This window comes from Gymnoscopelus microlampas, assembly GCF_963454915.1.
Source record: "Gymnoscopelus microlampas genome assembly, chromosome: 22".
In the NCBI taxonomy this organism is placed as follows: Eukaryota; Metazoa; Chordata; class Actinopteri; order Myctophiformes; family Myctophidae; genus Gymnoscopelus; species Gymnoscopelus microlampas.
This window is the reverse complement of record NC_139959.1, coordinates 2,899,329-3,043,507: the sequence shown is the minus strand read 5'-3', so window position 1 is coordinate 3,043,507 and position 144,179 is coordinate 2,899,329. Positions and strand designations below refer to the sequence as shown.

General features: G+C 41.3%; 4 protein-coding genes across 7 annotated transcripts; 2 read left to right on the top strand and 2 right to left on the bottom strand.

The window, feature by feature from the left end:
• Window positions 1-24,965: 24,965 nt before the first annotated feature.
• LOC311039156 (WD repeat-containing protein 37-like) lies at window positions 24,966-76,689 on the bottom strand. 2 transcript variants are annotated; one of them, XR_014600131.1, is made up of 15 exons: window positions 76,422-76,689; window positions 71,709-71,912; window positions 66,554-66,650; window positions 65,925-66,020; window positions 65,466-65,530; window positions 61,891-62,029; window positions 60,605-60,676; window positions 53,792-53,836; window positions 53,382-53,458; window positions 51,770-52,004; window positions 49,815-49,956; window positions 39,400-39,534; window positions 37,937-38,051; window positions 29,722-31,430; window positions 24,966-27,627 (listed from the first exon to the last, which is right to left on the bottom strand). XR_014600131.1 is itself a non-coding variant. In XM_084048807.1 (14 exons), exons 2-14 carry the CDS (start codon window positions 71,847-71,849, stop codon window positions 31,299-31,301), a joined length of 1,491 nt encoding a protein of 496 aa, XP_083904933.1. In that variant the 5' UTR covers window positions 71,850-71,912; window positions 76,422-76,689; the 3' UTR covers window positions 24,966-31,298. The 2 variants fall into 2 exon arrangements, 1 of the variants encoding a protein (XP_083904933.1); XM_084048807.1 differs by having other exon boundaries at window positions 24,966-31,430.
• A 768-nt stretch (window positions 76,690-77,457) lies between these two features.
• Window positions 77,458-85,733, top strand: idi1 (isopentenyl-diphosphate delta isomerase 1). 3 transcript variants are annotated; one of them, XM_084048301.1, is made up of 7 exons: window positions 77,458-77,492; window positions 78,711-78,892; window positions 80,753-80,925; window positions 81,649-81,741; window positions 82,369-82,499; window positions 83,485-83,589; window positions 83,722-85,733. In XM_084048301.1, exons 2-7 carry the CDS (start codon window positions 78,714-78,716, stop codon window positions 83,932-83,934), a joined length of 894 nt encoding a protein of 297 aa, XP_083904427.1. In that variant the 5' UTR covers window positions 77,458-77,492; window positions 78,711-78,713; the 3' UTR covers window positions 83,935-85,733. The 3 variants fall into 3 exon arrangements, with proteins under 3 accessions (XP_083904427.1, XP_083904428.1, XP_083904429.1); XM_084048302.1 differs by having other exon boundaries at window positions 77,466-77,492; window positions 78,813-78,892; XM_084048303.1 differs by lacking the exon at window positions 77,458-77,492 and having other exon boundaries at window positions 78,762-78,892; window positions 80,717-80,925.
• Window positions 85,734-89,728: 3,995 nt separating this feature from the next.
• LOC311039079 (sorting nexin-16-like) lies at window positions 89,729-110,042 on the top strand (the record flags this gene model as incomplete). Its single annotated transcript, XM_084048721.1, has 11 exons — window positions 89,729-89,769; window positions 90,741-90,795; window positions 90,963-91,115; window positions 91,432-91,719; window positions 95,007-95,093; window positions 100,580-100,728; window positions 101,423-101,492; window positions 101,774-101,910; window positions 102,356-102,478; window positions 104,474-104,517; window positions 105,978-110,042. The coding sequence occupies 10 exons, from the start codon at window positions 89,729-89,731 to the stop codon at window positions 104,490-104,492; spliced, it is 1,122 nt and encodes a 373-aa protein (XP_083904847.1). The 3' UTR covers window positions 104,493-104,517; window positions 105,978-110,042.
• Window positions 110,043-137,617: 27,575 nt separating this feature from the next.
• Window positions 137,618-138,496, bottom strand: LOC311038893 (eukaryotic translation initiation factor 3 subunit G-like; the record flags this gene model as incomplete). Its single annotated transcript, XM_084048519.1, has 1 exon — window positions 137,618-138,496. The coding sequence occupies one exon, from the start codon at window positions 138,494-138,496 to the stop codon at window positions 137,618-137,620; it is 879 nt and encodes a 292-aa protein (XP_083904645.1).
• Window positions 138,497-144,179: the final 5,683 nt, after the last annotated feature.

Sequence of the window (144,179 nt, the reverse complement as noted above, 5' to 3'; positions counted from 1 at the left end):
TATTCTATGATCCTATAGTTTACTGAGACACTACACTGTCTCTCTGTATTCTATGATCCTGTAGTTTACTGGGACACTACACTGTCTCTCTACATTCTATGATCCTATCACTGTCTTTCTGTATTCTATGATCCTATAGTTTACTGAGACACTACACTGTCTCTCTACATTCTATGATCCTATAGTTTACTGAGACACACTGTCTCTCTACATTCTATGATCCTATAGTTTACTGAGACACTACACTGTCTCTCTGTATTCTATGATCCTATAGATAGTTCATCTGTGTAATTTTTTGACTTGAGTTAAAAAGCATTTTAAACTTTGGCTATCCTACTATAATTCTAGTAACCTCTGTCCGTCTGTTTGTAGTGGTGAGTGAGTGAGTAGGTGAAGCTACCCGGTTCTCCTCAGTGGCTGGACCAATTGCTCTGATTTTGCACACAGCCATCGACCATTACCATCTGAACTTAACTGTGAAGCCCGTTTTTCAATTTCATCAAATCTCAGCTTCTTATTAGCGCTTTTGTGTCAAAGAATGTCGCCATGGTTACGGGGCTGCCCAGCTATGGGACGAACTGCCTCCCGGGTTGCCAGATCATGTGCGCATATCCCCCCACGGATGCGTCGACCGGGTATGGTCTAGTTCAAAAGTAACAGATCTACAAGCTCATAGCACGGCACAGAGTCTATGAGCTTGTAGATCTGCTATTTATGAAACATCGTGAACATGTGTCCCTTAAAGGTAGGGTAAGTGATTTTCTTTAGTTAAAATAAGTGTTAAATGGCTCTGTTCTGATAGTTATCATTGCTTTAGAGTGTTTGTTCAGTAACAGGAATCTCCATGTCACCACCCCAATTTTTATCCAATCAGGATAAAGAACTCAGACAGGTATAGATTAAACAAGTGAAATTGGAAGTGGTGACACAAAGAAATGAGCAGACAGAATTGGAACTGGAACGCTATGAAAATTAAGCTGATAAATGGGTACTCTCTCCTGATTGGCTGAATTTGTCACCTACCTGACATTGTATTTTCTGTTTAATAAAGAGCTGGAGAGACATGGAGAATCATGTTACTGAACAAACACTCTATAGTAATGATCACTATCACAATATAGTGCTTTAACCTTTTAACAAAAAACGTATTGTTTTAACCCAAAATAAATCACCTACCCTACCTTAAGTTAAAGCTCAGATATTCAGATTTTCTGATCTTATCATTGTTATGGTCATTTATACCCATATGAGTCATAGGGCTACTGGAAACTTTAGAGGTGTCATAACATGTTGTTCCCACCAGAGGGCGCCTTCTCTATATATTCCCTTTTCTCCACAATTTAGTTATTATTCCAATTGATTCCTCCCCCCGCACACATGTCTGTGTGTTGTCACTAGTGGTGTAACTAACTAAGTACATTTACTTAAAGGTAGGGTAAGTGATATTTTTTGGTTAAAACAAAAAGTATTTTGTTAGAAGGTTAAAATACTATATTCTGATAGTAATCATTGCTATAGAGTGTTTTTTCAGTAACAGGAGTCTCCCTGTCTCTCCAGCTCTTTAATAAACAGAAAATACATTTTTCGGTAGGTGTCAAAATCTCAGCCAATCAGGAGAAAGTACCCATTTTTAAGCTTAATCTGTATAGTGTTCCAGTTCCAATTTTGTCTGCTCATTTCTTAGTGTCATCACTTCCAATTTCACTTGTTTAACCCTGTAGAACCTGAACTATGAAGGAAAGGTCAGAAAATTCCAACATTTTGAAAAGGGACACTTTATTGGGTCTTAAAATATTTTTGATTTTTGATTTTTTTTTTTTTACAGTCCTTTGTATGATTTATTTGTTGTATCATATTTGATACAAGGGGTATTACTGCCTTGGGGTATTACTGGTTTTACTGCCTCCCCCTGGCCAGCCGAGGCGCCTGATGGAGGGGAAAGGAACTGGTTGGAATAACGTGTTCCTTCCACGCACTACGTCCAACCAGGGAAACTCTCCCCTGTCAGGTGACAAGAAGGTCAGTTGGCTCTCATGCATTGAAGGAGGCATGAGCTCGGCCCTGGCCTCCCTAGATTGGTAGAGGGAGTGTAGTGCCCAGGATTACATAGAGATTGGCACTGGGTGTAAAACATAGGGTTACAAAATCGTGGGATAAAAGAAAATGAAAAATAAAAAAATCAAGTCGGTTTTAACATTACATTAAAATGTAGACCTGTAGTATCAAATATGATACAAATCGTAAAGGACTATAGACCTGTAGTATCAAATATGATACAAACACTTTTGACATCATAAAAAACAAACTCCAATGCTACATTTTGAGAGCTCATAAGTGCATTCAAGTTATCCAACACTTATTTCAAAATATTAGTAAAGATATACTAGGAAAACTTGCCCGAACTGCTTAAAAAAAATTTGTTTGTTAGTAGTGCATCAACCTCTCCTGTTTATTTGATGGCAGCCATTTTGGGTCAGACCACCTGAGGCTCTGTAACTACCTGCAATGCAAATGGTATGGTCCAGGGGGAAGTGGGGATGTGTCAGATATGATACAACAGGTTCTTGGTCCAAGTATTGATTACACTGATTTATTAAAAATCAGTGTAATGTGTGTATCATACTGTATATGATACGTCTGTCCTGGTTGGATAAAATTGGAAATTAAACTGAAACTGAAACGAAAATGCATTTTCTGTTTAATAAAGAGGTGGAGAGACAAGGAGACTCCTAATACTGAACAAACACTCTATAGCAATGAGTACTATCAGAATATAGAGCTATTTAACACTTATTTTAACCAAAGCAAATCACTTACCCTACCTTTAAGTAGTGTACTTAAGTACTGTTATATCTCATGTCTTACTAAATAAAGTACATCAATCAATCAAGTACAGTTTCGAAGTATTTTTTACTTTGCTGGAGTATTTCCATTTTTCTATACTTTTACTTCTACTCCACTACATCTCAGATATTGTACTTTTACTCCACTATAATTATTTGAAATTTTAAAATGAGTGGGAGAAAGGGTTACATGGCGGCTTTCCGACATGTCGCCTTTCCGACGTTAACGAACCCTATACCTAACCCTCACCCTAACCCTAACCGCACGCGGAAGCCACTAGTCGGAGTGGCGAGATGTTGGCATGGAAGACGGTTACCGGGAGAAAGGTGGGTCATGGGCCCCAGTCCGAGAAGCAGTCGAATCAGTTTGTTTTGGGAGGTTTTAAGCTTAGTCTTCAGTGACATTGAGATGTTGGAGTAGGCCTACCAATGTCACACTGCCACATAAATGTGTGAAATAATGTATTTCCTGTCCAGGTATGATGAGTATTGAAAGAAAAAGATACACAAGAAACATAACATACTTGGTGATAACAGGGGTCATCACCAATAATCACTTTTTTTGTTAGGTGATTATGGCCATTATGATTCATTTTATGTTGACATGGTTCGGGCATGGGGGGAGCTTGTGGGGAAAAAGCAGCAAAAGTTCCACAGGAAGTGAGGTATCAGGAACAGCTATAAAGGTACAGGAAGTGAGGCAGCCGGGGGTTCCATTTTATGTTTTGAAAAAGATGTTTGGTGGTGTTTGAGAAGGAGACTCTTGTAAGCCTGTACTAAACCAAAATCAGGAATTGATAAACCACTGAGTAGCCGGAGAACTTATGGATCTGGAAGGAGAGAAGTTTGGTCGAGGAACATTTCTGAGGGTTTAGCTCTGAAGCCAGTCAGAGCGTTTGGACAAAGGAACCCATGTGGCCTGAGTCCTGACTTGAAGGTTGGGTGAGGATTATATTTTTTCCTTTTTATGCAATGCATTGCCTTTGTATTTACTGACTTTGCTGGATTATTGGATTCTCGGAAAATAGAAGATCTACAATACTTTTGGATTACTTTTGGGCAGTGGTGGAAAGTAACTAAGTACATTTACTTAAGTACTGTACTTAAGTACAATTTTGAGGTATTTGTACTTTACTGTAGCATTTCCAATTTCTAATACTTTTACTTCTACTCCACTACATCTCAGAGGCAAATATTGTACTGTTACTCCACTACAATTATTTGAAAACTTTAGTTACTATTTACTTTGCAGATATAAATTATAATATTATGAAACATACCTTAACCATTTTAGCCCTATTTTATACCGTGGCTATTTTAAACCTGTGGAATATTATTTTTTGTCTTTTGAGAAGTAAAACTTCATGTACATTTTTACAACCGTCTGGAGTGAATTATTTTAAGAAGACATAACAGTTTTTGGTTAAATATGAAAGTGAGTGAACGAGTAAGCCACATGCTTCCTTCCAGTGGACAATTTAAACCTCTACAGTCAGCTTGTTTTTATAGTGACACCATCCGTGTCCATTCCTGATACAGGAGCCAGTTGCACCACCTCACACTAAGTCCAAACGTAGCTTAGTTATAGCTTAAATGGCTTTTAAAAAGCCATTCAGTAGTGCGGCACTGCTATTTAAAAAGAAATATGAACATTTGTGCAAATCTTTGAATATTTATATTTTTAAAAAATATACATATTCAAAGATTTTTCAAAAAAATAGCAGATCTACAAGCTCATTGCGCGGCACCGAGTTAACCAAGGTTTCAATACATTTGTGAATAACCTGTTTTGAAGGAACAGTGGGTTGTGAATAGTGACTCTCTGTGAACTGACGCTAAACTGTGTGGTATGGTATTGGACAAACTGTGGACTGGATTGGGGATTATTTTACAATACAAAGTCAAACTGAGTTTTTTTTGTGTCTGTGTATTTCATTCATTCTGTTGTTTATTGAGTTGAAGGTATTCTTTTGTGGGTAATCAATCACTGGTTTCAGGTTTTAAGGTTCATTTGGTTCTACTAATTGTGCATTTAAATCCTCTGTAAGGTTGGCTTTTAAAAACATGTTTTTTGTCCAAACTGGACTAAATTGGTGTTAGGCTTTGGCCTAACTGGCACCCCAAACAGTAAAATCAAAGCTAAACCGTTACATAAAAAGTGGCACCCCAGATGTTTAAAAGGACCTCAATCTCAAGCAGAGAGGTGCAAAACCGGATGCAAAACCGGAGCATTTTCAACAAACAAAGGAACAAACAAGCAAAACTGTGCAAACGAGTTCAGTGGGAAATAACAATTTTGTTTATTCAAACGCAATCGAAAAGGGAACATTTGCAATTTCAAAATGGCAAATTATGATGGAAACTTGTGGGACTTTGATGAAATGGAAACTCAACACCCGTGTTGGTGTCAAACCCACCACCCTCAAACAAATCAGCCTCAAACAATGTCAACTCAAGCTAACCAGCCTCAAATACATGAACCGGATGGAAATTCACCTGCAATAAGTGAAATAAATCAGATCAATGAACCGGATGGACATTCTGCTGCAATGAGTGAAATAATTCAAATCAATGAACCGGAGCAAATCCACGAGCCAGATGGACAATCAATCAATTACAGTCTAATTGATACGGACATTTGCGGCAATGTCGCGGCCGACCTCTTCTATAGCACCTGGACCCACATTGGTGGAACTGGCTGATGCTATGGAAGGAATGCGTATTGCCCATCACCACCTGGAAACAATGGTCAAAATCAATTTCCAACAAATAAAGAGAGAGCAAGAACGTAATACAGAGTCACTGAGAGATGTCAAAGACAGCCTCACTCACACATTACAATCACTGAGTGCTCAAAATCACACCAAAATGCAGGATGAAATGAGAGCATTTAAGACACCATGGTACACACAATAACCACAACAGTGGAACGAGGTCACACCAGACTGCATAAAGAAATGACTGATGTAGAGTTCATCCGTTTCTCAAGTAATTGTGTTAACAGAAACTGTGAAATTTGTTAACAGAAACTGGGCCTCACATTGTAGACCATGTTTTATATCATGTTTTGTACTTCAACAGAATCTGATGTTGATCTGTAACTTTTTTCAATAATCAATTTATAAATCCAATGTCAAAAATGTCAATCAAATGCTTTAAGGCTGTCTATTTTTAATATGGATATGTTTATTTTTACTTTATAGTGCATCCGTATAGGCGACCACCTTTACTATCGCACCATGGAAGTTGCAGTCCAGCCAGGACAACAGTGTGTTACTCAACGCTTGTTGAGTATTGATGTCAATTTATGAAATATGATAGTGATGTATTGGGTACACACAACAATGAAATCAGTTATAAGCTGATTGTTTTGTTTCAGACTCTGAAAATCCAGCCCTGGATGGCCTGGTGGATGTCGTGGTGGACACCATGTCCGTCGAGTTGGATCATGCTGAGGGGTCTCGGCACAGGGAAATGTCTACACACAGTGGGTATGCATCACATTTAAGCAGTCACCTTTTGTTTACAAATCAATATTTGGTATCTAAGAAAATTCTTTGTCTTTTCCAGGCTCCCGACATGCAAGTGTAGCACCTCGGAGCAGAGAAATGTCCACAACACTTTCTCCATTGCACCAACAAATTGAAAGTACATTCAGGTGTTACATGTTGTGTATACTAAAAAAAAGCATTACCATACCTAATTCACAAGCAGAGAGTAAGTAGTTACAAGCTCAATCACGTGTTTCAGGCTTGCCTCGCCCGGTGGAGCGTGCTGAGGGATCACAGTGCATGGAAATGTCTACACACAGTGAGTCTGCATCACATTTAAACATTTACCTTTTTGTTTACAAATTGATATTATCTAAGCACATTCTTTGTCTTTTCCTGGCTCTCGACATGCAAGCTTAGCACCTAGGAGCAGAGAAACGTCCACATTGAGTATAGATATCATTTAAACAGTCACCTTTTTCTTTACAAATCAATATTTGGAATCTAAGCACATTCTTAGCACATTCTTTGTCTTTTCCAGACTCTGGACATGCAAGCCTAGCACCTCGGAGCAGAGAAACGTCCTCCACACGCAGTGAGTATTTGTCACATTTTAAAAGGTCACCTTTTTGCTTACTAATGGAGCCATGTTAAATCTAAGAACATGTGTGTTCTTCAAGAGCTCAACAAGCAAACCAAAAAGCAGCTAGAGGTCCTCCAAGGCATGGCTATCGCTCCAGGTAAGTTTAGGGCACAGCATCAGTAGCGACTGACTTCTACTGGTTGGTCTCCAGCCCTTATCGCTGCCCTAGTGATTTCCTACAGCTTGGTCTAGGCCACCTGTCAGCAGAGGATATGTGTGATTGTCAACATCTAAGACCAACCAGTAGGGGTGAGTCTCTTTCAGTGTAACATGGTATTGTAGTGGTATTATGTCCAAAAATGAAATGGCCACAAATGTTCTAGGTCCAGTCCAGTGATAGATCCAGCATCAGGTCCAGGCACGGGGATGGCTCCAGACACAGTGTCAGATACCGGCACAGCATCAGGTCCAGGACCAGCCACGGCTCCAGGTACAGCAACAGCAGTGGCTCGAGGCACTCTGTCAGGTCCAGACATGATGACCGGTCCAAAGGCCCCAAGTAATGAAAACCTTTATAAATTCAAGTAGTATCGTGCACCCCTAATTGTTACAATATGACAGGTTTATTATTTCTCCTGGGTACGATTTATAGTCATCTGTCTTGGAAAGTTTTAATGCAAAAATATCACTTTGTCATTTCTAAAACATACTTTTTGTTCTTATTACAGGTGCTATGCGATGACTGAGAGGCCAACATGGGCATTGCCAACACAAGGTAAGTTCTGAGCTATTTCTATGAAGACAGGACACTGGCCAAGAAAACTGGGGGACACTTTTAATTTGCAACCCTTCTCTCTTCTGCCCTTTCTCAACTTTCTTCCTTTACTGTTCTCTCTGTCCTTGTCTCCTCTCCTATTGGGACACAAAAACTGCTCTTCAATTATAGACATGTCGTGTCAATGACATAATGTTTGAACATTAAGTTAAAATTAGTAGTATAAAGGGTTTATGGTTATGCCATGTTTTACAATAAATCCTTGTCCTACTACATTATTAACATAAATTATTAACATTTTCTTCAGGCTCTTCAGTAGTTGAACACAGTTGAACATGAAGGGGAAGGGGGAAAAAAGAGAAGACTGCTTTGAAGAAGACTAAGACTTTTTAAAGCAATACAAGGTAAGCCCATATTTCATGTTGACCATGACTGACAAGTGGCACCTGCCAATCTCTAAATTTAATTGGGTAAAACATGTCCTTCCCTGTTGACATAAAAAAATACAATGCCAACTGTCTACCATTGGCTATCATAACATTTTAAATAACTGTGGTGGTTAGGTGTAGAAGGGAGATAGATGGCTTTGTTTGTTGATGCCATTTTTGCATGTCAATATGGAGACTCACACTCGTTTTATTGCCACTTCCACAATACACACTAGGCATACAGGGGAGCAAAATACCGTTCTCCACAACTCATGGTGCATATTAAAAAGTAAAGAGCAGACAACATTGGTAAAAAGTGCTGATGCATTCAAAGTGCAATCCATCTTTCAAGATGTTGAAAGATGGCGGGCATGGGTTCAGGGTTCTGATGGTTTGGGGCAGCTGTTGGATGACCTGCTGGTGCTTCCCCTTGAGCTCTTGAACCTCCTACCAGATGGCAGGAGTTCAAAGCTGGTGGGAAGGGTGGGACGAGTCAGTCGTTATGCTCATGGCCTTCCTGACACATCGATCTGTGTATTACAGGTATGTCAGATAGGGACTAGGACAGCATGTTGCCGTTGCACATGTTTTATTGTCTTTTTCTACTATGTAGATGCAGTCATGAAATTCAACCCAGAAGCCACAGAGGACCTCATAAGGCAGCATGTCGCAGACCACCTCAAGCATGCTCCAGCGAGAAGGGGAGGCGGAGGACACACAGCAGGCACCACCATCGGAGGCCGGTCTCTTTGATGTGGGACCTGAGACGAGGGCGTGGCTGCACGTCATTGAGCTGGACATCTGATGATGACACACGAAAGAAGGAAGACGCCTGAGTATCACTTCAGTTTTTAATATATTGTAATATATGTATTATCTGTTTGTTTATGTTTTTAATATATGTTTCATTTTGTCTCATTTTCAGTGACCTCTCGAGTTACATCATGGCAAGGTAACGACACAATCCAAAGCCCTACCCCCCCCCACACACACACACACACACACACACACACACACACACACACACACACACACACACACACACACACACACACACACACACACACACACACACACACACACACAAACAAACACATACAGATTTACACACTATATGTGTGTAAATCAAATCATGATGTGTACGTAAATCATAAGTTCTGTTAAATCTGTCTACGGATATTTTGTAACTAATCAACTGCACCACAAATGATCTGTTTATATTAGTGTGGACTAAAGTAGACTATAGTAATCTTTTGACTTTATTCTTCTTCTTTCTTTCAAGATAAACTTTATTTTGCCGCGCTTCTACTCCCACAGTTTGGGCCTGACAGACTGCAGAGTATGCTTATGCAGACTGCCTATCACATAATCACCTCTGTCCTGTACAGACCACCATCGGAGGCCGGTCTCTTTGATGTGGGACCTGAGACGAGGGTGTGGCTGCACGTCATTGAGCTGGACATCTGATGATGACACACGAAAGAAGGAAGACGCCTGAGTATCACTTCAGTTTTTAATATATTGTATATTGTAATATATGTATTATCTGTTTGTGTATGTTTTTAATATATGTTTCACTTTGTCTCTATGTTGATTTTCAGTGACCTTTCGAGTTACATCATGGCAAGGTAACGACACAATCCAAACCCCTATCAACGTGTGTATGTGTGCACACACACACACACACACACACACACACACACACACACACACACACACACACACACACACACACACACACACACACACACACACACACACATACAGATTTACACACTATATGTGTGTAAATCAAATCATTATGTGTACGTAAATCATCAGTTCTGTTAAATCTGTCTACAGATATTTTGTAACTAATCAACTGCACTACACAGTATCTGTTTTTATTAGTGTGGACTACAGTAGACTATAGTAATCTTCCGACTTTCTTTTTCTTTCTTTCAAGATAAAGTTTATTTTGCTGCGCTACTACTCCCACAGTTTGGGCCTGGGAGACTGCACAGTATGCTTATGCAGACTGCCGATCACATAATCACCTCTGTGTCCTGTACAGACCACCATCGGAGGCCGGTCTCTTTGATGTGGGACCTGAGACGAGGAGGGCGTGGCTGCACGTCATTGGAGCTGGACATCTGATGATGACACATGAAAGAAGAAGACGCCTGAGTATCACTTCTGTTTGTAATGTATTGTAATATTGTAATATCTGTTTGTTTATGTTTGTAATATGTTTCATTTTGTCTCGCTGTTGATTTGCAGAGACCTTCAGATTAATTAAACTGTGTGATGAAGCAAGGGAAAGTCATTCATCATTGGTGGTTTTGCCATTACCTGAGGAGGAAATTGCAAGGCAAAATGCATGGTTTCAACCAAAAATGTATATTCTGGAAGGTTTTGTACAGGATGTACACCTGTGGCTATCAGAGGTGAAACAGCAAATGCACGTCATTGTTCAGAAGGAACCACCAATACATGTCACTGTTGAAAAGGAGCCACAAACACCGGTCACTGCTGAAAGTGAAATGTTGAGTGCTTTACATTCTAATGATATTGGACCCCATGACAGTATATCAAATGTATCAAAATCCACACACAAATCCACTCCATCAAAAGCATCTTCAACTTCATCTGCTCATCATAGCTCAGGCTGAAAAGGCTGCTCTCATGGAACAGGTGGCTGCCTTACACAAAAAACATGAAATTGAAGCACAACAGGAACAACTCAGAATGCAAAAGGAGCAACTGGAAATGGAGACTCAGCTGGCAGCAGCAAATGCAAAGGCCCATGTACTGGAAACCATGGGCCAAGGAACTCATCAAGAGTGTCAAGTGGGACAAACTCAAAGAAAGGAGCTGCTGCTCCAAAGGAAACAACCCCATTCAACCCAAATGCAAATACATGCCTACCTGATCAAACTCCACAAAAAGGAAATGTGACAATGGAAACCACAAAGCCTCCCTCCCAGCCACAGGTTGTGAGACCAAAACAACCACTTCATGAAAAATCTGCCAAAGCTCATTACATGACTCCTCTAATGCAATACTCTCTCCCCAGGCAAAATGTTCAAACCGAAAATATAATAAATCAAAATGTGCAAACTGAAAATGTACAGCTTCATGGGAAAAAGAATGTTCAAGGTCATGTCACTCACACTACACCCCCTGCAGGTGATATTTGTAATGTCCTACAAAGACAGAATTACAGTACATTACAGTTTATGATGGTGACCCATTGCAATATGAAATGTTTATCAGGGCATTTGAGAGAGGAGTGGAGAAAAAGACTGACGATTACAGTGACTGCTTACATTACTTTGAACAATATACAAAAGGCCATCCATACAAGCTCAGATAAACCTGGAGGAACAAGGCATGCGAGCTACAGGAGAGGCATGGACATCGTGCTAAGCTTTCTGACCTTGTACAATTCATAGAGACAGGTAAAAATACTGTCTGACCCACTGTTTGGAAACATCCAAGATGCTAAGCAAACTACAACTGTCAAAACCTCAACCATCATCAAACCAAGAGACACAAGAGACATTCCAAGAAGCAGTTTTGCCACAACAGTAACACCCATAGAAACAGCAGTGCAGTCACATGGAGTGGAAAGAAGTGTATTCATCAGCTATCATAATTATTGTCTTTTCTGCAATAAAAGTGGTCACACATTGGAGCGGTGTCCACAGATGAAAGAGAGAAGACACAGAGAGAAGATGGACTACTTAAAGGAAAAGGGAGTCTGTTTTGGCTGTTTGAAAAGAGGACACTTAAGCAGAGACTGCACAAGTCGTTTAACCTGTGATACGTGTGAACAAAACCATCCTGATATACTCCACATTGAAGAAACAGAAAAGAAATCAATAGGAAACAATGCTGTCATCAAAGCTCACACATGTGGTCATATTGGGGCCGGTGATGAAACCTCCATCTTCTCCATAGTACCCGTTCAAGTGAAGAGCCACAGGGAGACAGTGTTGCAAACATATGCATTTTTGGACCATGGAAGCACATCCACATTCTGCACTGAAAACTTAATGAGAAGGCTAAACATTACCGGACAAAAAACTAATATTCTTCTCCGCACAATGAACCAAGTGAAGCCTGAGACCAGTCACCATATCTCAGGTTTGGAAATAGTTGGACAAAAATGATTTCATACAACTCCCTAATGTGTTCACTCATAAAACCATGCCTTTTTCACAACACAATATTCCAAAAACAACAGGGCTTGTCACCATGGCCTTATTTGAAACACATCAAACTGCAAGAAATAGACTCTGGTGTTGACCTACTGATATATTAAAGGTTACATTTTCTTTTTCTTTCAGCTAGTTCCCATCACGGCTGCACCTTCCTCGATCATCACCTGCTTGTCTCTCTCAGCACACCCTAAATCTGCTATTTGTCTTGCGTTTCAGCATCCTTCTCCCTCCGCCGCAGATAAACCATCTCTACCTCACCTCTCGCTTTATCCACCTCTCTTGCTTTATCGTCTAACCTTCTAACCTGGGCTTATACTCAAATGTAGTCATTTCTGTTCTCATCCCTCCATGTTGCTTCTAATGAGAATCGTAGCGTTTTCAATCCGGCCGCCTCTGGTTCTTTGCCCTCTACTAACATGACCACTTGCCCGGTGATTTATTGACTATGGTTAACATCATTTATTTTCTGATATTGCACTAACATGTTTGTGTTGTCTTTTTCAGGTCATGTATGCCAGGGATGTGTGATTGGAGGATGGAAAGGAGACGGAGGGTACAATTCCTAATAATTGGATCGACAGGGGTAAGGGAACCATTAGATGGCCAAATGCCAAACAAACACAACTTACAAGATGAGAAAGGACCCCCAGGAGGACTGGCTGACGTTCCAGTTAGTCAAGATGAAGATGACTTCAGGCAGGTTTTGTTTTTGGATCATTTACTCAATAATTCAAGTACAAATAGTTGAATCAATGTTTACAGTTGAATTGTATAACTTCTAGTTAAAGCTTGTGAATGTGACCACTACAACCTGACCAGCCAAGCAGAGGAGGAAGAGGATGATGTAGATGTGGTGATAAGAGGGAAAAGGAAACCTGTTAAAAGACAAGATGATGACTGATGTAGAGTTCATATGTTTCTCAAGTAACTTAATAAATATGAACTAAATATGAAAGGTGTTAACAGAAACTGGGCCTCACATTGTAGACTATTCATGTTTTATATGACGTTTTGTACTTTAACAGAATCTGATGATGATCCGGGGGAGGCGAGCATGATGGGTAACTTTCTTCTATAATCAATTTATAAGTCCAATGTCAAAAATGACAATCAAATGCTTTAATAAGGCTGTCTATTTTAGATATGGATATGTTTATTTTTACTTTATATTGCAGCCGTATAGGTGCCCTCCTTTCCTATCGCACCAAGGAAGTTGCAGTCCAGCCAGGACAACAATGTGTTACTCAATGCTTGTTGAGTATTGATGTCAATTTATGAAATATGATAATGATGTATTGGGTACACACAACATGAAATCAGTTACAAGCTGATTGTTATGTTTCAGACTCTGAAAATCAAGCCCTGGATGGCCTGGTGGATGTCGTGGTGGACACCATGTCTGTCGACTTGGAGCATGCTGAGGGGTCTTGGCACAGGGAAATGTCTACACAGAGTGAGTATGCATCACATTTAAGCAGTCACCTTTTGTTTACAAATCAATATTTGGTATCTTAAGAACATTATTTGTCTTTTCCAGGCTCCCGACATGCAAGTGTAGCACCTCGGAGCAGAGAAATGTCCACACCCCGTGAGTATTCACTTTCTCCATTGCACCAACAAATTTTAAGTACAGTCAGTACAAGGTGTTACATGTTGTGCATACTAAAGAAATCATTACCATACCTAATTCACAAGCAATGAGTAAGTAGTTACAGGCTCAATGTGTTGAACTATGTGTATCAGAGGAGATGTGTGATTGTCAACATCTAAGACCAACCAGTAGGGGTAGTATTTTTCAGTGTGACATGGTATTGTAGTAGTATTATGTCCAAGTATTAAGTCTTTAGTGATGGCTCCAGCCATCAGGCACAGTGATGGCTCCAGACACAGTGTCAGATACCGGCACAGCATCAGGTCCAGGACCAGCCACGACTCCAGGTACAGCAACAGCTCGGAGGCACTCTGTCAGGTCCAGACATGATGACAGGTCCCACCGCAGTGATGGGTCGAGGGACGCGGTCAGGTCCAGACATGACAGATCCAGGGACACGGTCAGGCATGGTGAGTTGTCCAAAGGCCCCAAGTAATCAAAACCTTTACAATTCAGCAAGTAGTATTGTGCACCCCTAATTGTTACAATATGACATATTTATTATTTCTCATCTAATGTATAGTCATCTGTCTTGGAAAGTTTTAATGCAAAAATATCACTTTGACATTTCTAAAATGTACTTTTTTTCTTATTACAGGTGCTATGCAGTGACTGGGAGGCCAGCATGGGCATTCCCATTGCCAACACAAGGTAAGTTCTGAGCTATTTCAATGAAGACAGGACACTGGCCAAGAAAACTGGGGGACACTTAATTTGCAACCCTTCTCTCTTCTGCCCTTTCTCTCCTTTCTTCCTTTACTGTTCTCTCTGTCTCCTCTCCTATCGGGACACAAACACTGTTCTTCAATTATAGCAGTGTTTTGTATCATTGTAGGGTGGTGTCTCTAATGTCAGATAACATTTCTTATACTTATACTTATTTTTCAGTATACCAGAAGAAAGTCCTGACCATATTAATATTCATTAAAGAACCTGCCTCTTCAGCGGCCAGTCATGTTGAGAGAATGGAGAACATGGAGGACTTCCAGAGAGAGGAGCAACTCCTCAGTGATGTCCAAGCTTTTAATACCCTGGTAGGCTTTACAAGAGTCTGGAAGCAATGAACAGCATAAGATGCACTCGCACACTTTGTATGTTCCTCTGGGGTATGTCAGTGAAAGTTTTCATGGACTTATTCCAACAGGTGCTGCAACTTTCCCGTAATGGAGGGAAGGACGTTAAGGACTGTGTCCACAAAGTTCTTGACAGGTATGTTTCAACATACACTATGAATTAACCCCTGTTAGTCCATGAGCCAGAGCCCCAAAATTGAGCAATGATTATCGAAAGAGTGGGCAAAACCAAACCTATATTAAATTGTTCATAGGGTCAATACGAGTAAATAAATATATGATAACCTTTCCACAGGAGTAGCTTTTTCATGGTTATCACACATTTTGTTATTTTCCCCATACGTACATGACAGGTGAAACAATTACAACATTTAAAAAAGAGTTATCATAATGAAACTTCCTGAGTTGATTACTTACATGAAGACAATGATTTATCGTATTACAAGTTTTCTGAAATCGTATATTTAAATATGCAAATTATGCATTAGGAAAATATGCCCATATTTGCATACCTTTCCTGAATCAACATTGGAACATTGGACAAAGCCAGAGTCAACATACTTATTTCATTTTGTTAAGATGTTGGAGTCAAAGGTTTTTAACGATGGAATATTCAATATCTGGCTCAATTTTGGGGCTCATGGACTAAATGCCTAATTTGCATATTTAAATATACAATTTCAGAAAACTTGTAATACGATAAATCATTGTCTTCATGTAAGTAATCAACTCAGGAAGTTTCATTATGATAACTCTTTTTTTTTAAATGTTGTCATTTTTTCACCTGTCATGTACGTATGGGGAAAATAACAAAATGTGTGATAACCATGAAAAAGCTACTCCTGTGGAGAGGTTATCATATATTTATCTACTCGTATTGACCCTATGAACAATTTAATATAGGTTTGGTTTTGCCCACTCTTTCGATAATGAAATCTTGTCTGGCTCATGGACTATGTGTGATGTTTGGGTGCGCTGTGGTTTTCAATGTCTGAACACTTATTTGGTTAATTCTTCTAGATGAGGGCCTGACTGCATGTTTCCATTAATTTGCCTTTTTTTTTTAGCTTAACACCTGAACCCTCTGTTATGTCATGTCAATGACATAATGGTTAAACATTAAGTGAAAATTAGTAGTATAAAGGGTTTATACCATGTTTTACAATAAATCCTACTTCATTATTAAATGTAATTTGTTTTTCTTCAGGCTCTTCAGTAACTGTCTGATGGCACAGTTGAACATGAAGGGGAAGGGGGAAAAAAGAGAAGACTGCGACTTTTAGCGCAATACAAGGTAAGCCCATATTTCATGTTGACCAAGGACAAATCTAAATGTAATTGGGTAAAACATGTCCTTCCCTGTTGACATCAAAAAAATACAATGCCAACTGTCTACCGTTACCGTTGCTATCATAACATTTTAAATAACTGTGGTGGTTAGGTGTAGAAGGGAGATGGCTTTGTATTAAACTAGTTGTGGATGTACAAGCAACACATGTTTGCATGTCAATATGGAGACTCACAATCAGTTTTATTGTCACTTCCACAATACACACTAGGCATACAGGGGAGCAAAATACCATTCTCCACAACTCATGATGCACATTAAAAAGAGGCAAACATTAAAAAGTAAAGAGCAGACAACATTGGTAAAACGTGCTGATGCATTCAAAGTGCAATCCATCTTTCAAGATGTTGGTTTTGGGGGCAATATATGGCGAGCATGGGTTCAGGGTTCTGATGGTTTGGGGCAGCTGTTGGAGCTTCCCCCTGAGCTCTTGAACCTCCTACCAGATGGCAGGAGTTCAATCGATCTGTGTATTATGTCAGATAGGGACTAGGACAGCATGTTGCAGTTGCACATTTTTTTATTGTCTTTTTCTACTATGCAGATGCAGTCATGAAATTCGACCCAGAAGCCACAGAGGACCTCATAAGGCAGCATGCCGCAGACCACCTCAATCATGCTCCAGCGAGAAGGGGAGGCGGAGGACACACAGCAGGCACTCAGGACTGATTTAACTTGAACTGTCACTGTCCATTGTGGGGGATCTTAGTGTCACAGTACATTACAGTATCGTGTAATTTGAACTTGTGTTCTGTTCAACGAAGTAGCTCTGGTTGGACCTTACCCTGGTAGCTCACTGGCTATTCAGTACAGCACTTGTTTAATATTTTTCAGTTGTTGTGGAACCGGCCCAAGCAAAAAGGGTGTCCCTGCAAAGTAGGCTGTGCTAATATGTTTTATTATTATTTTATTTTCATTCGACTAGTGACGTGTAAAAAAAAATCACCCCTGTGTGAAGAGAGTGGTGCCTTTGATGAGCCCCGTATTGTCATCACCCGTGTTGTCATCAATGTTTGTTTATTGGACAGACATACATACATACGGACACACGGACAAAGTCAGATATAGGAGTGGTTGGCACCACTCAAAAAAGAGAAGTTAACTGTTCTGTTCTGGATCAAGCTTAATCAGCCCTAGTTACTGGTGTGTGTGTGTGTGTGTGTGTGTGTGTGTGTGTGTGTGTGTGTGTGTGTGTGTGTGTGTGTGTGTGTGTGTGTGTGTGTGTGTGTGTGTGTGTGTGTGTGTGTGTGTGTGTGTGTGTGTGTGTCCTTCTGTATGACCTTCTGTATTCAGTCTTGAGCTGCATGGAACAACATTGTGGGAGTTAAGTGGCTGTCCCGCTTCTGTTCTGTCAAAAATAATTCAAAGCTGGCTTGATCTGCTGTTTGTTTGAATACTTAGTTAGTCAGAAAGGTAAACGTCATGAGGTACGTTAAGGCTAAAAGGATAACACAAGTCCTGGGGACTTGTTTCCATTGTGGTCCTATGAACTAGATTCCCTTTCAGGGGGTCTAGTTCCAGTCCTATACTGTAATTGTGGAACATTTGTTTGCGCAGCTGTGTATTCACAAGAAGAATAAAGAGATAATAAGGAAATAAGTGTGTATTGAATTGTGATTTATTTGTAAACCTCTGTGTACTGTATTTCCAGTTTTCAGAAGCTGGCATAACCATTTGATCCTGTTCATTTTCCTGTAGCTTTGTTTGATTAGCTTAGCAGCATGTTAACTACTAACTATGTTAAAGCTACAGGAAAATGAACAGGAAATGGGGATTACAGTTATGCACAAGCCTAGAAGAAGTGTACAAAAGATGTCTATAATTAGTCTAAATTTGACGTAGAAAAGATGAGCACATTTGGACTAAATAAGCCCTTATGTAGAGGTTTGGACGTTCAGAAGACGTCAGACAAAGACGCAATAAAAACTTTCATTCTGCACCCTCCAGGGACCAAAATGGGACGTTCAAAAATGACCTCTCATTGCACAGTGGGAATAAAATAATATACTGTATATGTGAAAACATCTGTTCCATTCCTGTTGTCCCCTGAAGATGAAACTTGACCCCCAAATGTAATAAACGATCGTTCCTTCCGACCGACCGAGAGGCATACCGGACCGAGGTGGAAGGGCAACACTCCCCTCTACAAGTGTACAAAATGTAAGTTGTAAAAAAAAAGTCAGACTATACTGATAATATTACCAGTTTTACCCAGCTAATGTCTGCCCTCAAAGGATCAGTTGTAAATGTCTTGCTCATACCGCTTTGGCAGTGGACCCCAATGTGAAAAGATGTAGTGTCAGGGCCCCCCATGAAAAAGAATATATCTATTTAATGTGTTGATATTTTCACACGATGTCATGGTTAAGAATCAAACTCATAACCTTTTGTTTCTCAGGCAGGCTCTTTATCCAGTGGACCACTGTGCCATACCAAGATTTGAAGGCCAAATAGGCAATGACAGAAAAGCTTGTTTCCATTGGTGTTCATTAACATTGAAACATCTAGACAAGTAACAGCACAGCAAACCATAGACAAAGTAATATGCTGTAAAGTTCTTTTTTCTTTTTAAAGTACTGTTGTGTGTTGTTCCACAAAGAGAAATGAAGACCGTTCGTAACAAGGCAGCTGATGGCTCAGTGTGTAGACACACTGTCTACATATCCAGAGGCCTTGGGTTCAAGCCCCACTCACTCTTTACCCTGAACCTTTCCTTTACAGAAGAGGTTCAGGGTAAGGAGTGAGTGAGGCTTGAACCCACACACCCAGAACCCCTTAAAATCAACACAGAAAGCATTGAATTTCAGGGCTACTGATGGCACAGTGGACTAAGTCAGGGTCACAAGTGCTAGCGTGGCTAGGACTAGTTGGCGCGGTCCCTTGTAGGGCTAATGGCTAGAGGACCTGTGTTGGTCAGATAGGTTACTCACTCAAGAGAGGGTGCAGGGAGTGGGCGCGGGGGCTTCTCTCCCCCCGTGGTTTCCAGACAATAAAGCGGAGGGGTTATAGATCAAATATAAACGGGCAGCTGAAATATTACAGAAAGACTGAGGGAGGGGCGGAGCTAGAGAGGATGGGGCGGAGCCAGAGAGGAAGGGGTGGAGCTAGAGGGGCGGAGCTAGAGAGAGGAAGGGGCGGAGCTAGAGGGGAAGGGGCGGAGCTAGAGGGGCAGAGCTAGAGAGAGGAAGTATATTAGTTAGTTATATATTAGTAAGTATATTAGTTAGTTATATATTAGTAAGTATATTAGTATTAGTAAGTATATTAGTTAGTTATACATTAGTAAGTAAATTAGTTAGTTATACATTAGTAAGTATATTAGTTAGTTATATATTAGTAAGTATATTAGTTAGTTACATATTAGTAAGTATATTAGTTAGTTGTGTATTAGTAAGTATATTAGTTAGTTATATATTAGTAAGTATATTAATTAGTTATATATTAGTATTAGTAAGTATATAAGTTAGTTATATATTAGTAAGTATATTAGTTAGTTAGTTATATATTAGTAAGTAAATTAGTTAGTTATATATTAGTTAGTTAGTTATATATTAGTAAGTATATTAGTTAGTTATATACTAGTAAGTATATTAGTTAGTTATATATTAGTAATTATATTAGTTAGTTGTGTATTAGTAAGTATATTAGTTAGTTATATATTAGTAAGTATATTAATTAGTTAGTTGTATATTAGTATTAGTAAGTATATTAGTTAGTTATATATTAGTATTAGTAAGTATATAAGTTAGTTATATACTAGTAAGTATATTAGTTAGTTATATATTAGTAATTATATTAGTTAGTTGTGTATTAGTAAGTATATTAGTTAGTTATATACTAGTAAGTATATTAGTTAGTTATATATTAGTAATTATATTAGTTAGTTGTGTATTAGTAAGTATATTAGTTAGTTATATATTAGTAAGTATATTAATTAGTTAGTTGTATATTAGTATTAGTAAGTATATTAGTTAGTTATATATTAGTATTAGTAAGTATATAAGTTAGTTATATATTAGTTAGTTATATATTAGTTAGTTATATATTAGTATTAGTAAGTATATTAGTTAGTTATATATTAGTATTAGTAAGTATATAAGTTAGTTATATATTAGTAAGTAAATTAGTTAGTTATATATTAGTTATATATTAGTAAGTATATTAGTATTAGTAAGTATATTAGTTAGTTATATATTAGTATTAGTAAGTATATAAGTTAGTTATATATTAGTAAGTAAATTAGTTAGTTATATATTAGTTATATATTAGTAAGTATATTAGTTAGTTATATATTAGTAAGTATATTAATTAGTTAGTTATATATTAGTAAGTATATTAGTATTAGTAAGTATATTAGTTAGTTATATATTAGTATTAATAAGTATATAAGTTAGTTGTATATTAGTTAGTTAGTTATATATCAGTAATTCAATTAGTTAGTTAGTTACATATTAGTAAGTATATTAGTTAGTTAGTTACATATTAGTAAGTATATTAGTTAGTTATATATTAGTAAGTATATTAGTTAGTTAGTTACATATTAGTAAGTATATTAGTTAGTTGCGTATTAGTAAGTATATTAGTTAGTTATATATTAGTAAGTAAATTAGTTAGTTATATATTAGTTAGTTAGTTGTATATTAGTTAGTTATATATTAGTATTAGTAAGTATATAAGTTAGTTATATATTAGTAAGTATATTAGTTAGTTAGTTATATATTAGTAAGTAAATTAGTTAGTTATATATTAGTTAGTTAGTTGTATATTAGTTAGTTATATATTAGTAAGTATATTAGTTAGTTATATACTAGTAAGTATATTAGTTAGTTATATATTAGTTAGTTGTGTATTAGTAAGTATATTAGTTAGTTATATATTAGTAAGTATATTAATTAGTTAGTTGTATATTAGTATTAGTAAGTATATTAGTTAGTTATATATTAGTTAGTTATATATTAGTAAGTATATTAGTTAGTTATATACTAGTAAGTATATTAGTTAGTTATATATTAGTAATTATATTAGTTAGTTGTGTATTAGTAAGTATATTAGTTAGTTATATATTAGTAAGTATATTAATTAGTTAGTTGTATATTAGTATTAGTAAGTATATTAGTTAGTTATATATTAGTATTAGTAAGTATATAAGTTAGTTATATATTAGTAGTATATTAGTTAGTTATATATTAGTTAGTTATATATTAGTAAGTATATTAGTATTAGTAAGTATATTAGTTAGCTATATATTAGTATTAGTAAGTATATAAGTTAGTTATATATTAGTAAGTAAATTAGTTAGTTATATATTAGTTATATATTAGTAAGTATATTAGTATTAGTAAGTATATTAGTTAGTTATATATTAGTATTAGTAAGTATATAAGTTAGTTATATATTAGTAAGTAAATTAGTTAGTTATATATTAGTTATATATTAGTAAGTATATTAGTTAGTTATATATTAGTAAGTATATTAATTAGTTAGTTATATATTAGTAAGTATATTAGTATTAGTAAGTATATTAGTTAGTTATATATTAGTATTAGTAAGTATATTAGTTAGTTAGTTATATATTAGTAAGTAAATTAGTTAGTTACATATTAGTAAGTATATTAGTTAGTTAGTTACATATTAGTAAGTATATTAGTTAGTTATATATTAGTAAGTATATTAGTTAGTTAGTTACATATTAGTGAGTATATTAGTTAGTTGTGTATTAGTAAGTATATTAGTTAGTTATATATTAGTAAGTATATTAATTAGTTAGTTATATATTAGTATTAGTAAGTATATTAGTTAGTTATATATTAGTATTAGTAAGTATATAAGTTAGTTATATATTAGTTAGTTAGTTGTATATTAGTAGGTATATTAGTTAGTTATATATTAGTAAGTATATTAGTTAGTTAGTTACATATTAGTAAGTATATTAGTTAGTTATATATTAGTAATAAGTATATTAATTAGTTAGTTATACTCCCACAAGTTATTCTACGGATATCAGTCAATTTATCCGTTTCCCCAACTTACCGGGGACACTTGCCTTGAGTGGGAATCGAACCCACTCAAGTCAAGTCAAGTCATGTTATTGGACAGGCGCTCTACCATTAGAGCCAACTGCTGGCTGAAAGACACACCTTTCTTGGTGGATTTAACTTGATCTACTGGAAGCCAGTCTGCAAAGGAAAGCATCAGTAAGGATATCAGTCAATTTATCCGTTGCCCCAAGTTACCGGGGACACTTGACTCGAGTGGGAATCTAACCCACTCAAGTCAAGTCATGTTATTGGACAGACGCTCTACCAGTTGAGCTAAGCTGTTGGCTGAGAGTTACAGGTTTCCTGGTGGTTTTAACTTGTTTTTCTAGAAGTTAGTCTGCAAAGGAAAGCATCAGTAAGGATATCAGTCAATTTATCCGTTGCCCCAAGTTACCGGGGACACTTGACTCGAGTGGGAATCTAACCCACTCAAGTCAAGTCATGTTATTGGACAGACGCTCTACCAGTTGAGCTAAGCTGTTGGCTGAGAGTTACAGGTTTCCTGGTGGTTTTAACTTGTTTTTCTAGAAGTTAGTCTGCAAAGGAAAGCATCAGTAAGGATATCAGTCAATTTATCCGTTGCCCCAAGTTACCGGGGACACTTGACTCGAGTGGGAATTGAACCCACTCAAGTCAAGTCAAGTCATGTTATTTGACAGACGCTCTACCAGTTGAGCTAAGCTGTTGGCTGAGAGTTACAAGTTTCCTGGTGGTTTTAACTTGTTTTTTCTAGAAGTTAGTCTGCAAAGGAAAGCATCACTAAGGATATCAGTCAATTTATCCGTTGCCCCAAGTTACCAGGGACACTTGACTCGAGTGGGAATCTAACCCACTCAAGTCAAGTCATTGGACAGACGCTCTACCAGTTGAGCTAAGCTGTTGGCTGAGAGTTACAGGTTTCCTGGTGGTTTTAACTTGTTTTTCTAGAAGTTAGTCAGCAAAGGAAAGCATCACAGTAAAGACACCAGTGGGATTTGAACTCATGGCCTCTGGATCATGAATACTGCGTCTCAACCCATTGAGCTAACTGTTGGCCAAGAAATACAGCCTTCCTGGTGCTTTGACTTGAACAACAAACAAGACAAATAATGTTTATTTTTGGACCACAATTCTTATGAGACGATTCTATGATGACCCAATGTTATTCTCCATAGGGAAATTACTTTACGACCCAGGGGATGGACGAGTGACGTCAGGACTTCTGTACTCTGGGTTAACATGTGCATGTACAAACTGGATGTATCCACTAGAGGGCAGCGTTGCCCTTCCACCTCGGTCCGGTATGCCTCTCGGTCGGTCGGAAGGAACGATCGATTATAACAATTGGGGGTCAGGGAAACAAGCTCGACCTTTTCATCTTCAGGGGACAACAGGAATGGAACAGATGTTTTCACATATACAGTATATTATTTTATTCCCACTGTGCAATGAGAGGTCATTTTTGAACGTCCCATTTTGGTCCCTGGAGGGAGCAGAATGAAAGTTTTAATTGCGTCTTTGTCTGACGTCTTCTGAACGTCCAAACCTCTACATAAGGGCTTATTCTAGTCCAAATGTGGTCATATTTTCTACGTCAAATTTAGACTATTATACACATCTTTTGTACACTTCTTCTAGGCTCGGTGCATAACTGTAATCCCCATTTCCTGTTCATTTTCCTGTAGCTTTAACATAGTTAGTAGTTAACATTCTGCTAAGCTAATCAAACAAAGACTCCCAAACACAAGGACAGTTGACAGTTATATCCCAAGGCCATAATACGTTCCACCAAAGGCTGATATTTCATAGATTTTAAGCAAAGGTATGTTTTTACACCATTTGTATGATTTCATTGAGGCATTTCATTTTGTGTTACATCATGTGTATTTCTCTGTCAACATTCCAATGTAATCACAATTTTAGATTGTTTCACATTAAGCACTTCACCACCGTGGTTCATACTTAATCTGTTCTCTTGCGCTCTTCAATGAAAGATTAGGTACAGGTACAAGAGCCAAGTACAAACTTGGAAGAATGTCCTTGCTGGTTTAGAATCAAGAATCTTCTGTTTACAAGGCTTATCTCTTGCACCACAGAGACATGAATGATGTCAGTGACAACTACTTAGTTACTGATAGATGGGATTTAGAACATGTTCCAAAAAGTCGAATTTAACCAGCAACCTTCTGTTTACAAAGCACAGCCTTATACATATACTGGGTTTATTGTCTCCACTAGGGCAGACGGCTGATGGAAGGAGACTATGTTTGCGCACCATCGGCCATGGTGGCGCCATAACAGGCTGCTTCATATTTTGGCCTATAACTCTTTAACCATATAGTTCGCACAATCCAAATATTTTTTCCCCCCTGGATGCCTTGGATCATAACGCTAATCCCCATATAGGCCCTGGCCATTTGAGCTAGATTTTCCACTATTTCTTCAAGACAGACTTTTTGCTAGCAATGTAGACACATCCCTACTGATATTCATCTCATATTTAAAAACACACAATGAAATGATGTGTTAAGAAAGGTGAGAGAGACATGAATGAATGGAAAATGGAAGTCACACATTTTATTGAATTTGTAGACAGAAAAAGACATACCCAATAACTATGCAAAATAGATCAAATCATTTGAGGTTAATACTTTTTGCTACAAAAGGGCCAAGCCTCTTCATCGCCAAATTTGTTTTCCAATCTCGCATGTCATAATTCAAAGTATAGCTATCCAAAATCATATTTCCACCAGGACATAATTCATACGCGGGGGCCTGAATCAGACTTGCCTTTCTAACTGAAGATTAAAAAGATGACATCGATATCAGTAGGTGTGACATCAAGTTCCCTGAATGAAGTCGCAATAGAAATCCTATCTGCACTGTATAGTGGAACAGTTACTTAACATGCAGTTGGGAAAGTGCACTGATGCTCGGGTTGGGTGAAGCCAGCAGGCCTAATGCACACGGTAAGGCATTTAAATAAGATTATTCAACGTATGAACTTCATGCTACTGCGTAAAAATGGAACCTCGGCTGAAACGACAGAAAAAATAACTTGAAGCAATTTACGTACAACTGCAATACGTGTCCACGGTATGTACACTGTGCTATACAGCTACATAAGTCACAAAAAGGCCTGTCCTTCCGAGCTACAGCACTGAAATACGTTATTAAAACATCAGACGATCAAAGACTACAGCATGACTTCCATCTGTGTGAGATATTGCACAACTGTGAAGAATAAAAGTTAACTATAGAGTACAGACAAGCCCAGTTCTAGACAAGGTTACAATCCCCATTCCCTTGTTTCGAGACAACAAATGGCCTCATCCTTTATACCAGAATGAACCCACTGTGTACTTGTGGGGCTGTTGATGTTACTGCTGCTGCACGTGCGTAAAGAGCACTTTTCACCAGAGGAAAGGGAACGATCAAGGTGCGATACATCTTGCAACGTCACAATTCCAAGTGTAAACACTTACAAAACACTTAATTTTGACTCAGCTCTTTTCTTAAGCACATACAAAACTATAACAACACCATATGTATCGCGATTCACTTGAAGCTACTTGAAAGTAAGTGTACAGGCCAAACCTGGGGTTGGCAATGGACTGAATTAAGTCTGTTTGCTTTTCAATCATCACACTGACTAAGCATGGGTTACCTTACCACAATGTAAAAAAACAAAACAGTAACATAAAACAGCAGGTAAGACATCAGCTCTGAACAGAAAGAATAAAATAGACAGACATTTTCAACATGTATGAGTCTGTGAAAAACAACAATGATGTAGAGCTCTCATTATTGCTATAATGTTCTTGACACTGTAAGAGAATGATGTACAGTGAGTTACGCAATTGCAAAGTATGACAGTATGTAAAGTGTAGGCTCTCAGTCTCTTTCCCTCTCTCAGGATCTGTGTGTGTTCCTTTCTTGTGTCCTTGCAGTTGGCTATTATTGTTTCCATAGGAGGTGAGACGCAAGGGAGCGCTTGTTTTCGTCAGCGGCGAGGCGTGAGACTTGAGCCACGAGAGGCACCGCTGAGCGAGCTAAAGCGAGCAAATCACTGTGCCGAACGTTGCGAAGCAGTCTCAGCGCCGTCCGAGTTATGTTCCGATAGGGACAGAATCGTAAATCCTCGTCCCCCCTACTTTTGGTACCTCCGACACGTCTGCACCGCCTTGCGCGCGGTCCACGTGAACACAGCGGAGCGCTACCGAGACGTATAAGAGTCGCGTCATGCTTTGATCTCGCCGCAAAGTGGGCTGCTATGGGCTGTCGTTCCAAACAGTGGAACTTCCTCATAGAACCGCGTTCTATTTTTACAACGGGAGTCAACGCTAGTGTCGTCACTCTCATAGTTATACCACGTGGCGTTCCTTACCCCCCGTTTTAACCAATCACAAGCCGCAGCTCGCGTCTCGTCTCCTACGGAAACAATACTCGCTTACAGTTGGACTCACTCACTGCAAGTTTCTCATGCAGTGTTGATGCCAACCATTCAGCAGTAACCTTAATGACAGTAATGTAGTAGCAGTGATCCTCAACCTTTTTCTGGATCAGGGCCCACTCGAAAATCTCGAAAGCGTTCGCGGCCCACTCATCTGACCACTCAACCCTGCCGGGTTAGGGTGTCAGATGGGTGGTCCGCATGCATTTTCAGAACATATACATCTTAACTCATTCAGTGCCAAACTTATTTATTCATGTTAATGGAATTTTGGTTCTGAGTGCCACAGCCAAAATTCATTGTAAAAAAAAAGTGCTTAGGAAGCGAGATACAGCCTTTTTAAGTTATAGGTTAAACAAGGAGTGGATGGAGCAGCAAATCTTCAAATCATCATATCTTGGGTTCTGAACATGTTTTTCCCAAAAAAAAAAAAAAAAAAAAAAAAAACTTTTATTTTGATTTTTTTTTTTTTTTTTGAATTTTTTTTTTATGACGGATTTGACGGATCGTGGCGCTCTGGGCGTCAGGCCACGTGACGGATTTGACGGATTGTGGCACTCAATGAGTTAATGATCATGTCAATTGATTGTGTTCCGGGCTTGGATCAATGGAACTAACGTAGTATACTTTTAAGTTCCTATTTTTTTTCAGTAACACAACTCTTTAAAAAAAATATCTCAATGTTATATTATTATTAAAATCTTAATGCTTTGACAATTATTTATTTGGGGTACCCACTTGCAATACACTCACGGCCCACCTAGTGGTCCCGGGGCCCACAGGTTGAGAATAACAGCAGTAGCCGCCAGTGATAGATAGTATTTTCTTACATACAGTAAATGATGTCTAACCTTCGGTAAAAAAAACAAAAAACAAAAACAACAGCTATTTCACAAGTCATGCAAAATAGGCAGAATGGGTCAAACACTTGATCAATAAGGCGTCATGCACACCTACACCACACAGAACCCTACAGTATATATATGTATATACTTTATTGTACATCAAATAGGAATAATGTTTATCAGTTCTTTTGCCGAATGTTTGCCCCACCATGACATACCCCTGAATGGGGGTTGCTAGGGTTCATGTGGTTAAAGTTGTCAAAAACCCTCAAACCCATTCAATCCAGGAACGCATCTGCTTCACTTTAGATTTCGTTGGCTATTCAAAAATAGCAGATCTACAAGCTCCTAGCGCGGCACAGAGTGCCGCCTATGAGCTTGCAGGTCTGCTATTTTTTTTATTATCGTGAAAATGTGTGCAAATCCTTACAAATGTCTTCTAAATCCTAACAGTTTTTTGAAAAAACTTATGTTGCTATAATATCAGTGGTTCTCAAACTTTTTCATGTCAAGGACCCCCCAAAATTATGTTTTAGGCCACCAATCTCCATAAAAATATGTTGTTTCAGGGACCCCCCAGAAGCAAAGATTTGAGTAAAAAATGTTGTTTCAAAAAATAAATGTATTCAAAGATTTGCACAAATGTTCAAGATTTTTCAAAAATAGCAGATCTACAAGCTTGTGAGCTTGTAGATCTGCTATTTTGAATGGCCAAAGTATAAAATAATGGTTATAGCTGAAATCTTAAAATGACACATGACTCATTCCTGGATTGAACAAGTCAAAGGGTTAAAAAACAAACGTTTTCTCTTGAACCACCTGCTAGGGTGATACTGGAAAGCCACGGAGAGGCTTTGAGCTGCTAGGGCATAAAGATCTTCACATCTTGCAGCTTTGCAGACTCTGGTTCTAGTGAGTTTTGTTCATTCAGCTATACAGGTGGTCTGTGAAATCACTGCTATGTTTTAGGAAGTCACAACGAGAAGTCCAACACGCTTCAGCCAGTTGTGGGTGGAAGGGGCTCGGTGGGACTCAACAGTGGGACATATTGAATATAAAAAAGACAAATACCTGGGCACTTCAAAAGAGACTACCCAAATACAGTACTGGAGCTCTCTATTAATTTGCAGTGGGGTGACTGTACGCTTCGACAAGTGTCTTCCTCAGAGTCAAACCTCTGAGGAAGTGACCATTCTCTTTTGAAGTGACCAGGTATTTGTCTTTTTATATGTTTTAGGAAGTGTTCGTGTCTGCCTAGCTGGCATTACTGTATTTCGCCATGTCACTAGCAACACTAATGACCCCGTTGATGGCCAATGATTTACACACCTTGTGACTGTGCAGTCCTCAGAAAATGTGCAAGATGTATGAAGCCTTTTTTTTGTTTTTAAATAGCTGAACGTTATTCCTGTTTATTTGTTCACTTGCCATTGTGTGTGTGTGTGTGTGTCTGTGTCTGTGTCTGTGTGTGTGTGTGTGTGTGTGTGTGTGTGTGTGTGTAGGACAAGGACATTATTTCTCCTGCAGCAGGGCCGTTATGTTGATGTTCCAGCCGATGGCCTGCCTTTTTAAGTTATAGGTTAAACAAGGAGTGGATGGAGCAGCAAATCTTCAAATCATCATATCTTGGGTTCTGAACATGTTTTTCCCAAAAAAAAAAAAAAAAAAAAAAAAAACTTTTATTTTGATTTTTTTTTTTTTTTTTGAATTTTTTTTTTATGACGGATTTGACGGATCGTGGCGCTCTGGGCGTCAGGCCACGTGACGGATTTGACGGATTGTGGCACTCAATGAGTTAATGATCATGTCAATTGATTGTGTTCCGGGCTTGGATCAATGGAACTAACGTAGTATACTTTTAAGTTCCTATTTTTTTTCAGTAACACAACTCTTTAAAAAAAATATCTCAATGTTATATTATTATTAAAATCTTAATGCTTTGACAATTATTTATTTGGGGTACCCACTTGCAATACACTCACGGCCCACCTAGTGGTCCCGGGGCCCACAGGTTGAGAATAACAGCAGTAGCCGCCAGTGATAGATAGTATTTTCTTACATACAGTAAATGATGTCTAACCTTCGGTAAAAAAAACAAAAAACAAAAACAACAGCTATTTCACAAGTCATGCAAAATAGGCAGAATGGGTCAAACACTTGATCAATAAGGCGTCATGCACACCTACACCACACAGAACCCTACAGTATATATATGTATATACTTTATTGTACATCAAATAGGAATAATGTTTATCAGTTCTTTTGCCGAATGTTTGCCCCACCATGACATACCCCTGAATGGGGGTTGCTAGGGTTCATGTGGTTAAAGTTGTCAAAAACCCTCAAACCCATTCAATCCAGGAACGCATCTGCTTCACTTTAGATTTCGTTGGCTATTCAAAAATAGCAGATCTACAAGCTCCTAGCGCGGCACAGAGTGCCGCCTATGAGCTTGCAGGTCTGCTATTTTTTTTATTATCGTGAAAATGTGTGCAAATCCTTACAAATGTCTTCTAAATCCTAACAGTTTTTTGAAAAAACTTATGTTGCTATAATATCAGTGGTTCTCAAACTTTTTCATGTCAAGGACCCCCCAAAATTATGTTTTAGGCCACCAATCTCCATAAAAATATGTTGTTTCAGGGACCCCCCAGAAGCAAAGATTTGAGTAAAAAATGTTGTTTCAAAAAATAAATGTATTCAAAGATTTGCACAAATGTTCAAGATTTTTCAAAAATAGCAGATCTACAAGCTTGTGAGCTTGTAGATCTGCTATTTTGAATGGCCAAAGTATAAAATAATGGTTATAGCTGAAATCTTAAAATGACACATGACTCATTCCTGGATTGAACAAGTCAAAGGGTTAAAAAACAAACGTTTTCTCTTGAACCACCTGCTAGGGTGATACTGGAAAGCCACGGAGAGGCTTTGAGCTGCTAGGGCATAAAGATCTTCACATCTTGCAGCTTTGCAGACTCTGGTTCTAGTGAGTTTTGTTCATTCAGCTATACAGGTGGTCTGTGAAATCACTGCTATGTTTTAGGAAGTCACAACGAGAAGTCCAACACGCTTCAGCCAGTTGTGGGTGGAAGGGGCTCGGTGGGACTCAACAGTGGGACATATTGAATATAAAAAAGACAAATACCTGGGCACTTCAAAAGAGACTACCCAAATACAGTACTGGAGCTCTCTATTAATTTGCAGTGGGGTGACTGTACGCTTCGACAAGTGTCTTCCTCAGAGTCAAACCTCTGAGGAAGTGACCATTCTCTTTTGAAGTGACCAGGTATTTGTCTTTTTATATGTTTTAGGAAGTGTTCGTGTCTGCCTAGCTGGCATTACTGTATTTCGCCATGTCACTAGCAACACTAATGACCCCGTTGATGGCCAATGATTTACACACCTTGTGACTGTGCAGTCCTCAGAAAATGTGCAAGATGTATGAAGCCTTTTTTTTGTTTTTAAATAGCTGAACGTTATTCCTGTTTATTTGTTCACTTGCCATTGTGTGTGTGTGTGTGTGTCTGTGTCTGTGTCTGTGTGTGTGTGTGTGTGTGTGTGTGTGTGTGTGTGTAGGACAAGGACATTATTTCTCCTGCAGCAGGGCCGTTATGTTGATGTTCCAGCCGATGGCCTGCCGGTCGAAGCCGCAGGTGAACAGGTTACACGACTGATTCTCCTCATTCCACGCTGAGCAGCAAACCATACGCCGATGGCCCTACATGCGCACACACACACACACACAAACACAAAATGGGGTTTAGGTCTCACCTCTTACACACCTGCCATCTTTAAATGATGAATTTTATATTCATTTACAAACAAGGCACAATAAGGCGTATGCTCAGACAGAGGCAAGCGTGCATGAGCGCACACACACACACACACACACACACACACACACACACACACACACACACACACACACACACACACACACACACACACACACACACACACACTATGGCGCTCGATCCGTGCCACGTCAAACCTTGACGCGTCACATGAACGTGTGATTTTTTTTAATGCGTGCGTGCGTGCGTGTGTGCGTGCGTTCTGCGCATACACTACACGAAAGCAAGCGTGACGTGTTGCATCAGCGTGTGAACGTGTCGTGTAATGTGACTTGGTTTTTTTTAATGCGTGCGTGCGTGCGTGTGTGCGTGCGTTCAGCGCAGAAAGCAGGCGTGATTATTGTGGTGTGCTGCACCGCATCATGTGAACGCCTGAGGCCTGATATATGTGCTGCATCGCGTTGTGTGATCGTGTAGCCTAAAGAATATAAAATTATTATCACATCCATGTATCCAGGTTAGTGGCATTGATACAATTTAGATATTAATATTTGTTTCTAAATACCCCGCATTAAATTAACTAAATAGCCTAATAATAATAAATAATATTGTTTCGCCATTGTAAGCTATATATTTATCTATTTCAGACCAGTTTATTTTTTTGTATTGGTACCAGACACGGTAAAACTAGCCTATAATACTTGTCACATTTCTCATGTAGGTACGATGACGTCACTGCGCATTCGCACATGGTCATTATGATAATAAATAATAATACATAAACACCGGACCGCTCATGGTCATTATAATAAATGGAGAGAGAGAGAGAGAGAGAGAGAGAGAGAGAGAGAGAGAGAGAGAGAGAGAGAGAGAGAGAGAGAGAGAGAGAGAGAGAGAGAGCAACACTTACAGTCTATGAAAGAAGGCACGCTCATTTATGGCAAAAGTATTGGCATCAAAATATACTTAAGTAGAACGTATAGGCTACTCATTATGCCGAATGTTGCGTTGTTCTTGTATTATTATGAAAAAGCTTTGAAACATGCTGTAACTCATTCACTGTGACGAGAACCCTCTTTCTGCGCAGAGTAGCGCACGGTGCACACACGGGTTGAATGCAGGGTCTGTCATCCTTGCAGGATTCTTTTTAAAAGCGGAGGGTGCAACCTCCGTTGGGGCCGTCAGCGTCGAAGTTCATGGGTCGAATGTTAAATGTGTTACTTTAACAATGATGCGCAGCTGCCTCTAATGTATAGCCTAATGATATCCCCGCTGCAACTTTATTTTATATTGGAATGAATGTCCCTTGTAGTGCTGTTGTAGTAGGATTGGACACACTCACTATATCTATCTAGTTGTAATTTAATGTTCTCTCAGTATAGCCTATCAAAGGGCAGGAAAAAAATATGAATTGTCTATCCTGAGCTAAACCGAACCTGTATGGTGTTGAATGGTTCCGTTCGCTCCGTTTCTCTCTCTCTCTCTCGTTCTCGCTCTCTCATTGATATAATTGCCCGGTATACGAAATTTAGCCTATAGGATATTTATTTGGTTATTTTATTGTTTTGAGGTCTACTCTCCTGAGTCTCCTCCATGCAGCTGTCATTGAGTATAGAAAGATAATTGACACCAGCCAGCTGACTGTGCTTAATGGTTGATATTATAAGAGTGCATGATGGTGAGAAAAAAGTAAAAATCATCACGGAACGACAAGCAGGAGAGGGGACAATCCGTTGTCATTTTATTGTAGATTTAAAAGCAGCCTATTAGACTATATTGACTGTATATGTCTTGGATTTTACATGCAATGCTCCTGAGAGGATTATGGCGTGAGTAACAACGGACTTTAACATTAGTCCGTTGTTATAACCGTTGTTATTACCGTTGTTATATGTCATAGCACTCCCTCCCTCGCTCCATTACGCATGGTGCACTGTGCGCGCCCTTTCCCTCCATTGAGTTTTATGCATCCATTACAATCAATATTGCAGCGGTTGCAATAATATAACATTCCAAATAATCAGTAACATGTAGGCTATAGCCATGTCTTTTAAATAATATTTTATTTCAAGGCAATACAAAGCTATAGGCCTATGCCTACAGTAGGCCTATGATACCAATGTCGGGTCCGGTGTATGTTATGATGCCTCCTCTTGCCTCAGTTCCCCGACACCATGTCATTTCTCAAGAGATTGCTCTAATTCAAAATTGTATTTATTCTGTGAACTCTCTAGTTAATTTTCCTGTATTCAGGTGACTCCAGACCAAACAGACTCGTTCGGACTATACCCTACAGTCCGAACGGGACGCCTCCCCATGTAACGCTCCCTTATGCATTGTACAATATTCAGCCCGGTAAGGAGTTTGAACGCACAATAAAGGAACATTGGTATATCCTCAGTAGCGACCCAAAATTGGCCACTACTTTCAAGGACATGCCCAGAGTTGTCTACAAACATCCTCCTAATATAAGACAAACAGTTGTCAAATCAGATCTCATCCCTAAAATGCCAGAATCATCATTTTTGACTCAAATCCCCGAAAGCAGATGCGCCCGATGCGCACAATGTCATTTCACCGAAAAGAACCACACTTTTACGCACCACTAACGGGGAAACGTTTTGATATCAAGGGCACTATAACATGCACAACCAAAAATGCTAAAATGCCCATGCCTTCTATTATACAATAAAAAATCATGGCTGGGGCGCACTGACGTGCCATGGACACATGTCTTTCTAGACTTTTGCGAGAAATAGAGAACATTGTGGTTCTCTCTGGCAGCATTAGATAATTGCAGGCCAAATTAATTATATAATTTACGTTTATCACTCACATACTTCTGAGACCCAACCGGAGTGGCCAATATCAGCTGCAGCTCCGCCAGAGCAATATTACTGAAGTTTGTTCGGTATCGTTTGTTCACATTATTTATGTTATGTTATGGCCTCATTAATTCGAAAATGCGTCTTTTATTTATTCGGACAGCAGTCATATTTTGCGGAAATTCGCTGGTGACTGCTAGACCTTTGACCAATCAAAATGCGTTTATGTATTCATTATGTATTCATCCCATCCAACTCCTGTTGAAGATGAGCGCATTGGTGCTCAAAGTGGGGTCCGGGGACACCTCTGGGGGGCAGTGATGCGCGGGTCAGGTTTTTTTCATAACCTGCCCCGCCACGGAGCACCAAAATGTACTTAAAGTACCAAAAGTAGAAAGTAGGCTAATATTCATTATGCAGAATGTCCCATTTCACAAATACAAATCTTGTATATTATATGGGGTGTGAAGTGGTTAATGTGAGTTTTGTAAACAATAATTATATATATAATAAATAATTATAGTGCAGTAAAAGTATAATATTTGCCTCTGAGAAGTAGTGGAGTAGAAGTAGAAGTATTGAAAATTGGAAGTACTCCTCCTCCTGTAAAGTATAAAGTAGCCTACATTTACTCAATGACCGGCTGCCGCTCCAAGCCGCTCCGGCCGGGGCCGCGAACCGTACGTTGCACGGACTGACATAAAGATATCCATAAGTGCGTATATAGAGCCTCCCCGATCAAGACTTCATTCAAATTTCTCCGTAATCCACACACAAGTATGTTTATAAACACCAAGTTGTGACAGTTAAGTTATATCACTCACCAGCCGATCAAAGAATACAATTTGAAACGCAAGTGACAGATTTTGGCTGAATTAACTCGCTTTGCGACTCGAGCCCCTCTCTCTCGCAGTGGTGTAAAGTAACTAACTAAGTACATTTACTCAAGTACTGTAGGCCTACTTAAGTACAATCTTGAGGTAATTTTACTTTACTAGATTATTTCCAATTTTCAATACTTTTACTCCTACTCCACTACATCTTAGAGGCAAATATTGTACTTTTTAGCCTATTCCACTATAATTATTTGAAAACTTTAGTTAGTAGCCTACTTGTTATATCTTGGTAATTGGTTATTATCACTAAACACACTTCAGCCCTCGCCATGGTTCTCATGACGCAAGCGTCATGGTGCCATGTCCCCCTGGTTTATAGCGGTGTTCGATTGTTGTTACATTGCCAACTCTCACATGAACATAAACGTTCAGATTTGAAACATAAAGTGCTTAACCCCGAGCCATGGATGTTACAAGGCGATCCAGACCGCGATAAGTAGCCGTATCTCCCGTATTGTTCAATAAAAAATGTAATCCGATCGCCAGCCATTTTCTCAATTTTTTCTCCGATACTTTCAACCATGCGACACTAATGGTTGGGAGGTGTATTGCACTCTGATACATTACCAAAAAAAAAGGAAAAGGCTGGCGATGGGATAAAATGCTTTTTATTTAACAATACGGGAGATACGGGTACTTATCGCGGTCCGGATCGCCCTGTAACATCCGTGGCTCAGGGGTAAGCACTTTATATTTGAAATCTGAACGTTTGTGTACATGTGAGAGTTGGCAATGTAAAAAAAAATCGAACACCGCTATAAACTGGGGGGACATGGCACCATGACTGTCATGGTATGACAGTCATGTTTCAGGGCTAACTTCAGCCCTATACACATTTCGGCCATTTGAAAATAGCCGATCTACAAGCTCACAATGCATGGCGATTCGACGCATTGTGGAGTGATTGATGCAACTTCTTGGATTTCTGCGATTAATTGTATAGCCTAAACAAAGCGAGACACGAGACTATACATACATCCCCTGCCAGCCTGCCCCCTGATCAAAAACTGTGGCTTTAGTTTTAGATTGTTGGAAAAGCCACAATATTACTCTGTGATCAATCACCACGGGACGATCATTTCATTGTGGATTATCCTATACTTCAATATGGCTTGGAATTTGCAACAGCAATGGTATTGAACTGAACATGAACTTGGACTGCTTTCGAGATTGATTGATTGAGTCTCTCTCTCTCTCTCTCTCTCTCTCTCTCTCTCTCTCTCTCTCTCTCTCTCTCTCTCTCTCTCTCTCTCTCTCTCTCTCTCTCTCTCTCTCTCTCTCTCTCTCTCTCTCTCTCTCTCTCTCTCTCTCTCTCTCTCTCTCTCTCTCTCTCTCTCTCTCTCTCTCTCTCTCTCTCTCTCTCTCTCTCTCCTCTCTCTCTTCCCCCTCTCTCTCTCTATCTTTCTCTCTCTCTCCCCCCCTCTCTCTCTCTCTCTTCCCCTTTCTCTCGTCTTTTTTTTTTGTTGCGGGCAGGAGCCGCGTTCATGTCCAGTGACCCTCCGCTTGTAGATCTGCTGATTTTTATATTTTATTTGAAAACTTGTGAAATGGGTAGCCTACTTCTAGCCTACTTTTGGTACTTTAAGTACATTTTCATAATTCCCCTAGACTGTGTTTTTATGAACCAAATTAAGTTGCAGTCGCAGACATGTTTGAATTGGATCGGACTTGGTAGGCTAATCACCGGTCAGTTATGCCATATTTTGCACCCAAGTTTATATGAGGGGGGATAATGTGGAGATTGTGGACACCGCTGGTCGCAAGTTCTCCCGCATTTTGATTATCAATAGAGCATCCATGATCCATCCATCTGCATAGCTTTTTATAGGCTATAATTATTTATAATTGTGTCAACCTGAGGTGCTGGAGAGGCCGCCGTGCGCAATGACAGTTATATGCCCACAGCACTTCATGGTCTGCCCATGTGGCCCTTGTCTCTTTGACTGACCAATAAACCCCAAATGATGGACTTCTGATGAAAGTTTCACACGAGTTTTAAAGATGAATACAGTTATTAGCTTCTATATGGGGACAAAAAGCATCATAGAATAAATGCAAGCCTTTAATGGAGCCTGGATCTGCGCACAAACTCATTCATGAGGTAGGCCTATGATGAGAGATGATCTTTATTATTCGTATTAAAGTGTAGCTACTTTATATAGAACGTGTCACACGCACGTACGGTGCTGTGAAACAACAACAATCACGTGTGACGGTCTATTTTGATAACACTGCACACACACACACGCTATAATCACCATGACGGTTTATTTGACAGTCATCTGTCATGCACACACACGCACGCACGGTGCTGTGCATCAACAATATTCACGTGTGATTTTGTGCAGCCCTCATTGCCTGCCTCCTGTAGTCGCGTGACCCAAAAAAAAATGCATGCGTTGATGCGTGCGTTCGCTAAAAACGCATAAACTAAGTGTTAACGTGTAACCCGCGTAGGGCACGGGGGAAGGGTACGCGTGCACGCATGCACGTCCCATCGCGTCGCGTACCCATTGTGAGTCAATGGGAAAATAATAACAAGTTCACACGGTACAGTGCAGAGCAATACAAAAATCACGCGTTCATGTGACGCGTCAAGGTTTGACGTGGCACGGATCGAGCGCCATACACACACACACACACACACACACACACACACACACACACACACACACACACACACACACACAGTCTTTGTATCTTCCTTACCATTCTGTTGCTGCGAGGAAGTCTTGCCAGCCTCACTCCGTTCATGTCAAACAGTCGGACTTGCCGGTTGTCGTGTGGCAGTGCAATGATCCGCTGGTTAGGGGAGACGCTTATCCTACAGGATCACACAAGTTTTGTCATGAGTGTGTTATTGTGGCCCACAGGTTGAGAACCACGGATCTAGCCTATAACAACATGCACAAAATATGGACGCCAGATTAAAAGTGGTTAAATGTTTCTGCCAGGAATGTTTTTTGAATAATGACAAATGGGAAATTGGTTCCACATAGACAACTTTTAGGGTGCATACAGCTCATCATTGTTGTGATTGGAGCAGAGGACCTGGTTCTTGTCCAATCATCTTGTTCTCCTCTGCCCTTCTAGTAGTTAGGATAGCATGCTATTTAAACAGATGCTAGGCGCATTGTTTACCTGGTATATCCTTTAGTTTCAATGTACAGATTATTATTTTGATAGTGTATTTTGTTTAGACAGATTACTGAGGCACTACACCAGGGGTCTTCAATGTTTTCAGGCCAAGGACCCCCTAGCTGAGAGAGAGATGAAGCAGGGACCCCCTGCTTCATCTCCCCTACGGCGTTGAGAGCTTGTAGATCGGCTATTTTCGGCTAGTTCCCCTCAGAAAAGGAATTCTAAGTTTCGTGGTTAATGTAAAAAAACGAAATCCTATCACACAAAGATTTGGCGGACCCCCTATAGTAGCTCTGAGGACCCCCTAGGGGTCCCGGACCCCCTGTTGAAGACCCCTGCACTACACTGTCTCTCTGTGTTGGATGTTATGTACCTTGCTTAGTGTAAGTGGCTCTGCAGAAGAGTCTAAAAGTCTAAATTGTAAATTGCAATTGCTAACAATCTTTGGAATTGACAAAAGGAAAATTGCAGTTCCACATCAGAGAATTGTTAGGGTTAGCATACAGTGACAGCCCGTCATTGTTGTGATTGGAGCAGCAGAGAACCTGGTTCTCGTCCAATCATCTCGCTCTCCTCTACAGGGTCCCCACACATTTTTAGCAATGACTTTCCAAAACTTTTCCAAAACTTTTCCAGAATATTTAGCCCAATTTCCAGGCCTATATAACAATCATTCGGCGCAATAATGTTTCTCTTACTCCTATGTAGAATGCCCAAAGATAGGCAGTGTAGCAAAAATAAAGTTTGAGACATACATTAGGCTGCCGTCACACAGCCCGTTCGGCGAAAAACTACTTATGTTACATATTTCGTGTAATATTATTCATGTTTATGAAAATGTTTTGTTTTAACAAAATCAATAGCCAAAAACAATGTATAGCCAAATATTTTTCCAGGACCCTTGATAAATTCCAGGACCTTTGATGATGTTTGATCAATTTCAAACCTTTTCCAGTACTGGATTTTTTATTTTTTTATTTCAAAATATTTCCAGGAATTTCATGACCGTGGGGACCCTGCCTCTAACCCACCTGTTGACGGCCGAGTCGGTGCGGATGGTCGTTATGGGCGACCGCATGTTCTTCAGGTCCCACACCTTGACGGTGCGGTCGTCGCTCCCGGAAACCACGTTGTCGCCCACCGTGAACACTGCCGACGTCACGGTGCTGGGGAGGACAGACAGTGTTATTATTGCATTATCGGTCCCACGGTTAGGAGAGACGTCGCATACAGTATGTCGTTGCTGTCAGGCGACCACCACCAACATATTGAATGCCTTACCAAAAGCCATTAAAGACCTCGACTCTCAAAACTCAAAACTAAGCTAAAAGAATGGCTGACCAAAAACATACAATAGCGCTTAGAAGAACATCCCTAGGAACTTGGTAGCCTTGGTAGTAGCATCCTCTGTGCCCCGCCCCTCCTTTTTCTGTAAATATACCTTTCCTGCTACGGGAGCTTTTACCGTTATGTATTGTATTGAATGTATTGTACGTGGACCACAATGGAAACAAGGCCCCTGGGACTTTTTCTGCTTTCCTTTTAGAATACCTTTTGACTGTACTACATGTACTGTTAACAAATGTGTCAATCAATCAAAAAGAAAAAAGGCAGAAAACTTGTATCTTCATATTTCTGATTTTTTTTTCCAGTTTTGGTCCGCAAATGAACGCCCTACTTTGTCGTACAAGAGTGTTGTGCAAACGTAGAGAAAATAGCCGATCTATAAGCTCAAGCAGAGCTTGTAGATCAGCTATTTTAGGCATTTTTGAAAAAACTCATATTTAACCAAGGAAAAGTATTAACACGACCTTGTGACTAAATAATAACTACTTTGGATCCATTAGAACAGGTTATTTTTTCCATTTCCTGAAAAGTAAACATTTGTGTGTGTGGACAAATTGATAAATGTTGGGAGGAAGACAGACGTGCACAGACAGACAGACAGACAGACAGACAGACAGACAGACAGACAGACAGACAGACAGACAGACTCACACTCATTCCTAAGAGATGTTGTATCAGCAGAGTGATAACTAGGATGAGGGGGGGGGGGGAGAGAGCGAGGGAGAGAGAGGTATTATTAATAACCTGTGTCCTTGCTCCCAGCTGTGTTCAGGCTGAGGCCCTGGGCTAAAGCCCCGTTAGCAGCCCCTCCCCCCCCCCAACACACACACACACACACACACACACACACAAAATAAATGATGGACTGCAAGGGTATTTGCTAGTGGGCAACACACTAAGATTTTAACCCATTAAGATCGGGAAAAAAATCTGTGTCTTTCTTAGATTTCTTTGGGCTATTCAAAAATAGCAGATCTACCAGCTACCAGCCGAGTGCCGCGCTATGAGCTTGTAGATCTGCTATTTTTGAAAAATCTAGAAAATTTGAGCAAATCTTGAATATACATATATTTTTAAAGCAAACATTTTTAACTCAAATCTTTGCTTCTGAGGGGGATTCTACAAATGTCTTCTAAATCCTATCTTTTTTTTTTTTTTTTAATGTTGCTATAATCAGTGGTTCTTAAACTTTTTCATGTCAAGGACCCCCAAAATTATATGAATTTTGGCCGCGGACCCCCATCTAAAAATATTTTGTTCCAGGGACCCCCCAGGAGTTGTAACAGAGTTAAAAATGTGCGCTACAGAAAAAAAGATATTCAAAGATTTATACACATTTTCACGATAAAAATAAATAAATAGCAGATCTACAAGCTCATAGCACGGCACTCGGTGCCGCGCTATGAGCTTGTGGATCTGCTATTTTTGAATAGCCCAAAGAAATCTTAAAATGACACAGATGCGTTCTCGGTCTGAAAGGGTTAATGACAAAATAACATATCAATGTTATATGGTCATTAAAATCTTAGTGTTTTGCCGACAAAATGATATAAAAAAATAATTATGACATGGTTTTTAGTTTTCTCTTTAAAACCTTGATAAATGTGTTAGTATACCATGTTGGTCCAAGCCGGAAGATGTGTGTTTCTGCAGCTGGTGATCTCAAAACCAGGCGGCAAAGGGAGAGCTCCTGAAATTGAGGCTCTCGCGGAAGAACGCGAATTCCCTGCAGTTCCCATTAGTGGCCCAGCACCTCCTGCTGGCTGCCAGAAGCATTTACACTCCATTCAAGTGAATGAGGTTTTGGCCAGACTTCACACTTTGATTGTATTACCCTAGGAATCATTTTCATAAATACGTAATGTTTAAAGTCTTTTTTCAATTATCATGATATGCATTTAGTAAATTGTGGTCCCATTAATTCATTCGAAAATTAATGATAAAGTAGGGTATGCTTCTACTGGTTCTACTGCAGCCAATAGCAGTCGCTTCCAGTTGCTTGTCGGGGACCCGAAGTTAAAAGATGGTGGATTCCAATTTGCCGAAAAAGTGGCTTCAAACTGGTCTGTAGAAACCAATGGGTCACGTGACGCGGTTCCTTTCGTCCATATTATTTTACAGTCTAAGGATAAGGATAATTCCATTTAACAGGTCGGTCATGAAAGTCCTTGCGGTCTTGTTTCCAAAGTGAGCAATTAGGGGTTAAGAGTCTTGCTCAGGGACAAATTTAATTTCATCAACACATATGCTGACCTGGAATCGAACCTGGGGCAACCAGGGCCTCTGGCTCCCTATGCAAAAAACATTCAAATGTTGTGGAAAACCTCATTGGATGCCTATATACTGTACTGCAATCCTCAAGATGAAAGCAAAAGAAAAGGTTTTAAATATTTAACTTTATGTGCAATGAATCTAGAATATATGAAAGTTTCCTTTTTTTTAAATTATATAAAAAAAAGAGAAACAATGTTTTCCACAATATTCATTTATCTACTAAAGCTATATACATCATGCAGGCTGCACTGTAAAGCACTTTTTCCAGGTACATTTCTTGGCCGCGTACCCCCATTTGAAAAGATTTTGTGCCAAGGACCACCATAGGATTTGTGTTTAAAATGCCAGCAAACTAATTTATCTGGGGACCCCCTGAAACCACCGTAAAGGAAGGAACTCCTGGGGGGGTCTGAGGACCCCACTTTGAGAACGACTGTTGTAAAGGCACTGCGAAATCCAGCTCTGCGAGCCGAGGAGCGCGAGAATTCGAGGTGATTAACGCCTCAGTGTCAGGGTGAGCACTTTAACCAGCTCTGTAGTGACCCTTTAAGAGCAACGTTTAGCTCCATCTAGTTTCATCTTACAGTAGGGGCCTCACACCATGTCATATAAAACAGCATGGTATACCGTTTTTGCTAGATAGTGTTTTAACACACTATGCCATTTCTGTCTTAACCCGTTAAAACCGGGGAAGCATCTGTGTCATTTTAGCTACAGATATTACATTGGTTGGCTATTCAAAAATAGCAGATATACAAGCTCATAGCGCGGCACCGAGTGCCGCGCTATGAGCTTGTAGATCTGCTATTTTTTTTGGAAAAAAACTTGAATATTTGTGCAAATCTTTGAATACACATATTTTTAAGCGAACATTTTTAACTCAAATCTTTGCTTCACGGGGTCCCTGGAACTAAATGTTTTGAGATGAGGGTCAGCGGCCAAATACATATCATCTTTAGGGGGTCCTTGACGTGAAAAAAGTTTGAGCACCACTGACATAGCAACATGTTTTTCACAAAAGATTTCGAAGACTATCGGCCCTATTAGGTCTTAATGGGTTAATGTGCTTGCGTATAGAATTATCATAAATACACCAAATGCCTTATTTAAGGGTGGACCGGGGAGCTGAATGTCACCTGCCTTCCTCTGTGCAGCTGTGGGAGAGAGAGAGGGAGAGAGAGAGAGAGAGGGGTGGAGAGAGAGTGGGAGAGAGAGAGAGAGAGAGAGGGAGGAACTGCTCTCCTCAGCATCTCCACTCTCCTTCAGCAGGCCAGTCGGCCGTGATGCAGGCTCTCCGCCTGGTAGCACTTAGGTCAGACCTAGCCGTTCATTTAATAGCCCCTTAATATTTCCAATCTATTATGTCACTCGCCCCTGTGACTCCCCCCCCCTCTCCCCCCTGCGAAGAACTCACTCAAAAACCTAGATTCCGGATCTTTCTTTTAGAGTGGATTTGGTGGAGGAGATTTCCTTCACTTTGGCTCGTCTTGATTAAGATTAGCAGGGGGACCCTCTCTCTACAAATGTGCTCCTTGTAACCGCGCGTGCACACGTGCACACACGCACACACGCACACACACACACACACACACACACCACATCTTGTCTGAGGTTAGATGTACTCGCCTGGGCTAACCCTCCTTAATTCAAATTGACATGGCATTAAGGTGTAATTATGGGACGTATTAGAGAGGCCAAGGCTAGGGGAGTGTGTGCTGTAATGGGGCTTTGCTGATCAGGCCCGACGGATGGCTGAGCTTGGTCCACAGGGCACAGCGCGGGTCGCGGGTGACGCACCGTGTGACATCTGTGACCTACTCCAGGCAGTGAGGAACGGGTATTGCAAGTAGAGTTCTCAAATTCTGCCCGAACCCTACCCGACCTGACGTTTTTTCGGGATCAGTCAATTAGTCAATTGATTGATCATTAAATCAAAATAAATAAACATGCTCTGAAAATGCACGTGGTCCAGTGGGTTGGCCACGAATGCTTTTGAGATTTTCCAAGTGGGCAATGATCCAGAAAAAGTTTCATGGCCCTGCCGCTTACCTAAAACTGTTAATGATCTGGGATAGTTAGGTCTATTCTATAGCGTTGTATTAGGCGTACTACATCAGGTTTGCTGTGGATATACAAGCATCAGCTTAAAATAATGTCCTCAGAATAGAATGTAAACAACTTGGGCACGGAACGGCAAATAGGTTTTAAAGTGCTGTGGTGACATTCAAACTAGTGCTAAGTGCTAACATAATTCCACCAAGAACTACAATCAAATCTGCATACAAAGACGTACGCGTGCACTATGTAGTACTACGCTGCATACTCTGACACCGACACCGACACCCACACCCACACACACACACACACACACACACACACACACACAGAGAGAGAAAGAACATGGCATTCTGTTTGTAAGGCAAGTTCGCTGCCACTTCTCGTTTGCTCTCTGCTGCCTGTTAGCTCGCTTGCCGTTGTCATTACTCGGCAATTACGGCAAAGGGGGAGGAGGCAGAAATATGTTGCACTTTTGACTGGCGCGCTGCGCTGTCAGGGAGCGTTAGCTGTAATTGCCGGTGAAGTGAAGACAGCGGCTATGGAGAGAGACGGCTCTCTCTCTCTCTCTCTCCCCCTCACTGCTCCTCCTGCCCTCCTCCCTGTCTATTAGAATACTTCATGCTACATCCTTTCCATCTCTATTCCATGGTCTTATACTGTACCGCAGATTATTATGAATATTATCAAAATAGCAACTTGCAGTTGGTTCATGCATCTGCTGCAGTCAGCATCATCCTACTGGTTCATAGGGACAACATGGGGTAGGGGGCAGTGTTTTGGGTGGGTCAGGACCCATTTGTGGGCCGCAGACCCATTGTTATAGGCCACAAGTAAATATATTATAATTTTATGAATAGATGACAAAGAACAATAAGCCATCCAATCACGCATGCACGCACACACACAGACACAAACGCAATTAAACAACAGGGTCAGGAAAGGATACAGAGCTTAAAATAAGTCGGTTTTTTTCTATCAATTACACACCCCATGAAGCATTGAATTGATGGAGATCTATGGGTTTTTGTCACATTCCTAAGCCAATAATTTGATGACCGGCGGTCTCTCCGGTAGGAGACGCAAAGAGTCTCCTTTGAGTCTCCTACCGGATACATTAGCATCTATCCGCCGATAATCAAATTATTGGCTTAGGAGTGTGACAAAAACAAAAACATCTCCATGAATTCAATGCTTCATGGGGTGTGTAATTGATAGAAAATAAGTATTGTTGTTGGTTGAACTACTCCTTTAATCTAGTAGACCAGAAGTCCTGCTGTGTTTGTTACATTGACATTTTAAGGATTTAGCTGAGAGTTTATTGTCCAGAATGACTTAGTATGGAAGTAGAGCGTAAATGTAAACTGATTTTTCTTTTTCTTAAACAGATTTTCTGTTGTATAGACAATAACACAGAAGGAAGGGAGGAAAGAAGGAGACAATGAGGGAAAGCTGTTGTTGGTTGTGGAACAGAGGTGCTTAATCCCATTATGCTTATTGTCTATGGGAGAGAATTCAAAGTTGGATCTGTAGGAATTATACATGTCGAGGTCGCAAAATGAACACCACATAATCCCCCCCCACTCACAATCAAAAGGCTGAGAGAGAGAGAGAGAGCCCCAGCCGGCAGGCGCACGCATCAAGTCGCTCGACAGACAAGCGCATACACCACACGCGCGAGTGCACACTTAGCGTTAAAAAAAAGGAGCACAGCCATTGAAATCCGGAGACAAGCCTGACAGTGACAGCCGTCATTGTGAAATGAGCGTTAACAGCGAGCAAAGTGCCAAATTATACCGAATGGAGGATTAACACTGAAACAGACAGGGAAAAAATGGAGCAAAAGAGAGTGGTGTGAGAGAGTTAGACAAAGAGAGAGGGAGAGAGAGAGAGAGAGGGAGGGTAATGGTCAAGGTTTCTTTCTTTTTTTTGTACCCAAGGCTGTACTGTATGTGTTGTGCAGGCGAGAGATTCAACAATCCAGTTAAAAACAAGACACAACAATACATAAGAACTTCTAAGAGGGTGGTGAACAATGCTTCTACGCGCACGCACGCAAGTGCCGTGCATGGGTGAAGTGCATCATCTCTCGTGCTAGCTTTGTTTGACAGTACGACAGCTGCAGGTACAAAAGCATTTCTGTATGGTTTTATTCTCCACCTTGGGGCCACACACTGACAGTCAGAGCAAAGAATGTTCTGTTCAAAGGATGAGAACAGTCTTCGAAGAATAGAAGAGTTCAACTTGCACTGCAGCTGTGAGGAGTAAAGAGCTGATAAGCTTACTAGGCTAGCCCACTCAACTATTTGGTTGAGAGAATGTTTTTGTTGTCCAGAGACAGGTTACCAAACCATGACACAACGGTGAAAAATATTAATTAAATAAAAGCCTGATATAAGAGGGTTATCTTGGTTTTATCAATGTGGTAACTGGATGCTTTTCTGAGACAGCACAAGCGCTGATGTGCCTTTTTAAACACGGCCTCACAATTCTTCTCGAAGGTCAATTTAGTCCACGACTGTCCCAAGATTCTCGTAGCTTTCTACACAGACAGTCCACAGCTTGGGTCTTTGATTTTTGTAGTTTTACAAATTGAAGCATCAGTTCAGAATCTGTGATTATACATTTGTTTTGGATATGCTTATCTCTAAGAAAGACTCGTCACACCAGGTGACAAACTCATCAACGTGTGGACCAATGGATGGACTCATTGCCACGTACAGTAGCAGACTCACAATGACTGTATTATCATCTGCACATTTCATCTTTGTATACAGATTACAGAATCATGTGAAGGTGAGAGAACACAGCCCTTGTGTTCTGTTTATCACATAGGTGTCCGTGACCCCAGGGGGGGCCCTCAGAGTTACCTTAGGGGGGCCGCCAAATGTGTGTGCGATCGGAATGATTTTCACTTCTTTTGTTTCCAAAAATGTATGTGTCAGAAAAGATACATTAACATGAATCCAACATTATTAGCAAAGATAATGTGTAAACTAAAAATAATGTTTGATTCACACAACATTGATGAAAGCGATGTCAAACAAATCTATGAAGCCATCAAAGCTGCAGCCTCACTTAGAGGCAAGAAGAACAAGAGGCAAGAAGAACAAGTGGAATACTCCCAAGACATGAGACAATCATCTAAATGTGGTGAGTTGGCTTTGAAAGCCACTTAACAAGTTGCATGGAGGACTTTTCTCAACAAAACAATATATTGTATGTAGGGGGGGGCTGCTTCGTCTCTCTGTCAGCTAAGGGGTCCTTGGGCTGAAACATGTCGAAGACCCCTGCTCCATCAGCCTCATGACTAATTTATGGGGTTGGATAGTGTTAAAGGCTGAGGAAAAAATCAATAGGTAGCAATCTAGCATGGGTTTCATTTATTCCCCTCTAGGTGCTTAAACAAAAAGGTTAAGTAGGGTGATTGTAGCATCCTCAACTCTTCTGTAAGCCTTATATGCAAACTGCACAGGATTGAGTGCATGCTCAGTGTCCCTTGTCAGCCCTGTCTTCACAAGCAACAGTTTCAAAGGTTTTCTTTACAAGTGCAGTAGGTTCATGGGATTCGGTATTTACAATGCTATCCAGCTATTACACTGGCCCGGGGCGCAGTCCCAAAGAAAGAGAAAAAATAGAATGGAAAAAAACAAAGAAGACTAAACTATGATAACATGAAAACCAATCACACTGTCAGTCATTCACAACAAGAGAGGGAGGGAGTAGAAAATAAACAAAACACATACAACCCGCATAAATAACTGTGAACAACAGGTGAACTTAGGAGTCCTCTACAGTGAAACGATGGGTCTTTAGCATGCTTTTCAATGAGTCCCTTGATAAACCTCTAATGTCGGCCAGGACACGACCTGACCCATTCAAATTCCACACTAAAACTAAATGTGAGACACCAGAGGGGTAAGGTGGGGGCGGACTTGATGCTCAAGGAGAGTTTGTTCCACAACTTTGGTGCCAACACAACAAAGGCACGGTGGCCCGTCCTTCCTCAAATAAGACTGACTGACCCAGAGCTGGAAGAATGGTCCAAAAGTCCCACAATATAGGCAGGGGCAAGACCCTGCCGGTCCGGGCACCTAGGCTCTAAAGTAGCCTGACAGCGTGTCGCGGGTGCGAGTCCCGTTCCTGACGACCTTTGCTGCGTGTCTCTCCCCCTCTTTCCTGTTAATCTTCATTTAAAAATATATCAATAAAGACAGAAAACCCAATAACAAATCTTAAAAAAAGAAAAAGGGAAAATAGACAGTCTACACACGTCTGCAATTTTCACAATTTTGGTTCGTAGTTAATTGAATGATTGATATAGACATTTGCTTTTGTATTTAAAAAAAATACCCTTTTGGATTAGTATTAAAGTAATCAATAGAATAATCGCTAAGAAGATAATGGATAGTCGGAGCCTTAAACCAGAGCCTGTCAAAGCTTCAGGAAATAGCTAGACATTGACAGAGGGATGGAATCAGAATGGTCCAGCCATGGTACTACAGTGCCACCATGTGGATGAAACAAGTATTGCACCACACAGCTTCTCAATGAAAATGTAATTCACAATGTTACAATTAAGGCTCTACAGCAGTGGTTCCGAAACTTTTCAGCTTGAGACCCAAAAGAGACATTTGTTCTCTCCCCGGGACAACAAACTAGTGAAAATAGCTGATCCACAAGCTCCCAACACGTGGCAAAGTGACACGTTGTGAGCTTGTAGATATACTAGTTTTACTACTTCGATCTTTCACTAAAAACTTCATTTATGGAATTTCTTCTGACAAATGTTTTGTAAGAAACATTTAACCCATTAAAACAGGGAAAGCATCTGTGTCATTTGAGCGCTGCCTATTCAAAAATAGCAGGTATACAAGCTCACAGCTGCGAGCTTGTACATATGCTATTTTTTTTACATTTTTGAATAATCTTGAAAGTGTGAGAAATACTGATTTGGAAGGGATTTGTAGAATCGGCCTCAGGTGGGGCCGATTCTAAAAACGCCTTCTAAATCTAAAGTTTTCTGAAAAACTTACAAAAGTTACAAAAAATGTATGTTGCTACTATATACTGTACATCAGTGGTTCTCAAACTTTTTCATGTCAAGGACCCCCAAATTGACACATATTAGCCCGCGGACCTCCATTTGAAAAGATATGCCAGGGACCCTCATAAGAGAAGATCTTTACGGCTCTAGCAGCGATTCGCAACCATTTTAATTTCAAGGACCCCCAGTTTGACATGCATTAGGCTACGGACCCCCATTTAATGGCATTTCTATCTCTGGGACCCCAATTTATATTGTAAAATCAATGTTAATTTAACTCTGAGAGTGTACAAATGGAACCAAATGGACCCGTTAGGGTTAGGGTCCATTAGGGTCCGTTAGGGTCCATTTGGTTCCATTTGTACACTCTCAGAGTTACAGACCCATAAGGGTACATTTGGTTCCTAACTATCCATCATTTAGCTGGGGACCCCCTGGAACTCCCTCAAGAACCAATGCTGTACATAGCAACAACAACCCCAAAAGGGGTTCCCGGATTGAAAGGTATTGTTACGTATAAGGGTCCCAGGTCTAACTCTAAATGGGTTAATGGGTTGTTTAAAAAAAGGCATATTTACTATAATGACCCTTGAAAATGGACCCTGGCCCAGTGTTTGGGAAACCCCATTTTCTCTTCGTCTTGATGCCTCACCACCAGGGATGAGTAGCACAAGGTGTGTGTGTGTGTGTGTGTGTATGTGTGTGTGTGTGTGTCAGACTCACTCGGTGTGGCCCTGGAAGACGTTGACAGAGTGGATGGAGGGGTCTCTGAAGTCCCACAGTCTGAAGGTGGTGTCTCTGGATGAGGTCACCACCAGACGCTGGCTGGCATGGGTACAGCAGTGGGTCAACTCCTGGTCATGTCCTAGACACACACACACACACACACACACACACACACACACACACACACACACACACACACACACACACACACACACACACACACACACACACACACACACACACACACACACACACACACACACACACACACACACACACACACACACACACACACACACACACACACACACACACACTTAGCCTTGACCTACACAATAATTATAACTACTGGCAGAGATGCACACACACCTACTGTACACAGACAAAATCCTCTGTGTTAACTCAAAGTGTAGCTCCAAGCGTAAGTTCAATAAGGAAGATCTCTTGTCTCACGCTTTCATCTTATTGAAACGGACATAAGTGATGGACTTAATTTAACACTTCTGTCAGACAAACTGGCATTAAGACAACCTGCCCCAGAGCCATATAGTGTTGCTGTTGGGCAAAAGTAATGTTTTTTGGAACAAAGGTGATCAATTGTCAACATTCAAAAAACACTGGGACATTTTGTTGGGGGCAAGATTAAGTCGGTTATTGGTTCCAACAATCGGTTTCGGTATATTTTTGGTTAATAAGCTCTGTGCATAACTGTAGTTCCCTTTTCCAGAAGGGGGAATACATACACATCCTGTTCTGGGTCATGTTTCCCATAGCTTCTTTTTCATTGGCTCAGCAGCAGATTTGAACAGGAAACACATGTGAAGACGATGTGTGTTTCCGGGTTCAAATCTGCTGCTGAGCCAATCAAATGAAGCAATTGGAAACTAACTGACCCAGAACAGGAAATGTTTATGCCCTCTTCTGGATAAGAGAACTACAGTTATGCTCAAGACAAAAAAAGAAAGAAAGAAAGACCCACCATCTCCGGTTTACTTCCCGTATCTGTGTGGAGTAGGTGGCTGCCTTTTTAGGAGACCGGAAGCAGGTTGGAGTCTATTAATTCCAATGGTAGAGTGAACGTGAACACAGCTTCTGAACCATTCTTTAGTCCCATGGTCACTGAACTAAATATTGGACCCAATCGCCACACGCCACACACAATGTTCCCAAGATTTTCATACTAAAATGGCTTTTTTTCCAGAGAGACAAATCAGGATAAAATCTACGTTATTATCGACCTTTCTCTGTCCCAGCAACGCGTGATTATGACTCGCACCAACGCTATAGGATATAGACCTGCCTTACCTCTCTGATTGGCTCCCTGGCAGGCATAGTTTTACTGAGGTTACGGTTAAGGTTAGGTTTAGGCATATTCTTACTGAGGTTAGGGTTAGGTTTAGGCATAGTCTTACTGAGGTTAGGTTTAGGCATATTCTTACTGAGGTTAGGGTTAGGTTTAGGCATAGCCTTACTGAGGTTAGGGTTAGGTTTAGGCATAGTCTTACTGAGGTTAGGTTTAGGCATATTCTTACTGAGGTTAGGGTTAGGTTTAGGCATAGCCTTACTGAGGTTAGGGTTAGGTTTAGGCATAGTCTTACTGAGGTTAGGGTTAGGGTTAAGGTTAGGTTTAGGCACAGTTGCAAAAACGAGAACCGTCAATCACAGCGACTACTGGCCAATCACAGCGGGTTTTGCCTAGAAATGAAGTGGGATCCATAATAATGCCCCAGCAACACACTCTCGCGGGATCTAGCACAGTAAACATAGGACGTTGGCGAGATTTGCCGTCAGATGCCTGTGCCCACTTAGGAGACCATAGGATTTGCGTACCATTTCACCTCTAGTGGCTACAATTGGGATGGCGGAACTTCATAAATTAACCATCTTGGGTTATGCACTCTCCTGTCTCTTGTCCAGCCCCAATATCCATCATGGTGGGAAGTGTGTCCTACCAGTGAGTGTGTGGACCAGTTCACAGGTCTCCACCTCGTACAGGTTGGCAGCTCGGTCCCAGGAAGCGGTCACCACCTGCCTCCCTCCCACCAGCCAGTCGGCCGCGATCACCACGCCCTGGTGGCTCCGCAGCGTGGCGGTGGCCACGCGGATGGTGGGCACCTCGCAAGGACCCTCCCCGTCCACCTCCCCCTCCTCTCTGTCCGACGAGTCCTGGTCGTCGTCACACGGGGCCTGCGGGAGCACGGGAGAGGAAGGAGCGCTTCTTTAAATGGGTTTTGTAAGACAGGTGGTTCTCAAACTTTTAAATTACAAGGACCCCCCCCCCCCCCCCCCGCCCAGTTTGGTATGCATTAGGACAGTGGTTCTCAAACTTTTTTGTGTCAAGGACCCCCAAATAGACACTTATTAGACCGCGGACCCCCATAAGAGAAGATTTGTACGGCTCTCTAGCAGTGGTTCTCAACCATTTTAATTTCAAGGACCCCCAGTTTGACATGCATTAGGCTACGGACCCCCATTTAATGGCATTTCTATCTCTGGGACCCCAATTAACATTGTAAAATCAATGTTAATTTAACTCTGAGAGTGTACACTTTCAGAGTTACAGACCCATAAGGGTCCATTTGGTTCCTAACTATCCATCAATTAGCTGGGGACCCCCTGGAACCCCCTCAAGTACCCCTGGGGGTCCCCGGACCCCACTTTGAGAACCAATGCATTAGGCCATGGACCCCACAACTCTGAGAATGTTCAACCAAATGGAACTGTAAGGGCCTGTACGGGTCCATTACTTTCCACTACACTCTCTGAGTTACAATACAGACCTCCAAGGGTCCATTTGGTTACTACTAGCCATCAATTATTTAGCTGGGGACCCACTGGAACCCCCTCGAGGACCCCTGGGGGTCCCACTTTGAGAACCACTGTTGTAAGACATTTCTACTTGATTCAGAAAGAGACCACTTGAACCCTAGCATCCATATTCTGGCCACATTAGCCAACAAATGGCAGATCTACAAGCTCACAACGCATCGCATTGTGAGCTTGTAGATCTGCTATTTTTAGCGAAGAGATTAGGTGTAGATGGAAAAAAAGCTGTCCAAGCACAGTTGCAACTCGGGTCTGTTTTACTAAAGACTAAAGGGTTTAAGTGGTTAACTGATCGGTAGGCCGACAGAATAGAAGGCTTCGTTTCACTGGAGGACTGGGTATTCATTCATTCATTCATTATAAAGTGGATTCCACTGAGTATATCAAGTGTGTTTGCATGCATGAGTGATAAAACACAGGAACAATAGGGAAGAAATGTTCACATGAGATCAAAGTTTAAGATGAAGACAGGATCAAGAACAGAGAACACTGTACTGGGTTACGGAAACTGTTTTGTCTCACTAAGCTATTGAATGAGTTGAATGACTACCTGACTGACTGAATTAATGGCTGCCTGCCTGGTTGCCTGGCTGACTGACTGGCCCACTGCTTGCTGAATGATTGATTGACTGACTGGCTGGATGGCCGACTGCCTTAATGATTCACTGACTAGCTGAAGGAATGACTGACTGGATGAGAGGGTGGTGTGAGAATAGAACAGGAGGGAGTGGTACTCACAGTGACGTCTGGTACGGGCTGGGGGGTGGGCAGCTGCACCATGTAGCGCCAGATGTGTGCCGTCTGGTCCCCTGAGGCTGTGGACACACACACACACAAAATATTAATTAAATGAATACACAAAAGTCACATACACCACCATATGTTCCCGCGAGAGTGTGTTGCTGGGGCGTTATTATGGATCCCACTTGAGTTCCTGTGTCTATATCATTGGCATTTTAATGTAGCTTAGTTTTGGACTGACGAGTGTCAGTTGTTGTTTGTATGTATATTGTATGTTGTTTTATGTTGTGATGTTTTATGTGGACCCCAGGAAGACTAGCGACCGCGGCAGCGGAAGCTAATGGGGATCCGAATAAAGAATAAAGAAAGTATGTACACAAATTCACAAATAATCCATGCCTACATACCTGTGAGGGCCATCTGTTCTGTGGGGTGAAACTTGATGGAGTTGACTGTAGGTGAGAAAGCACACACACATGTTGTTTTTGCTTCTATTAAATAGAACATGTTTAGTGCTCCACTCAAGTTTTTTTTAAATCTGGGAACCCATCGCCAAATAAAAAAGGAAAAACAGCGCCCTCTGCTGTTTTTTACTCTTTCACTTAGCTCTGGGGGGGGGGGGCTAAATGGAGCACCCGTGCGCAAGGAAACCGGGGTTTTGGTCTGCCTTCAGCCTTTCACTTCCGGTGGTGCGACTAGGTTTTCATTCCCACTAACAATATTTCTACTTGGAACACTAACACCACTTCTCCCAGAGAACTATAGGTTACTGGACGTAACCCCGGTTTTATGATAATATAAGCGAGATGTCTCGCTATGGGAGAGCGCCCTCCGGCGTGATCACACAGAAGTACACCTTCATAAACTTCCAGACAATTCTATTGGCTGGACTGACCTTCCTCTGACTGGAGGTCCCGCCCTCATCCTATATCAGTCAGTGGAGGGTCATTTTCCCTAATTCAAGATAACCTTTCTCTTCTCGTTCGTAAACAAGAAGGGTGTCTTTCGAGACATCTCGCTTATATTATCATAAAACCGGGGTTACGTCCAGTAACCTATAGTTTTATTTCAAATATTTCACTCGATGTCTCGCTATGGGAGATATAATACACTCCCTGATTGTTATCTCGAAGTCCAGAGTAACCAGCCTAGGGGCATGATCCCCGTGTCTGGAGGCTACACTAAGGACCGTACTGTATGCGCCACAGGGGCTGCAGTTACGTCCAAACTGTAGAACCTGGCAAATGTCAAGGCCTAACCCAACATGCCACACTGCAGACATCTCAGATGGAGACCCCCCCAAAGAGGGCCCATGATGTCGCTATTTCCCTTGTAGAATGTGCCCACAGTCCCACTGGGGCAGCATCCCACCACTGTAACAGGCTAACTGAATAGCCTCTAAAATCCAGTGGGAAAGTGTCTGTTATGCAATGGGCTAGTCCACTATCCGTGGAGCCCATGACACAAATAGCTGATCTGACTTTCTCAAAGCCTTAGATCTGCCAATGCACATTTCCAAAGCCCGAACCGGACAAAGGCAATGTAACCTTTCATCCTCTCATGAGGCGAAAGGAGGCGGATGAAAACGCATTAAAAGGTCACAAGGACACTTGGTACCAAGGGGTTCTTTAGCCCACACCCAGGTCTGGGTCTGACAACCACCCTTGTAGTCCCTTCCTTGAACTGTGTACACTCCCCGTGTACTGACAGTCCATGAAGATCACTGAGCTCTACAGTAGTCACTGAAGCCATCAGTAACACAGTCTTGATTGACAGTTGTTCTGTCAATCTGACACAGAGGCTCGGGAAGAGACGTTTGGTCCCTTCATGAACCGACAAATCAGGCAGTGCTGACCCACCGTCTCGGCCTCAAGCAATACGGCAGGCTGAGATAGCCTCCAAGTAGACTTTTATTGTGGAAAAAGCTCTGCCCTTATCCACTAAGTCCTGCAGAAGGACTTAATGGACATGGGTTTGGAACGGCACAGTGCGAGACGCCTATATAGGGTGCGATTTCTCGCACCTCATCTCAAACCGTTCTGGAGTAACCCCTCTGTACTCAGATTCATCCCCTCATGGGCTGAGCCCAGAGAGTCAGATGTTCTGGTCACAAATTAACTCGTCCCCTACTAGCGTTAGCATGTTTCTGCGTAACGGAAGTAGCCACGAGCGGTCGTACAGGACAGGTTCGACTGACACCCAGTGACCCCATTCTGGGGCCACCAGTATCACCATCAGCCCCTGGTCCCTCACTCTCATGAGTGTGGGAGCCAACAGGGACAGCGGAGGAAAACGTAAAAAGAGTTCCGAGCCATTTGTGCACTAGTGCATTTCGACCCAGAGGCACCACACCCTCCACTGAGAAGAACAACGGACATCCCGTGTCTTCCAGTGAGGCAAAAGATCCACCAGGGGGGCGATCAAACGATCCCAGACCCGTCCTGGTATCTCCGGGTGCAGAGACCAGTCGTCTTGAGAGGAATCACAGATTCCTCCAGCGACACAGCGCTGTCACACATTCCTTTGTGACCATTGACCAACACACGACCGCAACTGCCCAGCCGTCTTAGCGATACGGCTGAGGCCATCATACCTGTCATTCTCATGCACATTTTGAAGGAGACTCTCCGGCCCGTGCAAAATTGTGCCAGGCAGGACAAAAAGGACTGATCCTTTTCAGTGGCGGGCTGGCTTTGAACAATAGTGAGTTCAGAGTCCTGCCTGTGAAATTCGCTGTTTGTGCAGGCACCAACACGCAGTTGATCCTGAAAACTTGATTTCAGTAGGTGAGACACCACTTTCTGAGTATGCTGCCTTGCCGCTGATCCTTGAGTCGGCTTGTAGCAGCCCATCATCTTATGTAAGACGCTATGCGAGTGCCTTCTCTCCTCAGAGGGCCAATCGCAACCTGCGTGAATTCGACAAATACTCTGGGCTGAGGACGTTACAAACGGTAGCACCGTGTATTCGTAATTTTAACCTCAGAACCCTAACAACAGAGATTTCTGTGTGGTGGGTAAAAGAGCATAAAAATAGGCGTCTTTCAGGTCTATCGATGTGAACCAGTCTCTCTGACGCACCATGCGGAGAGACGGATTTGATAACATCCTGAATTTGAACGCCATTAGATACTGATTGAGGGCTCCAGTATCGGACGCAGCCCCCCCCCATTCTTTTTTTTTTTTTTTTTGACCAGGAATAGCACGAGTAGAGCCGCTGTTAGCTTGGTCTCTGGGTATTTCCTGTACAGTTCGTCTTCTTAACAGGGAGAATTATCTTCCTGTAGAAAATCGCCCGCCTGTCCCCTGCTTAAGGGAAGATCGCTTCCACTAGCCTGGGGAGGTCTCGAGGCGAACTGTAGTATACATCCCTGGATATAGAGTGCAGCACCTACTGTGGTGTGTTGCACCTTATCCATTCCAAATATCATACAGTGGGGTTCCTACAACACTGGTTAGGCTCGATTGTGGTGCCGTGGCGCCATATAGTGGTTGAACAGAGTCGACCGTGAGCCGTTCCCTTGGGGACAGGGCGTAATCGTCCTCTCTTCATGGCGAGTATTCGCCCCGCTACCCTGAAGTGTCTGTGAGACCTCTGTGGTAGCGAGCGTGTGTCCCTTATGTTCTGGTTTTGTCCTGTTTCATTTCTTTTCGCCGTGCCCCTGAAATTCAGGCTGTAACGGTTTGAATTTTATTGGAGAAACAGGTGGAGAGGGTTCAATTTCTAATAACCACTCTGATGTCTTGCCAGGGAGACATCTTGGTCATAGTATCAGCGAACCTGGGTTACAGTCGTAACTCATGTTTATACTTACACAACATTATCCACATAATGTATAGTGTGTAAAGTCATTCTCCTTTCCATCGGGCGGTGGAGCGTGTTCGCCCCGCCCGGTCACCAGAACTCCAGGACCACCAGAGAGAGAGGGGGAGGCAGTGTCCACCGTCTCCTCCTGACATAGTCCCAGCCATGTCCCTCTCCTTTCTGTATTTCACTCTTGTAGAGTAGCTACCCGAGGCCTGCCTCTGGCTGGCTAGGGTGCTCCTCCTGGCCTGTAAACTGCAAGCAAGAACGCCTGCCATTTAGGCGACGCGTGCTTCGCAATGGATTTGGGCTCTCGTGTCAGAGCCGTGGCTTCTGACGTGAGGTGTGTGGCAACCCCTTCTTCCACGGGTAGCGGAAGAGTAGGGCTCAGCCCAGGACACGTCAACTGTTGCCCCAGTGCTGGTTGCCAACAGGAGTAGGCATTAAAACCGTTCTCTCATACTGGCTGCGGCTTGTGGCTATAGGCTACGCCGCTGGCAACTCGAGGTCGAGTATGAGTCGTGGGGAGAGGCTCGTTTTACTGGCCAGTCGCCTGCTCAATGACCTGGTTATAGGGGACATATTCTGTACCCCGGAGTAACTTTTGGGCCTCGTCCGTGTCCTCTTCCTAACTTGGTGTAGAAGGGACTGGAAATGTTTGGCCCGCTTTTCTGACGAACCTAGGTTCGGTTAGTCCGCATGCCTATGCGGAACGGACCTTCCTCACACGGCCCTCGGGCTGCGTGGGTTGGTCCCAGGCAAATAACACATGAGTTGTGTTCGTCGTGACCCGACATTCTATTCCCGCAGACCCCGCACTCTTTCGAGGGACAGGGGTCCCTTCGTTGCTGGACTGCAGCGGTCATTGTTCACAACACGCGTGGAGCCTGTTTGTGGCAAGGTCTGTAAACAGGGGAGTCGTGTATGGGAGAAAAACGTTCTAAGCTTTTATTGTCCCAGAGAAACAACACGATGTCGGTGTTAGCGTGTAGCTAACTGTAGCCTGCCCAGCTGGTAGTTTATGATGCTAGCTGGTGGCTTGCAGAGCTGAAAGAGAAACACTAGGAGCGTTTAACGCTAGTGTGTTTGCTCGGTTTTAGCTCGTGGCTACGAGGCCACTTTAGAGACGAAAACACGATGTGGAGCAGTGATGCTGTCATGTTTTTACTCAGTGATAGCACGTCGTGTGCAAAGCGTGTTGCTAGTGGGAGCTCTAAGCTTACCGATGGCAACGTGCTAAGCAAGCCGGTAGCATATTATGCTAGCTGGCGGCGTACAGGGCTGTCTCTGAAGGAATACAGTAGGAGCGTACTACGCTGGTGTTTGCCCGGTGTTTAGCTCGTGGCTAAAACCACCTCTGGGAGAAAACACGATGTGAAGCAGGTTATGCTGTCGTGTTTACTCTGTGTCAGCACGCAGTGTGTAACGTGTTGCTGGTAGGAGCTTGTTAAGCTTCACCGATGGCAACGCACTAAGCTAGCTGGTAGCGTATTAAGCTGGTCAGAGAAAAGACACATTTAAGAGTGTAAACGCTGGTGTGTTTGTTCAGTGTTTTAGCTCTTGGCTAAGAACCACCTCGGAGAAAAACCACAATGTACAGCAGGGACGCTGTCGTGTTTGCTATAGCTTGCCAAACGTGTTGTTAGTGGGAGTTTATTAAGCTCACTGGTGACAACATGCTAAAAACTAGCTGGTATCTTATGGTGCTAGCTGGTGGCGTGCAGAGCTGACCCGGAGAAAGCACACTAAGAGCGGACGACGCTGGTGTGTTTACTCGGTGTTAGCTTGTGGGTGAGAAGTCACCCTGGAGAAAAACACGATGTTAAGATGTCGTGTTTACCCTGTGTTAGCATGGTAGCCTGCAAGAAGTGTCGCTAGTGGGAGCTTGTTAAGCTCTCGGTGACGACATGCTACGCTAGCCGGTAGTATTATGATACTACCCGGTGGCGTCCCGCACTCTTTTCTGCGGGACCGGGGCTCTTGGACCCGGTCCTGCTCCTCAGAGTTGTGGAGGCCACGTTCACGTTAAGCGTTTTAAGCTTTAGGGAACAGAACAGGGAGGAGGGAAAAAACGAAAACACAGGGGTTGAGCGGACTATGCTCACATGTTTGTTTTTCCCTAGCTAGCTCGTGGCTAACTGTGGCTAGCAGTCTGTGGGGCTGAGGAGAGCTCAGGGCTCTCCCTCTGGCAACCTGCTGCTAGGCTTGAAAGAAACAAACACTGGGGCCGAGTATATTATACTGGCGTGTTGTTCTTTACAGCTAGCTCAGGGCTAGCTGTGGCTAGTAATCAGGGTGAGACTAGGGAGAGTGTATTAAACTCGTCCTTCGAATCACGATTACTATGTAAGCAGACTATGCTTTCTTTTTAGCTTAATAAGCTTGGCTATGGAACGTATTAAGTTCCTAGCAGGTTTTGTAAAGAAAAGTCAACACCTACCATCAGTAGCGTCTCGCGGTCCGGGATATTATCCTGTCCTGTTGAGACTTTCGCCGTACTGACTTCATAAGGTGGACTGAGAAGGTGCTTCCTCGATCGCGAACGAGAAGAGAAACTGAATTAGGGAAAATGACCCTCCACTGACTGATATAGGATGAGGGCGGGACCTCCAGTCAGAGGAAGGTCAGTCCAGCCAATAGAATTGTCTGGAAGTTTATGAAGGTGTACTTCTGTGTGATCACGCCGGAGGGCGCTCTCCCATAGCGAGACATCGAGTGAAATATTTGAAATAAAACATGGATCGTTTTGGTTATAAGCCCACTTGTTTCTATGATGAAAGAGCAAGTTAAAATGTGAATATCTTTCTGTGGTTTTGTCTGCTCCGAGGACGCTATTGTTAAATGAGTTTCGGTTTGTTTCTAGTGGGGAAGGATCGGTACACACGTAAATCCCACCCACTACATTTGATTGGGTAAAGCGTGGCCTGCTTCCTGATCTGAAGGCACGCCCACTTGTAGGCCAGTGCGTACGCGATATGACAAACCCCCCCGACAGATTCAAGCGGAGAGCAGAATCTGTTCTTGAAAGATTACTTTTTTTATAAATAATTAATTGTGAATTGAATTCAGGGTGAATAATATTTGAACTGTCAGTGTATTAGAATTGTATCATCGAAGATCAAGTCTGACAATCTGTTATCCCCACCACGAGCCTCAATTAGAAAGTTTACACCCAAAGTTGTGATTTGTGCAACGTTGGTTTTGATGCCTTATTGCAGTGAGTGAATAAGCGAGTTACATTTGCTTCCATTGATCTGTATTGATCCATCCAAAACATCAACAACAAACAGTCTATCATTATCCTAAATTTTGTAATACAAAGACTACTTGTGTCAATTCTTTATTGCGTTTGAGGGTTTACATGTATATGTACCTGCACTGTTGACATCTTCACTTAGTATTAGAAGAAACCATACCTGATCCTGCATGGCCAGCGTATCGTAGCAGACATTTTCCTGTCTCTATGCTCCAGAGCAGAGCTGAGTGGTCTAAGAAGGAAAGAATGAGAGTGTTACAATGATGATGATGATGATGTCCATCTTGCAGTGTTGGTGAAGCTAGTTTGAAAGCATAGCTTTACACGCTACCCTTTACTTCACACTGGAAGACGTTGAACTACAGCAAAGCTACCATAGGAGCTGTCACATGCCAGTAAAAGATGCCGGTCACTTGGGTTTATTGCAAAAGTGCCTACTTGTTCACAGGTCATACATAAACCTCCAAAGATAAAATACTCCTGCATTCCAGATCCTAGAGTCCAGCTGGGGTATTGCACCAAGCAGGATTACTCATTAACCAGGTAACTTCTACAATAATTGGACAAGTTACAACTCCTCTAAAATGAATGCACACAGCCGAGACCTGTTGCTTATACAGTAGGTCATAGTATGGACAGTAGGCTATTCCCCTTCCAAGGACAACACACACACACACAAACAAAGTAAACAGAGCCATAGATTCCAATCCGTGTGTGTGTGTGTGTGTGTGTGTGTGTGTGTGTGTGTGTGTGTGTGTGTGTGTGTGTGTGTGTGTGTGTGTGTGTGTGTGTGTGTGTGTGTGTGTGTGTGTGTGTGTGTGTGTAGCCGATCTGTGACATTTTTGAAAATGTGTGAACATTTTTGAAAAGATTTTTGCCTATAATGACATGCCCAAAATAAGGAGGTCAGGTTGAAAGTAGTTCAGTTCAGATTCAAAACATATAAAAAACAATAGCCAAATATCCCATGATGATGCATTGCTGTCACTGTGTGTCTGAGAGCAGCACAGAGCAACGTCCAGCTATTTGCAAATACACTACTACACCACCACATGCACTACTACAAAAACATGCACTACTACACAAAGGTGTCAATAGTTAACTTAAAAAAAAGTTTATTTAACTATAACTACCTCTATCACTATGTAGTGGCATGTTAATCAGAAATTACAGATTGCAGAATGCCTTAACTGACCAATCAGAATTGAGCATTCAACAAAGTTATGTAATGAACGCTTAGTGTCCCTACTCCGGGAATGTCATAATAGGCGAACATTCGGCGAAAATAGCCAACCAACAAGTGTGCTTGTGGATCGGCTATTTTCGGTGAAGAGATTTGGATTAGAGGGAATACAATTAGGGGGGGGCCATGGACAGAGCCCTGAGGGATCCCAGTCAGCGAGGTATACCTGTATTAGTTTATAAAGTCAGGTTATGTTGGCGTACCTGCGGAGGCGGTTGCGAGGACCGTGGGCTGTGTCCGGGTTATACTGAGGTCCCAGATGCCATCCCTATGGCCCATATACTCCTTCACCAACTGACACACAGCCCTGGAACCGGCGTTGGCTTTGAAACTAGACACAATCTGGAGAGAAAGAATAAGACAGAGAAAAGGAATGATAGAATCAAGAGCGCCAGAAGGAACCTGTACCAGAGCCAAACTAAACCCATCTGTGCTACTAATGAGACAAAAGATGAACTTGAAATAATTTTGTATAATTGATGTACAGTACATGAACTCTTAACTACTGCACTGTAGGCTACTGGATTATTTATGCTGGGAGACAGAGTGAAATGGAATCCCAATGTATCCATCACAGCCTGGTCCCGTCTACAGCTTGGTAAAAATAAATTACATGAATGAAAACACACCGTCGTTCTAACGTTCATGCTGCTGAAGGCTGAACAAAGCAGTAAGCTACAGTTATTTGCCATTAGATGCAGCAGCAAAGCATCTATGTATAGGTTCTAAGTGTCTTTGTGAGGTCTCCTTCAACACTTTCATTCTGGAGTGAGTTTTGACGTTCGGAATGCTAGTGCGTCTTCTTGATCTCCTGTGAAAAGAGCACAAAGGCCAACCAAAACGGAACCGCAAAAAAATGACTACTATATGCATATGTGTGTTCTAGGTTTTTTCGGCGGGATACGATAATCATTCCCTGCTCGACATGCTCGTGGTCGTGGACATACGCTTATATGTCATGCGACCGTGTCGCTCGCTGTGAAAAATGTGAAAAATGTGAGTGACATAGCGTACAATGAACATAAACCTAGACGTAACAAGGATACAGTGTATCTTACAGTGTACCTTGCCATGTCCGCTTATTATTAGCGACTTTGGGCTTATTTTTCTGTAAAGTCGCGGGTTGTGCTTTTTTGGGGCTTGTTTCTGATGTGTAGTTGCTTATTTGGGTTTACTTCCTAATGTTGTTTAAACCAGTTCTCAAACATTTTCATGTCAAGGACCCCCAGATTAATACCTATTAGTCCGCGGACCACCATCTAAAAGGATGTTGTACCAGTTACCACCATACAAGATCTTTTTGTTTTTTTAACTAAGATTTTCACAAATATTTCACTTTTTTTTTTTAATTATTTTTTTGAATCTAGCAGATCTAAAAGCTAACAATGCGTTGCATTGTGAGCTTGTAGAACTGCTAGATTCAAAAAGCTGTGTGTGTGTGTGTGTGTGTGTGTGCGCTCATGTGGCCAGGTCGCTTCTTTTGTTTTCGTAGACCTGACCGCTTGTTTCTCTTGCAAAATCTGGAAACACTGCAAGGACAGCCCATTCAGGTTATGGTGAAGGCCAGGAACAGGCAACCCCACAGGGAACTTAAAGTTAGTGCAGACCGTTTGCATTAGTGCCACGTCCCTTCATTAGTTTGAGGTCATGTATCTCAACCAGATGACAAGTTAGCTGTACATTATTAGCCAAGTTTCAACAGGAGGTTAATCTGTGAAGTCCTCTCTTGAACCCTTGTATCCTCTTTCCTAACTTCCAAAATGTATTCCTTTCCCTTCTTGTGGGAAAGGAATAGAGTGACAATGAGTAACAATCTAATATTTCATATTTATACTTTTAAGAGAACATTGTTATTTTTTAGCACTGCTTCATGACAAATGTTGTCACCCTGAGGACCCTTCTAAAGCCTGGTCTAAAAACACTTACTTTGATATTAAATCCCTTGTCATAGTTCTAATACATCTCCAAAATAAGAGCAACACAATCCAGATAATGTTGAATTGATGTAATTGAGAACTTTAGGGAAAACCCTGAACGCTGGTGACAGATCTTCTGGTTAAATAAATACTCCTTAACTTCTACTGAACACTGAGCCAGTCAGAATGCTCTAGCATGAAATGTGAAGAAATATCATCTAGATCAGTGGTTCTCAACCTTTTCTGGATCAGGGCCCACTTGAAAATCTTGAAAGCATTTGCGGCCCACCCATATGACCACTTAACACGAGACAAGGACACAAGGAGTCAAGGTCAGACTTCGATCAAGAATTCAGCCCGTTGCCATCATGTCCCATCATGCTTAGCCCATTCAATCCGGGAACGAATCTGTGCCATTTTAGATTTCTTTGGCTATTAAAAAATTAGCAGATATAAAAGCTGGTGCCGCGCCATGAGCTCGTAGATCTGCTATTTTTTTTAAATCTTGAAAATATGTGCAGATCTTTGAATATATATATTTTTAAAAATGAACATTTGTAACCTTTGCTTCTGGGGGTCCCTGGAAGAAAACATTTTGAGATGGGGGTCCGCGACCAAATACATATCTAAAATTTGTTTCTAAATCCTAACTTTCTATATCAGTGGTGCTCCAACTTTTCCATGTCAAGGACCACCCAAAATGATATATATTTGGCCGCGGACCCCCCATCTCAAAATATGTTGTTCCAGGGACCCCCAGAAGCACAGATCGGAGTTAAAAATGTTCGCTTTGAAACATATATATATATATTCAAAGATTTGCAAAGCAGATCTACAAGCTCATAGTGTGACACTCGGTGCCCCAATATGAGCTCGTATATCTGATATTTTTGAAAAGCCAAAGACATCTTAAAATGACACGGATGCGTTCCCGGTCTTAATGGATTAGTGACAAACGGAGCTCCGTTCAGTTACCCATGAATCTTCACCCAACATCAATGTGGCCACATTGAAGTTGCAAGGTCCACCTACTTTGCCTTGGATAGCGTACAAACACTATGTCGGCGAGAGATTGAGAGGAAGAGGTCATTGTTTTTTTAAAATGCATTGTAGCATATTATGGTCAGTGTTGAAGATCATTAAAAAGTGTGTTAAGGCAGTGGTTCTCAAACTTTTTCATGTCAAGGACCCCCAAAATGATATGTATTTGGCCGTGGAGACCCCCATCTCAAATATTTTGTTCCAGAAGCAATTTTCACGTTTAAAAAAAAATAGCAGATCTACAAGCTCATAGCGCGGCACTTGGTGACGCGCTATGAGCTTGTATATCTGCTATTTTTCAATAGCCAAAGTATAAAAGGTTAAACTTATTGTGATGCTATATTAACACATTTTAATGGGGACCCCCTGGAACCCCCCCCCCCCCCCCCCCAAGGACCCCTGGGGGTCCCCGGATCCCACTTAGAGATCCAATGTGTTAAGGCTTTTGTCTGATACAATACGGCTTCAGGCTAGAGAGAACTTACAATAATGAGAGAAGTAATTCTGTGAGATTATGTCTTTCCTTCCTGTTTTTTGTGATGCCAATACAATGTTTACTCACATGTATCATGTAAAAAATATGGCCATATAGGCTAAACTAAAGTATACTTTACGTTTGTAAATTGCGTAACATTTCAATCAACTGCCCGAACTGTTTAGCTAGCCTTCCCATGGTCCCTCCTTTGACTGAGTAACAAAGGGGCTTTTGATGGCTACTAATCATTACCACCGGCCCTGAATCCAAAACAGCTCAAATATTTACATAGACAGCTAATCTGGTTAGCTCTATAGAGCGTGCTCGTACAGTGAATGCCAGTTACCTTGCTGGTAGAGGCCTTGTATGTCGTCTTTAGCTTCTGAGAGAGTTGACTGGTGCTGTGGCTGGCTGTGTGGAGAGACAAAGAAGAATGAGGGAAATTCACCAGCGTCACACAATCTTGTTAAATGTTGGCAGTTTACTTGTGTGGTTTTACTGGAAGTCTGGTAAGGGCTTAATAAACGTTGACAGGACTTTTAACCAGATACACTCTCACAATGCAAATCATTTGTTTGCAGGGAGTTGCATTTTGCCGTCTATAATACATAAATGTCTATAATTATAATGTAAATTGTTGAATTTCTGCCAAAACAAGACCCTCCTGTTAATAATATATACACCTGAATAGCACTTTGAGATTCGCAAGAATGTTAAGTGCGTTATATAAATAAAATGCAATAGCAAAGCGGATCGAAAGATGATCAAATTCTCCTTGGGAAAGAAAAGTGCACTGTATACGTACATTTTGCCTTTAGAGCCCCCTTGGCGGGGTCTCCCCCCTCGATGTTCTGCCCATCCCCTGTCAGTCGCTCGTTCAGGGTGTCAATCTCCCGACGCACTGGAATATTAGCACAGCAAGAGAGGCACTCAGTAGGCAAACACCACAGAGTGTGGTCTGAGGCTGACTGGATCGACAAATCAGTCAACATTTCAGATCGATACACTTTAAGTTAATGGAAAGGGGTGTGTGTACCCAACAAATAAAAGTGTGAACTGAAGAGGTGAACTGAAGAAAGGGCTTTTGTCCAATTTCCAACCACAGTTCCATCACACCAAAACATAAACTGTACAAAGGAGCTATTGAAACAAGATTCCCTTGCTGCAATAGATTCCTGTTATTTTTGTTTAGGGGTGCAGCAGTTCATCGAACAAATCGATTTAATCGATAATCAAAAATCATTGATTTTAACAAAATACTTTTTAGACGATTGGCTATTTTTGCACAACAGTGTTGTATGACAAAGTAGACAATAAAATAGGGCTTAAGTGGTTCATAAGACTAATCAATTTAGTTTAGACTTTGAAAAACAGATTTTGATGGCATCAACCATAAACAAACAAATGTTTGCTTCCCTCAAATGGCTCACTCACATTCTAGGTTTTCGATGTACAGATTCTCAAACTCGCGTTCGATTTGGCCAAACAGATCCGAGAGATTGTTCCTTAATGATGGAGGCAGCTTGGAATCCTACACAAATACAAAGAGAAAACTGTTCAAATCCATGTAATACAATTGATTCGTGTGTACACAGACTTGACAAACAAAACACATTATATTTACCACCATTTTGCTATTGTATTTAGATTGTGATTGTATCGGATGGGACTGGGGGGAAAAGTGCGCTCCCCCTGATCCCTACCAGGCCGGGTAGTCTACCCAGGGCTGTGTTGTGACCAGTTGTAGTGCCAACACGAGGCCTATTTGAAAGATTTAGGGTGGCAGTTCTTTCTTGGACTAGTGAGAATGTGCCTGCAAAGTTTCACGTGTGAAAAACGGGCCACTCCCGCAACCTTTGGAAGCCAACCGTAGACAATCGGAATTGAACATGAAAAATCTGACGGATACGTCTTGATCACATGACTATATGTGTATGTGGACACTATACTTTGGACACTATACTATTTGGACACATTCTGTAATAGTAGCAAAAACATGTTTTGGAAAAGATTGGCCTCATGGTGGCACTACAACAGGCCGATTAGAACACTTTAGGGTAGGGGTTCTTCCTTGGCCTCCCAGGAGTGTGCGGTGAAAAGTTCTGCGGATCTGTCCAGCAGTGCCCGAGGTTAGCCGTTCACAGACGGACAGACAGATTCACAGGAGCGAAAACATAAATCCCTCGCCTTTGGCCATTCTGGCCTGACGGGGATAATAATAATCAACTAGCAGCTCTGTGCTCTGTGTGCTAATACAAGATGGGCTTAGTCATACAGTGACTAACAGAACTTGCAAACCGGTGACCACAATGCTCAAAATAAGGACACTTAATTAGACAAAGCATGTAAACTGGAACAAACCACAGAGATGTCATGATAAACAAACAGTGCTTAAAGCACCTAATCGCACCCAGTGCAAATAATGTGTATGTATATATAGAAATATATACAGTGCTTATATATATATATTTATCATACACCATCTACGTCTGGTTGCACTTTAAGTGTGAACAAACACAAAGCTACAGTCTGTGGTGTGAAGCAAGTGTGAAGGTATGGCTACTGGTATACATCGACCCACAGTCAACTAACAGACTATAATATTAACCACTTAAACCCTCTATTCTTAGTAAAAAAAAAAAGGACCTGAGTTGCAACTGTACTTGGACCGCTTTTTTCCGTCCACACCAAATCTCTTAGCCAAAAATAGGCTAGCCGATTTACAAGCTCACAACCGAACACATCGCGACGCGTTGTGAGCCTGTAGATCAGCTATTTCTTGGCTAATGTTGCCCCCAGAATATGGATGCTGGGGTTCAAGTGGTTAAGACGATCCAAGCTAGACCCACAAACTTCTCATCTCCACTGACTTACCTCCATAGTGACCACCTCCTATATGTTGTTCCCAGTAATTGGTTGGCTGGCAGACTACACAGCATGCAAAGAGAAGTAGTGCAGTATAGGGCTCCCATGAAAACAATGCAATCAGAAGTCTGGCTTTGACAGCTCATTTTCTACGGCCAACCGGCAGCACGAGGAAACCGAATACTTCTCTGTCGACCTGTATTCTGGTGCACGTTCAAGAGCAACGGTGCCGCCTCTCCATTCTGTCAGAGCCACATGTCAAACACACTGCTGAAAGAGGGCAATTAGCGAACAACAGACCGCCCCTTATGTATTCTAAGCTGCTCAGTCCATGGCTCAAAACAATTCTACAGGTCACCGGCTACCGTGCATAAGGACAGCCTTGAGAGAAGGGGGGAGGAGGGGCACCGGATGTAATCTATATGGGTTTGTTTACTTTGTATGAGTGTGTGTGTGTGTGTGTTGTCCTAGTGAAGGGGATAGACTACTGTCCATACTATATGAGCTATGAGCCAACAGGTCTTGGCTGTGTGTGGGCATAAACAACAGCAGAGTGAAAAGGGCTAATCAGACCTGTACAGACAGCCCATATTAAAACTTGATGAGACCACAGCCCAGTGCTACTGTTCAGCTCTGCTTTCACAAGCCAATAGGTCAAAACTGCTGCACACTGCACAGAGGAGAAAGTAAAAGGCGACAAACTCTGCTCTGGCAAAAAGCAAATGATGGTTTTAGGGAAGCAAATGATCAATTAATTCATGAATTGATGGTTGATAACCGTATTAATCGATGAATTGATAAGCAGCGTTTTTTAGGACCAAAAGGAAAATTCTGTCCCGAAACCGAAAATGAGTGCAGAAACATAATTGCCTTGATGTATATAACATTAACGAGCGTCAACGAGCATCAGCTGGACACACACCTCCTCTCTGCGGTGCTCTATAGACAGGTTTCCTGTTAGTAAACATGAGAGGATATGACCGCGCAGAGGAGGGGGAAGCCTATAGAGGGCGCCATTACCCGCAGCAGCTCTGGTCAAATGTCCATTCAAAAAAGAAATGATCTTCACCGGGTTTAATGAAAGTAGATTAAATTATGCAGTTTGTAATACCTTGTTTACTCAATAAAAATGATTTGTCGGAAGTTGGATCTGTTTGTATATAATAGCAGCATTATGCCTATTATGCCTATAATAGCAGAATTATGGCTATCTAACTGCCGAACATAACAACAGAGTGAACGGCGCAACAATTCGTTTCCCCCGAGCATGCGCAGATTGCCCCCCCCCCCCCCCATTAAGTGAATTCATTTAGATCAAGTCCTATAGCCTCCCCAAACAAAGAGAAATTGGCTTCTGTCTAAGTCTTTTCATGAAAATGACAATTATCTTCTATGACAAAACACACTATAGTCCTACTAGTAATCAGTAATGCAACTTCTGCATAACGTATCTGAAAGAGACGTAACATTTTTATGGGGTCAACTCCCAAAAGTTAACAACCAGGAACCAGGTTCTGATCAAACATTAAAGAGCTTTTATTACAGTATCTCAGCTGTAAAAGAGTCTGACAGCTGAATCGCGACTATCAAACACCTACGTGGAATAAACAAATCAATTGTGGATTTGAATATAATATAATATAATAATAATAAAATAAATGTCACATGGCACAAATGTATGATTAGAGGGAAGTAACAGAAAGAAAGACAAGAAAGAGAGATCCAAGAGATAAAGAAGGATAATTACAGTGATTAACAAGAAGACTTTTCTGCACAAGTGTGTTATTAAAATTGATTTAAACGACAATAGAGAATCAGCTCATGGGATAGCCTCAGGTGGGCCATTCCAGAGTCTAAGCGCTTGGACAACGAAAACCTCATAGGGAGACAAGAGCTCAACAATATTGGGAAGCAAGACCATTTCGAGCCTTAAAAGTTAGTAAAGGAATCTTAAAATCATCTCTAAAAACAAAAGGGAGTTGCCAGAACAGGGGTGATATGAGCATGTTTCTTTAGTGTTGGTCAGAAGTCTGGCAGCAGCCTTTTGGACTAGTTGCAAACTGGAAATTGATTTTTGGGTCAGACATGTGTAGAGAGCATTGCAGAAGTAGGCGGGATTAAAAAGTAAGTTTGTTAAGTTCAAAAGAATGTGGATGCCATTCCTGGCATTGCTTGACGATAGCTGAGTATGTGATCTGGATATCTGGCTGCTATGGTGCAACCGTGCATCTTTTAAAAAAGATGCAAGTTTGTACAAATAACTTGAATATTAAGGGCCATATTTAGGTGGCCTATCGGCACACGGTCTAAAACGCAGGGCACAATTGCATTGGTATCTTAATCCGAATAATGTGCTCTCTAAATAGGAAGAGATGTCCTGAGGAAAACGTACAATATCTGTTTTGGTTCAAAGTAAAAAAAAATCTAATAATATCAAATTATTCCGCAGAACCCCGTCCTGGACTGGTGTCAAGGCACCCACTTTGAGAAATCCTTATCTATTCACCTGTTTCCTAGGCTGTGTGTTTTCCAATTCCTGTCGATTTCATTGGATATCATTGGTCATCTGACCAGTTTCATTGGATTTCATTGGATCAAATCGACAGGAAGTGGAAAACACACAGCCTAGGAAACAGGTGAATACAACGTGGGTATTTGGAGTAAAGATTACAATTGCATCGATTGGAAAATAGCAAGGATAGTTGCGGGACTGTTGAACTTTATCGAAAGAATCATCAATAAAATAATATGCTCCACATCAATCATAGTGGAAAATAATATGTTTCCACAAAAAGCACTAGATGGCGCTGCACCCTTTTGGGTATTCCCTGAGTCAGGAGTGTCTCAACGGAAGCTGTATCAGAAGAAGCAGGAAGTGGGGCGTGTTCCATCTTACTGCCACTGTCTATTCTTGGGATTTGTTGTTATTCAAAAAGATTTGTAACTATACTTAATCTGTTCTTTCTGTACAAAATGATTAACATAATATGCACTAATATGGTTTTATGGAAGGTAAAAAAGTCAGCCAGGACACCCGTGACCCAGGGCCTATTCAGATTGCATTATAAAACAAAATGTGAGACACCAGAGGGTTAAAAGTATACAAATGAACCTATTTTGCTACAGTGTTAATACCACTTGTCTAAGTTAAACTCATGCTTAAAGTAAATAAGATCCTATTACACTTCCCACATTCCTTGGGGAAGTACTCTGCATAAACACAGCAATACTGTAAATAAATGGCGAAAGGGGATGTTGCAAAACCAGAGAGAAAATACAAACAATGTATACGAGCATTCGAGTAATGCTGCTTAACCGGTTTAGTACTGTACTGTACTCTCTGGTCTCTACCCCTCAATAAAAACAAACTGGTTAGCACTGTACATTCATTGACAGAAATCAGTCCATCACTACAACAACTCACTAACAATCAAAATGCAAATGAGAAGACATTGGATCCAGGAACATGGTGCAGAGAGCTGGAAGAGGCATGCAGCATGGATGTTGTTCACAGTAGAATCCAGGTTGCTAACAGCTATATGTTTATTTGTGTTAAACAAAACTTCTTTACAATAATCTACTCTTTGGGGGGAAAATAATATTCTGGTATGTGGGCCTTTACATCCTGGCATCACACACTTGGTTGTGTGCCTATCTGTGTGTCGGTGTGTGTGTGTGTGTGTGTGTGTCGGTGTGTGTGTGTGTGTGTTTGCATCTCCCTCACCTGTCCTTCCAGCATGTCTCCCCTGTGTGTAGGCAGCCTGTCGTCGATGCTGTTGCGTCGTATGGACAGGCTGTGGGCCTTGCGCTTCTGCTTGGGATGACGGCCAGAGGCAGAGCTGCTGCTTCCGCCCTCCAAAGGCATCCCTCCCCCCTTCCTTCCCACGTGGTGGCCCTGCCCCTACTCACCTCCTGCTCCAGAGGTAACCTGGGTAAACAAAAGGGCAGGTGCTCTGGTTGGTTGGTTTTGCGTGGTTAAAAGACACTGCTCAATGCTCATCTCAACTTGAACATGACCTGCGGCGTGCGAACCTGGAGATCGTGTTCACAGCCAGTGTAAACAGTAGAGGACAAAGTAAATACTCAAGTATTCAAAAGTACAAAATATCATTATGACGTACATTTTCTTTTGAATATCAATGCATTGCTGTATTGAAAAAAAAAAAAAAAAAAAGTGAAAATATAGCCGATCTACAAGGTCAAAGCCCCTGTGGGCTCGTAGAGCGGATATTTTCACTATATTTGAAACAGGCCTTAAAGGACGACTTCACCCATTTTCAACCTACCTAATGCCCATTTTTGTCTATTCACTCAGAAACCCGCCTATCAGTGACATCTTTGGTAGGCAGGTATGGTCATTTCAAACAAGATTTCAATGTATTTATGAATGCAAGAACAATGGCTTCTATTATAGCATGCTAACTTTCCAGGAATAGAAAGCCTTCAGTCTCTATTAGATTCCCCATCGATGACGTCACTGGTAGGCAGGTTTCTGAACTGTCCTCCTCTGCGACACAGACTGAGTAGACAACAACAAATGGTACCATATCATAAAAAGCATTGAGGACTAATTATACGAAGATATACTTTAAGTGGTTAATTCATAATATTATTTGTTTTGTTAAGTTTGGGTGGTCCCAAGAGTCCCAAGAGTGAAAATAGAATAGAAAAATAACTAGAAAAAGTGCTCCTCGGAGCACAACTCTCCGCCAGAAGACTTGTGTTGGTTCGAAGGTCGCGAAGGTCGCTATCCCTCTTGTATATGTAAGTGTCCTATCCATCCTGTCTGGGTAAGTGTCCTCTTCCGTTCATTCTGTGTAAGTGTCCTATCCGTCCTGTCTATGTAAGTGTCATATCCCTCCTGTCTATATAAGTGTCCTATCTGTCCTATCTGTCCAATAAGACAGATAGGAACAATTGGACCGCGACTACTTGACTACTTCCGGTTCGAAGGTCTGGGAGTGAGCTAGTGGCCGGATTTTCGGTATTGGAATCTGGCTTATCACAGTGACACATGTATTTATAGGTCGCTATCCCTCTTGTATATGTAAGTGTCCTATCCAACCTGTCTGGGTAAGTGTCCTCTTCCGTTCTGTCTGTGTGAGTGTCCTATCCCTCCTGTCTGTATAAGTGTCCTATGTCATATCCCTCCCGTCTATATAAATGTCCTATCTGTCCTATCTGCCAATTATGTATCAGCCATGCAGTCATTTCATGGTTCCCGTCTTACCTCACTCTGACAGTGGCGGAGACACTGTCAGAGTGATGCCATGTATATATAGGCCCGGTGGCGTCACTAGCCAATCAGATCACAGTATTTCACGTGTCACGTGAGGCTTGACCAATCGGTGTGTCATGTTTAGAAAGTGAAAACGCAGTGATAACAATACTCTCCTGGCGGAGAGTAATTAAAAAGTACAGTACTCAAGTAAATGTACTTATTAGTCCACCACTTGTAAACACTGATCAAGGTGTGGAGTAGCCAAGTGCAGAATCATAGACATACACTGTAGGTATAGTAGAAAAATATACACAATATGATACAGTGCCAATAATAGAATCTGACAGTGACAGGTGAATAGTTAGCATAGTTGGACTGTGTACATAATGTAAATATAAAAATCAAAACACTGGCTGTAGCAATCTGCAAATGGTAAGAGAAGGCCGCACATTGTTTCTTCTCAGGGGTAAAGCATAGATTTAAAAAAAAATGAAAGGTGTTTCAGACATTATATTTGCTGAGGAATCGCTCCATCTAGGATCTAGCATTACATTTAATCCCAAAACAGCAATCTCTTGAACAGTCCTTTAGCTGTTGAAAATCTGTAAAATACAGTAAGAAAATGTCTATTGATGCATTTCTGTCAATACCTTGCAACCCTGCAACAATGTGGTGGTTATGTTTAATGTATGTAAACTGCCACACAAGTCACACAGCATTACAATACCATTGAAAGGCTCTAGCTCAGGGGTTTTCAACCTTTTCAGGCCGCGACCACCCAAACATAATCACATTTGAACTTGTTGAGGCATTACATTTTGCTTGACTCGGTTCCACAGATTAACATAGGTGTGGAGAAGGCGTAATCAACCAACAGTCGGTCTCTGTGTCGAACACTTCTATGTTATTTTTACGGGAAGATGAAAGTACAAATATCTTTGTTCCAATGATGGTGGCAGAGTGACCACGTCCAAGAAATGGTGGAGAGCCTCGGGTGTTAATTAAAGACCAGACCATTGTGGTGGTGTCCAACTTGCACATCGTGTCATTTTCACTGAGCATGTTAAATAAAGTATATCCTCCAAATATATACATGACCTTCTCCAAGACACAGGCTGAGTGCAAGATTCTCCCTTCTTGAACAGTCCCAGAATTCTTGGCCTTGAACCATGTGTGGGTGTCCACATCAAATGCATAGAGTACATTGGAGAAAGGAACGGCTGCTTTCCCGAAGCAGCCTCCCCAGATATAGACGGCACCATCTATCAGAACTGCTGTGTGGTCAAAGAAACTGGGGGGAACTTCAAGGGGACGTACATCTCTCCCAGTGTTCACTGGGGGCAACGTCGTCCAACGCAAAGGCACTGAGTTGAAGATGTGCACAGCAATGTCATCACTGTTGTCATGCTTGAAATATTCCCCATCAAAGCAGTAGACTTTGTGTCCCAACAATACAAGACAAGTGTCACACTTTCGTAGTGGTACCCCATTAGGACACAGGTGCACCGCCCAGTGGAACATTCTGTACACCAGCAACTCTGTAGATTCAAGTAGATTAAAGTAGCATTTTATACACCAGCAATTAGAGTAGATCTGTTTAGCCTAGCCTTGCTCTGTAAGAGAGCAATTAGAGTAGATCTGTTTAGCCTTGCTCTGTAAGAGAATTGAGTATCATTGCATAGTACCACTTATATATACAGCAGCACAAACATCACACGAATCCTGGCCAATCTCTGAAGCCAATGTGTTGGCCAATCAGGGAAGCCAGTACCTGTTTAGATCAGCGTTTCCCAACCTCGGCACGGCGGACCTTTTTGTGCCGCGTGACATGGCATGTCACGCGGCACAAAAAGGTCCGCATGTCTAGCATGCATGTCTAGGCCCTAGACATGCAACAAAAAGGGCTTTACTGTATTTATCACTCACTCATAAAAGTAGGCTACACAAGCAGCTAAATGTTGGTGACATACTGTATGCTCCACAAGCTGTGCTAAAAAATACTTAACTGTATTCATCCCTCAATATTTTAATATAAATACTTTACTGTATTTATCACTCACTCATACAAACTAGGCTACACAAGCAGCTAAATGTTGGACATATATACTGTATACTCCACAGGCTGTGCTAAAAATAGCAATACATAACAACAAGATAAGAACACTGGGCACAAAACATAATGCAGGTTAAAAAAAGACACAAGTAAAGGTAACATTATACAAACACAAGATTGAACAATCTAAATTAGGCCTGTCACAATTATTACATAATCGCCTAATCACAATTATTTGAGATAATTGCAATTATTTTTGCATAATCGTCATGATCGTTTCCATGGTGAAAAATGTTCATTAATTTATGGTGAAAAATGTTCATTAATTTTCAAACCTTTTCCAAAGCTAGCAGAAATAGCAGATCTACAAGTGATGCGTAGTAAGCTTGTAGATCAGCTATTTACGCTATTTTTACTTTTTTTTTTTAAGTATAAAACTATTATGTCAGTAATTCTTTGTACATTTCAGCTATTTGTCATATGTGTAATTCTGTTTACAAAGCCTAAAAGGCAAACAGTTTTTTTTTTATAAATTTGCATTCATATGTTCCAATGTTCAATGCCAAAAACACAATTACTCGCAATTTTTTTGGATGACAATTAATCTTCGACTAATATTTCATAGTCGTGACAGCCCTAATCTAAATGCCCTTGAATAACTAGCTGTTGCTTGCAAAGAGCTCCCATGCATCACTCACAGGCTAAAACAGCATCAACAGATCATCGAGACATCGCCGTCTATATTTATACACTGTTTACTGGGCGAAAGGAAAGGCAATAATCTATACTCACTTTCACAATCCAATGGGGTTTAGAAAACAATCCAGGTTATTCTCAGATTCTGCACACAGCAGCTGGCAAAGCTAAAGGACTAGCTGGCACACAATTTCCATTCAATTCGAAGGAGCTTTATTGGCATGAGAAAACATTCGTTTACATTAGCCAAAGCAAATGTAATAAAAACAGTTGAAAATGGGGAAAGTATATACAGTTGGGAGTGTTAAACAGAGCTATGTCACATTGCGTCGTTGTATACATGTTATATACAGGGTATGAAGCTATTTACAAACAAATTGCAGCAATATTTTGCAGTCACTTTGGGACAATTAGCAGCATTTTGTCTCAAAACTATTTAAATAGTGATAACAAATAGCATACATCACCTTCCCTGCGGTGGGTTCAGTTCCACTCAACTTTCACCCTGCTGCAGATTAACCAACGACAATATTGATGGGATTATCTTCTGAACAGAGTCCAGACTACATTATCAATTAACCGATTGTTCAATGTGTTTGACGTGTGAATTAATTCAACAGTTTATATACTGATATCGTACCATAATTAAGTTCTTTTTTTCGGTACCAAGAAGAGATTTTCGATCATATTTGTTGGTTGGTTTGACACATCATTTATTTATCTTGGGGACGCCGTCTTCCGCGTCACGTGGTAAAACGTGTTTTGCGTTCTGCTCAGCCAATAGGGTCTCGTCGTCGTGTGTTACGTAATGGCTGGAAGGAGCTGGCCCTGATACGTGACTGTCATATTATTGACAGTCATGGATGAACATCAACATAGTGTTTGCTTTCTCTCCCTTTTTGGTCCGTACATCTACATTAACGTTTACATTTCAAATATAAAGTGCTTACCCTATGTCTACGGATGTTACAATTATGTACGGCCCCTCAGAAGTACCCGTATCGTCCGTATTGTTCAATGAAAAGCATTTTAATCCGATCGGTGGCCATTTTCTCTGATTTTTTTGTCATGGGCTTTCAACCACGCGACCCTATCGGTTGGGAGGTGTATTGCACTCTGGTACATTATAGCTCTATGAGAAAATGGCCAGCAATCAGACCAAAATGCTTTTTATTGAACAATACGGAAGATAAAGGTACTTCTGAGGGCCCATACATAATTGTAACATCCATGGTCTTGGGGGTAATTACTTTATATTTGAAATCTAAACGTCTATGTAGATGTACGGGCTAAAAAGGGAGAAAGTGCAAACACCAGGTTGAAGTTCATCCATGACTGTCGTGACAGACGACCGTCATGTGATCCATGATGGCAAGGAAGGACCAAGGAGCCAATCACAAACTAGTGTTTGCGGAAGTGGGCGGGGTAAATAGAGGGGATTGCGGACACACACGAGCGTTCCGGGTTTAAAAAAGAAAACTATTCAAAACCAAAGCAGTAGCGGGTTTATATAATACCTGAAATCCGAACATTCATTAGTAAGTATTTGTAGATTTGTTCAGTGTTTTTCTAAAGAACTGTTCTTTGTTGGAAGATGAGTGAGTTGTATCGCATGTTTTGACCGTTTAGTCAAAGCTGAGGTCTGCTGCTGCTGCAGGCTCTATGGGGCGATGGCGTGTTGAGTGCTGAGGAAAATGTGACATGGAGTCTACCTTTCTGGAACGGAGTGAGCTAGATCATTGGTTCTCAAAGTGGGGTCCGGGGACCCCCAGGGGTCCGTGAGGGAGTTCCAGGGGGTCCCCAGCTAAATGATAGATTAGGCACCAAATGGACCCATGGGCCCCGTTAGGGTCCATTTGGTTCCATTTGTACACTCTCAGAGTTAAATTGACATTGATTTTACAATATAAATTGGGGTCCAAGTGATAGAAATACCATTAAATGGGGGTCTGTAGCCCTAATGCATGTCAAACTGGGCGTCCTTGAAATTAAAATGGTTGAGAATCACTGAGCCGTAAAAAATATTCTCTTATGTTATGGGGGTCCCAGGCATATCTTTTGAAATGGGGGTCCGCGGGCTAATAAGTGTCAATTTGGGGGTCCTTGACATGAAAAAGTTTGAGAACCACTGAAATAGATACTCACACCAATGGCTCTCAAAAGTGGGCTCTCCAGGGGACAGATGGTCCTTCCTTGAGAGGGGTCCAGTCCAGGGGGTCCCCAGCAAAATGAGCACATATGACTTTTTGATTAATAAATCCTTCATCAAAAATATTTTAAAACTTTTCAAAAAATAGCATATCTACCAGCTCACAACGCGTCGCAATGTGCGGCACGTTGTGAGCTCACATCTGCTATTTTCAAATAGCCCATCTATATAATTGGATGGTCAATACTTAGTTTTGGATCAAGACTATCATAGATGTATTTTATCAAGGCTGACTTTTGCTTTCATATCTATATTTACGAAAGCAAAAGACTCAATAAATACACAATATGATGATAGTCCTGATCCAAGGCTAGTCAATAATCATCAATAACATCATTTGATTGATTCTGAAGAATATGAAATATCCATTCTCCATGAGTACTTATATTTTAGCTGCTGATGCTAAAACGTATGAACTAAGATTTTTACATTTGCTTGTAACAGAGTATTTCAGTGGCCGATCCGATCCGTGGCTCCACTCCGTGTTTTCGCAGAAGAAGCCATACCATCTTCAGCCTGTGTGTCATTGGTCTTATTTTTTGGTCAGGCGATGGTGCGGGCAGCGTGGGGGGCGGGGCTCCGCATGGCGTGGGCGGGGCTCCGCATGGCGTGCTGTCATCACACTGACAGTAATGTGTCTTTGTTCAAGTCTAACATACCTGCTGCTGTGACACTGAGGAGGACACTTCATCATCTACCTGCATCTGGGTCTTTCAGAGCTGCATCAAGGTAGGTTGTTGCATTTTGACTTCCCATGGATCACACGACGGTCGTCTGTGTCATGATGACCGTCGGCGTGTGATGGATCAACTATAACCTGGTGTTTGCACTTTCCTTTGGCTCGTACAGGTACATACACGTTCATATCTCAAATATAAAGTTTTTACCCCATGGCCACGGATGTTACAATTCTCTACGGCCCCTCAGAAGTACCCGTATCTTCCGTAGTGTTCAATAAAAAGTATTTTAATCCGATCGGCGGCCATTTTTAGAGTTATATTAGAGTGCAATACAACTCCCAAACGTTAGGGTCGCGTAGTTCAAAGAATATGGAGAAAATGGCCATCGATAGGATTAAAAGGCTTTTTATTGAACAATATGGAAGATACGGGTACTTCTGAGGGCCCGTACATAATTGTAACATCCGTGGCCATGGGGTAAGCACTTTATATTTGAAATCTGAACGTTTATGTAGATGTACGGATCAAAATGGGAGAAAGTGCAAACACCAGGTTGAAGTTCATCCATGACGGTCATGATACATATGACAGTCATGTTTCAGGGCTACATTTTGTCAAGTTCAGCTATGTTGTTGAGTTCAAACAACCAGTGGTGGAAAAAGTACACCATTCTATACTCAAGTAAAAGTATCAATACTGCAATGTAGAAATACTCTCTTACAAGTACAAGTCCGCAATTAAAAATGTTCTTGAATAAAAGTACAAAAGTATTGCCATCAAAATGTACTTAAAGTACCAAAAGTAGAAATTACTCATTATGCAGAAGGTCCCATTTTAAGTTTTCAAATGTATAGAAATCTGTTGAAAATAGCAGATCTACTCGCTCACAATGCGTCCCAACGCAACGCATTGTGAGCTTGTAGATAGGCTATTTTCAAATGGCCAAGATGTATATAGGGCTGAAGATGTTAATGTATGTTTTGTTATAATAATCAAAAGTAACAAATCATTGTAGTGGAGTAAAAAGTACAATATTTGCCTCTGAGATGTATTGGAGTAGAAGTAAAAGTAATGAACATTGGAAATGCTCCAGTAAAGTAAAAGTACCTCAAAATTGTACTTAAGTACAGTACTGGAGTACATGTACTTAGTTACTTTACACCATTGCATTTTGACAAGTTCAGTAGCTATGTTGTTGAGTTCAATCAAACAACCAAGCCATTGCCACCACTGCTGCTAATCCTTGTCGTACTAAAGCTGCTAACCTATGTGGAGAAGATCCACCGTTTGTGCTATTGATAGCTGGCTGGCTGACAGGCAGCTTGCTTAGTGTTACTAGTTGGATGTGTCACTTAAAGGCTGTCAGTCATGATATGATAATCATGACATTTTACTTGACGATTAATTGGCATACAAATATTTGCAATTAGCGATTTAATAATATTGTCTGCGACATTGAACATTGGCCTTTTAAGGCAAACAGAAATTGTAAAGGACAGCTATGACTGTTTTCCCTCCTTAAAAATAGCCAATCTACCTGCTCACAAATTGAGAAAGGTTGTGAACTTGTAGATCTGATATTTTCCGTGAATGAACAGCCGTGGTCAAATACACCAGTCGGTCTGTCAGACACTGTTAAATCAATAATAATGTAATGAATATGTTATAAGTATTTGCCAGCTGGCAAATTACCTGATAAAAATAAATTGTGAGCTTGTAGAGCAGATATTTTCTGCGAATGAACAGCCATGGTCAAATACACCAGTCCGTCTGTCTGACACTGCTAAATCAATAACAATGTAATGAATATGGTATAAGTAGTTGCCAGCTGGCAAATGACCTGATAAAAGCAAATCATTTGTATTTGGTACAGGTATAACTGATCATTGTTCTCTTAACACTGCTCCAGTGAGGCAAGGAACCCACAATCTTCAGTCAGAATGCCTGAAATCAACACAGACAACCTTGATGAGAAGCAGGTGCAGCTCCTGGCAGAGATGTGCATCCTCATCGACGAAAACGACCACAAGATCGGAGCAGACACCAAGAAAAACTGCCACCTGAACGCCAATATTGATAAAGGTGAGCACAGTTAGTACCTCCATCTACTAGTATTAGCCTTGCAGTAATAATGCAACCATGCACAAGGCATGTACTTAAACCCAGAGAATAAGTGCAATCACAGAACAAGCTTCAGTTCATAGATCACACACTGTAGTGGTCAGAACATTGACTTGTACATTGAAGGAAACTGAGTGACAATGAATCAGGCGCTACAGTTTACTTTGTGGCTTCACATAACTTTAGAAGAGACAACTTGGACTAGTATCACAGGTATTTAGGAGATGCTATTATCCAGAGTGACTTACCGGTACAATAAACAAGGAATAATCATGTAGTTGCTGTCATGCAGAAACCTTGTATCTCTCCATCCATATTGCTTCTTTTCATGTTCTTTCATAAATTAATGCTTTTAGTGATTTTATACTTTGCATTGAATGTTGTGCAAATGTAACAAAAAAGGAGATCTATAAGGTCAGGTGACCTTGTATATGTGCTATTTTCAATACTGTTGAATATTTGTTTTTAAGTCTTTTGCCTATAATGGCTTGCCCAAAATAGAGATGCCAGGTTGAAAGTGGTTAAGTCTGTCTGTTATAAATATTTAACCAATGAAAAGTATTAACACGAGCTTGTGATTAAATAATAACTTGGATGGATCCATTGGAACACAGTTGTCTTTTTCCATTTCCTGGAAAGTAACGGCATCAAATATAATATCTACCTTGTCCTGTGTTCTACCAGGTCTGCTGCACAGAGCCTTCAGCGTCTTTATTTTCAACAGCGAAGAGAAGCTGCTCTTGCAACAGAGGTCCGATGCCAAGATCACGTTTCCAGGTGAGCACATGGCTAACCCTTCACCTCCAAGTGTAATGCTTATCATTACTGATGACGAGTAAGTAACCTGAGGTTCCTGGTAACGGGACGTAAATATGTAAATCTTTCCCCAAAGATACAGTATGTCACGAGGAAAACTGAAGAGAATATTTGTTTCCATTAGAACAGACTGAAAAAAGCTTTTATACTTGGCGTTTAATCACTTAAACCCCAGCATTCCTATTCTGGGGGGGAACATGCACCAAAAATAACCGATCTACTAGCTCACAACACGTCACGTTGTCACACGTTGTGAGCTCGTAGATCTGCTATTTAAGACTTGGTGTACTGTAGGCTGAAAAAGAAGGCACCAAGTACAGTTTAACTCAGGTCCGTTTTACTAAGTATAGAGGGTCTAAGTGGTTAAACTGAAGTGACATTGATAAATTCCAAATATTATCAAAGTATCCTGGGGCACCCCTGGACTTGCGTCAAGGCACCCACTTTGAGAAGCCCTGGTGCAGACGATGTGTTACTGAATGCTGTAACACTTTGACATTGCTGATAAAGAGCATTCGTGCTCAGTGAACCTACCCTGAGTAAATAGAAGGTTTAAAAGAAATTGTGTGTGTGTGTGCATTCACACAGGCTGTTATACGAACACATGCTGCAGTCACCCCTTGCACACTGAGAGTGAGCTGGAGGAGAAGGATTTCATGGGGGTGAGGAGGGCTGCTCAGAGAAGACTCCAAGCTGAGCTGGGAATCCCTATGGAACAGGTACAGCCGTGTGTGTGTGTGTGTGTGTGTGTGTGTGTGTGTGTGTGTGTGTGTGTGTGTGTGTGTGTGTGTGTGTGTGTGTGTGTGTGTGTGTGTGTGTGTGTGTGTGTGTGATTAAAGATTTGTGTTGCTGCATCCCATATACAAGAGTCAAGTTAGGAAATGTTGAAAAAAATGCCATTCAGACACATTCCAGTATCATTCAGCCTTTCATTATTTTCAAGGGAAAAAAACAAACCTTATGTAACTGACTTCACCCAGAGAGGCTCTGACGTCACGGTACGAGTTGCAAAGAAAAAGAAAAAGATCACTTTGTGGCAATAAAACTTCAGCGTTTAATCTCTGCATAAGGAATGAAAATGTTATGCTTGCCATCGCTTCCAAATAGGGTCTCTGCTGCCATCTAGTTCTTTGTTTGAGCTGTTGTGCTGGAAATAAGTTGATGTTCGGATGAACTCATGCCACAGCAATGTCCAGCCTGAAAACATGCATGTGTTGGTTGTGTGAGTGAGAATGTTTGCAATGCCACTGCTTCCTCAACCCGGTATCAACATGGCATTACACTTATGCAAAGACTGTAGTCTATAAAGAGTGGTTCTCAACCTTTTCAGGCCGTGACCCCCCCAAAATAATCATATTTGAACTGGGGACCCCCCACCCTGACAAGCACTTGGAATTGTATGAGTTGAGGCATTACATTTTGTTTGACTCGGTCCCACAGATAAATATTGTGAAAATAGCAGATCTATAAGCTCACAACGCCTCGCAGCGCGAGGCGTTGTGAGCTTGTTGAACGGCTATTTTCAATGTTTTTCCTGTTTCGTATTAAAAGGGTCTTAAAAGTCCATACATAATCACGTCACTGTCATATGGGGACCCCCCCCCCCCCCCCCCAAATCATGTGGGGGTCCCGACCCACATGTTGAGAACCACTGGTCTATGAAGAGTGTAACTCATCTCCTCTGTCCTTCCTGTGGTGCCTCAGGTGACGCCAGAAGAGATGACGTACCTGACCAGGATCCACTACAAGGCCCAGTCAGATGGTGTATGGGGAGAACATGAGATTGACTATATCCTCTTCATGCAAAAGGTATAGTGCATATGCAGCTTTTTTTTGTGTGCGTATGCCTGTGTTGTTATGCATCTGTGTGCATGCCTGTGCATAAACAATAAAAATATAACGTGTTAGGGGAACATTTTTGTTTTGTTGTCTAATTTCTAGGACGTGGAGGTGGACCCAGACCCCAACGAGATCAAGACACACTGCTACGTCACCAAGGAGGAGCTGAAGGACATGTTGGAGAAGGGAAAGCGCAAGGAGCTGGAGATCACGCCGTGGTTCAGTCTCATCGCCGATACCTTCCTCTTCAAGTGGTGGGACAACCTGCACAACCTGAAGCAGTTCATGGATCATGACCACATCCACCGCATGTAACCACCACCCGTGTCCCTCAAGCAGCACTACCAGCCCTGAATGCTTTGTTTGGCATTAGTGTGACTGTGTGCACAGAAGATTAAGTTGTTGGAAACTCCTGGTGGTCAGGCAGGCAGGCAGGCAAGACTGGGTAGTCAGGCGAGACTCATAAAATGCTCAAATGTAATTGTTCTGCATAAATAATGATGTCACGGCTGTCAAGTATGCTTGTTCTGTCATAGATATAGAAACCTTAGATACCTCATTGGCGGCCTGGACTCTGCAGTTCATTGGAGCGACCTGTATCGCAGGCTGCCATTTTTGGAGAAGGCAAGCTTCCTGACTACTGGCCAATCGCAGCGAGTCTTTTCCGGGACTTGTCAGAATCTAGTTGTATAAAAAATATCCTGTTATATTTGTATACGCCAAGTCCTGGAAAAGACACGCTGTGATTGGCCAGTAGTCAGGAAGCTTGCCTTCTCCAAAATGGCGCCCGAGATGCAGACGCCTCAGAGCCAGAGGAGGCGTCTACCTTTTATATGTCTATGTTGTTAGAGTGTAGGTTTTCTTATACTGAAGCTGCTATGACTAGGGGAAGTAGGGAATGAGTTGATCTTAAGAATAAATATGTTGACATATTTTATGTACATTTTGTAGCACGTACAGTAGCATGTCATCCCTCTACATCAACTAGTGGCCCGCAGACCAGATGCTGCCTGAGAATGTGTCCAATATTTGGAGAAGGCTCTGGAGAAGAAAGAATTTAACAACTTGATTAGCCTACTGTATAGTACATCTGTACGAAAGCTGATCTCAGGCCATTCTCTCGCTGCATGTCTCTCATTACCGCTGTCTATCGGGGCAGCTTTGTCGTGGGTACTTAAGAAAACAATACATGCTAGTTGCGCCACTTCACTCAACCCCAATTCTGTCCCAGTAAGAGTGACAATACGTTGCGTCCTAGAGTCCATTTCTCATCTTTGCTGTCTGCATCGCTAATGGTAATTACAAGTGAACATGGACTGAAAAGTGCGTTTCAGAATAGTTATCTTGAGTGAAAAAAAACAAATGAGTTTCAGAAGCCATCATCAGCATCTCACTCGCACACGACTCTCACAGAGGGGAAATGTGGTTGTTTAGGTGCAATTGTGTACCCTACAAGTTGTTTCATTACTTCTAGTTTTACACTTGTGTCTGCTAGCTAATGTTCAATTTAAGCTGAAGTGTATTAATGGAGAGAGTGGGGGTACCAAAACAGCCTTTTAATCTGTCATCACAACTTTCTTGTAGTTTATGACTAAGGTAATGCCAATCACAAAAGTAATGCTTGCTAGGCAATCTTCATAATAATCTAAATGTGTAAAGTAAAATGTTTTGTAGGTATAGCAGAGACTGGGACACATGATAGCATGTTTAAAAGGAATGAAGGCAATGTGCGCTTGCACACAGGCTGCATGTGCAAACTGGTTTGGCTCGTATTAAGTCACATTTTACCCACATGATCAGTCAGACCAGACAAGTTGTAAACTAGGTTTGCTCATTCTTTGTTATCCTTCAAGAGCGAGAAATACAGGATCCAGTTTAAATACTGTTATACCTGCATCCAAGTCTCATAAGTCATCATTTAAGGTGAGTGCTTTAGTAGGCTCTGTGTGATGAAATGACTGATTGTTCCAAGAATTGTATAGAATATTTTTGTATGAAAGTGCCTGAGCAAAGGTCATTACGTTTTGATGACTTGGGTACAAGTAGGATGACCTCTGCCACAATGTAAGATTCCGTTGACATCAGATAATGACTGTCATTGTTTGTTTTTTCAATTAAATAAATAGAATCAGTGTTACGTTGTTGTCCTGCTAGTGGTACCTCTACCTGCTATGGTAATGCATAGATGATAATGACACAGTAATTGGGAGATGCAATAAAACAAATGCAGTTTCTTTACCATACAGGAGGTGGCAGCACATTCCTATTCAACAGCACAAAGGCTTGCAATAAACAGTATCTCACTGACTGAAAATCCAAAATACTTGTAAAACTGCATTTTGCCCACATACAGTAGGGATACTATTCAAATTACTAACAAAAAATACATTCATATTATGAGGTGTAATCTTATTTGACATTGTCCCCCTAAATATATGTGATTTTCAACCTTGGTGGAGCAGAGAATTAAATTGGCGACCTAGTGTTTATGCCAACAGTCTTAACAGCGCAGGAGCTGGGCTCACTTTCAAAATGTTTCCAAATTTAATCCTCAGTCAACAACACCACTCAAATATAAAAATAGCCAAGGACAGGACATGGAAGGTTGAACATGAATATCGATTACTATAACGCACAATAGGATTTCCTGTAGCCTGCAAGGGGACAGTTATTTTAGGCCCACATAGTTTTAGCTCTATTAGTCTAAAATAATGCCATTAAATGTAGTGTAAGTGATATAGTTTGGTTAAAACAAGGTCTTTTGTTAAAAAGGTTAAAGCTCTATATTCTGCTATAGTATCAGTTATAGTGTGTGCCGTGTGGTCCATAACAGTGGTCTCCCCGTCTCTCCAGCATTTTAATAAATAGAAAATGCATTAGGTGGCGGGTTGCCAATTACAGCCTGTCAGCTAAGAGTACCCATTTATAGCTTCAATTGTAGGCCCATAGTGTTCCAGTTCTAATGATGTCTGCTCACTTATTTGTGTCACATTTCACTTCTTTATCCCTTATCCTTCTTCTGTTCTCTGATATTTAGTTATTTGAATTGATTTAATGTAATTTTGACTATACAGTAGTTGCACCTCCTGGTTCACTAACACCTAAAAAAACTACAGACTTTTCAAAACAAACTAATAAGACTAGGCTACTACTAGGCCTCCCCCCCAGGCCAGGACTCACCTTCTCCAAGCACACACTTTGCTAGTCTGTATTGGCTCAAGGTAGAAAACTGATAGTGCAACATCTCTCAATGGGTCTGGTCTTTAAAATACTCAGGATCAGTATCAGTGCCCAGATACCTATCAGTATCAGTGCCCTGATACTACCTAAAAACTACCAATACCAAACTACTTCTCTAGAGTGAGTGATGCCCACAGGCACAACACCAGAAGGAGGTCATCTGAGCTTGTTTGGTTCCCCCAAAATTCGGCTCAAATATGGGGAAAAAGCATTCTAGGCTGCCACCAAAATGTGGAATGAAATGTGAAATACATTAAGGTTCTCGACTTCCTACCCAAACTCAAAATGAATCTAAAAGAATGGCTGACCTTAAAATAGCCTACAATTGAGCATAGTTTAACTCCTTGAACACCTTGATAGTAGTATCCTCTGCTGCCCGTCACACCCCTCCTTTCTCAAGTATGCTACTGAGTTTTATTCCAACATTTATTTTGTATGGTATGTATTGTATTATTGATTAATTGAGTACAACGGACCACAATGGAAACAAGCCCCCTTGGGCTTTTTGTGTTACCCTTTTGCATAACCGTTGTGAGTGACTGTACTACTTAAAACTGTTCAAACCTTGTTAATAAAGTATTCAATCAATCAATCAATCAATCAATCAATCAATCAATCAATCAATCAATCAATCAAAACGGCACCTTTAAAGATATCAATGAGAATGAGTGGCTACACTATAGTACATAGATTAGATGCTGTGAGAGGCATTGCAAGTATTTACATATACATTAGTCCTTTACCACCGGCGGTGGTCAATAATTATTCAGTTAATTAAAGTTTAATATTTATGCCTACTAGGCCTTTCGGCCTGGCGGAGACGAATTACTACTCCAAAGCATGCTCCAAAAGCCGAAGTGCGCCCTCTGCTGGGTGTCTGGTATATGTATTATTGTAGTATGTGTGTGTGTGGAGGAGGAAGAATGTCACATGAACAGAGCGAGGAGAGAGAGAAAGAGAGAGAGAGCATCACATAGTGTTGTACACTTGTACTTCTAATCAGTGGGACTTCTAAGTACAGAGTGAGTGTTGTTGTACAGTAAGTATCCTATATAATATTTAGCCAAATTTATGACCACTGTCTGATCTGCCTGTCAGTCCATATGGCTGGTTGTGTCTCTGTGCTGCCAGCTAGCCTGGCTAACTTACAGCTAGCTTCGTTGTTAGCCACCATAACGCGAATAAGTATAAGTTTAGGATGATTTAGGAAGCTATACGTGGAGTTTATTGCCTTGTCATTGTGTCCATGCTGTCTGTCTGCTCTCTTGGTTTGTTTACAACACAAACATGATGCGTTTATAAATAGCTCGCCAAATATGGTCACTTCCTCTGGGGTTTTGATCTACCTGCTGTTCTTTATGATCAGGATAACTGTCTGTGACATTATTGTACAGTGTGTGTGTGTGTGTGTGTGTGTGTGTGTGTGTGTGTGTGTGTGTGTGTGTGTGTGTGTGTGTGGTTGCAAGCCAGCAAGTATAGTGCAGTGGTTTAAAAAGTAACTAAGTACATTTACTGAAGTACTTAAGTACAATTTTGAGGTCCTTTTACTTTAGTGGAGTATTTCCAATTTGCAATACTTTTACTTCTACTCCACTGCATCTCAGAGGCAAATATTATACTTATACTCCACTACATTTATTTGAAAACTTTAGTTACTACTTTGTAGATTTTGGTTGGTTGCAAGCCAGCAAGTGTAGTAGTATGGTGAGAGAGTAGTAGTCATGCTATTTACCAGAATTTGCCTTGCTGATGTCATCTGCTGCAACATTAGAAAGCTTTACTTGTAGTTGCAGCCACAGCCTTATATTGAGACACACTTAATTTTGATAAAGTAACTGCACTCTGCTCAGCTACACCACACTAATGTAATGGTCAATTAATATTTGCACAGTTGTCAGTTAGCTGACTGGCTACTTCACACTGAACTGTAAATATCAGGCCAACACAGGGTAAAAAAAAAGTTGCCGACTTTCTTTTGAACAATAGATACAAATCCATAAACTGTTTGCTATATCCTTGATGGATTTTACTCATAAATGCACAAAATACATCAATTATGAATGACACCATCCCTATGGTCTCAATAATTAATCGGTGCAGTGTGTTGACCTTATTTCAGGGCAGTCTGTTTCCATATGGTCTGAGTCATGGGTCTCCAACAGGCAGTCCGGGACCCCTAGGGGGTCCTCAGAGTTACAGAGGGGGGGGGGGGGAAGGGGTGCCAAATCTTTCTTCCACTTGAAACCTATAGCATCCCTATTCTGGGAGGAACGCTCACCTGAAATAGCAGATCTACAAGCTCAACGCATCGCATTGCGGTGTGTTGTGAGCCTGTAGATCGGCTATTTTTGGCAACAAGATTTGGTGTTTAGGGGGAAAAAAGAGCAGAAAAGAAGAAGAGAGGGGCACTCAGGTGGCGCAGCGGTAAAGTCCCTGCCCCAGTGCCCATCACCAAGGATGTTGTGTGTTCGAATCCACCGTGCTGCATCCGGCTCAGTTGGGCGTCGCCGTCTATACAAACACAATAATTGGCCTGTGTTTGGGGGAGGGAAGCCGGGCAGGGAGGTTGATACAGTATATTGGTCATTGCATGAACTCCTATGGGCTGGGGCGGCACCTGTCAGCGGGGAGTGTTGGGGCGGGAGGAGTAGGACGAAGGCTCTACGACGTAGAGTCTACGTCCTCTCGGTGGGGCTCCTCACCGGCAGATGAGTCAGTATAAGATACAACAGTGTGAGAATGACCCATTTAGCGGTTGGAGTTGGTACAGAGGCCTTGATCGGGTGCAACCAAAAAGGTGTATTCATTCTGATTGTTTCACCGACAATAAAAAAATACATTCACATAGGCAGCTCTCCACACAGGTGACATGGTGGTGTCCAGCTCTCATCCCACCACCAAACTGAGTGTGTTTGTCGCTGTCAGCCTTTTATACTCAGCTGGAGGCAATTAGTTTGGACTCAACCATGTCAAGGGGTAGATTACCGATTAATACACATACATAAATACAGATAACATTAACTCTCATAAGATCTATTAAAACTCCATGAACTACACCAATGATTCTCAGACTACATTACACAACAATATCCCTAGCATTTCCAAATACACATTACAACCCCCCCCCCCCCACCTCTGCCCTTCTGACTTGGTCCAGCCCAATTACACTGGCCACAGCACAACTTACAGTACAGGGACATGTTAAGCTTTCAACAATCACCCAGCATTCCCTATATTGCACTACTCAAACATATTGCTCTTGGTCTCTTATCACACTCATACCCATGCCCATTACACATTGCACTTGCCCTTCATGATTATAATTCAATAAATACCTAAAATCATGACTTAATTGTGCAAAATACAACTGTGCAAAACATCAGTCACAGAGGACCTCTCTGTTACAAACAGCAGTGACAACACCGAAATGTGTGTGTGGGGAGGAATTAATTGGCATAACTAATAACGACTAAATTGTGGAGAAAAAAAGGGGGTAAAAAAAGTAGTGTCTGTAAATAGACAAACATTGATTTACAGGCTATCTATGAAATCTGTGAAAAATGTGCAACACAATTGTATACAATATGTAGTAGGGGGTCCCTGGCTTCATCTGTCTCTCTGCGAGTGGGTCCATGGCCTGAAAAACGTAGAAGACCCCTGGTCTAAGTTTAGCTTGATTCTGAAAAGCCCACTATAGGGCTACAGAAACGTTTGAGTTGACTAGTGGTTTCTCTGTTGGTCCAGAGATCCCCAAGTCTGGTGTGGGGAGAGTTGTGGTTCCCAGTGTGCTTCCCCGTGGCCTTCATCATCATCATCAACCCCCCCCCATGCTGAACATACTGTAACAGCCAGGCCCCTCTATCTTGCAGCAGCCATTGAAGGAAGACGGGCGGTTCTGTGTCACTACAAAGAACATTGGTGACACCTGCACAGAGGGTAAGTAAAGTTAATGTTATTTGTGTACTTTTTTGTTTTTTAATTTGGTATGGGGAATGACAAGCTGACCCTGTTCAGCAGCCCTTTTGTTGGTCCTACTGGGCACATGATGACGTTGGAGCAGGTCAATACAATTTTCCCAGGGCCTGACCGTGCCTTTTCCACAGTGCTCAACTCAGGAGGATGGCATCACCCTTCGTGCCTGTCCCCATGCCTTTGGGCAGGACCTTGTCCGGGGGCAGCAACAAGCTACGGCGGGCGCAGCGAGCTTCGTCGCTAGGCAGCGTGTCCAGGAGCTCCGATTCTCTATCTCCATCCAGGTAGGTCTGTCTGTCACAATTATCGCATAATCGCCGGATTGGTATCGGTCATTGTCATGTCGTGTCTTTGTATATTAAAGTTATTTGCCATATCTGCTCTGTACAGTTTTTGTCAACACAATCTAAAGACATTTTATTTTCATTTATGTTCCAATGTTCAATTAGAGTTCTCAAATTCTGCCCGAACCCGACCCGACGTCTTCGGGCCGGGCCGGGCCAGGCCGAAAAATGTATGCTATTTGGTCGGGCCGGGCGGAAAGCAATTATTTGCATGACAATCAATCGTCAAGTTAAAATGTCATGACCGTGATGACAGCCCCTGTCTCCATCCAGGGAGGGCCGGGGGGGAAGGGGTGGCCGCCGAAACGAGGGGTCCCACCAGCACCAGTCGCGGAGAGGTGGCGGGAGCCGGACCCCCTCCCCTCTCCAGAGTCCTGTGACCCGGGCCAGGGTGAACGGGGCTCTGGAGGCCTCGGTGGAGTATTCCAGTTGCCCCCCCCGCCATGCCACGCCAGACTCTCTGGAGGGCCAGTGTGACGAGGAGAGGCCCATCACGCCCACGCTGTTGGGCTACGAGGTCATGGAGGAGAGGGCCAAGTTCACGGTATGAGACACGGGTGTAAAAAAGAGAGCGTTTTATTTCTGGTATTTTATGGCGCAGCTTAACTAGCTTAACGATCTAAGGCTCATGTGAGCTTGTAGATCGGCTATTTTTGGCAGAGAGATCTACAAATGTCTTCTAAATCCTAACAGGTTTCTGAAAAACCTATGTTGCTATATCAGTGGTGCTCAAACTGTTTCATGTCAAAGACCCCCAAAATTATATGTATTTGGCCGTGGACCCCCATCTCAAAATATGTAGTTCCAGGGAACCCCAAAAGCAAAGATTTCAGTAACAAATGTTCGCTTTAAAAATGTATATTATATTCAAAGATTTGCAAAAAAATCTAGATTTTTCAAAAATAGCAGATCTGAGCTTTTACATCTGCTAGTTTTGAATAGCCAAAGTATAAAATAATGGTTATAGCTAAAATCTAAAATGGCACAGATGCGTACCCGGTTTTAATGAGTTAACATATTTCTCATTTTTGCAGTGCAGCCCCATGGTGAAGTTGTACACTATATCTCGTATATCTCGGCTAAATCACAAATTAATCTCACAAATGTCCTCTGTGAGCCTGTCAACATTGGACGGGTCACGGATTTCCTCTACATGTTTAACAACAAAGTCATTGTTTAGCGATTCAGCATGTTATTGAAAACAATATTATGCTAAATTGCTAAAATTACAATGACATCCTACCTGGCAGTTTGTGAGTGTTTACTACTACTACTGAAATGTGCAGTTTTTACGCCATTGCTGTTTTGTGCCAATGTTTTTTCAATCCTGTAGTACTTAGAGATTTGTGACGAATGTAAAATCCTTAACAAATACATATATAAAGCAATACTGTAGGTCGGTTTGGTTTGGTTCGCCACCAGTGTAGGACCGTGGTTCTCAACCTTTTCAGGCCACGACCCCCCAAAATAATCTTAAATATTTCAACTGGGGACCCCCCCACCCTGACAAGCACTTGGAACTGTAGGAGTTACAATTAGTTTGACTCGGTTCCACAGATTAATATGAGAAAATAGCCGATCTACAAGCTCAGCTATTATTATTATTGTTTTGCCTCTTTCTTATATTATTTAACAATTTGGCCAATGTTTGACCGTTTTTATAGTATAGTTGATTACTTTTGATGCAGTAATGGTCTTATTTTTTTTTGGTACAGTATTGGGTACTAGAAGTCCTTAAATTGTCACTTTACTGTCATCTGGGGACCTCCCCAAAATCATGTCTCGACCCCCCTGTGGGTCCTGACTCCATAGGTTGAGAACCACTGGTGTAGGAGATGAATTCTGATATGTGGGAGGATTTGAGCAACTGGGGCATGAGACAGGATTTGGAGCTCTGTGTACTGTCAAGGCTCTTTGTTTGCCCCCTGCCCCCTCCATTATGTGTTGTCACATACTGTACAATAACACACACACACACACACACACACACACACACACACACACACACACACACACACACAGACAATAGGATTTCACATTAGCAGTGAACATGACCAAGGGCGCTGTTGGAGAGCTAGAATTCAGTTGCTGCTGTTGGATCCAGGACAACTGGCAGAAAAAGACTCGCTCGCTGCATAAAATGTTAAGGAAAACTCCTTAGACAGAGACTAAAGAAAATTGTATTTTTTATATTTTTATATGCTCATAAAGTCAAGGACATGAACAGTTTAGTACCAGCCAGCCAGGCTGTGTGAGATGCAAACAGTAACAGGAAGCCAGAGCATATAAAAGGATCAGAAATTATTGTGCGAACTGAATTATTATATGGTCTGCCTGTTTTTGACTTCAATAAGACGAAGTGCTGCTACACTGGGCTGCCTTGTGTAGACAAGACAAGACTGGTGATTAAATAGGAGACCGTTACTATAATTCTATTAATAACGATTATTCGAATGCTCGACCACGACCAAAAAAAGTAATGTTTTGGGGGGATTTGTTTGGGTGTCTCGTTTTTTCATCAAATGACCATCTTAGGTTACAATATAAACATTGCATTGGCCTATAAACTGGTTTTCAGAAACAAACAAAGAGCATGTGCATCTTTAACATTATTCTAACTATACCATTAAAGACGTGGTGAAAAGAAAGATATGTTTTTCACACTTTTAGAGCATACCCACGGTCATAATGAGGACATAATATATATAAATATATGAAACATTCAAACCTATCGAATTATAAACCTTCATTTAATCTCTCTCTCTCTCTCTCTCTCTCTCTCTCTGTGCCGTGGTTTGTGCCGAGAAACAAGGTCAAATGAATGATTTATACTTGATATCTTATACAGAAACAATGCATTTATTTTGTACTTGTGTTTACAGTACTGCATGTTATTTTGTCTCCTATTTCTTGCACATTGTGCGCTGCCAGATAACAGTAGGAGTAGGTTTTACACTTGACTCCCACAGGAGGCTTTGCATTGCCATGATGCTTGTTCCAACTCTTTTCAGTCCTTTTTGGGCCCAGAACTTCACATTGAATGAATTCAAAAGCATGTTCTCTAAATGATCTCTTGGTTGTCTGCCCTTTCACTGAATAGCTTATTTCTGTCAACATATTAAAGCGGGGGGGAAAAAGGGTTTTAATTCATGAAACTTTTTGATTTGTTTTAGGAATATTGAATTAAAAACATTTTTAATAATTTAAAAGAGAATATAGGAAATGAAAAAATAAAGGGATATTTACTCACAAATGGGTCACGGTCTGCCCAGTCTCTTACAGTGTAAGCTGTGTATACACCACCAAATGCATGCTGTGAAAAGTGTTCATTAAAAACAAATAAATAGATTTCTGTTTACTTCAATCCATAGGGGTCCCAATGTTTTTTGTTTTCCAAAACACTTTTTAATTGTCATTTTTCCCCTCGTAAACAGTATTTTTTTTATTGGTTCTTGCATATAAAGATGTATTATGGCAAAAAAAAACAGTAGTTACCAACAACAGTTATTTGTTTATGCTTGTTAATCTGTGTTGTTCCCCATCAGCATCATTTAGCACAGCGATTCTCAACCTATGGGCCAGGCCCCACTGGTGGGCAACAAGGGTATTGCAGTGGTAAACACTAACATTATAACGATATTTCAATTCAATCTTTATTTCAGACCCAAGGGAGATCATATCACAATAAAAACACAATACAATAGTATAACATTAATGTAATGTTTCTTTGAAACCTTGAAAAACAAGTTTTCATTGTGATACCGATAAAATAGCAACTGTGTGTGTGTGTGTGTGTGTGTGTGTGTGTGTGTGTGTGTGTCTCTGCTGTAGGTATACAAGGTCCTGGTCAGAAAGACTCAGGACGAGAGCTGGGTTGTGTTCAGAAGATACGCAGACTTCTCAAGGCTCAATGATAAGGTGTGGAATTGTGTGCATGCGTACGCACAGTGACACTCGTTAAGTGTTGTATGCATAGACTTCCATCACATCCCCTGTCCCTCATCTATGGAGACCCCTGATAACCGTGCACCTAAAGGCCAGCGGAAAATATATATATTCAAAGATTTGCACACATTTTAAAGATTTTTCAAAAATAGCAAATCTACAAGCTCACATGAGCTTGTTGATCTGCTATTTTTTTAATAGCCCAAAGGAGTCTATATATAGTCACACCTAGGGTTGTCACCATCACGAAATGTTACTTGACGATTAATTGCCACACAAATAATTGCGATTAACAATTTAAATGTGTTTTGCGCATTGAACATTGGAAAAAAAATATTTCTGTTTGCCTTTTAGGCTTTGTAAACTATAATAACTAATAACTTGAATAATACTGTATAATGATATATTTAATAATTTTACACTTTCAAAATATTTTTGAAATGGAGGAAATAGCTGAAATACAAGTTGTAGATCTGGTTATTTTTACACTATTTTTGGAAAATGACAATATTACGCAAGCATTTTCTCGAATAATTGCGATTAGGCGATGATAATAATGTAATAATTAGGCCTAATACTCACACCCTCTGCGGTGTGTTGGGGGGGCGCCGCGGCACTGCGTTTGTAAACTGTAACCGCTTTTTACACTCTGCATTTTTCCCATTGGTTTTTGGTGTGCATTGTGGAAGCCATTAGAGCTGCACAAAGAGCCACTGTTTTCTCTCAAAACAGCCCACGGGGCCGAGCCAGCTGGAGGAATGGCTCTCTGATGATAGAGGAGGGCTACGTTTGGGTCTTCAGAAAGAATGCATGTTGTTGCTGTCGGGTGGGAAACCTCACATGTCCAAAAGTAAACATGTTCAAAATTAGCAGACACGATGCGTTTTGAGCTTGTAGATCGGCTTTGTTAGCTACTTTTATCCACAATGTTTTGGTCCCATAGATTCTCATCGAGCATCATGATGTCTGATTATTAACCCATTCAATCCGGAAAAGCATGCTGTTTAATTTTAGAATTCTTTGGCTATTCAAAAATAGCAGATGTACAAGCTCATAGCGCGGCACAGAGTGCCGCGCTATGAGCTTGTAGATCTGCTATTTTTTTTTAATCGTGAAAATGTATGCAAATCTTTGAATATATATTTTTTTAAATATTTTGTTCCAGGGACCTTCAGGAGCAGATTTGAGTTACAAATGTTTGCTTTTAAAAATATATATTCAAAGATTTGCACAAAATGTTCAAGATTTTTCTCTGTGCCGCACTACAAGCTTGTATATCTGCTATTTTTGAATTGCCAAAGTATAAAATAATGGTTATAGCTAAAGTCTAAAATGACACAGATGCGTTCCTGGATTGAATGGGTTACTTTTGTGTTACACTGTAGTACGACCGAAGTAGGGCACTAATTTACAAAAAAAACATAACAAGTTAAAATAATGGAGATAAGGGGTTTCTGCGCAACAGCTAACGATGTGAAGCAGACGCACTGTGATTAACAGCCCGTGATGGTGTGAGGCTGATTATTTATGACGCTCTGCGAAAATCATGACAAGGCAACTAGGATTTTCGAGGAACTCCCCCTTCAGCACATGCAAAACAAGAGGACAACAAAAGCCGTTTTGGTGGGCCTGCTGACAGGCGCTCGCAGTTACAGAATTGTTTACGGGAAACAAAATATTAGGACATGTCATTATCGTGAAACACAAGCAGGAACGGGTGGCGCACGAGTCTAAACATGAACAGTAGCTCCGGGCTATTTTATCCCATTGAGACCTGAAGCCGATTCTACATGTCTCCTAAATCTCAACAGTTTTCTGAAAAACGTATGTTTCTATATCAGTGGTGCTCAATCTTTTTCTTGTCAAGGACCCCCAAAATTATATGTATTTGGCCGTGGACCCCCATCAAAATATGTTGTTCCAGGGACCCCCCAGAAGCAAAGATTTGAGTTAAAAATGTTCGCTTTAAAAATATGTATATTCAAAGATTTGCACACATTTTCACGATTTTTCAAAAATAGCAGATCTACAAGCTCATAGCGCGGCACTCCCCTAGAGTAGGTACCCTCACAAAAAAACATGCAGTAATCCTGGTCTCTATGCCTGATGGAGGGGAAAGGAACATGGTTGGAATAACGTGTTCCTTCCACGCGTTACGTACAACCGGGGAAGCTCCCCCCTGTCGGGTGATAAGAAGGCTTGCTAGCTCTCATGCATTGAGGCATGAGCTCGGCTCTGGGCTCTCCCTAGGCTGGCAGAGGGAGTGTAGCGCCCAGGATTACTTAAGACAATTGGCACTGGGTGAAAAAAATGGGGTTGCAAAATGGTGGGAGAAAATAGTTTTGAAAAAAAGAAACAGACGGGCTGTCATTAACTCTCTCAGTGCCAATGAAATAAAACAATTATTGCGAACTGTGCCAAGATTTTTTTGTTTTTTTTCAAAGTAAAAAAAAAGTGCTTAGGAAGCGAGATACAGCCTTTTTCAGTTGTAAGTTAAACAAGGAGTGGATGGCGCTGCAAATCTTCAGATAATGATATCTTGGGTTCTGAACACTTTTAAAAAAAACAAAACAAAAAAAAAACATTTTTTTCAATTGTTTAATTTTTTTTTTTTAAACTCGGGATTTTTCGTTCTGGCAGGGAGGGTATACATTAAAAACTCGGGATAACTCGGGGTCTGGCACTGAGAGAGTTAACGGCACATGATGATGATGATAATGATGATGATTATTATTTAGGATGCACTGTGAAAATCAACTGGATTTCGAGGAACTCCCCCTGGAGCTGTGGTTCCCCAAACCCTGGGCCCATTTCTATGGGTCGCGAGTAAATGTCCTATACATTTTGTTTTTAATTATTATTATTTCAAAAGATTTCCTAAAAAATCATGTTCTTTTCATGAATTTAAAACCACTATCAGCTATTTTCACTAGCTCGGGTTCCAGGGAGACATCAAATTTCTCTTGAGCTAAAAGGTTTGGAAACCGCTGCCCTAGAGCACATGCAAACAATTAAACAACAAAGCCAAGTTGCAGCTAGGTGTGACGACATTAAAAAGACACTTTCAGTAACGGTATTGTTTATGGCAAATAAAAGGTTATTAGGAAACGTCATTAAGTTGAAACACAGCAGCAGAGGAACAGGTGGAACAAGTCTAAACGCACAGTAGCTCCAGGCTAGCAGAATGCAAGTGCCTGACAGAGGAGAGGAACACCCAGTGTTAAAGCAGTGGTCTGGAGACAAAGGGTGTGGACGTCCTGTCTGGCTTTTCCATGGTTGAAAGGAAACCGATCAGGTCTCAGTTAATGGTCCTTTGCCACCAATATGAGATGTAACTTGAGACCTTTGTCGGTAACACCTCCAACTGTTTTGGAGAGAGCACTATACAGAATATGAGTGTGTGAACTGTAGTTTTTGTTGTAAAACCCTAGCACACAGACATAGTAAGTAAGTAGGTCTATACCCGTTTCAAACTTTCAAGACTAAATATATTGAGTATTTTGTCAACAAATACAAACTAGACTAAAATGTTAGGGAGGGACTAGTGGAGAAGAGATCCAGTAGAATTAAAAGACAAGTCATATTATGCTTGTTTGAGCTCGGGTGTTGCACTCTGAAAATAGCCGATCTACAAGCTCACAACACGTCGCACTGCGATGCGTTGTGAGCTTGTAGATCGGCTATTTTCAGCATGCAACCAAGTGTAAAATCAGGCATCGCGACGCCATCAAGGCCTGCCCAAATACATTTTAGTCGACTAAATCATCTGTAGATTTAGTCGACTAAAGCTAAACTAAAACCAAAACATTTCAGATGACAAAAATATGACTTATTCAAAAGACTATGACTAAAACTATGCTGTCAATACCATAACCATCGAGACCTCCGCGCCGTGGTGCTGCCAGTAATGGCTAGGCCTGTCACAAGTATTATTTAAATAAGTATTATCGCCTAATCGCAATTATTTGAGATAATCACAACTATTCTGCATAATTGTCATAATCGTTGAAAACCTCGAAAAATATTCATAATTCATTTCCAAAATAGAGCTTGCAAATCGATCGGCTATTTCCTCTTATTTAAAAAAAAAAATTTAAAGTGTGAAATGATCAAATATGTAATTCATTTCGTTATATATTTAAGTTATTTGTCATATCTGACCCTGTGCAAGTTTTGTTTACAAAGCCTAAAAAGACAAACAGAAATGTAATGTTCCAATGTCCAGTGCCCAATGTTCAATGTCCAAAACACAATTAAATCGTTCAATCGCAATTATTTTTATGACAATTAATCGTCAAGTGTCATGATTGTGACAGCCATAGTAGTAATGGCTTGCGCTAAACATTGAGTAGGTGTTTTAGACCTGGTCTGAGACGGCTCTCTCTCTCTCTGCAGTCGTGACCACCGTTAATTCATGCGCTACCAAGTATGAGAACATTTCAACACTTTTAATCACAACCTCCTGCTCCTGCTGAGCATACGACTCTTGTTCATTGCCACTCGCCACGGTGTGAAACTGTGAAAAATGCCCCATAAATTGCTGTGGCCAAATCTCATGAAGTTTATGACAAGTGCGTGACAAAGAGGTTTTTAAGGACTTTATACTGCGATTATACTGCTGAAAGGTTTTCACTTTAGTAAATCTGGTTAAAATGTTGTTAAAACCACTCAGATTGCACCCATGCAAGCCCACCAGTTAATGTTCCTTGCATACTGTACCATACGGCAGGTAAAAAGTGGCTAAAACTGGGACACATCGTCAAAAAGTCAAATATTGGCTGTTATATCTGTATATATTGAATTATTGATACAGTATATCGGTTACTGTACTAATTGTTTGAGGATTGCTAGCTCGCTCAGGTGAGATTACCATCGGTGTGTTCTTGCCATAGCATGTTCGGCCACGCCCCTTCATAGGACAGACAATAGGATGGAGGCCAAATATTGAGGCAAGGAATATTGTCAATCTTAATTGTCAGAGAGTAAGTAAGTTATGCAGGTTAGTTGTGGTTCCAGCTCAGTAGCCTTGTGGTAGGTTAGAGTGCCAAAAGACTAAAAATGCGACCCAATGCATCCCTGGCCAATGCCTCCCTGCTTGGCACTCAGCATAAAGGGTTGGATTGGGGGTAAGTCCCTGTGACATACTAGCGTTATGTCCATGGGATGTACTTGTACATCTTGTACTCGTACATGAAGCCGCCTCACGCCTACAGAAACAGGAGATGGGCTCCTGCCCTATTGGGCCACATGACTCTGCAAGCTTACTTAGGTTAGGTGGTATGTTTAATACTGTAGCCAGGTCACCCATACTGTATACGTATATGCTTCAGTCTGCATAAATGCCAAACTTGTTTCCTGTCAATCGATGAAATCACAAAGTCCACGTTTGTCCCATCTCAGCTGGCTCTGACATTTTGTCTGCATTAACTGTGTGTGTGTGTGTGGGTGTGGGGTCCCAGCTGAAGGAGATGTTCCCAGGTTTCCGGCTGTCGCTGCCTCCTAAGCGCTGGTTCAAAGACAACTATGACCTGGACTTCCTGGAGGACAGACAGCTGGGTCTGCAGGCCTTCCTCCAGAACCTGGTCGCACACAAGGACATCGCAAACTGGTACATACCGTAGTCCCTGCTGCACGTGTACATGTATTGACGTTGTCGGTCAGAAACTTTGTATCTCGAAATTGCTACTTTTCATGTTTTTTCGCCATTTAATGCTCTACTAAAGTAGTCGTGAAAATAGCCGATCTACAAGCTCACAATATGCATCGCCACGCAATTTTCGTGAGCATGTAGATATGCTATTTTCACTATTTCTGGAAAGTTCTGTTTCATTTCCTGAACATTTATGGTTTCCACTCGACAGCGGCGATATGTTTTTGTAAATGACCCAGTGTGTGTGTGTTTGTGTGCATGTATTACTATACTTGCTAGGGCCAAATGTTCCCACAAGTACAGTATAATAAAAATGTTATGGTTAAAAAAAGATGTGTGTGTGTGTGTTTGTGTGTGTGTGTGTGTGTGTGTGTTAGAGAGAGACTGATTGTGTTTGAACTCCTCTGTCATGGTAAGTTAGACTTTTGAAGTCCTGAATGGAATTTCAGGCCTGATCCCAGTTATCTTTCATTACCATTGCCTTTGTGCCTGCAGGCATGTGTGCACACACTCAAACACTTTAAAACTAAGGTTTGGGAACCGGAACCGGTTCCAACACATTTGCATCAACAGATCCCGCGCTAACAATTCCCAGATTTTTCACTGCTCTTTAAAAAAGTCTGTATTCTTCCTTTGTTATTCCCCTTGACAGCCTGGCAGTGAGAGAGTTCCTCTGTCTAGATGATCCACCTGGTCCTTTCGACAGTCTTGAGGAGAGCCGGGTAAGTGTGTGTGTGTGCGTGCGTGTGTGTGTAGGATTTTGTAAATATCACCCACCGCTATTCAGAGTTGAATGAGCACTCAAGATGTGGTGTTTTGAGGTTTTGTAACAACACCAGCACATTGGCAGAGTTGCCCTCTGTTCACTCCCCTGGCCCTCTCACCTCTCTTCTCTGTCTCTCCGCTTTCCCTTCTCTCTCTCAGACTCAGTTTTTTCTTTCTCCTCTTGTTCTACCTCCCCGTCCCACTCTGACACTCTCTCTCTCTCTCTCTCTCTCCCCAGGCGTTCTGTGAGACCCTGGAGGAGAGCAACTACCGTCTCCAGAAGGAGGTGTTGGAGAAACAGAAGGAGATCGTGTCTCTCAGAAGGAGGCTGGAGGAGCGGGATCAAGCCATACTGCTGCTGGAGAGACACTTCAAGTCAGCAGACACACACACACACACACACACACACACACACACACACACATTTTATGTACACTCACACACACATAAACACCTACTGTACAATAGAGGTTTTCACAGATCCAAAAAGTTGGGCCCATTCTGAAATACCCTATGTGCATTATAATTTGAAAAAATTAACCACTCTATACATACAGGTAGTAAACTAATACTTGCACCTACTAACTTTAACGGTAACCTGCTCTGTACTTTTTTACGCTCTACACCAAATTTCGTCACCAGAGTTAGCCGATCTACAAGCTCACACAGTATAAATTATACACACACACACACTCACCGTGCTGGGTGAATATGTGCTTTTATACACACAAGCGATACAGTGCTGATGTGACTGTGTTACCAGCCACTTATCTTTGTCTCTCTCTCTCTCTCTCTCTCTGTATGTGTGTGTCCGTCCCAGTGGAGAGTGTGTGAGTCCGTTGTCTCCATGCGTTCTGTCGGCTCAGGGCAGTGAGAGCAGTGCAGACGTTGATGTGGAGTCGTCCACTGCAGAGGCTGACCAGGACATGGCTGCAGAGGACGGGTAATGCATCTCACACACACACACACACACACACACACACACACACACACACACACACACACACACACACACACACACACACACACACACACACACACACGTCAATGCATCTGGCCGTGTGGAGTCTGTGGAAAGGGAGTACAAGCTAACTCTCCAGTGCAAGGGCTGTCAGAAATGGGTCCATCGGAGATGCAGTGGAGTAAAAGGCAGCCTGCAAGCGGCAAGCAAAACATGCAAGTGTCAGCTGTTCCACAGGCATATGCAGTTGAGCAAGAGAGGCTTGTACTAGTAGATAGGGAGACGTATGCGGTGGTGGACAGTTTCTGCTACCATGGAGATATGCTGAACACAGATGGGGGGTCGGATCTAGCGGTGACTGCAAGGGTACAAAGTGGTTGGAAGTTCAGGGCATTTTTTTAACATCCAAGGCCCCATCCCTGAAGATGAAAGGCCAAGTGTACTCAGCCTGTGTCATGAAGGGGCATGACGTATGGAAGTGAGACACGGGGTGCCCCGAGGGTGGAGCATGAAGAGATGAGGGATGATTAGATGGATGCGTGGTGTGTCACTGAGACAGAGGAAGGAGCTGAGACAGAGGAAGGGAGCGGAGGCCATAGTGGATGTGGTGAGGAGAGGCAGACTGCGATGCTAGTAGAAAGAGAATGCCTGGGTGAAGAAATTAATGTTGATTAACTTGGAGGGGACTAGATCCACTGGCCTGCCTAGGAAGACCTGGCTGATATGAAAGCACGCGGTATCGACCATGAGGCGGCCATGGTCCGTTCCCGGTGGAAGAAAGCAATAGCGAGGTTCCAGTTTGCGTTCACACACAATACACAGTGAAGCACACGTGTGTGCATACATAATGCATCACTGACCCACTTTCACGTGTGTACTGTGTCATGATGTATGTCTGTGCCTTCCCACAGTAAATCACGCCACCCTCATATTAAGCTAAAAGCTCCTTGTAAAGAAAAGAAAAAAGTGAATATCCTCATGTGAGCGGGACGTATCCCAGAGGTTGAGAGCAGCATTGTGCGACCTGCACAATGATTGGTAACACCTGTTAAAGCGGCCCAATTTCTTGCAATATGGCTGCTTTGCATAGAGCCCATTGTTATTGACATGATTAATCTTGAATTTTATAAACAGTAGGTGGGATCTTTTTTTTTTATACAGCAGTTCTGTTTTCATAGAAGTCTTGCCATAGTGAGCTGTGTGTGTGCTGTGTATGTGAGGATGCTTTATCCAACCCCGGTCTCTTAGAAGTAATCCAATCACATTAGAGGGGTTATTGATGGCCAGGCAGTGCATGCATGGCTCCATGGACCGTGGCCAAACCACATATAAGGAGAGTGCTGCTGCATTTCATTGCTAACGCACGCAGTCTGACGCACATAAGTATATCCCCAGTAAAGAGTCATTTGTCTTTCAATTCTAGGGAAAGGTAACTAATGTAGTCCATGTACTTTGTAATCTTAACAAATGGAACATTTCAAGCCATTTATTTGTCTTGATTACATGTGGTGTGCCTCAGGGCTCAATTCTTGGGACAATGCTGTTTTCTTTATTATTTAGTAGTCGACTCTCTCTCACACACTATACACACACATACGCTGATGTTACTGTTGCTGCGTTGGTTTGTTCAGTTATTTTATGGCTATTAAGACGATAAGAAGTGAATATGGACAAACCGACACTGGTTTAATTCCTCTCATTGACTGTTGTGTTGTTGCTGCCATAGCACAATGCAATATTATTTTGAGAAACATAAACAATATTTTATTGCACCCATTTACTTATTATCGTATCCTCTTATCTCCATATTTGAACTTTTCATGTGTTTCCGTAAAAGTTAATGCCCTACGTCGTCATACAAAAATAGTTTTGAGCTTAAAGATCTGCTATTTTGGACGACAATTTGTCATTATTTTGGCTGACCTTTTTGTTTAGTTTTTATAACCGTTGACCTGTTTTCCCCCTCATATTCCACAGCACCATTATCCCAATGTGAACTAGAAGGCCTGGTAATAAGTGAGGTACTGCACACATCAGCTGTACTGGTTAAACCTCTGACGTACTTGTAGTCTTGTACACATCTCATCGTATTTCCCACTGTTTTTCTGACTGTGTCTGGTGGTGGTAGCAGCAAGGCTGTATAGTAGAATACATTACACACATGGTGATGGTGATGTATCAGGGCAGGGCTGGGTTCACTTCACCTTCGCCATTCATCCAAATCGGGAAGATTTTGAATTATTATTTATTGATGGGGTTCCACGGGTCACCATCAAAATGAGGGACAATTAAAAAAATCTAAAATAGCCAATCTACAAGCTCACAACAACGCATCGCTATGTGATGCGTTCTGAGCTTGTAGATTGGCCTGTTTGATATCAATAATTGTAGGGATGTCCGATATTATCGGCCTCCCGATATTATCGGCCGATATTAGCATAAAAATCGATATCGGGAAAATATCGGTATCGTTTTTTGAAGAAAAAAAATATATATTTTTTTTGCTTTATAAATAAGTTACAGGAGTTTTTACTGTATATGGTGTGTGTGATATGAAATTTAAGCTTACCCTAATCACAGTAATCCCCGCATATATCGGTATCGGTTGATATCGGTATCGGTAATTAAGAGTTGGACAATATCGGTATATCGGTTATCGGTAAAAAAGCCAATATCGGACAACCCTAAATAATTGAGACTTTTTGAATAGTCTAAAGCAGTGGCAGTGAACTGAGCTCCATCCGGCTGTGTATTAGTTGTACTACAGTGCATTGTGCTGTGCATCGCCTTGCATTGTCCTGATGCTGTCCTGCGTCCTGTCTGTCTGTCTGTATTTCTGTCTGTCTCTCTGTCTCACTAACATCAACACACTCACTCATGGTGGTTCTGTGTGTGTGGCTGATTATCAAGTCTTCTCTCTCTCTGTTGTACTGAAACGGAGGGAAATGCCTGTTGGTGTAACAAGGCTGAAAGCAAATGGCTCAAATTTCGAAAATAACATATATACCTCACCTGACTGACCGCACGGTCAGGCCTGCTGTGCCGGGACTAATTTGTCCGCCGCTAAGACAAGACACCATGTGTATGAGAAATAACTTCCTGGTAACATTATCGCTTAAAAAGATAATAATAATTGATTAAATTGATTAGTTCGATTAACTGTTGCAGCCCTATAGTGTATTTCCCGATCCATCATCCAGCAGGCAGATGGAGGGATGATGGTGGAGAATGGGAGGGAAGACTTGACGGTCCTGTGTGTGTTTTCAGTGGAGCTGTGATAGCTGCTGGAGTCTCTTTCTGCCTCGTCCTGCTATGGAGCATTGCCCCGTTCTGTCTTCCAGCCTCAATTCAAAATGAGCTCTGTAAAACCACATTTTGATTGAGATCAGTGTTAAATAAATTAATGCTATAATTAAAAAAAAAAAAAACTTCCTTCTTCTGTTCTATCTCACTCTCTCTCTCTCTCTCTCCCTCCCTCCAGGGGCAGGTGTGAGGTCCAGCCGGTGCGTTCCTCAGCATGTTGGTGTGGACCGTCACTCAGTCGCTCTCCTCCAGTCATCCGGGTCACCCAGTTCTAGCAGCAGCACTGACAACCTCCTCCTCCTCCTCCTCCCACCGCAAACTGTCATACACCCCTTCTTACGTTCATCCTTCCTTTTAAATTTCATCTAACCTCTCCTCTCCTCTGCTCTCTATTCTCTTCTCTTCTCTTCTCCTCCTGACTGGCATATTCCCTGCAGTGGGAGAACTAAAGAGGCATGGTGTGGATGAGGGCAGCAGTTTACTGTACGACATCCTCTCTGGATTTCCCCTGCCTTCAATCCTGTGGATTTGAAGCGGTCACTTTATGCTGCCACACACCCACCCCTCTTCCAAGTAACGGTGGACTCATCTCCCAAGATTTGATCGGTTAGCGGACATTTTACCGATTTAATTTGAGGATTACATCTCTCAGTAAAGACTGTTAATGAGGAGGAAAAAAAGGAACTTCAAACAACAGGGAGGCTTTTCAGTTCCTGGTCAGTTCTGAACCTGCCTGCTTGTGGAAGCAGATCCCTCAATCCAGCAGTCTCTAAGCCAAAGGTTGGTTCCGTTTGTGCAGTTTTTGTACACAGGTCCAACCATGCATTTTTCGAGATTTTAAAGTGGGCCCTGATGATCCAGAAAGCCTTCTCGACCAAAAAACTGCAGGAAGTTCATTTTGAAGACTCGTGCGAAATGGAGAGATTGGAAAAAATGACACTCGTGTGACAATCCACGTCGAGCCTGCTGCCTCACACATCGGTCACACACTTATCTTGCGACAAGATTGTCTCACCAAACATGTAAATGCTGAGGTCTCTTTACTCTTTGACTGCCACGAAATAAAACATCGTTTGCCACGCCACTGCCAGCGATTTTCGAGTGTTTTTACTAACCTTTGAAAAATCATGGAATATTTTTTCCGTGAACGCCGTACTCACGCCGATCGCCTCATGACTCGCACGGGGGTCTCGTAGAATTGTCCGGTCGCGGTAATCTGGCCAGTTGAATGTGGCTTGTTTTTGCCAAACAGAAACGGAGATAAAGCCATTTTATCCGCAACGAATAAACAGGAAGTAAGCAAGCTGTTTTTAAAATGACTTTCCGGGTCTATCCTTTTCTGACAGGCAAGGCATCATTCATAGGTTTGCAAACAGCGCCATCTGATGGAAAACAACCGAAAACACAAATCTTGTCAAACTCAGGCAGGCTGCGCCTTAGCAGAATCTGACGAGAAATATCGCTGTGGCAGGCAAAGAGTTAATATTCCAGATATTAAGAGACCTCACCATTTACATGTTTGGTGAGAGTGAGTTCTTCCACTTTTATTAGATGATGATTATTACTATTTATTATCCGAGGTGGAAGTGTACTGTAAATGATGGATGGGGACAGAAAACTGTTTGTTTTGTCTCACCACCTCTCACCCATTGTGTGACGCATTTGGAAGAGGCTGTGATCTTACATGTACATCCCACTTCTCTCAGAGCTGCCCCCTTGTGGCTGTACATGGTACGGGTGAGGGTGAAAAAAAAATCATATAGATCGCTATACCAAGGGTTTTTCATTTCAAGGACCCCCATTTGGGTATTCATTAGGCCCACGGACCCCCATTTGACACGACTTTTATCTCTGAGACTGGGACCCTAATCTACATGGCAAAAATCATCCGTGTTAATTTGTCCATTTGTATATCTTATAGTTATAGACCTGTAATGGTCCATTTGGTTACCAACTATCAATCGTTTTGCCGGGGACCCCCTGAAACCCCTTCAAGGACCCCTGGGGGTCCCCCAGACCCTACTTCGGGAATCCCTGCATTATACTACTTAGATTTCTGTTGGTGCACAAGCTACAGTAATTAGTATTCATCTCATTGTTTGGCCACCAGCGATCCCGAGGCCATCGACTGTCATTGTTAGATAGAACTACAGTATGTTCCTTGAGAGGCTCCACTGAGGGTATCATTTCTGACATGATGGATTAACCCACCCTCAATTTAATGTAACATATATCTTCATGCTTTAAACCAGGTAGTTTCATCGAAACACTCCCAACGCACTAAGGCATAATAGACAGTAAGGAGAGAACCGTCTGTTGCTGTTCGAAGAAGCGCTGCGATTATATCGCTGCTGTCGGTTGAAAACCTTGAATATCCAAAACAAAAAAGGGGGAAAACTAACTTTTCGGCGGGAAAAAAGTTTAAATGTGGAGATACAAGGTTTCTGACCGACAGCAATGACATGAATCATTTCATTTCACTCCCACATTCCAGAGTCTCTAATTTACACCCGCGAATGTTGCTACAAGGTCCCAGCAGGTTGCTTTAGTAGGCATAGATTTCTGTGCAATAAGAATGCATACATATTTACAACACCAAACCTCCTCCTAAGGCAAAGTCGGACCGTCGCTCCACACCGTTCAAATCCGTTTCCGGTAAATAATCCATCATGGTTCAGGCAATCGTAAGCACTGTTGATTGTAAATGTAATCCGATTACGCGCTGCTTTGACATGTGTCAGCCAGTTTATCAATAATTAACCTCAGTTAAAGTGTTGGGACACAGCGTAATGTCATGTCACCGTTAAGACACAGAAGTCCTGTTTTTTACCAGACTCATCAGATCAAACTATCTACCAACTGACTAGTGTCATGTAGCCAGACAAGCAAAGATTGATACAGTAGGTCTGGTGAATGATTCAGTGAATGGTCTAAAACTGGCTGAATTCCTTCATGTGGGATGGTATCGGGATTGGTTTTCAAAACAGGATTCTGCGGGTGTCCAAGCCCATTCTATGAATTTATATTTCCCCAAACGTATCGGTATAAGCGGAGATCTCTTGATCGTCCGGCTACGCCAGACTAAAAGGCCCTTTTACACGACAGCGGTCTCTAGAGACCGTTGAGACAGTTTCTACAAAATGGAATTGTTAAAATCCTAAAGGATCCCAACCCTAAAAATAAGTAACATACAGTAATTGAAACTAGACTACTGCAGTCACGTCTATGAGGCAATGCCAAAAATAAAAAGAAGAAAGCCATAGGCTAGGTCCCTAATATGCCTTACAATGTTTGGCTTTCACATAATGTTAACAAGCACTGTGTGATGATGAGCTCCATAGTTCTGATGTATTTCTCACTTTAATCATATGTTACAATGTCGAGCTGTTTCAAAGTTGGCCCGTTAAGGACCACGTGTTGCACTTTACGGACAAATGGAAACGCATACTGTAACGTTTGCCTGGCTTTTTACAGCTTTGCTCATTTTGAAGCAGAGTGCCTTTTTCTGACATCAAGTTTCAGTGGTCTTGTTTTTCATCTCAGGATGCCCCACTCATTGCTTCACTCTGTCTGGCAAGTTGCAAACCCTCCTCCAAACATTAAGTGCCTTGCATTTGTTTTGTTCGTTCATTGCTTTTGGTGTGTTTCTTTGCGTTTGTTGCTGTTAGATCTACAGATCTATAGATTTAGCATACAGCATTTTTTAAATGTCACTTTGTTACTCAGATGGTGAGAATGTTTTAAACACTTGATGTACTGTAAGTGCGCGCACACACACACACACACACACACACACACACACACACACACACACACACACACACACACACACACACTAGTTGCTTAGGATGAACTGAACCTAAAACCCACTGGTTTTGTGGCGCTATAGGGGTTTGGATTATTTAGCATCTGGTTCAGGGCAGCACTATAGTGAAGCTGTTGGTTTTCTATCCTGTGAGCTACTTAATTGAATTCATCTGGTATTTCAGATCTAACGTTCAAAGAGTAGTAGCGCACATCCGACCTCTTGAAGGCAGGTGCTGGCCCAGAAGTGAACTGAAATCAAAGAGTATCGAGCCGCACACTATTATTTTTTTAAAGCAACGTTTTGAGCCTATACTCTTTAGACTAAAAACATGCTCCTCCTTTAGTCTAAAGAAGAGGGCTCAAAACGTCACGGCATGATAAAAAAAAAAAAAAAAATGACTTTGTACTCTTTGATTTCAGATCTAAGTGCCCCCCCCCCAAAAAACTCCTAGCATACTTTTTCTATAAAACCGAGAAAACTAGTTTTCATTGTGACGGCGATGAATAGGAACTTATTTCCATTGATCCAAGCCCGGAAACACAAATTGTTTGATCATTACATCAAACATGCGCTGAAAATGCACACGGCCCACCCATCTGACCACTTAACAGATTTGTTAGATGGGTGGGCTGGCCAGCATGCATTTTCTAGATTTTCAAGTGGGCCCTGATCCAGAAAAGGTTGGGAACAACTGTCCTATAGTGGCATAAAACAGGGTTTTATGCCACTATTTCTGGGGTTCAGGAACAGGTTCGGGAACCCCAGATAATCTTGTATAAATGGTCAGACCTACAGTTGCACTACAGAAGCTTATTTAACGTTTATGATTAGCATTATGATTAACGTGTGATTGCCATTATTATTGTTATTATTATGGGTATAAAGGGATATCTGACATAGTCTTGACATGGATATGCCATAGATCACAATGAACTATTGAAAACAATCATCATTTATGGCCCCTCTCCACACTATAAGGTATTGTTTTGTTGGAATATCACTTGTTTTTGTCTTAAAGAAATGGTGAATGGTGTTTTCTTCAAATACATCACATATATGTTTCAAAATATATTTAAAAAAAATGGCTGGAAATATATTTTGGACCCTAAATATATTTTCACAAATATATTAACATTACATTAACACAGTATATTTGTCCACTTAAGTTTTCTTTAAATTATATTTACACATCACCTATGTTTATTTTCTCTATGGGGTCTGAATGTGGAGTTATTTATCAGGATTGTCATGCAGTCATTACAGGTGTGAATAAATATTTTACATGAAAAATCCTCTTAACATTACTCTAATGCATATTTTTTGTTTCAACCCCAGGGCTACAAAAAGATATCTATCTATAATTAACCTCGGGGCTCTATACTAGTAACGTTTATGTTCTCGCTCTACATAAATATCTTTGCTGAAAATGGGTGATTTACAGAAAGAGAAACAACGATTCCTCTTTCTCTTGTCTCTCACATAAAAACGTGCACGCACGCTGTCCGTCTCTGTTCAAATGCACAGACACGTGACTGGGGTTGATCACACTCACAGTGCACTGGTGGCTTGTTAACGACCGTCATTGAGTCTGAATAGACCAAGATGTAACCCGATTTGAATCCTTACAATGCAGTTAAGTAGGCTATGACGTCTGTTTGCAACTTCCCAACACAGCCAGAGCCAGTCATAACAGTGGAAGAGAGGGAGTGGGGTAGCCTGATTATCAGACTGAAGCTGCGTGGAGCTTTGAAGAAGAAGTGAAAATAGCAGATCTACAAGCTCTTCTCTTTCGGGTCTCAAGCTAAAAAGTGTGGGAACCACTGGTCTAAATAATGTAGAAACTCAACTCTTGCAGCATCTAATTTATCCTATTTTCCTTAAGTACAAAAGTGAGTGTACAGTAATGGGTGTGGGTCTGGAGGGGTTCTATCCGTCAAGGAAGTTAATGATCGCATAGCTGGAGTGGTTGCCGTCAGTCTGGCGCCAAAGCTGCCTATGCTGAACTCCAAAGGAGGAGGGCGGCTTTTCTACCAGCCTGGCCAGGGGTTGTCCGACTACTGAATCTCACAGTCAGTCATATCTCAGCCCGTCAAAACCCCCTGTGTGACTGACCTCCACATCGCCTATTTCAATGGTTCTCAAACCTTTTCATTTTAAATACCCCTGGTTTACTATGCATTTTGATTAGGGCCACGGCACAGACCCCCATAACTCTTGAGAGTGTACGAATGGACCCTTAAAGGGATAGTTCAACCAAAAAAAAGAATATTTTATATCAATAAGACGGATATGTTTTTTGTTTTGGTCATATTCCTAAGCCAATAATTTGATTGCTAGCGGACCGGTAGGCAGCGGTTCTGGTAGGAGACACAATGGAGACTCCTTGTGTCTCCTACCGGAACCGCTGCCAGTCATCAAATTTATTGGCTTAGGAATGAGACAAAAACAAAAAACATATCCATGAATTCAAGTCTCCATTGGGTGACTAATCGATAGAAAAAAAGTAATTGTGGGGGTGAACTATGCCTTTAAGGGTCCATTTTGTACACTTTCACATATACCAGTCATTTAGATGGGGACCCCTTGGAACGCCCTCAAGAACCACTGGGGGTCCCCGGATCTCACTTTGAAAACCACTGACGTAAGACGAAAACAACTAGCGATTCCCAGCACAGCCCGTCCCTCCTGGGAATGGGAACGGTAATGTGTGTATTGTCTCACAGTAGGCCTATACACTGTCTGTACCTCACCTTGTTCCACATTTCTCAAAATACATGGTGCTTTGGTCCAGACATGTAAATATTCAACATATTATGGGTTCCAGAAACGTACGCGGCCAACATTTTGTTCTGGCAACTGGGTTGGATTTAACCACTGACCGTGGACCCATGAGTGTGTTCCAAGTAACATGCGTGGGCATGCATATGCATGGGAAGCCACTAACCGTACACCTATGAGTGTGTGCCAGCGCATGTGTGCATTTGCATAGAAGTCAACAACCTACGTTTTCTTAGTGATGCCTGATCGAGCAGATTCACCCAACCAAAGCAGTTTTTAACCCTCTTTGTGTAAACTCACGATTCTTTCAAATGATAGCATGACAGTGCTAGGGAGAAGAGGATTATGTTGTTAACAATACCTCTCAAATGTAATTTCAATGTGGCTGTTGGAAACTCAAGCCATACTTTTGTGCGGGCCTATACTTCAAATTGGGTGACATATTTATTAGGACTCATCTAGCCCGACACCCCCTCCACAGAATTTTCATTTCGTTAAACTCCATTATTCAGTCTGAAAGCCCTCTCAGTTCGGCCGTTTTTCTGAAGTTGGGGGCGTGGCCAAAGTGTGCCATTTAGCAAATTTAAATGTGCCATTTAGCAGCTGTAAATCAGTACAGAGCCATGTAGTAGGTTGCAACCAGAAGGTGTATTTATTCACCAGAGACAATACAAACAGCACGAGCACCATGTATAGCTCTTCACTCTCAACAGGCCTCAGTCAACTGGCAAGTGGCAGCCTTTTATGCTCATCTGAGCTAATGAGCCAGCTTGGACTATACCATTCAAAAGGGATGCATTCTAAATATAGCATATCATAAAGAGAGCATACAATAATACATAAACATACAATACATAAATAAACACCATAAATACTTAAATACCCTAAACCCCCACAAGTATATATTAAAAGTATTGTGGAACTACAAAAGTACTCTTTCCTCACACTACTACAACAACCATAAGAAACTCTAAAACACATCACAACCCCCCTCTGCCATTCTGACTTGGTCCAGCCCAATTATACTGAACAGAACAGCTCCACTTGAACAGTAACTGTTAAGATTCCAATCATCACTCAACATTACCTATCTTGCACTTCTATACATATTGCACTCAAGTCTCTATTGCACTCATTTCTACTATACATATTGCATTGCATTACATTGCTCTGCCCATCCTGATTACCACTAAACATTTCTGTCCCCAGGTGGAACTAATTAGCTGAGAGGCCAGCTCCACAAAACAGGAAACACAATTCAAAATGTTCCGTTAAAAATGTATTCAATCAACAATAAAATCAGGACTGTGCAAAATACAGCTGCAGTGCAGATTAATAAAGTGCCAATACCTTAAGTGCCCAATCTGCCCATAATGCTGTGCAAATATTGTTCAATTAATAAGGGTTAAATTAGTTTAAACATAGTAACAGAGGTCCTCTCTGTTACAGGGACTGATTGGTTCATACTGGATCGATTATCCCAATCCCGTTTGGGCCGGTTCGATTTTCAACCGAGAAAACCCTGCCTCTCTACAGTGTCACCAGACCCTGAATGCGAGGCTATAGCGATTCAGGGGCTGGAGCCAGGCTAGGACTCATCATGACACTGACAGTGGATCCAGTATCATGGTCATGTGAATATACAGTTTGACAAAATACAGTATCCTCAATTAGTTGCACAAGAGACTGAGCTAGGCTACTCTATTATTTTTTTGGGAACACACCTTATTTTCCTATGATATCGTTTCTGTCACAGTCACTGCGTCTGCCACTCCCAATTCCCCTCCACCACCCCCTTGTCCTGAGTTGAGTCACCTGTGAAGAGCTCCTGAGACTGACCTGGTTAACCATCTCCACAGAATATATACCCACATTGTCTGGCTGTAGTTGCTGGGTTATAGTTTGTGTGTCAGGTTCTCGGTTGTTTCTTTGTATATATTCAAGTTGTTCGTCAGTTGTTTTTGAGTTGGTATTTGAATATGTATGTTATTATGTGTTCTATCAAGTAAAGTCTCCTTAGTTTAGTTTCTTCCAAGTTTGACTGTTTATTTCTGTAAGATTGATCGATACTACGGATGGAGTTATCACAGAGACAAGGCATGAGGCAGGAGAATTCAATTGGTTTTATTGAAAGCACAGCACAATACACCCAGCTTTGTCAACAACCCTATTCAGCAACAACTGGCTGCCTTTTATAGGCACCTGCTGCAGGGCATGTAGATGAGGGACATGAAAGACGCGGGTCGTTGAGCATATCGTGAACGGCGTAGCGTGTAGTGTGAAGCACCAGGACGAGGACGCACTCCCAAAAACTTGAGGGGATGTAGTGCCTCAGACAAGACCCGGCCACAACAACTCTGCCAATCGGGCTCAGCTCGATTGGCATTCCTACTGTCCCTACAAACCAACCAGGGAACAGAACCCTTGGTCTAGCCCTGTTACAATTTCACAATAATGCTTTGGCACATAATGTTTTCTCATGCCTAAGAAGAGCCATTGAATTGGATTTATCCTATAGTTTGTGTTTGAAGTTTGGAATCGCTGCTATACTAGAGAATGTCCCTTCTTGAAATGTCAGTCAGTGTGTGACCTCCATCTGCAGCTGTTTAAGCAGCACCTCCAGGACAGTAATCAATAGTTAAAGTGATGACATGCAGTGCCTCAGGCTATAATGTGAGCAGGGTGTTGAGACAAACCCGCAGTCTTTAAATTACCATACTTCAGAGTGATCAGGAACAGATGAGTAAAAGTCCAAAGCTTTAGATTACTGTAGGCTACTGAATGTCTCATATGCCCACAATTTGATTAAATCCAAACCAAAACAAGTACAACTTAGGGGTGAAATGATTTGTCTATTTTAATAATCAGTTTAGTGATGTATCATGTATGACATTTATACGATTTACAACCAAAATGTGAATGCTTATCTGTTCCATATTATACAATGAAAAGCATTTTGCACTTAATTTGTACCATCATTTTATGGTCTAGATAGAGGCACGAGTCACAGAGGAAGACGCATGCAGACAAGAGCCAGAAGGAAACAGATGTTCCACTATGGCGTCCCCGATGGGAATTAGCCGAAAGAAGAAGGTTCCAGCCCTATATATTATGAGGTATGTGAGACTCGACCACATATGTGGTTCATCTGTCTGCCTTTTTATCACGCCATTCATCTTTTTTTCCCCTACATTTCTGTCTATGGAAGTATTTAATCAGACCTGTTTTTCATCATAAACCATGGTGTCGCAGAGAAATCAGTGTGGAATGGTGCACATGTGAAAGCTTCACACATCCACTCTCATTTTGTCGCCTAAATGGTTAGAAAAACTATATATATAACTAGAAAAAGTGCTCCTCGGCGCACAAGTCTCCGCCAGGTCAGATAGGTTATTATGGCCTCCTGGAGGCGCTATAATAGGCCAATGTGAAAAGGATGCCATTTATTCCTAGGCCTTGGACGGCAATCGGACACTGCATGCATGATTTGAGGCATTTTGTTCTAAAAATGTGTTTTGCTAAATTTGACCTGCTGGTGGTGCTATAACAGGCCAATGTTAAAAGGGTGGCATTTGTTCCTCAACATAGTGTGAATGTGCGTTCAAAGTTTCACCGTAATCGGACGCTGCATTCATGATTTGCGGCATTTTGTTCAAAACGGGCCACTCCTGCAAACATTACATGTCAATGTTAGCCAATCAGGATGGCATATGAAAAATCAAACAGATCTGTCTTGATCACATGACTATAGAGATCATGTGTACCGATTTGCGTGAAATTTGGATAAAATATGAAGGCTTAATATCAAAAAATGTGTTGTACATAAGTCTGCCTCCTGGTGGCGCTATAAAAGGCAAATGTGAAAAATGCAGGGCAAAGGTTTGTCCTTGGCCTCTAGAGAGTGTGCATACAAAGTTTTACACAGATCGGTGCAGTTATAGGTAAAAACACGAATCGGCCTGTTACAGCGCCACCATGAGGCTGATTTGAACATTTTCAAATGGCATTTCTTCCTCGGTCTAATGGGAATGTGTGTGCAAAATTTCACGGACATTGCATGCTGTGTTCATGATTAGAGGCATTTTGTTCGAAACAGAGTACTCCTGCAAACTTTGAAAGACAATTTTTGCCAATCAGGATGGAATATGAAAAATCTGAAATGAGCCGTTTCTTTTAATGACTATAGAGATACTGTGTACCGATTTGGGGGATTTTTGGCCAAAATTTGTAGGAGTACTGTTCAAAAATGTGTTTTGCACAAATCGGCCTCCTGGTGGCGCTATAAAAGGCCAATGTGAAAAATTTGGAGCAGAGGTTCGGCTTTGGCATCCAGGGACTGTGTGTGCACAGTTTCGCTGCGATCAAGCCAACGGTGCCAGAGATCAGCTGTACACAGACAAGACAGAATGACACACACACACACACGGACGGACGGACAGACGGACGGACAGGCGGTAAAACATACTCTCCCGCCATGCCTTTCGGCCTGGCGGAGACAATAAAACATACTCTCCCGCCATGCCTTTCGGCCTGGCGGAGACAATAATACGTCTAAGTTCATATTAATGCAGGTAAAGCATGCCAGAGACTATGGCTGAGAAAACGACAAATAAAGAAATGTAACTTCACAGATTATAAAGTCAAAATTTTAGGTGAAGGGGTAAGTGAGAAAAACAAAATTACAAAACACCACTCATGAACAAAAAAGGCAGCCTCTGCACACTCAAAGATACTTTTATTGCATTGCAAGCTTTCGGTCATAGACCTTCTTCAGGCATAAAGCAATCAGTGAATGTGACAGTATTTGAGGGTTCAGGATAACAAATAAAAAGCGTGTGGAGGCTGCCTTTTATTGTTTATTAGGTGAGGAGGTATAAGCGAATGAAAAACAACATAATTTGGTGGCCTGTAGTTTCATGACTCATGATGCCATAAAGCATGTCGGTTCAGAGGAACACATTGTGGAAGAAGGGGTGGAGAAGCCGAGGGACTTCAAAAGGGAGGCCAAAATGCAGATCAGCGTGCCCACAAGGAAAGTGTCAGTCTCTGGAGCCCCTTGCACATGGCTCGTTTCCTGGGCCAAACAGCTGTCAGTGGCATTGTCACCGCTGTCCAGAGAGACATGTGATGACAATGTACTTTTTTTGGGACCATTATTCATTATTTGCACCGGGGGGACGGGACTTTGTTTGACAACCAGAACAAAATGGAACAAGATGGCGCAGAGACAAGGCTTGTTTTGGTCTCCTCACAGTCCAGACATTGTAATTTTTTGACTTACTACTGTAAAGGACCACAATGGAAAGATCGGATTTTATCCTGTTGAAGGACATGCACTAGTATGTATTTATACATGTCAATAAAGATGTCAATCAATACATGTTTTAGTGTTTTTTTTTTGTTTTTCTTTTTCATATCTACTGTAGTCGCATCCTTACAGGACAGATACACATTACTGGGCATAAACGATGTGTTGATCACTCATGTAATTCCTGTCTACCAAAGGAGGTTATTGTAATTGTTCACAATGAGACTGAAAACTTATCAACACCTATTTTGAGCAGCATGGATTACTACAGAGTAATCCATGCAGCAGGGTTTCAAATATTATTGTCAATTATCAACATCAATTTATTCTCATAAGTTTTAGCTAATACGTTACCTAATGTTGGGATGACATGCCCATATTCATATATTTTTTTTAAATCACAACATCAGACAGTATTGCTCTCATGGATTATCATATTTAAGGAACAAAGGTTGCATTCTCAGAATACTTGTGAATCACTTGTTTCACTACCTTTGAAAAGTTATAATAATTGTAAAAATAAAATAATTACGGGGCCAGAGCTCTGCTCTGGAACCGTATTGTTATTGGCAGTATTCTGTCACTTCTTCTTCTTCTGCCACTTTTCGCAGTTCTGGCTGAACCGTGCAGTCACTTTTTACGAAACTCGGCCATATGGTAGATGGTCATGAAAAACGATCAAGAAATAATTCTCACAATCTTTCGTCCAAAGGTGGCGCTATAGCACTCAATTGAAAATGGCAACTTTGAACAGGTACAACTCATGCCCTGTTTGACCTACAGCCATGAAACTTGGATACACATATGCGTCTCCTCATGCTGAACAACTTTCACCCTCTGACTTTTGACCTCTGACCTTTAGATCTCCCACCATTTTGAATTATATGAAAAACAGTCATTGGCTCCTAACTTCTGCATTTTTTCACTTATGGAAAATCCGTTGGAAATTTTTGTAGGCAGTGGTCCAAGGTTCAAGTGCTAAACGTTTCGTGCAGATTGCTCAAAAATCCCAGGAGGAGATAGATTTTAACTATTACAGTTTAAAGAAAAGTATTCATCTGTGCCTAAAACATACATGCAGACTCACATTTCTTTGAAACTTTGCAGAAATGTACAGGGTCATTCCAAATATCACTGAAACCAATCTTACTCCAATTGGCCAAAAGGGGGCGCTATAGCAATTTTTTGAAAAGGCAGACTTTAAACAGGCATAAGTCATGCCTCGTTTGGCCGAAAGTCGTGAAACTTGCTTACACATGTGCCTTGACTCATGAGGAACACACGTATCGATTTGACCATTAAGCTCCGCCCTTAGATTTTCCGCAATTTTGAGCAGTTTGAAAAATACTTGTTTTTGCCAGTTCTGGCTTAACCGTGCATACGCTTTTTACGAAACTCGGCCATATGGTAGATGCTCATGAAAAACTACCAAGAAATAATTCTCACACTCATTCGTCAAAGGGTGGCGCTATAGCACTCAATTGAAAGTGCCAACTTTGAACAGGTACAACTCATGCCCTGTTTGACCTACAACCATGAAACTTCGATACACACATGCGTCTCTTCATGCCCGACAACTTTCGTGGTCTGACTTTTGACCTCTGACCTTTAGATCTCCCACCATTTTTAATTATATGAAAAACAGTCATTGGCTCCTAACTTCTGCATTTTTTCACTTATGTAAAATCCGTTGGAAATTTTTGTAGGCAGAGGTCCAAAGTTCAAGTGGTAAACGTTTCGTGCAGATTGCTCAAAAATCCCAGGAGGAGATAGATTTTAACTATTACAGTTTAAAGAAAAGTATTCATCTGTGCCTAAAACATACATGCAGACTCACATTTCTTTGAAACTTTGCAGAAATGTACAGGGTCATTCCAAATATCACTGAAACCAATCTTACTCCAATTGGCCAAAAGGGGGCGCTATAGCAATTTTTTGAAAAGGCAGACTTTAAACAGGCATAAGTCATGCCTCGTTTGGCCGAAAGTCGTGAAACTTGCTTACACATGTGCCTTGACTCATGAGGAACACACGTATCGATTTGACCATTAAGCTCCGCCCTTAGATTTTCCGCAATTTTGAGCAGTTTGAAAAATACTTGTTTTTGCCAGTTCTGGCTTAACCGTGCATACGCTTTTTACGAAACTCGGCCATATGGTAGATGCTCATGAAAAACTACCAAGAAATAATTCTCACACTCATTCGTCAAAGGGTGGCGCTATAGCACTCAATTGAAAGTGCCAACTTTGAACAGGTACAACTCATGCCCTGTTTGACCTACAACCATGAAACTTCGATACACACATGCGTCTCTTCATGCCCGACAACTTTCGTGGTCTGACTTTTGACCTCTGACCTTTAGATCTCCCACCATTTTTAATTATATGAAAAACAGTCATTGGCTCCTAACTTCTGCATTTTTTCACTTATGTAAAATCCGTTGGAAATTTTTGTAGGCAGAGGTCCAAAGTTCAAGTGGTAAACGTTTCGTGCAGATTGCTCAAAAATCCCAGGAGGAGATAGATTTTAACTATTACAGTTTTATGAAAATTATTCATCTGTGCCTAAAACATACATGCAGACTCACATTTCTTTGAAACTTTGCAGAAATGTACAGGGTCATTCCAAATATCACTGAAACCAATCTTACTCCAATTGGCCAAAAGGGGGCGCTATAGCAATTTTTTGAAAATGCAGACTTTAAACAGGCATAAGTCATGCCTCGTTTGGCCGAAAGTCGTGAAACTTGCTTACACATGTGCCTTGACTCATGAGGAACACACGTATCGATTTGACCATTAAGCTCCGCCCTTAGATTGTCCGCAATTTTGAGCAGTTTGAAAAACACTTAAACCCAGGATTTTTAAGCTATTTGCGTGAAACTGTATCATCTGTGTGATCTCCTTTTTCACAGTTACTTGTCTGTTGGGCCAATGGCGTCTCCCTTAAATGAATGCCTCACAATCTCAAGGTCGCCAGTTCAAGCCTCACTTGATGTAGACTTAATTTAAGTTGAATTGCAAACAACATGACTGTATCAATGAATACATGTGCAAATGGTAAAGATAACCTGAAATGCTTATTTGAGAGTACGTTTTTTACGTATGACATACTTCATTCTGAAAATAGCTGATCTACAATCTCACAACTTTTCATGGTTTGTGAGCTTGTAGATCGGCTACTTTCATTAGTTTTGGTTCTGAGGAGATGTACAATTTCTTCATTGGTAAATGGCTTGTGAACGAGTGATCTTAGTGTTAGTGAAACAGGGGCTTGGTTCATGAAAGAAGGCAAGAGTTTATGATCTTCAACAGACAATATCAGCCTGGACAAAGCTATAGCACTATAGGTAGTGTTGCAGCCTATTAGTCTGAAGGTTGAGAGTTCGAATCCTGTTAATGGCAGTAGGTTGAGATGTCCAATCAAACCATTATGTTTCCATCTCTCTCTCTCATCAATCTATTGTTTCCATGTCACTCTCTCTCTCTTCAATCTATTCCGTTTCCATGTCTCTCTCTCTCTCTCTATTCACTGGCCCCGTATTATCGCTGCTTGCAGCTATATTTGTAATTGAAATTCACTGAATGAGGCAAGGAAACATGCTGTTTCTTATTGATTTAGGATGGAGACCACAATCCAGAATGATTAAAATCCACAGCAAATTGAGTCTAAATCCTTTCAGAACATCAATAAACTACAACAATGCTCAGCAGTGATGAATCATTATGTGGTTCTCCACAACATGGGATAAAGCTCTGTTTCTGTATGAAGGAATCTCCCCAAATGTGTCGGTTTATAAATCTAAGGCCTTGGAGTCGCTGGGGTAAATCACAGCTGGAATTCTTTGTTTGTTACATTTCTTGTTGCTTAAACTCAGCCAGAGAGACACACTATTGAAAAGGGAAGGGTGACTTTGCAAAGACAACCAACCTCCTATAGTTCCTATAGATCTAACCAATGGGGCAGAGCTCAAATTAAAGCTTGCCAGTGGTATTAAATCTAAAGAATACTGTATACAGTAGGTTAAATGAAGAGTTTGATTAAAATACCTAACAGTAGGCTATAATGTTGCTGTCGGGTGGAAGTGGAACCTTGTATGTCCAAAGCGGTTCCTTTTTTTATTATTATTTATAAAAATTGTGAAAATAAACTCACAACGCGTAGCATCGCATCACGTTGTGAGCTTACAGAGCTGCTATTTTCACTGCTTTAGTAGACACTGTTGTATGATGAAGTAGGGCATTAATCTACGAGAAAAAAAACCTAAATGTGGTGAAAATGTAGAGATACAAGGTTTCTGCCCGACAAACGATAATCAATGAGAAAAAGTGCTCCTCGGAGCACAGGTCTCCGCCAGGTCAGGTACGTTATTCTGGCCTCCTGGTGGCGCTATAATAGGCCAATGTGAAAAGGGTGCCATTTATTCTTAGGTCTTTCACGGCAATCAGACACTGCATTCATGATTTGAGGCATTTTGTTCCAAAAATGTGTTTTGCTAAATTAGACTTGCTGGTGGCGCTATAACAGGCCAATGTGAAAAGGGTGCCATTTCTTCCTCGGCCTAGTGGGAATGTGCGTGTGAAATTTCACGGAAATCGCAAGCTGCGTGCATAGTTTGAGGCTTTTTGTTCAAAACGGACCAATCCTGCAAACTTTGGAAGCCAACCATAGGCAATGAGGATGGAATATGGGAAATCTGACAGATCCGTGTTGATCACATGACTATAGAGATAATGTGTACCGATTTGCATGACGTTTGGATAAAATCTGTAGGAGTAATGTAAAAAAATAGGTTTTGCACAAATCGGCCTCCTGGTGGCGCTATAACAGGCCCATATGAAAAAATTGGGGCAGAGGTTCTGAATTGGCATCCAGGGAGTGTTTGTTCACAGTTTCAGAGTGACCGGGCCAACGGTGCCAGAGATTAGCTGCTCACAGACAGAAGGACACACACACACACACACACACACACACACGGACGGACGGAGGGTAAAACATACTCTCTCTCCATGCCTTCGGCCTGGCGGAGACAATGAGGACATGAGAGAAGGAAGTCACAGGGTGAGTTCAGTGAGTTGTCAACAAAAAGGGACGATAAGATGGTGTGTTCTACACTCATCCAAAACTTTATTTATATAGCACTTTTCCTACAATTAAATGCAATACATAACAGAAGTTGTAAAATAACAAATACAGAGCCAACTCAGTTCAAGTTTTCTAAGTCTAGAGGGTTTTAGTGGTTACATCTTCACTATATTTTAGTGTAGCCCTGTTCCTAAGTAAAGACTATAACATGGGATTCACGAAACATGTGCACAGCCATGATTTATGTGCATGAGATGATGAATCCCACTTGTTCATGAATCAATCACGTGTGAATATTGCATAGCATTTGTTTAACACCATAAAAGACAGGCACTGAAGGTCAAGTGCAAAAAGAAGAGGGAAGCATTATTATCGTACAATGGTGTTGGCTTGTCAAAAAGAACAGACCTTCAAGATGACAACGCTTGTAGATCTGGTGTATTTGGCAATTGTATGCAAGCGAGCGAGCGAGTGCCAGGAACAGAGACTAAAATATCCTAGTTGAAAGCCGGGCTGTGTTTTAAGTTTTCGTTTGAAATGTCCCAGATCCTCTGGGGAGGCCATTTCAGTGTTGAAATGTCCCCTCAGCATATGTTTTAGTTCTAGTTGTTTATACCAAAGTAGCACCTGGAGAGCAATCACGCACAGCGTATTATTACATAATAAAAAGATGATCAATGTGAAACACGTTGTTTGTCTTTTATTATGTAAAACTATAAAGACATGTATCATCATGCACATTTGAGTGTGAGGATATGTTTCCATTTAGAGAAATTGACTGGGTCATATCATGGCTAACACTTATTCTTCCGGGTCATTTGAATGCACCCATGATCTCTGGCTCAGCTTGTGCGTCCAATAGACTCTTTTAACAGCAGCCATTTTGACAGCCTGGTAAACACAGCTGAGGGTAATAACGTTAATAGCGGTTGTGTTTCATTTATGGTCTCTCTAATGGACCGTTTGCTAAGCTCAGCCCTGCATGGGTTGTTGTCTTTATGGACGTCGTCCGGGGCTGTAGCCCTGGATCTCATCACACGTCAAACATCGCTATTGGGGGTGGGGCTTAGCCAACGGTCCATAGCATCTACATTTCCTTCTCTTCTGTCTTTTGTTTATGTCTCCTTTGCGTAGACCCCTAGATCCTCCCACCGAGGATGCATGGAGAGGTGCACGGAAACGATACGAGTAGACTTTCCTTTGCTCTTAAGTGTCATGTGAAACTGTGCACACACACTCCCTGGATGCCGAACTTTTGCCCCAAATTTTTCACATGGGCCTTTTATAGCGCCACCAGGAGGCCGATTTGTGCAAAACATATTTTTTGACAGTACTCCTACAGATTTTGTCCAAAAATCTTGCAAATCGGTAAACAGAATCTCTATAGTCATTAAACAAAACAAGTCTTTCAGAATTTTCATATTCCATCCTGATTGGCTAAAAATGGCTTCCAAAGTTTGCAGGAGTGCTTTGTTTTCAACAAAATGCCTCAAATCATGAAGACAGCTTGCAATTTCCGTGAAATTTTGCAGGCATATTTCCACTATGCCGAGGAAGACATGCCACTTGAAAATGTTCAAATCAGCCTCATGGTGGCGCTATAACAGGCCGATTCATGTTTTTACCTATAACTGCACCGATCTGTGTAAAACTTTGTATGCGCACTCCCTAGAGTTCAAGGAAACACCTTTGCCATGCATTTTTTACATATGCCTTTTATAGCGCCACCAGGAGTACTTATGTAAATCTTTTTTTCTTATATTACTCCTTCCGATTTTATCCAAATTTCACGCAAAACGGTACACATGATCTCCATAGTCATGTGATCAAGACGGATGTGTTTGATTTTTAATATTCCATCCTCATTGGCTAAGATTGACATCTAAAGTTTGCAGTAGTGGCTTTTTTTGAACAAAATTCCGCAAATCATGAACGCACCATCCGATTGCGTTCGCACATTCACAGTATGCTGACAAACAAATGCCACCCTTTTAACATTGGCCTTTTATAGCGCCACCAGCAGGTCTAATTTAGCAAAACATTTTTTTTTGCACAAAATGCCTCAAACCATGAATGCAGTGTCCGATTGCCGTGCAAGGCCTAAGAACAAATGGCACCTTTTAAACATTGGCCTATTATAGCGCCACCAGGAGGCCACAATAACCATACCTGACCTGGCGGAGACCTGTGATCCGAGGAGCACTTTTTCTAGTTTTAATAATGTATCGGCAGCCAGCGTCTACCGTGAGTGTTCTATTCAAATCAATGCCCCCACCCCCACCCAAAACAAATCAGATATTCCAAATATCACTGATATGAGTAGTGATACAGCTGTATGAGTGATATATGTGCACACACTCACGCACGCGCGCACACACACACACACACACACACAAACACGCACGCACGCACGCACGTACATACATACATATTACATACATACATACATTATATATAGATTGATTGATTGATTGATGTAGTTATAAACATCGCAAGGAGTAGGGATTAGTGGAGGAACCAACAGACGAATTTGTCAAATCATTATTGGGAAACGTAAGGATGAGTTTTTACAACGCGTTTGTGTGAGAGGAGGGTCTACACTCTAGATCCTTGCTCCAGGGAAGCCTGGTGCTCGAGTGAGAAGAACACGATTGTTTTTTTTCTTTGGGATTAGGCTATTAGTTCAACATGTAAGACCTGAAAGGCAGTAAAAGTGTGCTGATAAAGGTAAAGTGAGATAGACTGAAAGGAGAGCGAGCGAGAGTCGGAGCAAGCTACAGAGGGAAAGATGAAATAATTTAGAAATCTGGTCACAGCATGTCAAATCACACATTTTACGGATTACGTTTCAAGTCAACCAAACCACTTTATTTCTATGTGGTCGAATAGGTGTGTGTGAGGTAAGGGGGGGGCGGATACAGTTCTTCCTCTTAACTTATTGTTGTCGGAGAATGAGTGACAGAATAAGAAAAGGACAGGTTGCAGGAGAAAAACTGACAGAAGACAACATGAAGATCACGGTTCTACTTTTTTTCATTCTCCAAGTGGCACTTGTCAATTCAATCATAAATCCAACCTCACGGAGCAGACCTGCGGGTGAGTACTTGTTTATTATGATTAGGCTATATACATTAACCCACTGATTTGATCAGTTTAAGCCTAATGTTGAAATTAATTTCAGTTATTCTATTTTTTTAATTTTTGTATTCTTTTCTCCAAGCTTATAAGGCGGAAGTAGGCCCATTGTTTGTGTAGAAAATATATTGTATTGATTATATTATGAAGCAATCATGAACAAAAATTCTATTTGAATTGAATTTTTATTTTCTTTGCATTGATTATATCATAAAGTGAAGCAAACCAATTCTATGGGAGATACAATTGAGTTGAGACAGAATTAGGCTACTTGAAGCCAGATATTTAGCTAATACAATTATGATTATTATTATTGAGTCAATGGTAAACAGACTTTGACAAGATAAGCTAAGGTAAGGTAAGATAATATAAGATATTGATATAGTAAGATATAGTAAATATAACATTGATTCTTAAAATCAACGATGAAACCGTTATCCTCAACAGGCATCTGTCATGGTTCTGTAGAACACATCCCTGTAGTCCATGTAGAAATGTGCCAGATGTCTCTGGTTCTTTAAAAAAAGAGAGCTAGGCTCCAGGGCAATTCTAGATTACCGGTAGTTATTTACAGCAAGGAGCCCAGGTCTCCTTTCACAGTTACTGTGAATATCTGACACCTTGTAAAAACGGTTGCCTTCACTACAGTTGTTCTGTCACATCATGTTTATAGCAAAATTCAGAGGCACATGTTTGAGATCAGATGACCAAAATTGAAAGCAGCCATAATCTTCTCAAGTTTTCATATGGTCCTCCAAAGAGATGATTAATACATATTAATTCAAATGTAAAGAAAACTATTGGTATTTTTTTGTCCTACTTTTCTGGGTAAGCTAAACAATATCATTGCTCATCCTACATCTCCAAGTTCACACTCCCACCTTTCCATTGATAGTCTAGCCATAATCTAATGTCCATATAAATAGACTACTCAATGAAATGGAAAGCATCACTCACTGTGTGTGAGTTCTTGATTAACTTAAGTGAGGTGAATGCTGTTTCACTAACAGTTTGTACAGTGCAGTTGTATACTATTCCCACACACACAGATGTGAACTTTAGATGCCTTGACCTCCCACATCTTCCCTGGACAACAAAATACTGGGCAGGGTCTCACGACTGACAACATTTTTAGACAAAGACATTGAGTTGATTGTTGTGTCACTTTGATTTTGCCTGAACCTCTTGGTCAAGTTACACTCAGCACAGAATAGACTAATTGGAGTCATAATGTAGCAGGTTGGGCCCCAAGAGGGGGGGAAAACAATTTAAGGAACTTAATTGGCTTCCAGTGGAATCCAGGGTCACTCTGGCCAGACTGACCATGGTCCATAAGATTTTATACAGAGGTCTCTTTTTTTTTCTTCTTTTACTCAGGAACACATATAACATTTATACTAGAGCTAGTATTACCAATGTGTGCCTTTTTAAATGTAAAAGTCTAGTGGTAAAGGGTTCTTTTATGTGCATTGGAGCTACTCACTGGAACAGCCTGGAAACTTCAGTCAAGTTGACTTCTAATTTGAGGATATTCAAACATTTGGTAACACTTTACTTAAAGGTCAGGTCTATAATGCATTATAATCACATATACATTATATTTTCATAAACCTTGTTATAAGTTGTTATGCATAATCATAAACATTTATAACAAGTGTTATATAATACCTTATAATGTATTATAAATGTGACTATAATGCATTATAGACCTGACCTTAATATAAAGTCTTACCAAATATTTAACAAAGTCCTGGTTACTGGGAAAAGGTTGCAGGGTAATAGAAAGTATATTTTACATTTTATTTACAACCACAATGGAAGTAAGTAGGCTACTCAGATGTTTAAAAAAAAAGATGATCAAAATATACTTTTATAAGTAAACGTATATTATAGTAGGAATGTGGTTCAAATATGACTCACAGACATCAGTTCTCAATGTTCAACAATAGGGCTTAATATCAAACCTTGCATATCCTTACAGACTCCATATTGTTGCCCACAGAGCCTGTGATGCAAGGGAGACTGTTTGCTAGAAGAAAAGTGCATGAGATTCCGAGGCAACATGTGCCTGTAAGTTGTGATTTGCACACCGACGCAAGTATGCACACACACACACACACACACACACACACACACACACACACACACACACACACACACACACACACACACACACACACACACACACACACACACACACACACACACACACACACACACACACACACACACACACACACACACACCACACATTTGGTAACCAAATGGACCGTTAAAGATCTTTAACTCTTGAGAGTGTAAAATGAAACCATCTCATTTTACACTCTCAAGAGTTAAATTATTGTTAAACATCTGCATTACTTAATTTACAAAGAGTCTACACAATTAGAGGATGTAGAATAATTGTTATTTTGACAAAAATCGTATCCAACGATAACAAAATATGTCTTGGTCTGAGAGGCTAAATCTCATCAAATGGTGGTTCAGTGGCTCAAATGCCGCATAAATAATGGACCTTGATATGAAAAGTGTTGAAAACCACTGCTATAGAGTAGTATGGAGTTTCATAAAGAATACACAAAAGACCCTCTTAGGCTCTAACAGTCGAGGCCTTATTTTCCCTGTGTGTTTGTGGACAGCCATCATTTATAGCATTACAAATTGGTGTCGGCTATAAAAAATATTTTTCAGAACAATCATGACCTCTAGGCATAATAAATTCATTTGAGTGCTGTTTTTCATGACTTGGGTACCTCGTCAAGGTTTAGCCTATTTCCTTTTGCAGTGAGTGAAGCCTCACTGCGGATCGAGCCCAGAAACTTGTGGTCCAAAGGCGGGTGCTAGTTACCAACCGAGCTACCCGGACACTTCACATTCATCCCTTCCCTGTGAAGCAGGGGTCTTCAACAGGGGGTCCGGGACCCCTAGGGCGTCCTCAGAGCTACTATAGGGGGTCCGCCAAATCTTTGTGTGATAAGATAATTGTTTTACATTATCCACTCGAACCCTAGCATCTCTATTCTGAGGAACATTAGCCGAAAATAGCCGATCTACAAGCTCACAACGCCTCGCAGCGGCAAAGACGTTTGGTGTAGGCGGTAGTGGAGCGAATCAAGTACTAAGTATTGAAGGTTTAAGTGGTTAAATGTCTGAAATGAAGAAAAAAAAAACTAATTTTACACAACACTGATGATAGTCAATGAAGCTATGAAATCTATGAACAATCTGTTGTACAGTAATCAATGTAGTGGGGGTCCCTGCTTCATCTCTCTCTTAGCTAAGGGGTCCTTAGCCTGAAAAAGGTTGAAGGACCCTGCTGTAAAGAGACCACATTGGAAGCAAGCCACACGATTGTAAATCGTTGCAGCAGGTTTGACTCTTGGAACGTATCCAAATGCATTGTAAAAGTCTGGTTCTGCAGCTCACTAAATCTGTCTCTCAGATGTCCAAAAGATCAGGTGTTTTGTTTCACATCACAAATCACAGTTGACATTGTTTAATTTTTGTCTGACGTTGCCTCCTTCTCCGTCTGTTTTCTCTTCAGAAGCCCAAAGCGGCCCCTAAACCTCCGAAGTTGCCGCCTCCCAAGGTGATGCCGAAGCCCATCAGCCCGAGATGCTCCATGCTTGGGGACAGCTGTGTGCCTCACACCCGTTGCTGTGACCCATGTGTCAGCTGCCACTGTCGCTTCTTCAACGCCATCTGCTCCTGCCGGAAAGCGAACTCGCAATGCGGGAAGAAAACTTAAAGAATGCAAACACACTTAGATGCAAAGATGGACATGCACTCAGAAAATGCATACAGTAGTATGTGTGTTTAAACACAGGACCCCTTTTGAAGCCCTTTTGCAGCTTAACACGCATTTTTTATCCAGATAGTGCAGGTACAATTCAGATGGATTATATTTACACCTAGCCTTGGAATACAGTATCATTTTGTGTGTACAGTACATAATTACTTCTGATAACTTGGTGTCCGTTTCAACCACATTATTTTTACATGTTTTGTTACAGATTTGTATGTAAAAAGAAAAACTGTTAAAGAGAATAGTTCAGTATATTCAGTGTAAACACTGAAATCAGAGGTGTTTTATGTTATCTTCATTTCCTCTCACATCCTCCAGAAAAAAGAAATCCTAAATGCTGTTATATGGACTTTTTCTCATTTTTCAAACTCACATTTTGCTACCTGGCTGTTTGTAGAGTAGAGCTACTGTGTACATAATACTTCCTAGTTGGATTTGCAGGGACCCCCACTACATATTGTATAGACTTGTGTTGCAGATTAAACATTTTCATAGGTTTCATAGATAGCTAGACTTGTTTGCAGCACTATGATCAGCGTTGTGTCATTACTCTTTTTTGTTTATCTGTTTGTTTACATTACATTATCTTTTCTATTAGCTAATATGCTGGATGGACATTTACACCGTCAATAATAAACTTCACCAAACCTCTTTGCCCGAAAACAGCTCCCACCAGAATAGTAATATTAGGGTTCCAAGTGGTTAATGTAAAAAAAAAAAAAGGAAAAATCACACAAACATTGGCGGCCCCCCCTGTAATAACTCCGAGGACCCCCTGTATAGAAGACCCCTGCACTAGACTCTTACAGGTTGGACGTGGGCGCCTGTTCAGCGGGGAGTGGAACTGGGAGTGATAGCGTGTGTCTCTGCATAATGTCACCGGCTGGCGAATCCATACTGTATGTATTAGAGGAGACATTGTGGTTGTCGGTGGCTGTCTACACCCTCCCCAGGCCAGCATAAGGGAGGAGGTTAGCAGGGACTGAGCTGCAGTTTATTGTTTTGAGGGGAGATTTCATAATGACTAAATTGGGGAGAAAATGGAAAAATAACAAAGAAAAAAATAACAAAGAAAACATGACTAAAGCAAAGTATTTTGTATTTGATTTACCTGATGTATCTGTAGCCCATGCCCCCACCCCACCCCACCCCCAGCAAATGAAACCACTTTGAAATACTACCACATTAAATGGACATTTCCTGGTTATTTAAGATGTATGTAGCATATGGCAGTGAACCTGAATCTTGACAGCTCTGCCAAGGGATGCATTACAATAGTACATAATTATCAACCACAATGTGCACAATCCACAACTCTCTACTGGGTACTTTGTGGCACAGCCACATGATTTCAGCACGGTCTGGTAGTCATTTGGATGGCTGTTGTTCATGCTGACAACCCAGTCAGAGTCTGGATAGAGAATATGTTTTATTATTTCAAAAATTTATAATTTGTGAATAATTAGTCATTAATTTGTATTGTATTTTTTTGTGTGTGAATTAAAGTTTGGTATGATCATGTCATATTTATTTTTAATTACCTCTATACCTACCAGTATATCATTACTATAATCAATTATAACTTTAAAGCTAATGATATCACTGACATTGATATTTCTGATTTATGAATGAATGATCAATTTTAGTGCTCTGCTTGAAGTAAAACAGTATGCCTCAAATCATGAACACAGCGTGCGATTGCCTTGAAACTTTGCACGCCCACTAGGCCAAGGAAGAAATTACACATTCATTTTGTCAAATCGGCCTCATGGTGGTTCTATAACAGCTAGGCTGAATCGCGTTTGTACCTATCATATCACTGGACCGATCGGCGTGAAACTTTGCAAGCAAACTCCATAGAGGTAAAGGAAAAACCTCTGCTCTGCATTTTTTACATCAGCCCTTTATAGCGCCACTAGGAGGTAGTTTTTTGCAAATATATTTTAAAAATATTACTCCTACAGATTTTGTCCAAACATCACGCAAATCGGTACACAGTATCTATTGTCATGTGATCAAGATGTATCTGTCCGATTGTTCATATTCCACCCTGATTGGCTAAGATTGCCATCTAAAGTTTGCAGGTCGTTTTGAACAAAATGCCTCTAATCATGAACACAGTGTCCGATTGCCGTGAAACTATGCACGCACATTGCCACTAGGGCGAGGAAGAAATGCCACCCTTTTCACATTGGCCTATTATAGCATCACCAGCAGGCCGATTTTTGCAAAACAATTTTTTTGATAATTACTCCAACAGATTTTGTCCAAACATCACACAAATCAGTACACATTATCTGACTATCTGATTATCTATGACTGAATTCCGAAAATTGCTGGCCCACAATAACCTACCTGACCTGGTGGAGACCTGTGCTCCGAGGATCACTTTTTGTAGTATTTATATATATATTTGCTTAACTGTGTTTATATTGTGCTATTGGACGCGTTTCCCAAAGAGGTCCTGCGTACGGAGTTACGTGCGATCCTTGCGAAGGCTCAGGTAAGAAGGTTGCCGAAGGTTACGGGTGTTTCCCGAACGCGCACCTAATCGCCTCTCTCAACACAGGCTACGCAGTACCTAAGCATGCACTGGTCGGGGCTGTCCTATCAATCGATACCAGACCGATTATTCCACGCAACTTCCTTATGTGCATGCTCGCAAATGAAGTTTGGCTGTAACAAGTGGGATTGTACTCAGCCTATCAATAAAATACGGCTGAAAATTAACAAGCTTTAAGTGCTGACTGCACAGTGTTCCAGAACAAGTGGCACCTTTCATAAATTCATACTGTATGAATCATACATATTAGCAAGGCAGAGAATGATTGTAAAATTGGCAAAAAATAAAGCTTAGGCATAGTTCTGTGAGGTTAAAGGGATATTTCCCATTCAAAACAAAAATTGGTAATTTTATCGTCTATTCAGGCCTTTGGGAGCACCCTGGACAGTTTTTAAGTTGCTTCATTCAGTATTTAGATATTTGATATTCATTTTATCAGACACGCTCCCTTCCTATACAAATCTTTTCATGTTAGATTAATCAGAAACACCCGTCCTTTTCTGAGGTTAGGGTTAAGGTTAGGTTTGGGCATATAGTTTTACTGAGGTTAGGGTTATACAAAGTATTCCCGGGCGGGGCCCAGTCGGTTTAGGTGCCCAGAAATACCTGGTGACACCGTGTTTTGGTGTTCCAGGGCCCAGTAGGTTTTGGTGCCTAGAAATACCTAGTGCCCACCATTCCGAGGTCGCCGGATTTGAGTGGTGCCCAGAAGGTATCGGTGCCCACTGGACCTATTCGATATAAGCAGTAAGCTATACTATTATGCATCTATATTTGTTGCCGTCGGGTGGAAACCTAATACGTATGTCCAAAAGCATTCCTTTTTTAATATTATAAAAATATATAATAAATTGCCAATCTACAAGCAACGTGTCGCGATGTGAGCTTGTAGAACTGCTATTTTCACTACTTTTGTGTCACTCTTATATGATGAAGTATATATATTTAATTTAGGAAAAAACACAAAATGTTGAAATATGGAGATACAAGGTTTCATTTAAGAAAAAACATAAAATGTTGAAATATGGAGATAAAAGGTTTCTGCCTAACAGCAATGATATTCTTGTTGCTGTTTCCATACTGTACTTGCCTGTCATTAAGGTGCGTGTGTGTTGTGCGTACACCATGTTCCATGTCCTTTCAGCTAAATGATGTTTTAGTATTGTTAATTTGAATCTAACCATTATTACAAAATGTACTTTATGGGGAAATAGAATGCAGCCCTTGTCCTTCCATGAACGTTGATCAATTATGGGCGGGGAACAATGGGCTACTTAGTTCCAAAACAACAAAAACAACAGTTAGGTGAAGAAATAGATGGCAACACACAGTATTTGACCAAAGAAAAAAGAAAGACAAGAATTTGTGCTTTCAACTTAGCGTCACTAAAGTGGAGCCTTCATAAACTTTAGTTACATTTCTCAGGTAAAAATATCAAAACAGGACCATTTTCCCCTAAAAATATATTTTTTTTCTCCACTAGCTCTCAGTAATTTATATGTAATTTCCCTCAGTATCAATTGTTAGTTTGCTTTCGATGTCATCTGAGATTGTGACTATTTGGGGGGGGGGGGGACATGAAAATATATAATATTTGAGGCCTGAGCAGCGAAAACAAAATAGCCACCAGAATTCTCCCCCAGAAAGGGGGATTAGGAAAGAGCTATTATATATTGGTTATAGCACAGAATTACTGATTTACTGGCTGCTTTTCTCGGAGATTAGTGGTTTGCATCAGAGGTTTTTTGAAAATATATATGAAATAATATATATGAAATAATATATGAAAATATATAATATTTGAGGCCTGAGCAGCGAAAACAAAATAGCCACCAGAATTCTCCCCCAGAAAGGGGGATTAGGAAAGAGCTATTATATATTGGTTATAGCACAGAATTACTGATTTACTGGCTGCTTTTCTCGGAGATTAGTGGTTTGCATCAGAGGTTTTTTAAAGTGTTCTTATGCTAATGGTTTTAGTTTTAAAACCAAGGACCAAGAATGTTTATCTCATGTACTCATACACAAGATGTAACAATAAACAGATATTCAATCTTCATATGCATTTCCCATCAGAGCCTCATTTAAATCATCAACAGTGCCTTGACTTTGAACTCAATTCTGGTTTAGTTCCATGTAGAACATCTGTTGTGAAACATTATGAACCTAACTTGATCATGATCAGAGATGGACAGTATTTGAAATACCTTTTTGTAATTTGTATTTCGCTGGGACAGAAACATAGAGCCTAGATGTAATTTGCATCAAGATACTTTTAGATCTTGTATTTTCTGTGTACTGTTTATGTAATTTTATTCTGACACATTTTAAACATTTACCCAAGTTTATACTGTGGAGAAAAAAAAGAACAATGTGAGATGTCACTTTATTCCGCCTCTGATTGGCTTACCCACCCTCAGAACAAATTTCCTCGTGGAAATGTTCTTATGCATTAAAGATAGTGTGGCCTGGCCCGATTTGTCGGGTCCCAACGGGGGTCAAAAAATGTTTACCCCTAAAGTCTGCCCCCCACTCAAGAGTAAAGTTAGGCGTCGATGTGTCAGTATCCAGGTCAGTATCCTGGTGTCTGTGAAGTAGGCGCAGAGGCAGCTCTGTGTAGGATTGTGCATTCAGTCTCATGCCATAGTTCTTGTCTAACTTTCGACGATAAGGTCACTGTATTTTCGCCCATCTCTTTTTTTTGTAACCAATTTTTTCACCCAGTGCCAATTGCCTATGTAATCCTTGGCGCTACTCTCCCTCTGCCAGCCTAGGGAGAGCCCAGAACCGAGCTCATGCCTCCTTCAATGCATGAGGAGCTAGCAAGACGCTTCTTATCACCTGACCGGGGGGAGTTTCCCCAGTTGGACGTAACGTGTGGAAGGAACACGTTATTCCAACCATGTTCCTTTCCCCTTAGAATGAGTTCTGCCAGGTATACACAAGGGATTATAAAGTGAAGCTCTGTCAGTGAGACATCTATGGCTCAAGTGTCTGTCAAAGATTGTTGGGGTCAGAATGTGCAAACTTCATAAACATGAAGAAGGGTTACGCCCGATTTATACATTGTTGTTCAACAGTGTCACATGCCATTCATAGCCAACCTACAGCCTACAATGCACCACGGACGTGGTAGGCTAATAATGATATTTCATTTGACAGAAATATTGTGTCAATTTAGAATCAACATTTTGTATGTTTTTTTTAAAGATTCTAAATGAACCATCTACGTTTTAGATGGTTTATAATGTTGTCTCTTGAGTAATGTGGCTATATTTTGTGTGTTCTTCTTTAGGCTATGACTCAAAATAAAGAGAAAAACATTAACCTGGTTGACTGAGGACATCCAGTGGTTGAAAAAGGTGATGCAAGTCTAAGTATCTCTCTCACTCTCTCTCACTCTCACTCACTCGCTCGCTCGCTCGCTCGCTCGCACGCACGCACGCACGCACGCACGCACACGCACGCACACACACACACACACACACACACACACACACACACACACACACGCACACACACACACACACACACACACGAGAATGATGTGATATTACATTTCATTGAATTGGTTATCAGAGTGATTGCATGTTAGTAGACCTATAGGCCCTATAGCATTTGCATACTGTTAGTGTACAGTACTCTTGAAAATGTAAAAAAAACAAAATGCATCATGGTTCCTTCCATCATGGCTGCTAGACAGTAGCCTGGAAAACCAGACGGATCCGCCTATAGACAGCAGTCTCATAAATGACATAGAACTGCGACATTGGAGTGAGAAGTGTTCGGCCAGGCTACACATTCTCTGCACTCATTTAATTAGAGAGCGACACTGTCTGGCAATAGGCTCTATGCACAGCAGCCATATTGGAAAGAAATTGGGCCTCTTCCTTACTTCCTGCACAGGTGTTGCCAATGATGCAAATGAAGGATCTGTTCCATTTAGTGTAGCACAGTGGTTCGCAAACCTTTTAATTTCAAGGACCCCCATAACTCTGAGAGTGTACAAATGGAACCAAATGGACCCTTAGGTTCCATTTGTACACTCTAAGAGTTACACACTCGTAAGGGACCATTTGGAACCCCCTCAAGGAACCATGAGGGTCCCTGGACCACACTTTGAGACCCACTAGTGTAGCGTTTCCAGTGAGCCAACGTACACATTATCAGCACCCTGACTCTGTTTGAGCAGAATGCAACAGAGCCTTCGTTAGTATCATTGGTAACACATTTGCAGGAAGTAAGAAGAGGCCCAATTTCTTTCCAATATGGCTGCTGGGCATAGAGCCTATTGTTGTGCACTAGGCGGGCGATGCCCGTTGGGAACACATGCCCCTCTGGTGGTGCAGTACCCGTTGTACCTGTTGTCAGAGTAGACTTGGAGGCCGGCCTATGATATCAGTACTATGACGTCCATACTGTGATATATGTCATATTGAATGCCCTCATGAACCTACTTGCGTATTATACCAGTGCCGGTCTACCTTATGTGGATTATGCGGTCGACACACACTGACATTTTGCACCTTGTACAACGCACTGGCTTTTGTCTTTTTTTGTGTTTTTTCTAGGCACCTTAATTAACGTCCATAAGTATATCATGCACATTATTGCACAGTACGTCTACTGCTATGCTCACGCACCTTTATATCCTGTCTCAGGTACGTGTGTACATATGTAGATAACTTTTTTTGTGTTCTCTTGTTTGATCTCCTTCCCGGTGCCCGAGATTAGCTGTGCACAGATGGACGCGCACACGCACACGCACGCGCACGCACACACGCACACTGGGAGATACAGACATAAAACATGCCTTTCAGCATGGCGTAGGTAATAATAATAGCCTACTGTACATCCAGAGCTTTTCAAAACATGCAGAAAGCAATATCGCTTTTCCCCAAACAAGGAATGTTTTCTGTATCTCGGGATCCACATAGAAATGATGTAGCTTGAATGTGCATGGATTGCACACCTGAGACTCGGATGACTCGGATAAACTGAAACGTCTCTTTCAATATGCGACTTTTTCATTTGCTTCATTTCTTGAAAAGGCCTGGTCAATGAGGAGGGCTATTTACAAATGGCAGGGTCTTGTTTGTTCTTATTTTGTTCATGTATGTACTGTACGCATGTATATCTATGTGGTTTGTATAAGGCAGCACGTAATACGAACATTTTTGTGTAATGTGTCATATAATCCCATGACACAATCCCAAAATGGTGGCATGACACAAAAATAAAAATGGCATTCATTCATTCATTTAGATAACAGCCAAATTGAACTTCTGGAAGAATAAAATCTGGCATCCCCGTGGAATGTTTTGGATAGTGGGCACTCAGTTGTTTGATGGCTTTGCCCATTCAACATTGAGGATAAGATGATCATAACCATATCCTGACACCCCTGCAATGGCCCTGGCAGCATCCTCCCGACGGTGGAAGCTGATGAAAGCAAAGCCCTTGGACTGTCCGGTAAACTTGTCCTTGGCCAGGTAAGTCCTGGAAAGGGAGCCAAATGGCTTGAAGAGCTCCTGAAGGTCGTCCTCACGAGTGTCCTCAGACAGATTGGTTACACGGATAGTGGCGTTGTCGTCAGCTCGGCGGTTGGGCTGCATGGACTCTCCTCCTCTACGCGTGCCTCCGTCCCTCAAGCTGGGCGGAACATATTTCCCAGTCTTGCTCTGTGCCGGTTGTGCAGGCTCTGACTCTCCTGAGCCAGCAGGCTTCTCCTTATCTCCAGCTGATTGTTCAGCCAGATCTTTCTGTATGGTTTCCAGGGTGTCCTTGTAAGGGCAGCGGGTGGTCCAATGGTCGCCTTTGCACCTACGACAACTCACAATCTTTCCCTGTGACTTGAGCTTGTTCATGGGATCTTCATCCTTGTGTTCTTGGGCATCCTCTTTACTGGAGGTCATGAAGACATCGTCACTGACAGTGGTGGTACCAACATTAGGACCTGATGCGTCGAACTCGGAGTTTCCAAATTTCTTCCAATTCTTTCTCCTGGCAACAGCTTTTGAAGTTTTTCTAGTCTCAATCCTGAAGGTCCGCACAATCTTGAACCTCTTTCCCACTTCATCTACTTTACATTCTGTAATGGTTTTGATATTTCCTTTGATTACTTCTTTTGGAGACGGTAACTGACCCTCAAATCCTTCCTCTTCAACTTGGTCCGCCCAACTAGGTTTGGAATCTTCGTATTCAGCCATCGCCATCCTCTCGGTTTCTTAAGCTCCCACCTTGAAAGTTATGTTACCAGCCTGAGACAAACCAACCATTTATAACCGGGCGAGCGGGCGGACCTCTGACATCACACTCATGTCACCATGACTCAGCTATAACCATATAAGGAAATGGATGGCTTTCACATTATAAACAACAGACACCAACACAGATTAAGCTCAGAAAGATGTTATTTATCTGAATGACTTAAATTAAACAAGACCAGGAGACATGGTTCTGCCAGACCCAGAATAAATTCCCTTTTATGCCCATGTATGGACGAAAGGGGGACGAAATTCAGAGGTCCCTCTTATGCCCATGTATGGACGAAAGGGGGACGAAATAAAGACAGACTTTTATGCCCATGTATGGACGAAAGGGGGACAAAGCCTCATGTAGGCCGACCCCTTGGGTCTGGCAATAATGACACTTGCCAGACACACACAGTTCATGAAAGATTTGAACAATAAGTCTGTGTGATGTCCAAACCGAATGCAAAGTCTGTGACTCACGCACACACATACGCACGAACGCACTACCGTCCATATACTGTCCTCACAGAAATAAAAAGTAAATCCAACAGAAATCCAAGGCCAGAAAGAAAGTCCAACTTAAAGTTCAGTCTCTCTCTCTCTCTACGTCGTCCTCAGACGAGCCCTCCATCGGAGTCTCCAGTCATCTCGGTTCTCCATACATCTGTCCAGTCTCCACAAAAAAAAAGAAATGTCCACGCTGGATACAAAAAGAAACAATAAACAGTCTCACAGGAGTAGATGACAGTCCCGGCCGGCCTTTGCTAAATTCCACCGCCAGAGCTTTAGACAGAGATATATTCAATCAAACACAATCAGGTAATAGTCGACTTTGGGGGAACAATGTGCAATCGGTTGTAAAAAACATATTTGATTAGTAGGTGTGGCTATCGCTTAATGTTTTCTAACAGTGGTTCTCAAAGTGGGGTCCACCGGGACTCCCAGGGGTCATTGGGGGGGGTTCCAGGGGGTCCCCATGTGTGTTAAAATAGCATCAAAATCAGTTGTACCACTTTAACCCTACATACGGATATTTGAAAAATAGCCGATCTACAAGCTCACAATCACGACGGGTTGTTGTGAGCTTGTAGATCGGCTATTTTCAAATAATCTTAAAATGATTTTGAATATCTTTGAAACATTTTAACAACACAAATCATGTATAGGGGGTCCCTGGCATAAAATATCTTCAGATGAGGGGTCCACGGCCAAATTCGAGTTAATTTGACATAATTTGACCAAAATGTAATCATCATTCATAGGTTTAAATGACATTATAAAATAAATCCTTATCAAATATTATGTGATCTTCATAGGCATAAAAGGGACAAGGACTGAAAGATATAGAGATCTCCACATATGAGCATAAAATGGAGAAAGACTGACAGATATAGAGATATCCATATATGAGCATAAAAGGTAGAAGGACTGACAGATACATGGGCATATCAGTCGGAACGGCAGCGCGGCGTAGGGAATGCAGGAATCCTCGCCCACTCTACCCATGCCTTTCTCATGCACACACACTGTGAATGGACAATGACATGTATTAGAACAGTATGATCCATTAAAGATACAGGCTCTTGGCGCCACCCAGTGGATCAAAGAGTAAGAGCACAAACCATATACAGTATATCCGTTGGTACAACCTGAGGCTCTTTACTGCATGTCATCAAGGTGGGCTGGGGAAATCTTTGTTGGGAAAGTTAATAATTATGAAACAGTAAGTGCCTTTCTAAACACCCAAGGATACTGCACCCTCCCCTTGCTCAACAATACCACTAAAGTGCCTATTATGAGCATAAGTACCTTAATCTATATTGCTATTGCTATAGAGTTGGTCAGTGGTACGCAGTACAATACTGTTTGTATAGGACACTCCCATTTGTGAATGTGCATAGTTTATTTTTTATTTTTTTATATATAATTTTTATCCCTCGATTTTGTAACCCTTTTTTCACCCGGTGCCAATTTGCTAAGTGATCCTGGGCACTACACTCCCCCCACCAGCCTTGGGAGGCCAGGGCCAAGCTCATGCCTCCTTCAATGCATGAGAGCCAACTGACCTTCTTGTCACCTGACAGGGGGGAGCTTCCCTGGTTGGACGTAGAGCGTGGAAGGAACACGTTATTCCAACCAGTTCCTTTCCCCTCCATCAGGCGCCCCGGCTGACCAGGGGGAGGCAGTATAGTGACCAGGATTGCTACATGTTTTTGTGAGGGTATTAACTACCCTAGGAGACACGGGGAGAACATGCAAACTACACACAGAGTACGCCCTTTCGCCAACCCCACCTAGGGTATGGCCGCTGATGACGCGGAGGAGAAGACACGCCCCCAGCACCCACAGCGTCCCCGGCGGGAATCGAACCCAGGACCTTCTAGCTGTGAGGCTGTGAGGCGTGAATGTGCATAGTTGAAAGAATATGACAAAGCACACAGCAGAAATATAACACGTGCACTGTATTTAGTGGACCCTGTCTAGATAAAAAAAGGTAAATAGTATACCGATTTTTAGACTGCTATATACAAAGTCCGGTATACTGTACATAGTTACAAGATACTTTTATTTGAATTTTTATGGATAGTCGAGGCACTACGCAAAATGTATCTTGCGCGCGTAGAAGAGTAACCAGCATATAAACATAGCAGCATGTATATAAAATCACTGTTTAATGTTCATGGTTAACATTACCTGGATAAATATATGAAGAACAGATCACCGATTAAAAACCCCATCAATTTGGCACAAGTCATACATTTTGCAATGTAGTGTTACTGTAGATTTCTCATTCACTCTGACGTCCTCAGGGGACTGTCAACACACTCATAACATACACACAGATACTGTACAAGCTATGATTCATCAGATATGTGGCCTAAGCTAATCAACAAACAGTAGTCAATTTCCCCCTGTTGGGGGCATGGCTGCATTCTCAGTGATAGCACACCTGCCAAAAGAGAAGTCGATCCGATGAGCAATTGGCTCAAGATACGCGTGCCCATTCGGAGTGGGACAGTGTTGATTTTGACAGCACATTTTGATTTTGTTTTAGTTATAGTCTTTTGAATAAAATGCCATTTAGTTTTAGTCATAGTTTAGTCATCTGAAATGTTTTTGTTTTTGTCCAGTTTTAGTCGACTAAATATCATATGATTATAGTCGACTAAATCCACTGTTGATTTAGTCGACTAAAATGTATTTTGGCGGTGCCTTGATGGCATCGTAATGGCTGATTTTACACTCAGTTGCATGCTGAAAATAGCCGATCTACAAGCTCACAAGCGTCGCAGTGTGACACGTTGTGAGCTTATAGATCTGCTATTTTGATCTGCTAAAAAAAAATCATGATTGATTAAACAATTTATTTGTTATGCATCCCTCCATTCATTCACCTACCTTCTGGAGTGACTTGCATTCTGGCGGTTTGTATCTTCCTCCCACCTGTACAACAGAATTCAATTCCTTACTGTCTCCAAAGTCATGTTCCGGTCTATCTGTATGTGAAGTGGACCCAGTAGATGAGGAGCGGTGATGGGACATGACGCCAAAGGTATCATGGTGTTTTTGATTGGTGTAACCGATCCAGACAAATGCAGCCAGTATGTAATGGAACACATACTTAACAAAAGAAGAAATAGCAGCGCAGCCTTTTCTGTCATAATGTGATTTTGTCCCTTCTGCTGCCTATGATCTACTTCGCGAACAAGTCACCTATGACTAAGGCATCTGACACCGACCGGCGCGGGACTCTGAACAAGTTCTGGTAGAAATATTCAGGGCCACTATGGGCTCCGCAAAAAACACAGGCGTTAATATAGTCCTTCCTACTGTATAATTCTCTTTGTGTCCCGTATTCATGCAATCAGTCTTTACATGAGCTGTGTCAGTTGAACAAGAAGATGCCAAAAGGTAAAGGGGTAATTCCTTAGTTGAAATAACATGACAAATACACTCTCCCCTGGATTGCCAGGCAATGACTGATGTAGCACTTGAACTGCCTTTCGAGTCTAAGGTGAGCAAAGAGGAGGGGCCCTCTCAGACAAAAGAACTGCTCATTAATGAAGGAATGGGGAAGGGATTTGTTCACACTGAAATGTAGCTACAGGCTATGTGTACAGTAAGTGATGGCATCTAACATCGGCGCTAATACAATATGGAAAAGCCCTCGAAAACCACTTCCCTGTTGCATCTGTAAGTTTCAGTATTCTTTGGCTGTTTTTTCACAGTTCTGGCATAACCGCCCAGTCGCTTTTTCTTGAAACTTTGCAGAAAGGCAGAGGGTCCCTTTACTAGTCCAGCATGAACACGTAAACAGTTATTTTGTTTGTTTTTCACTGCAATGTTGTCCACTAAGCTGGTTAGGGACAGGTCGATTTTTAAAGAAGGGTACCCCTTGAGAAAATGTATGTGCCCTGATCTAAAATGCCATGACCTTCCCTTTGACTAAAAAAAAACATCAATGACCGTCCCCAAGTGATTAAAAAAAAAAAGATGAACCCCCCCTGCCTAGGAGTGTCACGATATATTGTCCCACGATATAGCCTATCATGGTATTAAAATGTGACGATAGGTATTGTCATGATGTCATTCTGTATCGTAATATTTTTCTAATTGTTTTTTTAATGAAAAAAAACACTTTATTGTTTTTTGCCGGTGAAAGTTATAGGAGTTTTTACTGTATGGTGTATGTTTTGAAATTTAAAGCTTATCATAATCACAGTTATTATTAATCATGTCTTCTATCATATTCAAGGTATTTTGGAGAGAAATGAAACAGACTCCAGTCACATTCAGTTTAGACTGAAAGAACGAGCCCAATTGATGGTCTTGAAGGGCGGATCCAAACCCAGCCGCCCGGATTCGTGCGGCGCTTCCTATTGCTTCACCAATCTATGGGTTTATAATTTAGTTAGTGAGAACTTCACTTCTCCCCTAAGCTTGCACAAATGTATTTGTGTGCACAAAGCACTATGTCATTGTTTTTTAAAGTTCTATATAAAGTTAGTTTAAACTAAAGATGACAGAATGACGGACGGACGGACAGGGGGTAAAACATACTTTCGCCATGCCTTTCGGCCTGGCGGAGACAATACCCAGATAGCAAAATATGGGTGAATCAACGTTGAAAAATAGGCGGCCATAACGGTTGAATCAACGTTCGATCTCAACGTTGAAACTGTACTGAAATCGCAACCCTAATCTTTGTTGATTCAACGTTTGTGTTTCAACCACTAACTAACACTATATCAACGTTGATTCAACCATCATCCAAATGGTATTCTGCACGCTGATTTTATGTTGAATCAACGTTATGAATCAATATTGATTCAACCATCATCTAAATGGTATTCTGCATGCTGATTTTAGTTGATTTTATGTTGAATCAACGTTATGAATCAATATTGATTCAACCATCATCTAAATGGTAATCTGCATGCACATTTTAGTTGATTTAATGTTGAATCAACATTAGGAATCAACATTGATTCAACCATCATCTAAATGGTAATCTGCATGCACATTTTAGTTGATTTTATGTTGAATCAACATCAGGAATCGAACACTGATTTAATTTATAAATTGATTATACTGAATCATGTTAGGAATCAATATTGATCCTGATCATCCAACAACCTAATGG

Excerpts from the sequence above, each read along its gene's own strand:
- LOC311039156 (XM_084048807.1), bottom strand. The coding sequence starts at position 71,849 with ATGCCTTTGGAGGGCGGAAGCAGCAGCTCTGCCTCTGGCCGTCATCCC. Across the intron at positions 52,005-53,381 it reads AGCCCGTACCAGACGTCACT|GCCCCGTGTGACGACGACCA; the intron begins GTGAGTACCACT and ends GTGCTCCCGCAG. Across the intron at positions 38,052-39,399 it reads ACCGACTCGGCCGTCAACAG|GATAAGCGTCTCCCCTAACC; the intron begins GTGGGTTAGAGG and ends GTGATCCTGTAG.
- idi1 (XM_084048301.1), top strand. The coding sequence starts at position 78,714 with ATGGTGCGGGCAGCGTGGGGGGCGGGGCTCCGCATGGCGTGGGCGGGG. Across the intron at positions 82,500-83,484 it reads TGGGAATCCCTATGGAACAG|GTGACGCCAGAAGAGATGAC; the intron begins GTACAGCCGTGT and ends GTGGTGCCTCAG. Across the intron at positions 83,590-83,721 it reads ATATCCTCTTCATGCAAAAG|GACGTGGAGGTGGACCCAGA; the intron begins GTATAGTGCATA and ends TCTAATTTCTAG.